The sequence below is a fragment of the Anguilla rostrata genome, chromosome 1 (genome assembly GCF_018555375.3).
Source record: "Anguilla rostrata isolate EN2019 chromosome 1, ASM1855537v3, whole genome shotgun sequence".
Classification (NCBI taxonomy): Eukaryota; Metazoa; Chordata; class Actinopteri; order Anguilliformes; family Anguillidae; genus Anguilla; species Anguilla rostrata.
The window spans coordinates 72,139,212-72,283,390 of NC_057933.1; the positions used below are offsets into that span (position 1 = coordinate 72,139,212).

The window sequence follows — 144,179 nt, forward strand, 5'->3', positions numbered from 1 at the left end:
GCCCCCTGACAGATGATAAGCAATCTGGGCTGTGTCTGCTTGCGGTGTCCCGGTGTGGTGGGGGCAGCCCTCCGGTTGGGGGGTTGGGGGCGGTGGTGGGAGGGGGGGGTGTTCTTGGGGCGAGTTTGCCGATGTTTATACGCAGTCACAAAATGGAAGGAAGCGGTGTTTTGGCCAGATGTTTGTGAAGCTGGCCGCCTTGCTTCTCCTCCTCGTGTAAAAAAACAATGCCTAGCGTATGCAGGGCTTGTTATTGCGCCTTTTTTTTGGGGTGGGGGGTGGGGGGGGAACCGGTTTGGGATTTCCACAGCTTGTTGGTGCAGTTGCAACAACTTGAGCCGCGCTGCTATTTTGGGATGATGTGTTCCCTTCGTGCGCTCAGAGCCCAACCAGCCCCGCGCCAGTGTGGAATACGTGCGCAATAACAAAGAGGGGGGGGAGGCGGGCGGGCGGGGGCCCCTGAGGGGGAGACCGGGATTCAGCCTCCCCCAGTGGCTGCTGTATGTATATATGACGAAGCGGCATAGCGTACACAAACCCAACTGAATCGACCACAAACACACACCCCACACAGACTGTAACACCACACACACACACACACACAGACGGATAAAACTAACCACACCCCACACACAGACACACACACAGCTGTAAACTCAACAACACACACAGACTGATAAACACTCGCGCACACACTCGCACACACACACACACACACAGACTGATAAACACTCGCACACACACACACACACACACTCTCACACACTCTCACACACACACACACACAGGCACACGCTCACACGCTCGCTCGCGCACAGACGCAGGCGGTGTCAGTGACATCAGCTTAATCCCCAGACGGTGTAGACGCGCGCGGGGCGAGCCGTGCGGCCGCGGGAGATTAATGCCGACCCGGCCAGGCGTGAGGCAGAGGTGGAGGCGGTTCTGACCCGAAGCGCGGGCCGGTCACGGGGTGGTCCTCCCTCGGTCAGCCAATCGAACGGCTCGGGCCTCGCTAAAGATAGAAGTGCCGTTCCTTTATTTGAGCCGGCCTGTGTCACGCGTTTCAAGGTCATTTCTTATTATTGTTATTATTATTATTTATTTATTTTTTTTAATGGCATACGTTGATGGAGACGAGCCCCAGCAAGGCGGGGAACGCCCGGGCGCTTTGCATGGTGAACGTGCATTAGTGGTGAGTGGCACTTAGCGAGCAGATGTGCGAATGCTGAAACCCGCTTGGTTGGTGCGCGGGACAGCTGCAGGTGCAGGCTGAGCCGTTCCCCTTCCCCTCCCAGCGCCTGTGATTAATGAGGAAGAGCGCCGTGATGAATGCCAAATCTCTCCTTCCTCTCTCTCTCTCTCTCCTTCTCTCCCTCTCCGTCTCTCTCAATCTCTCCATCTCTGTACCTCTCGCTACCTCTCTCCATGTCTCTCCCTCATTTTCTCTCTCTCCCTTCCTCCATCACTCTCTCTCCTTTCCTCCCTCACTCTCTGTCGCTCTCACCTCTCTCCATCTTCCTCTCTCTCTCTCTCTCTCTCTCTCTATCTTTCTCCCCCCCCCTCCTCCTCCTTTCAAAACGATTGGCACATGTGGTTTGTCTCACGCATCCTGCCCGCTGTTGCCGGGACACGGATCCGTTCGGGGCGCGAGCCCGGCCTGTGACTGCGACGTCTCGGAGCGGACAGCTGAAATATGACCCAATTTAGGAGGAGTCCGGGGAGCAGACTCCTGTGTCCCGGGCCTTCTTCTGGTGCCTTCTGATTTACCGCCATGCTTACCGCTTTGATACTTGGCATAAAAATAACCCTCTGCTGAATCTTTATGCATCCCCCCCCCCCCACCACCCACCGCAATAAAATCTAAAATCTTTCAACGTGCACTAAACATACTTGTTTTAAACCGAGTCTGCAGCATAAAATACCAGTATACTGGCTGGGCGGTGGGTTTTATTTTGGCAATGGCAGCGTGTTCAGCAGCGATGTGTCTCGCTGACTGGCGCTCGCTCGTTACCGTGACGCCTCTGTGACGTCGTGCGGTGCCCCTGTAACCGCGGTTTTAGCTCATCAGCCTTCTCAACACGACGAGGTCCTCTCAGCCAAAAAACCTGCGGGAGGCTTAGCTCTTTCTGACATCTGGCTTACCCAATCGCTGATTACCACCAATCGGGCAGGGTGGGGAGGGTGGGGGGGGGGCGGGGGGGGGCCGTGTTAAAGGGGCAGGAGCGCTCCAGGTTTACCTGGGGAGACCGAACTCAAACGTACAGATCTGGGGGTCCATGTCGGGCGTGGTCCTTCGCTGGCGCGTGAACGACGAGCGCCGAGCGCCGCCGGGGGTTGCCTGCGCTGAAACGGAGGCCTCGGCCGCAAAAAGCGCCAGATCCAGCCTCGGCTACCTTTCACCGCTGAGCCAAACTCTCCCACAGCGTGTTCTCACTCGCCCGCGTCCCCAGGATTCTCTCTCTCTCTCTCTCTCTCTCTGTCTGTCTGTCTGTCTATCTATCTATCTCTCTCTCTATCTCCCTCTATCTATCTGTTTCTCTCACACTGTCTGTTGCTCTCTCTATCTATCTATCTATCTCTCTATCTCCCTCTATCTATCTGTCTCTCTCACACTGTCTGTTGCTCTCTCTATCTATCTATCTATCTCTCTATCTCCCTCTAATATCTCTCTCCCCCCTCTCTATCTAATTATCTCTATCTCTATATCTACTTTATCTCTCTCTTGCTCTCTGTCTCTCTTGCTCTCTCTCTCTGTCTCTGTCTTGTTTACTTTGGTTTTGTAGCTTTTCTCAGCATGGAGCGAGCTTAAGGGAGTGAGCTGAGATGGAGGGAGGGAGAGAGGGAGGGAGGGAGGGAGGTGAGTAAATAGAGGGTAGACGGGGAGAGGGACTCGGGCTTGCAGCTGTCAGTGACGGACAGTTTGATGGGAAATGTCACGTTGATGAAGGTGGAAGTTTTACTCCCTGCCCGAACCCCCCCCCCCCCCTTCCCACATCACTCAGCAGTACCTTCAGGAGAGGACAGACCTTTAAAATCCCTCGTTCCATCTCTCCTCCCGGGCCACTGTGTAGGCCTGCCAGTCCTTCGCCCTTCCTTCCTTCCTTCCTTCCTTCCTTCTTTCCTTCCTTCCTTCGTCACGCTACTTCAGAGCCGCTAAATCCCTCCGTGAATTCATCTAGCACCATTCTCATTCGCTGAGAAGGGCATGGAGCGTAGGTAATGGCCAATGTGGTGCGGGAGAGCTGAAGGATACTGGTCCACACACACACACACACACATACACACACACACGCACACACACACACACACGCACAAACACTCACGCATGCACGCCACGCACACACATGCACGCCACACACACACACACACGCACACGCACGCACACGCACACGCACACGCACACGCACACACGCACACACAACGCTGCAGTTTGAGCCCTGTGTTGAGCCCTTCAGCTGAGAAGGCTGAACCCAGTGAAAGCTTCTGGTTCCGTGACCACAGGCCAGGCAGGGGGGGGAGAGCCATCCGAATATTCTGGTTGACTGGACCAGAGGGGAGGCAGGGGGGTGTGTGCACATCTGACTGTCACCTCCATTGATCTCCGAGGAGGAGGAGGAGGAGGAGGAGGGGGAGGCGCTCCCACCGCCTCGGCCCGCTCCGGTCCGCCGGAACTCTTCGTCCTCCTCATCGAGGCTGAGCGGGTGCATCAGGCTGAGAGCTCCCGTGATTAACGCGCTGTAAACGCGCATTAATCACGCGCTTTAATTAATCGACGCGCCGCTCGAGCCGGGCTTCTGCGGCGTGTCCGTTCCGGAGAGCCGCGGACGCGTCCGGGAGAGCGAGGGGAATGCGGGCGCACGGTGCGCCCGCCAACTTCCCGTCTCCCTCCTCCTCCGTCGCGTTAAATCATCGACCCCGCCCTCGCCGGCGCGCCCCTCTGGCTCGGCCGGGAGCGGCCCGTCCGACCCGCTCGCCGCGGACGTTTCGTTAGCGCTTAAGACGGCGGCGCGTCCGCCGCGGCGCCGCCGAGGGGGGGATCGCGGTGCGGGAAATCGTCCCGTCTCTCCCTCTCTCTCCTGCCGGATTAACGTACGGTAACCACGGTCACAGCGCTGCCAGTTTCCCCGGTCTTGCCGGGCGCGCATACTTTTAAGTGGTTATGGAGTTACAGCGCCATCATGTGGACGACGGTGATGATGACGTTCGTTTTTTGCACCGAGTATTCGGCTCCGATGCACGTAAGAGCAAATGAAACCGCTGTCGAGGACAAATTCTCACATCCCCTCACGGATTAGTCATACGGACAACTGAGCACTGCGGTTCACGGTCCCTGTTTATAACCGTCTACTGCCGTCGCGCCAATCGACCGTGGTTTGTTTAATCTAAATTGAGGACCAATTTAAGCAATACCCTTCCCACTGTTTCACTGCCTTTCTGTTATTGCCTCGCTAACGTTGAGTTTACTAGCTATTGCATTCTCCCTTTGAACACAATTGTTCCTTTAATTATTTTCCCACTTGTCTTTTCTTAGAGTTAGGATATTTTTTATCACAACGTGTCTGCACATTTCATCGAATATCCAATTGTTTGTTTAATTTATGCCGCGCATATGGGCTCTGATTAAAATAGAACCGTAATAACGAGACTAAAACACCGCGTTATCAGGAGCTATGTTGCTGTTAATTGTCCCTGTCATATTAAGTTTTCAGCGCTACTGAACATAGGCCTATATTGTGCTATACATTGGCTATTCTGTACAATGGCTCACCGTGTTAAGGTGCACTGTTCTAGCACCTGGTTGGACCGCACAGTCTGGTACTGAATTTGGACTGTGCCAGTAAAACGGGGAAATGTATTAAATGAAACTATTTCAAATGGAATGAATAAAGACGAGAAAAAAATCTATGGTTACTTAGATCTCAACTTGTGCATCTTGAGAGAACCTGCAGACACAAAAGCAATGGCAAAAATAGTATGCTAATATTTCTTGTTAAATTGCGCTACTGTAAACAAACACTTATAGCCGTCTCGATCGCTATTACGTTAACCACAAGTTGGCACGGAGCAGTAAATGGTAAATGGACTGCATTTATATAGCGCTTTTATCCAAAGCGCTTTACAACTGATGCCTCTCAATCACCAGAGCAGTTAGGGGGTTAGGTGTCTTGCTCAGGGACACTTCAACACGCCCAGGGTGGGGTATCGAACCGGCAACCCTCCGACTGCCAGACAACCGCTCTTACCTCCTGAGCTACGTCGCCCCTAGTTGAGATCTAACCACCATAGATTTTTTTTGCTCCTCTTTATTCATTCCATTTGAAATAGTTTAATTTAATAAATTTCCTCATTTTATTGGCACAGTCCAAATTCAGTACCAGACTGTGCGGTCCAACCGGGTGCTAGAACAGTGATGTCATCGGTAGCCCAGTAGCAGTAATGGCTTCGGGACTGAACGTGCTGAAATGCTAAATTAGGGCTTCCTGTGCTCCCCAGTGAACCGCCTCCCGATGAAGGGGGCCACGACCGGCAGCATCATCGGCGCCATCATCGGCGTCATCATCCTCCTGGCCCTCATCGCCACCGCCGTGGTGATGATCCGGAAGCACCGCAACAAGAGCAAGGACGTCGAGTGAGTGATTGACGCGTCAGATCTCCGCATTTTTTTCGGAGTCCTTCAGAGAGTTTCTGTCCTTCAGAGAGTTTTCACCCCTCATTCATCATTTTCCGTGTTAAAAATTATACTTCGGTGGAGTTTTTTTTCCTATTGCTTACGTGAGCTACGTTCTATAATATAAAAATGACAAAGTTTTTAAATGTCCTTAGAGTTGTGTTAAAAAGGAAACTTGGTGCCAGCGCAGACTGTGGCCGGTAGCTTCATAGTGCGACACATAGTTGGTGATTGTGTCACCCAGGGTGTAGGAGAGTTCAGCTGCTTGGGGATCCTTGTTTCATTGGTGTCTAGGTCGATCGGGTGCCCATGGACCGCATGCATGTGGTCTTCCTCCACCTCTGGTCTGTGCTAGCACTGCTGTAGTCTGTTGTGTGAAAAGAAGCAGACCGCTCACACCGCGTGTTTTTTGAGGAGATCTGCAGCGGTCTACGCTCTCCCCGAATCATGCCCCCCCCCAAGTTCCTCTTAAGAAGGACGCATTGCAGTCTGCAGGAGATTTACATTTTTGGGAAAAGGTTGACCCGAAGCACACAGCAAGAACCGCAAAGCAATGGCTTATCCGCGTGAAGCTCAATACTCTGGAATGGCCTGGACTTGAATCCCATTGATATGCCCCGAGAATTCCTGTCCACCGATGCCCGGAGCGTAACTTAGCAGAGCTGCAGTAAATTTGCATGGCGTAAAATTAAAATTTCACGGGCAAAAATTCCGAAAGGTAAATATGCAAAGCTCGTACGGACGTACCCGAGAAGAACGTAGGAAGAGCCCTAATTGCTGCCAAAGGCCTATCCACAGAGCAGTGACTGCTGAATAAAATTTAGAATTTTTTGCATCGTAAATTTGTTGAATGCGTTGTGTTGGTGTAGGGAATGCATTAAGGCGTAGCAGGACAAAATGTGAAAAAGGTTCAAACGGGGGAGTGAATTCTTTCTGAGCCTCTACAGCAGAGGCTGGCCTTGAGAAGAGTCTCGAAAGCTTGCCAAATTTGCCTAAGATTTTATTGGGAATTCACAAACTGTTAAAGTGCATTCAGTCTTTCAAGAGCTGCAAATGACTGGATTTTTGCTTATGCGTGCATTCGAACGTCGAGACTTTCAGTAACGTTTAACAAAATGCTTTCTGTTTCCCTAGCGGACCACCCAATTACAAGCCGCCCCCTCCCAAGAAGACGGGCGGCTCCGTCGAAAATGTGAGTTGCCGCAGTGGATGGCGGACAGTCAGGGATCCATCAGCAGTGGGTTATGGGATGTCGAGCAGTCGGGTCCATCAGCAGTGGGTTATGGGATGCCGGACAGTCAGGGGTAATCAGCAGTGGGTTATGGGATGCCGGACAGTCAGGGGTCCATCAGCAGTGGGTTATGGGATGCCGGACAGTCAGGGGTCCATCAGCAGTGGGTTATGGGATGTCGGACAGTCAGGGGTCCATCAGCAGTGGGTTATGGGATGTCGGACAGTCAGGGGTCCATCAGCAGTGGGTTATGGGATGCCGGACAGTCAGGGTCCATCAGCAGTGGGTTATGGGATGCCGGACAGTCAGGGGTCCATCAGCAGTGGGTTATGGGATGCCGGACAGTCAGGGGTCCATCAGCAGTGGGTTATGGGATGCCGGACAGTCAGGGATCCATCAGCAGTGGGTTATGGGATGGCGGACAGTCAGGGGTAATCAGCAGTGGGCTGAGAGATGGCTGGTGAATTGATATGAATGGAGAGATTGAGAGATGTATTGATTGCCCCGCTGGTGCGGTGTTGATGTTCACACCGCGTGACCCTGTGCCCCGCAGCTGGCCGCCAGTCGGGAGAACGTGACCGAGGCCCTGCCGCTGAACATGTACTACGAGACCAACGGCGAGCCCGTCACCGTAAGAGCTCGCCAAGCGCCGACGCGTCCTCCTTTCGGCGATGTGGAAACGATACGCGCCTTCGCATGATCATATCTGTGTTCACGGCTGCGAATGGCTGTTGCATAACGAGTACTGTGCCTTGTCGGATCTGTGTTTTGCAGTTGTTCCAGTGACCTCCGGTGTGCACTCATTTTATTTTATCGCTTCGGATAAAAGCGCCCGCCAAATAAATGTAATGTAATATCTCTTACAGGGAGTCAGGCACTATCATATGTCTTACAGGGTAATGTTAGACATTATATGTCTTACTGGGTAATGTTAGACACTATCATATGTCTTACAGGGTAATGTTTGGCACTATCATATGTCTTACAGGGTGATATTAGGAAGATCGTCTTGTTGGCACATTTAAATCAATGCCTTTAATAATTATAATAATAATAATAATTTATTTATTTATTTATTTATTATTTTAACAGAACCTGGATGGTTACAGTGATGAGGAACCCGGGTACAATGATGACTCTGGTCACGAGGGCGCCCCCTCTGGCCTGGAGGAATCGGCGCTGCACCCTAGGGATGAGGTGCCCGAGGAACACCTGTACGTCACTCCCATTGACGTGGATTACCCGGGCGGGGAGGAGTACCCGGGCGGGGAGGAGCATCCGGGCAGGGAGGAGTACCCGGGCGGGGAGGAGTACCGGGGAGGGGAGGACGAGGCCGAGCCGCACCCCGCCCCCTCCCGCGGCGACAGCTTCATGTCCCCGGCCATGTACGTGTAGACCCGGACGGCGAACACGCCCGCTACCACCCGCCACCCGTGTCACTGTGGCCCGGCGATATACGTGACAGCTGGATATGTGTGTGTCTACTGTACACGGGCTTCATTACAACAACACCATCTGGACATCGAGGCGGGCGCACGGCGTCTACCCGTATCTACCGAAATACACCTTCTTAACGCGTGCCTGCGAAGCAGATTTGTGAAAGTGCCAAAGCGCGCGTTTTTGGACAGGCCCGTCATTTCTGATTAACTTTTTTTTCTGGGCTCGTTACGAGATTAAACGCGATGGGAAAAACGTGCTAACGGAATGTTGAATGTGAAATGCTAATTTTGTGCGCGAGCGGATACTAGCCCGAGGAGCCGCTGGCGTTCTGAGATTCTATTTTTTTCTTTCCTGACCCTCGTTTATAGGAACTAGCGGCTAAAAAGAGATTTGTATATTTTGTGAATAAGCGGACGTGACTGTTACTGTGGGGCGGTGAGGGTGCGGGTGTGCAATGGAGCGAGCTTCATGGTTCTGTGCAATCGGTCTCGTATTATAAGGGGGGGGGGGGTTCAATCCGCCCGTCCGCTCAGCCTGCGTCGCGCCCGATATGGAGTCTAAACCAGGCCACCTTCTGTGAGCGCACAAGTGTTTCCCGTCTCTCAGATATCCGACTCCATTGTTACTGGGGGTTGCAGTCCTACATATTTATTTTTTTAATGGGGGGGGGGGGGGGGGCGTCCCTTTTGGGGTGGCGTCCTCTTTCTTTTGGGGGAGGTGTGGGGGAGATGCGATGTGGCCTCTGGGGTCCGCCTCCGCCTTCCCTTGCTTGCTGCCCCTTATTACTGCATTGGGGCTGTAAATGATTTATGTGTTCATGTGGGAATCATTGTAAGAAGAATTTTATGTTGGAGGGAATCTGCAGTTAAAGTTTATAAAAGAGACTGTTTTAACTTTTAACTGTGGTGGTGTGGGGGGCCCGGGGGCCTGGTGGTGGGAGTGGGTTGCCGGTGGTGGTGGTGGTGGTGGGGGGGGGGGGTGTTCCTCTTTAGACCTCATCATTTTTAATGTTTACTGAGCCTAGCAGTGCCTTGTTTCACAGTGCCGAACTGCCAAATACTCAATATAATCCACGCCCCTCGCCCAAAAAAATGCAAATGAAGGGCTGGCCAAACCAACTGCTCCTGTCAGATAATCGCGGATGTGGCCCCGTCGCGAAGGAGCCGGGGCCAGCTCGCCCTGCAGCCTGTGGATTCTCACAGCGTACCAGGGGCCGCAGGGGCCCGCCTGTGTGACTCAGCCTTTTCTTTTTTTTCCCCCCCTCTTTTTAAATGAGTTTTTTTTTTTTTTTGGGATGAGTTACCTCCAGTTTGGTGCCGCGGGGGGTTGACTGGGGGCCTGCCTGTCACCGAAGCGGAATTTCACGCGTTTATCAAACGCTCCTGTTCCGCGCTCCCGGGGCAGGTTCGGTGCCAAATATAAAACTGTGAAAGTCTAAACTATTTATAATCAGGCTGTCAGAATCCAATTTCCATCCCCCTCGCGCAGAGCACACAACATTCCAGAGCCAGTTGTGTCTGCTCTCTCTTTTTTATGTTTTTAATATTCTCTCTCTAAGTTTTTTAAAATGGGCGTAAAACAGGTTTATCGCTGTTAGAGTGAAACGGGGGAAAACACTGGAAATGTAATGAATTATTTTTTTAATCTTTTTTTTTGCTGTAGCATTTCATTTTATGCCTTTGTGCCATGATGTTATCAGTTGATTTTTTTTCTTCATCCTAATCCAATAAAACAGTTTTAACCCATGTGACCCCATCTTTATTATTATTATCATTTTCTGGTATCTCATTTTCTAGTGTTTGTATTTTGTCTTGGAAACCTTGTGATATGATAACATAAATGGATCACATTAATCACGTGCAGTCTGCGGACAGGAGTTTTCAGTCCGTTCCAGGTCCGTTCTCCGTATCTGGTTTTCTCTCCCACCTCCTGTCCGACTCGCTGTGATGTCGCTTAGCCCAACACCTGTCACCCGTGATTCATTAACCCCGCATTTAATTAACGACCCCCGCCATTAGGCTCCCGCCTTTGACGGAATGCGTTTGGAGGCGCGCGATTGTTCCCTGTCAGGACTCATTAACTCTGACAGCGGATGTGCGGCGCTATGATTGCGTTAATTAAATGCTGTTTTTAATAATCGGCGATTGCTGATTAACCCCATTGTTTCTCGTTGGACTGTGTTTATAAAAAATAAATAAATAAAAACTGTAACCCTTTTGAGTGTCGCCACAAAGGGGAGGGGGAACAGGGTGGCGGTAAAGGAGGACTGATCGGAATGGGCATTGTCTCTCTGTTATCTGTTCCTCGGCAGCTCTCCTTCCCAGGAACAATTAAAGTGTCCCAACGTCACCGGGGCAGAAATACGTCGATTAAACTGGTCACTGGGGATCGCTGGAAGTCGATGGGATTTGTCACTGCTGCTGTGCCACTCGAGGCGCCGTAGAATATTTCTTCATTAAATGCAGACACGCATTTTACGTGAGTCTGATGTATAGTGGTGATGGGAAATGAGTCAACCGGTCGTTTTTACCTGCAGTCGAGGGGGTGAAATGTGCATCAAGCAACAATGGCAGAATAAAAGACTCGTCTTCCCTCAGAGCTGAATTAAACCGAGCTTAGTGAGTCATCGCGCTCTTCAATAACACTGGGTTTGACTGAATCAAAGCGTTTTGCCTTCTTTGCCTTAAATTTTTAGAAAGCATATTAAAAATTTTATATACGTTTAAAGTATGTTCAGTATTGACCATTTTTAAGCAGTACATACTAGCTTGCTTTGTTTCCTTGCGTCAGTACTTTAAAGGCACATAAAACCATTAAATCCAACCATGTCCAGGTTTGTTACTTATTCAAGTCGCTCTGGATAAGAGTGTCTACTAAAGGCGGAAATGTAATGTAATTTAATGTAAATGCACGTCCTTCATGAGAAACTATATTAGTGGTAGTGTGACACTGACTTACTGTCGAGGGACTAAGACAGACAGCTGCTCACCTGCTGCCCAGGTCAGGAGACAACCTGGAGCGCGTGCAGAAGCTCCAGACCAGAGAGAGACCTTCAGCGGTCACAGTTCAGGGTTCACAGGGGAGGTGGGAGCAGAACCTCCACTGTAGTCTTTTCTGGAATTCTGCTGGTACCACATGCTAACCAAGGAAAGCAAGCATTCATATAGTATGTAAGTTGGCGCTATAGACGTAGCATGGGAAAGAGAGGTTTAGATGCGCTACGGGGTTAGTTTTGGAACGGATGGGGCCTGTACTACTGGACTACGTTACCCCTGGGCCCGTGGGTTACTGTGACACTGGACCATAGACGCATGTTCTTGGAGAAGATGAGGATGACTGAACCCAAGGGGCTGGAGACTCGGGAGGCTTAAAGCTGGCTTTAACAGTAACCGTGAGTGCGTCTCTAATAAAAGGCTATTTTGTTAGGAGCAATGTGGAAATGCAAGAAGGTGGGAGAAAAAAGTCCCACAGGTAATATTGCCGCCTTTTTTTTAAATGCTAGGTTCCCCCAGAATGCATGTTGAGAACTGGAGGCTCTTTTGGAAAACGGGAGCTGTTGTAGGCATTTACAAATCTTGAATACAGGGAGCGGGAATGAGGATTACTAACTCCTGTTAGACATGTGCAGAAATTTTAAACAATAATTCCACTGTTAATTACATTCCTCGAGAAATAGGGGCGCTCCTTGTCAAATTAATTAAAATTTAAATGGATGAACTGAGAAGTCTTCATAGAACCATTATGCGGTTTTCAGTGCATGAAATTAATTTACATTCATTTCCTGAATTGCTCGTTTGAAATGAAATTCACCCCGACCCTGCTGTGTGATGTTATTGCGAATGCAATTTCCCCCTTATTAAATTAAAATAAAATAAAAAAACAACATTGTATTCAAATATTCATCATGTGGCAACAGTTGCTATGTGGCAGTCTTGTACCGTGCATGAGACAGCTGGCATTTAAATCTCAGCCGGAACAAATGAGCCCTTTTAAAATAGGGAAGAAGACAGTTGGTGGAGTTTCATAAACGCAAAGCACTTTATCTCTTAAACCGTTTAAATGGTAAACAGTCGCAGTCACAAAGGGGAATTGCCATAATGTTGCGGGTGCAAGCTGATGTTTCCAGTCGGTGTGGAATGTCTCCGCGCGGTCGGCGGGTGGAGGCCGTAGTACTGGTCTGGGATCTATTAACGGTGGCTAAGGGATGCGAGTCAATTCAAGCGAATGACTCGATTCAGAGACGTATTGATCCGTGCAGTAATTATCCTGCTGCTGCTGAGTTAATGATCACCGCTCACCGCTCCCCGCCGCGTGTTTGCGGCCGAACACGTTCCAGCCGCTCAACACGTGCAGGTCCGTTCCCCTCAGCGGTGCTCACTTAACACTGTGTGTTACATAGCTTTCCTGTACCCCCGAAATGTGGTACTCCCAAGAGTTTCCAATTGTGGGGTCCTGAGGGTTCCCATCACCACGGCCAGTGTGCGCTGTTCCCATCACCACAGCCAGTGTGCGCTGTTCCCATCACCACAGCCAATGTGCGCTGTTCCCATCACCACGGCCAGTGTGCGCTTCCATCACAGCAGTGCACTTATCACCACAGCCAGTGTGCGCTGTTCTTATCACCACAGCCAGTGTGCGCTGTTCTTATCACCACAGCCAGTGTGCGCTGTTCTCACCACCACAGCCAGTGTGCACTGTTCCCATCACCACAGCCAGTGTGCGCTGTTCCTATCACCACAGCCAGTGTGCGCTGTTCCCATCACCACAGCCAGTGTGCGCTGTTCCCATCACCACAGCCAGTGTGCGCTGTTCCCATCACCACAGCCAGTGTGCGCTGTTCCCATCACCACAGCCAGTGTGCACTGTTCCCATCACCACAGCCAGTGTGCACTGTTCCCATCACCACAGCCAGTGTGCCTGTCCCATCACACCAGTGCCTGCAAGCCAGTGTGCGCTGTTCTTATCACCACAGCCAGTGCGCATGTCTCACAGCTGTGGCTTTACGCTTCATCACCACAGCCAGTGTGCACTGTTCCCATCACCACAGCCAGTGTGCACTGTTCCCATCACCACAGCCAGTGTGCACTGTTCCCATCACCACTGCCACACACTTCAGAAAAGTGGTGTAATTATCCATCCCTCTCTTCAGTTCTTTGGTTTGTTTGCTTGAAAATCCGCAGTCTCCCGGAGGGAGGGGGTGACCCTGTCTTCCGTGCTACTGCTGTGCAAGTATCTGTGGTGTTGTTTGTTAAATGGTTCCACAACAAAGACAGCCAGACAGACAATTTGATTTATCAGCTGATTCGTTTGTTCATCGTTCGTAAGCCCCCCGCGGCTTCCCCCGAAGCTGAAGCATCCGTCTTGCTTTTAGAGAAAATGGAGCAACGGACCGAGTGATTCACACTTCCTGTTCCTGTTCTACCAGCGTTCCTATTCTGGTGTATGCTCGTTCACTGCTTCAGGTTTGGAAAGATTATCAGTCTGACTCAGCACACCACCGAGTACCCAGTGCCCACTCCCTAAATAGATTTATATGAATGACTATAAATGTATCCCACCCTTTTACGCTTTTGCCTAGGAACGAACACTAGCCCAACACAACCCCTTTTCTGACGGTCTTAGGGAAGTGAAATTCTCTGTCTGGCATCGCGGCGCTAGACTGCGTAGCTAATGGCTTCAGGCAATAATCCGCATCGAATTTCCTCATCATCGCGCCAGTTACCGCTGGCTGAAAATGCGTTTTTTTACGGCCTGCGCAGATTAAAGATGATACCGCTCTAAATCTGCGGTCATTAATCCGCTGGGGGTATTATCATAATCCGCACGGAGACACAATGGCAAATAAAAGATGTCAGTACCATTAGGCGAAACCTTGTGTCTGTGTTTTTAATGCCAGTGTTCTTTTGTTTAAACATTTTTTTTTTTTATCACGCCATTTACTGAGAATGTCAAACGTGGCCCATTGCAATTAAGCTATGCTCCCATGAAAACCTCTGCAGCAGCCTAATGCCAGTGTCTGAAGGTGGTGAAGCTCATGCTGCAGTGTGTGCTGTACCACTCTCGCTACTTTCCAAACTTTGGTGATTAGATTTTTTTAAATTACATTTTTGGGTAACCCGTGTTATAAAAAAAAAAGTTACATAACGCAAGACAAAAAAATAAACGCTTGCCATCCGTCCCTCCTTAATCAAGTCGAGCAGAATAGCCGCGCGACATGTTGACCTCGCTTCGCTGTCTCGCCCACAGTCACAAATGAGTCTGAACCCAGAAGTGCCGCAGCTAGCAGCCGTCCTGCACCCAATCAGCAGGCATCGCCTTCATCCTGGGACAGATTGAAAAGGCAGCCGTTCCGCCTGTGCAAAGGAAGGTCCCCTCATCTTCCTAAATTTGTCGGGTTGAACCCATCACCGTAAATTTGGCTCTCTCCAGCTTTACTGGTTGGAAAAACATGTCTAATCCAAGATGAACGAGAAGGTGTGTCATACAGTTCAATCAGGATTCTTCTGCTGGTGCCGCCAGTGTCAGAAATCAATATCCAGACCGTGAAGAATAGCAGTCCTATATTCTCATTGCGATTATTGTGCTAGATTGCAAACAATTACACAGAAAGAGGGAATTTTTTTAACAAATAAAATTCAAGATTGAAATGAATCAATAGGCTCCTATGTGGTGAGTGTGTGGACACTTGGCCAATAAAACGTATTTTTTTGTTGGCAGTATGTTATGTAATATGTTTCTTTTCCTATTTTTAAAACATTTATGCTAAAAAAAAAATATATGAAAGAGACATAAGCACATTTGTTCAATAACATTAAGAGATTGGCTGTATCAAAAACCAGCATACACAGGGGCCCCGGGCCAGGACTGAAAACCACTTTTTTTGAAGGGTTCATCGCCATCTGGTGTGGGAATGCTGTTATGACAGCACACTTCCAATCCAGAAAAGTGGCTGTGGCCGAATTGGCATGATTGGAATGAGATACATGGCAAAGGACAATATGTCACAGTCCAAAAATGCAATATCAATTTTAAGCACACCAAGTCCCCATATGTCATTAAATCATCCTGTGGTTTATACTGAATAGGATTAGTGGTTTGATGGTTGTTGTTCTCTACAGTACATGAGCAAACCCATTACACCAACTGGTTATGTCAGCATGCAGGATTTCATATATATATATAAGAATTGGAAACCTGCTAAATGGATCATTCTCTCATGCATCTTTTGATTGTAAATGTGCTGTGGAACAGTAATTTTGAGCTGGGTGCTGGTGTTACAGTATGACTATGTTAATTATGAATATGCCTGGACAGCCTGGAATTCACAAATGCTTTGAAGCAGAATTCTGCAAATAGTGCTTTCACTTCTACAGTACAGAACCTAAGGACAGACGCGCAGGCTATTCTTAGAACGAATGATGATAACTGGTCGGCCAATTAAGGCCATTTGGTCAGTTTTCCTACGAATCAGAGAAAGTCCAGCAAGGCCTGGGTCTGGGCACACTAAGGCTATCTAGCTGTTGCACACATTGCAGCTGTTACACACATTGACAGCTCTGTGTGTATTAAATGATTAAAGATCTACAGTTCAACACTCTAACCCCCTCTTCACACACTGTCATTCAGGATCACTGATGTCAGTTTGGAGAGCATTATGCTGACTTACTTTCAGGCATTAAGCAGATGCTTGGGGCAAGAGCGGCTTGACACAGCTCACGATATTTATTTATTTTCCGCAGACAATCCATTCATACCGCTGGGATATTTTACTGAAGCAATTCAGGTTCAAGTGCCACGCTCAAGGGGGTACAACTGCAGCGACCCAGCTGGGTACTGAACCCTCAATCTGTGAGTTACAAGCCCAGTTCCCAAAACCGTGATTCCACACTGTCCCGGGTGGGTTATGAGAGAATCGGTGTGCGCGGTGAGGCAGGGAGGTTCCCTCGGGGTGTTTCCGAAGGCCACATCAAAAGCCACGATGTTCGAGTGACATCACCGATGACACGCAGGCCGTATAAAAATATCCGCTTTAGCAGCCGGTGCAAGACGGTCCCGCTGAGGTGAGCCGGCGCCGCTGAAACGCTACATTTAAATGTCACAGCCGCTGGCTGTTAGCTGCTCAACGGTGGAGCAAATCAAATTTAGGGTACAGAGACGGCAGATGATGGAGAGGGCGATGATGGCATTTAGGCATTTTTATAAAGGTAAATTTTGTATATGTATTTGAAATGTGAACCCTTAAAAGATGTTACCGTCGGTAAGAATGACTGAAACGACCACACTCACGTCATTTTACATTTTCACGTCATTTTTCCACTGGGACAGAACCGGGCCTCGAGCCATAAGCACTGTTTTATTGCTCTCGTTTTTAAAAATGACTGTTGGACTGTTTAGAAGCCCCTGAGAGCAAGTCAAGTGTTTCCTTTGCACCAAGATCCACCTTACACAGAGCCTACCTGAAGGATCATGCAGAATGCTGTCCCTAAGTACCTCTGTAATTATTTTACCCATGTTAGGGAAAACCACAGCCATGCCACTAGAGGGGGCTCAACAAAGATTCAACAGCTGCATGGGGGAGGACACTTTCTTGTACACAGCTACTCTTCTGTGGAATAGGCTATTTTCCATTATTGGCCTGCGTGCCACATGCAGTGCATAAATAACTTGGTATGTCAATAACTCCCTGTCTAAAATTTCCTCCCATTCCAGGTTTGTTGATCTTCTCCTCCCTGTCGATAATATTGAGCGCCGCCTTTGACAGAAATGGCCACTAGAGGGAGCGCTTGCACTAACTTCAGAGCTGTGCCTACTGCTACTCAGGAAAAGGATAGAATCAGATTTAAATTTCAGAAGAAGCTTTTCATAAACTTTAAAACGTTATGCTTTACTGGGTATAAGTATAGTTCTGTGCAAATTTCAGAAACTTTAGTAGTGCATGAAAATTCCAAGAGGGGGAGCTGTTTCTGCGATGCTGGAACCACCATGTCTGGCACCATCATACCACAATCAAAGCCACTCAGATTATGCATCTTGCTCATTCTAAACAACAACAAACAAAAGCCTTTTCACCACATCTGCACGCTTTATACATTGAGTTGCAGCCACACGATTCGCTGTTTGGTGGAGTGAGCTATTTGGTTTCAACGAGCGGGTGTGCCTAATTAAGTGGCTAACGAGTCTAAATATATTAGTATGGTTTTGCCCCTTCCTCACCTAAGGGGTCATTCAGTTACTCATCCATGCCCTTTTTTTAAATTTCTCGCGTGGGCTATTGCAACGCCCTTCCGCCCAAATTACTGGCCTGCACCGTCCGACCACCGCAACTGGAACAGAAGGGTGCAGCCCACCTGGGATTCGGCCTGCCTCAAATCACTCAGGCCAGGTCACTTCTGAACACCTTCGCTGGTCTCTTCTGGCCGCTCCTCATTCCATTCAGATCCATCCCCATGGCGTAGTGAACCACGAATGGTGCTGGCCCAGCTTATCTTCAGACAGCATTCACCCCCATGTACTCCCAAGCAGACCTCTCTGCTGGGTGGCCTCTCCCTCCGATTGGCCGTCTCATCTCCCCGAGCGACAGGCAGCTGCTGCTTCTGGCCTCAGCGCGTATCGGAATCAGAACCAGAATCCGATTTTTTTGGCCAAGTAAGTTTGCACATACAAGGACTTTTTTTTCTTGTTTGGCTCTCATAACACATACACATACATGCAAAATACACAACAGCAAAGGGCAGCAAAATAACTGAGAGTAAGCCAGTAAAGGAAATAAAGTTTATTAAATTAAATTGAAATAAAAAATACTTAAAAGCGAAGCATATAACATAAATATTAATTTAGATTAATTAAAATAAGAAAAATTTACATGAACAGAATTATGTCCACAGATTGTGAGAGTATTGTATGTGTATATGAGTATAAGATATAGTAATAACATAATACTTTACTTATTTTCATTTCTTTTTAACATGATAATACTGTACTGCAGGTAGTACCGCAATATATAAATTCTCTGTAAAAGATTTTTAGTTCTTTCTTTCACTTGCTCATAAAAATTTCCGAAATGGCAGAAAAAATTTAATCAGCTTGAAATTATGTTCAAATGTATCTATTATACTTGGAAACAGTTTGCACTTACAAAAACTACTGTGGCTCATATTTTGACAGATTGTGAACTATTGTCACTGAGAGAGTGTGTTCAGTCCAATATCGCTTGGAATATTTACTGTGTAGTTGTGGCAAACGTTTAGTAGTTGAAAAGAAAATACATTCAGTACTTGATCCAAACATAAACTTGAAAGTAAAGAGAATTTTTTAATACTTGCTATACATAGTATAGTCCAGGAGAGGGCGCACTTAGGCCTGAAATACCCCCCAAAAAAAGAACAGGAAGTCACAGAAGTTTCTGGAGGCCTGTCTCCTGCAGATAATTAAGGCTCTCTCATGCCCCTTTTTTCCGCTGTCAAACACCCTTTCAGCCTCAACCTCTCAGCACTCAAAAGCGATCTGAGTGCATAAAAGAAAACTGGGGAAGCAAATTTTGAAACAGGCCTTGTTTTTTTTACAGTAGGTCTACTGACAGTTAGCCACGCTAACAGCAGCACTAAAGCTAATGGATCACATTGGCTGCCTAGCTCTATCATGCATTCAACTGTACATACAGTTCAAATTTGCCCTTGTTTGCTAAAAAAAAAAAAAAAAAAACCCTAAAATGAAAATTGTTTCTTTCAATTGTTGAAAATTTTGCCATTGGTTCCTGCCAGATGTATTAAGAACTTCCACACACATCTGTGTGAACAAAAGCACAGAAACGCACACAGAAACACACAGTCCACAAAGAACACTGAATCACATCAGCCTGGGTCGCTCATGATGACCAACTGCCTTCACGGATGTTCATCACGGGTGACGAAGGCGTGGCTGTCACTGGGGAATTAGTGACTGTTCTCTGTCTCAGCTTTCTGGGATAGAGAGAGCCACAGAGAGAAGAGCTCCTTGGTTCAGCACTATGAACATTCACTATACAAGCTCAGTTATTCAGCTTATTTATTCAGAAAGTAGATGTGTATCTGAAATATTTGCAGACAAAAATATAGCAGTGATATGCAGGTGCCCATAGTTATTAAATAGAATATTCTGAACATTCTTTGGAAAAGGATTTAACCCAACTGTTCTTAATCACAGCATTGCAAACCTTTGTTCCTGTTTATGACATTTGTTCCAAATGGCACAGGTTCCTGATATTCTGATTCGGTGACAAACATTAAGTATGATATTCCACATTATTTAAAAAATTACCACAGCTTACCCCTGCACATTCTAATATGGCAGTGCTGTTTCTTATGAAGTACCCAGTGGATATAGTTCCTTTTGAATGGGATACTCAGAAGAACTGGGCATTACTATCCAGGCAATATGAAGTATGTGGCATGAGGATGGAGCTGCGTTCGTGAACTTTCCTTTCATGTCCTTCGCAATCGCCTGGCTCAGATTTGAATAAGAGCAGCTGGGAACGTGAACGGCACCCTGGGAACCCAGCAGGACCCCAGTGAGAACCCAGTGAGAACCCAGTGAGAACCCAGTGGGAACCCAGTAGGAACTCTGGGTCGCTGTAAACACCATATGGGATTTCCTGCTCCGGGAGTGTCCTCATGCTCTGTACTGCAGCGTGTCAGGGAAGTGTGAAGCTGTAAATAAAGCTAAAATGGGAACTACTCGACACAAAATGGGAACTACTCTACACAGCATTGTATACGCAAAATGACAATTATGAGTGGAATTAATTATAATAAAATTAAAAGTTCAAGCAAATGTATTTCTTGTGAATAACTACAACAATGATTATTTTAAGTTTTTATGAGTTCTGTTGTGCCTCATGGGATTTTGCTATCATCAAATGACACTTCTTTAACTATCTGTAGCTATACAGTACGTGTACATCCAGATGAAACAGGTGGATTATGCTTTAAAAGAAGTACATTATAAATGGGTTCATTTAAAATGTGGGTTTGAATATCTCATAGATTACATTCAAACGTTTTCAGAACCAAGCGCACAGGCTCAGTTGGCTAAACATCAGCACAGGCCCACACCAGCCCAAGTTTGCTCCATAGAGTAAAAGCATTTAATTTGGGGGATGCGAGCAGTCTTCAGCAGTCATTCATAAGCTTGCCAAAAATGTAGTTAAAATATTAGAGCACACAGAGGACATAGGCTAAGTAAATAACTGAGAGAGGAAGCTGGCGTGAAATCCAGAAACGGACACGGTCCTTCCCTGCACCACCCCTGGAGTTCCTGTTCCTGTTTCACTGATGATGAATGGTAACCTGTGGGGCCTTGGTGAGTTTCTACAGCATGGCTCCCCAGCCCTGCTCCTGCCAATCTACCGTACTGTAGGTTTTCACTCCAACCCTAACAAAGCACACCTCAGTCAACAGCCAGGGATCTCACTGAACTGCTGATTAATAGAATCAGGTGTGCTGAATTAGGGTCGGAGTGAAAACCTACAGGATATTTTGATTTTCTGGTGCAGGGTTGGGCAGCCCTGTGCTAGGGGACGCAGATGTACCACGGTTACCTGAATAATTTGTCTTCACTCGTTTCCCCCCCGTTCCACAGCGGAAGGCAGCTGCGTCTTCATGCCGGGGGGCCCCAAGTCAAAGTCAGCTGATGGCTTTATAACAACCCGGACTACGGGACTAAGCCCGGTCTGCACTCGCCGAGACCCAGAAAGCTTTCAGAGGCGTCTCTGTTATGCTTTAAAGCAGACTTCCAATGTCTTTCAACCTGCAGCTTCCGTACAGCGCTGAGTACAGAGAGCTCTGAGCAATCAGCCAATCGAAACACATTACCAGCGACGTTTTCGGTGCGCTGAGGACATTCCAGAGACATAAGCTGCAGATCCTTTGGCATGTGTTGTCTGAACAGTCACCCGTTCACACCTGTGTTTCCCAAGATGAAGTGGCCTTCTCAGAATCAGTGGTAAAAACTACACCTTATGAAGAAAGTTTGTTTGTATGAAGAAAAACAGGAGGTTTAAAAATGCCTATCACTCACGCGCTCTCCCCAGGTCTCCCACACTGCGTGAGTGACAGTCACAGTCCCTGTTTAGTGTCAGACTGTTGGTAAAGCCAGAAAGCTGAGAAAAATAAATCTCTGTATTGATATTCATAGAAAAAAGTTTAATTACACCGCCAGACGGGGGCGCCACAGTCTCCATTTACAGACTTACTGTCTACGAGCGAACAAAGAGCTAAAGGCCTACGAGGAGAGGCCATGAGCAGTGTGGATGAAGGAGAGGAGATTTGAGGGATTTAATCTCTCCAGTGAGCCGCCGCACTGTGTGTCACAGGCCTGGGTATTTATAGCGTCGAGAGGCCATCTATTCCAGTCCAGAGCTGTTCCAGCCTCTCGAACCCTCTCCACCTCGATGGGCCGACTCCCTACCTCGCCCAGATGTGTCTGACACTGTTGAGCGTGTGTGCGTGTGCGTGGCTGTCTTGGCTGGTGAGTATTTGGTCACCTGCATAGGTGTGCTAGGGGTGAGAACATATGTAGCTGCAGTATTGTTGTTAAATGGGGAGCATTTCACTTGTCGCTTTGCCACACAAACCCACGCAGACTCTGATAAGGATACCGGTCTCCCGTGTCTCACAGTTTGATGCTGTGTACAATGGCCTGTCCTCTTCAGATATCTGAGTTCGTGGAACAGGAAAGATAACTGCCATTCAGTGCACGGGGATGGGTGATGTCTGAGTGTGGAAAGAAGAGAAAAGGAGTCTATATTAACTTCAATGATTGTTTAAGGAGATTAACTCTGCGTGGTAGAGAGGCCTTCTTTCTGTCCAGAAGACAGACCGTCTCTCTTGTCCTTCCTGAGTCACTCATGCACCTGTGTCAAACTCCGTTTCCCTCCCTGCCCTCCTGCCTGACTTCCTGCCCGGGTTGGCCAACCAAAGACGAGCAGGACCCGCTTCAGGAAACCGCAGCGGGGAGGAGAAGACCTGGGCCACGCGGTGAGTGAGTCTGTGAAGAGGGAGTCTGAGGGGAGAAGGGAGGGATGGAAGTGGGAGATAAAGGAGGGGAGAGAGACAGACAGAGAGAGAGAGGGGGCCTATTTGACAAATGAGCTTGGTGGAGAATGTAAGAGTGTAAGAGGTACGGCAAGGGCAGCTTCACTGTGTCACATCATTGGCTGTCAGCGATTGCCATGGATGGCGAAAATATGAAACCACAGAGAAAATTCTTCTGCCATTTAAAAAAGAAACAGCTGACAAAACAATTGCTGCACCTCAGCTTAAAACTACAGATGGTTCCACATATAGAAACTGTGTACAACCATGAAAAAAAACAATCAAATCCAAGGCCGTCATCACACCCACGTAGTGTATCCACCTATGCTGATGATACAAAAATCTATATAAACCAAAAAAAAAAAAAAAATCGACAAAAATAGTAAAATAAAATAAATAAAAATAACAGTAATCAAATAATATGCCTCTTAAGCTACAGCATTGGTCTTTCCCATCATATTGTTAATTCTGAAGAGGGCAATCAGATCGGATGGCCAGCCCACTAATCACGCTTGTTGATGCTTTGCCAAAAAGCTGCGTAATCGTTCAGAGGGTAAGGCTTGGGTGCAGTACACTGTGTGCCGTGGAGCAGGCGGGCACTCACACACCAGAGCAGACGGGCACAGCACTCACACACCAGAGCAGACGGGCACACTCACACACCAGAGCAGGCGGGCACACACACACCAGAGCAGACGGGCACAGCACACTCACACACCAGAGCAGACGGGCACAGCACTCACACACCAGAGCAGACGGGCACACTCACACACCAGAGCAGACGGGCACACTCACACACCAGAGCAGACGGGCACACTCACACACCAGAGCAGACGGGCACAGCACTCACACACCAGAGCAGACGGGCACAGCACACTCACACACCAGAGCAGACTGGCACAGCACACTCACACACCAGAGCAGACGGGCACACCAGACTCACACACCAGAGCAGACGGGCACACTCACACACCAGAGCAGACGGGCACTCACACACCAGAGCAGACGGGCACACCTGACTCACACACCAGAGCAGACGGGCACACCTGACTCACACACCAGAGCAGACGGGCACAGCAGACTCACACACCAGAGCAGACGGGCACACTCACACACCAGAGCAGACGGGCACACACACACACCAGAGCAGACGGGCACACACACACACCAGAGCAGACGGGCACACCAGACTCACACACCAGAGCAGACGGGCACACTCACACACCAGAGCAGACGGGCACACACACCAGAGCAGACGGGCACTCACACACCAGAGCAGACGGGCACAGCAGACTCACACACCAGAGCAGACGGGCACACTCACACACCAGAGCAGACGGGCACGCTCACACACCAGAGCAGGCGGGCACACCTGACTCACACCAGAGCAGACGGGCACAGCAGACTCACACACCAGAGCAGACGGGCACGCTCACACACCAGAGCAGGCGGGCACACCTGACTCACACCAGAGCAGACGGGCACACACACACACCAGAGCAGACGGGCACACTCACACACCAGAGCAGGCGGGCACACCTGACTCACACACCAGAGCAGACGGGCACACTCACACACCAGAGCAGACGGGCACACCAGAGCAGACGGGCACACCAGAGCAGACGGGCACACCAGACTCACACACCAGAGCAGACGGGCACAGCACACTCACACACCAGAGCAGACGGGCACACCAGACTCACACACCAGAGCAGACGGGCACACCAGACTCACACACCAGAGCAGACGGGCACAGCACTCACACACCAGAGCAGACTGGCACAGCAGACTCACACACCAGAGCAGACTGGCACAGCACTCACACACCAGAGCAGATGGGCACACCAGACTCACACACCAGAGCAGACGGGCACACCAGACTCACACACCAGAGCAGACGGGCACAGCAGACTCACACACCAGAGCAGACGGGCACACACACACACCAGAGCAGACGGGCACACCTCACTCACACACCAGAGCAGACGGGCGCACCAGACTCACACACCAGAGCAGACGGGCACAGCACTCACACACCAGAGCAGACGGGCACACACACACACCAGAGCAGACGGGCACACACACACCAGAGCAGACGGGCACACCAGAGCAGACGGGCACACCTGACTCATCTCCCACCGGCTCAGGCCACGCTGCTTAGCCGTTATGTAGCGGCTGATGAGCCGATTAGCGCCTGCTGCAGCTGAATATGCGCAGAGGTGTCCGATTCAGCTGGCTAACATTTATTACGCTGTGCCGGGAACCAGACAGACAGACAGACAGACAGATGCTCTTGTACAGGACAGATACGGACAGAGCGGTGAACCTCAGCCCAAACGGTCTGCCTTCCCTCCCTCCCTCCCTCTCTCATCTTTTTCCTGTCTGCTCTCGTTCTGCAGCTCTCTCTTTCATTCATCAGACTTATCTTTCTGCGATTTATTCTTCTGTTTACTCAGGACTTCCTGTCGTCTTTTTAAAAAAATGAGGCCTTTTTCCTCCTCTTTCCATCCCTCTCTGTCCTGCTTTCCTCTCTCTCTCGTTTTCTTCCTCATCTAAAGCAGCGAGAAACAGAAGCTGTGACAGCTATTTCCATGGTAACAGGCCCCCAATCACAGCGCTCAACATTTTGCCTCTCCTCCAATCACAGCGCAAGCAATGCACTGCAGATGCCAGCGAGAATGCTCCCAGACATTTTGATTTGGGCCTTTACCTGTTTGTTATTTCTGGCTGACTGCATGTTCCTTTGCTTGTTCATCCATTTTAGCAGACCGGGGCGGGTGAATTGTGGTGACGAAATCCGTGAGTATCCAGGGCTAAGTTTTCAGTCCAGTCAGCTAGTAAGCATCTGGCTACAATGGCTGTACTTCTTTTTTTTTTTAAAGCACTGCCTCTCCTCTGCAGCAATGAATACACCTCCTGCTTTTCTTTGTATGATTCTACTATTCGTTTTCCCTCCTTCAGTTCACTGCAGTTAAAAAGAAAAACACAGTGACTGTAAATGACCCCTTTGTAAGGTCAGAAAAAGAGCCCTTGGGCATTAACATGGCAGAACTGTGTGGTAATATGAAGTGAATGCTTCATAATGAGTGCCTCTGTAGGATTTTGGTCCTTGGGCTGTGTCTACCAGTTCAAAGCTGCGTGCCATACTTAATTACCTTGCCGATGCGCTTGCTGCAGTAGCCAGCATTGTGACCTGACCTGATCCCAGAACAGCATGCAGCTTGAGTATTGCATAACGGTACAGTGTTCTACCTTGATAAGAGCAAGGGCTGGTGTGTTTTTTTTAAAGAGTCACATCTGCTTTTCAGGAATTAAGAGCTTTAGTTCAGTCCTTCTGTTACGTAATATCCTGCGTACTTTCTGAATTTCTATGCATAAATTGACAGTACTACTGTCTAGAATAGAACTATGGCAAGTTCCTTTCCCTAGTCAGACACGGTCAAATGCTGATGATGTCATAAGCCAAAGCCCAGAGAGAGATACTTCACACGTATAAAGTATGACTCAGGAAGAAGTTTTCAGCTGAGAGTGTACTATGCAGTAGGACCTGCAGTCTCATTGGCTTCTTAACAAAATATATATGGCCAAAAAATGGGAAAACATCAGTATGTGCAAACTGTATGCAGCGATATACTATGACATTCCAATATATTCTGAGTGATGGTGATGGTGTGTGTGTGTGTGTGTGCGTGCCTGCGTGTGCTTGCGTGTGTGTGTGTGTTTGTGTGTGTGTGTGTGTGTGTGTGTGTGTTTGTGTGTGTGTGTGTGTGTGCGTGCCTGCGTGTGCTTGCGTGTGTGTGTGTGTTTGTGTGTGTGTGTGTGTGTGTGCGTGCCTGCGTGTGCTTGTGTGTGTGTGTGTGTTTGTGAGTGTGTGTGCGTGCCTGCCTGCGTGTGCTTGCGTGTGTGTGTGTGTGTGTGTGTGAGTGTGTGTGTTTAAATGCTTGGGCTGCAGTGAATTTGTCACAGGCTGTGCTGTTCCTACTGACCGTACTGCAGTAAATTCACAGTGTCACCGTGCCATGGACAGCATGGCGGCGTATCTGATCAGAATACACACGGGACTGGCAGGAACCGTCGACGTCATCGTCACATCGGCGATGTAGCCACGCGCTCGGATCCAAATTATAGGACGGCAGCTGAGATCTAGGCATCTTTAAGGCTCACCTGCAGTAACATAGCACAGCAGGCAGCCAGAGATCCCAGGGGGAGGGGGAGGGGGGAGGGGGGGAGTGAGTGGGAGTGTGCGTGAGACGCAAATAGCAGTGCTGATAAAGGAAAAGTGTTGACGTACCCGTGCTAAAATTACACCCTCTCTCTCTCTCCCTCTCTCTCTCTCTCTCCCGTACAGTGGGTTCACTCTCGGGAGTGACGAAGGGAGTGATGGAGGAGGAGGAGGAGAAGGAGGAGGAGGAGGAGGAGGAGGAGAAGCCAGGAAGTAGAGGAGGTCAGATGAGGAGATGGGAGAGAAAGGAGGGGAGGAGGGAGAGAGGGAGGGAAAAGGGAGAGAGGAATAGAGGAGAGAGGAAGACAGAAAGGGGAAGAGGAATGAGGGGACGGATATAAGTGAGCAGGGGTTGTGGGACATGATGTGAAAGCGCACCTCCTGTACATCTCAGGCTGTAGTTACATATGGATGTTTGTGCTAAACTCACACTGAAGTATGTTAAGTGTGGTCTGCTGTCGGATGGCGGGCATTGGGCAGTGTAATCAGCCTGGCACAGCTGTGCCCGCTGTACCCTGAGTACAGGCTGGCACAGGCCCTGCAGAGTCCCCCCCCCCCCCGGCTTCTCTGTCACGAGGAGTAGCCCCTATCAGCCAGAGCCCCTCACGCAGAGGGGAGTATGAGCTGCCGGTCATGATAGCTGTGTAGTGCTGGTGCTTGACAGATAAGGGCTGCGTGTGGAAGTTACCGGAAGGACGAGGGGTTGGGGCGGGGGCGGGGCGAGGCGGGGCGAGGGAGGGGGTGCGTGCGCCTCGGCCCCTGATTAGTGCCGCTGGAGTAGACCAGTGCCCGTGAGTAGACCAGGCTGAGTAACGACGACGCGGGACGGGAAATCGAGGCTCTTCGTCATCGTGACTCACGGCGCGAGTGACCCCCAGCGACACAGCTGCTGCAGCGCCGCTCCGTCACAGGGCAGCAGAACCTGTGCCTGTGCCTGTGCCTGCCTCTGTCAGGGGACACAGGTAACAGCACAGCCAACAGAACAGCCCCAAACCTGCTCTCGCTTCTGTCAGAGACACAGGTAACAGCACACGCCAACAGACAGTCCAAACTGCTCTAGCCTTGTCAGAGACACGGTAAAGCGGCAGCCAACAGACAGCCCTAAACCTGCCTAACGCTTCTGTCATGAGACACAGGTAAAGCATAGCAACAGAACTAGCCCCAAACTGCGCCGTTTCAGAGACACAGGTAACAGCACAGCCAACAGAACAGCCCCAAACCTGCGCTCGCTTCTGTCAGAGACACAGGCAGGGCTTGGCATTAACACCCGCCAAATGATCTTAGAATTCAGCAGCGGCGTGCAGCTCTGTCACTCTTACTCAGCCACGTTGGCGGGTGACCTTTTGATAGCGTTTTGAAAAAAAAAAATCTTTGTAGTTTACAAAAAGGCATCTGAAATAATTCAGTCAATTTGAAGTGATGCTACAACTCCCATGAGCACTGGGTGCACACTGTGCGCTCATCTCATTGGCCCATCCTGTTTGCTCTCTTGTGTCTCGCCTCTTCAGTCGAGCTCGGAGTATAATTGATAAGGAGGAGAACTCGGCCGAAATCGAACCGCTGACAAACATGGCGCTGCATACAAACTGCGTATGCTCACTGTGGCCTTTAGCTTTTCGTTTACTTTCACACTCCACACTAGTGGGGAGCGCAGATTCAGATTCTGCAGCTGTGATCAGGAAACACGGAACTGACAATGACTGCGCACCAAAACAGAGAAGAACAATAGCTCAGCAAAGGGATTTTGGCCGGTGAATATGCTGAGTGGCTGGAGACATGGGAAAACCAGTTAATGTTGAGCCCTGGAGGCAAGTCAGCACAGGCAACAGAACAGAAAGGGGCACATGCTTTTTTTCAGGGCACTGTAGCAGGTGTATGCAGGAATATGCAGAATAGCGACGGGGGTACAGAAGAGACGCTCAGTTTCACCACAACATTGAGACACAAGGCACAGGCAAGAGAGACAGACACAGTCTACAGATGCGCATGTGAGAGAGTTTCAGTGAGCAACAACATACATCCACCTGAATTCAAGGAAACACACAGGAAGACACATTCATAATAACTGTGATACACACAACAGCCAGGTGGCTACACATGTGTACTTTCTGTCTAATTGTTTTACTAAATACATTTTTATTAATTTGACAATTAATTTATATGATAAAGTTTACACTTCCGCAACATTTTCTCCCCTCCTATGAAATATAACCCTTTTGATCTCCCCTCATCACCCCCCCCCCCCGCCCCCCGCCCCGCGCAATATCCCTCTCCTGTCTAACTTAATCGTCACCTTTACCCTCTCCTAAATCCTCTCTATTCTGATCCCCCTCTCTGTCGCATTCAACAAATTTCTTATGCAATGTGTGAGGCTGCCGTGTGGTTTTAATCTGGGGGGGGTGGGGGGGTATATCTATCCGAGAAGAAGACACTAAACTCCCACAATCCTCTTAGTGAGCTGTGCCCTGCACTGATCTGTATCTCTTTCCCTCTGTACCTTTCTTCTGTACCTATCTGGCATGGTGTCATTGCAGCAGGAATCCTCTGTCTCTTGTGCATATATACAGTATATACACAAATACACACACACACATACACACTCACACACACACACACACGTTTGGAGTTTGTACAACAGTGGGATTCTCTGTGTCCTCTCTCTCTACCGTTCTCCCCAACTCTCAGCCCCCCGCAAGGTCGTACACAAGGACGGCCTCATCTCAGCATCTCCTCCCTGATTGGTCGCCGGGCCTTAAAGGCACAGCGCTCCATTTGAGCTAGCCGCATTTTGGTTTTGCTCCATGGCAAAAAGAGAAGACCTCATCGCTCAGACCTCTGCAATGGACGTTATACAGATTACGAGTTTCTGCTTTCAACTTTTTTGTGAGTCCTGCATCAGATGGAAACTAGAACATCATATTACACTCAGGAACAAAAGTCCAGAGGGAAGAGATAGAGAGAGAAAGGAGGAGAGAGAGCGAGAGAAAGAGAGAGAGGGAGAAAGAAAGAGAGAGAGAGAAAGAGAAACAGAGAGGGGTCTTATTATTTTATTACATGCAATCAGTTCAAAGTGTGGTCATGCAGTATTACTGACAGTAAAGGCATTGATCCATGGGAAACCAGCCCAGGTGAAACTCTTTACAAAGATACTCATCCTCTAAATAAAACAATGAAAGAGTACTATCAAGAAACACTTCAAATTTCTGTTGTTGAGCTCGAAGCCAAATACACGAAATAGTTATGATAATTCCCAGCATAGTTTTAATCACACTTTCGTGTAGTCGGTATATTCCCTGTCTTACACACTTTCTTAACATATGCCAAACATCTAAAAAATAACCCATAATAATAATTTAAGACATTTTCTCATATGAGAAAACAAGTCGCTCACTGTGCCTCACTACCACAGGGCCTGGTTGGATGAGGTGAAATCCATTCGGTGGATGTGATTTGGGGATTTTGGTAAACATGGGAAAGTACACAAATGCATCAGACTGTATGAAAGGCTGCAGGGTGACTGACTGCGGGCTGGAGGGTGAGTCACTGACGGCTGCAGGGCGAACGATCGCTATCTGAGACTCCGCCATGATCTGGAGTTTTTAACGAAGCTACGTTTTTCCAAATTTGGTTGAGTGGGCTGGGTGCAGTCACAAGGATCTTGGGGTGAGAAGCTGACTGACTGTTAGTCAAGTTTACTGATTAGAAGTAAACGCTAAAATAGAAAAGCTATATAGTTTCATTCATTAAAAAAGTAAGAAAACAAAGTGGGATCCATATGCAGCAATGCCTTCCCTTCTGAAAAATACAGCTGGCGGACTGTGTTTGGCTGGATACCAGTGCTCTATCACAAGATTTGTACTTTGTATCTTCTTACAGTTAGCATCATAACCAGATATAGCCTATCATCGGATTTAGTAATTATTTACAATATTTAAAAACAAATATAAAATATTTGTAAACCAAACCAAGAAGGGTATTATTTAATGCATGCACCTATCAGTGTGTCGTTGAAATGTATTAACACGTGCATTTTATGGGCAGTTCTCTGAAAAAGCATAATTAAAAAAAAAAAAAGATTTCACTTAGATTCACTTCCCTAATGAAAAACAAGCATAATGTAACAATCTTTCTCATGCACAGTTTCAAGCAAAACAATAGAGAAGGTCAATGTGGCCAGTGATTGTTAACCAGTGGGAATCTCACTTCCTGTACCTGTTAACGTCAGTTAAGCGCTAGTGTGTCCTGAGAACGAACCCAACTCCACTGCATTTGCTTATATAATAGAGCTGACGGAGGTGCACCTCTTTCCTTTATCTCTCTTTCTCTCTCTCTCTGTCTGTTCACTGCTGGCTGTATGGAGGGAGCAATGCTAACTCAGGCCTGAGGTGGTGCTGAAAGAACAGCGACAGGAAGAGGAAGGGGGGGGAGGGCTGTCGGAAGAAAGGGAATCCGCAGGGTAACTAGCAGCAGAGAGAGGGAGAGAGAGAGAGAGAGAGAAAGAGAGAGAGTGTAATATTCTATAAAAAGGTATCTTGTTGTTTGTGTTCATGTTTCACAATTGCTTTGCAGTTTCTATCTAGAATGAAACACTGTAATTATTATTCCTGTGCATTCAGAGACACAATGTCAGCAGTACTCTGCAACCGGACTGAAAAAACGGTGGACATTTGGTTACACTGCTGCAACCAAATGTGATATTGGCACTTCCAAAGCATCCAAGATCAAGCTTTGACAGCATGCAGCAATGGAATATGATATTTTGTCTTTGCAAAAGTATACTGCTCAAGAATGCATGGGAAAGAGTGCACAAATTCTGTCAAGGACTTTCAATTACCACTTGTGATGGTCACAACAGCATTAGAATGTTCGAGTAAGAAGATTCTAATCACATAGTTGTGATCTTACACCCTAAAGGGTTATTTAACCTTTAAGACGACAGTCAACACGCATGTTGAAATTACATTCAAGGCACCAGTCATGATCCAAATGATGCTCCACACAGGAAGGAGTTGCTCTGTATGTCCAACCAATCATATTCCCTGGGTTAAGGTTCATAAGCGGCACTTGAAATACAGAAACATTGGGCATTATACAGTCAGGGCTGGCAGGAGGCAGACAGGGCGGGTCCAGATCTGTGCGTGACTGCTGAGCCCCAGGGAGTCTGGGAGAAGGGAAGTTGCTGTCTTTCGCTGATTAGTCCTCCACGCGTGGCCCAGCATGCACTCTGCTCTTTAATGCTCTTTAATCTCCTCTGTGCTGCGCATACCGGTCCCCGACCTCCCTCTGAGGCTCCGTTCATCTACCTCCCTCTCTTCTCACGCTCCCTTCTTCCTCACTGCCTGCTGCTCTCCTCTGTACTCTCTCTTTCTCTCTCCCCTTCACTCGCTCTATTCTCATTCTGTTGTTGCTTTTTCTTGCCCTCCTCACCCTTCCTCCCTCAAACCAAACTCTGATTCAGCTTTTCTCTCTCTCTCTCTCCCTCTCTCCCTGTCTCTCTCTCCTCATCTCACATTCTCCCCGTTTCTGTGTGTTTACCCACCTCCTCCCCATGTTCTCTCCTGTTAACCCACACGCACACTGACCCAGGCCCCGGCACAGACAGCAGTGTGCAGAGAGATTATGCCAGACGTTTATAACAGTGGATTAGAGAGGATCACCTTCAGATGGGTTCATACACACTTCCTGATCTACGCACGTAAATGGCCTCCTAGCACACACTCCTTCTCTTTCTCTCTCTCTCTATTTCTCTCTCTCACACACATGCACAAGTACTCTGTCTGAGCAGGAAACAAATAGCTCTTAACACTCACTCACATTCTCTCTCTCACTCAATTACTCTCACACACAAACCAGCCCCCAGTCTGTCAGAAACTGCAACAGACACGCAAACACCTACACAGCCTCACACACATACTGCAAACACCTACACAGCCTCACACACATGCTGCAAAGACACACACAGCCTCACACACATACTGCAAACACCTACACAGCCTCACACACATGCTGCAAAGACACACACATCCTCATACGCATACTGCAAACACCTACACAGCCTCACACACATGCTGCCATGTCATATACACTCACTCTCTCTCTGCCTTGCACACAAACATAAGAGTAGAATCTGAACTGTATGTGTTAAATGGATTCATAGTTTTGAAGGGTAATGTGTCTTTAACAGAATGGAGGTAAGAGGAATGGGAGGGGAGTGAGCGAGAGAGATAGAGAGAGGGAGAAATTGGGAAGACAGCAGAACAATGACACAGCATTGTCTCCGTCAGTTCATCCACACATCCAGCAGAAGAAAGTATGAGATACGCATTTTCAATGAGCTTCTCTCTCTCCTCTCCACGCTCTCTCATCTCCGCTCCCTCTCTCTTCATCACCATTTCGGTTTCTATGGCTCCGTCCTCCATTTCTGAGTCAGCATTATTAGCAGACAAGGTCACCTGACTGTTGTTACCTTGGAGACCAGGAATTTGAATTTTTTTCCTCCTCCTCCCTATACCGCAGGACAAAAAAAAAGGAATGGGTGGCAGAGGTTAAGAACGGATATTACTCGCATGGTGTCAGCCATTTTGTTTATTCTAGGGCAAACTTTATTGGCAGCATACTCTTGTGGACAGCCACAACTGAAACAGACCTTAAATTAAAACTCTCAAAAGCCATTATTAGACATGTAGGAACTGACACATCCTGGCAAATGGAGCTGAGTTTCTCAACCGTTGCATGTAAAATCCTCAAATGAAATTTACTTGAAACTGTCTGAAGTTTAATTAGGTCTACTTCGATCCATGACGCACCAGAAGCACGATGAAAGCATTCTGGAAACTGAAACTAAAATGTCTAAAGACTTTTTCAAATGGACAGCCATGACCCATATGTCTTCAGCAAAACACAGACACATCATCTTGGTTGTTGGCCATGTTGTTGGTATGATCCTTTCGCTGCCCCCCTTTCATCTGTGAAACAGTAGACTGCCCTGTAACCCAACCCAGAGTGAAACTCACCCGGTGTAACAGAGTCACGGTAGCCTGCCGGCTGAGCCGCTGGCCCATCTGCGCGTGCCTCGCCGCTGCGTTGTTTCTTTTGTTAGCCATGGCTTGCGTTGTGCCGCGACGTCCCTGACCTGACCTTCACCTGCCATTACGGCTCTAACCGGCAGATTGTTAGGGTTCCTACAGCAGTCCTAATCTTAGGTCTTAAGTGCTACCAGGTGCACCAGCAGCATATGCGTTTAATTCTCATTCCTGATCTCATTCGGCCATAGACAGACTTAACCATCCGGGATGAAGGTGGCAGTTTTTTAGCTGACCTCCACTGGGGAAGTGCGAGCGAGTGTGGTTTCCCTTGAAAATCAGCTTAATGGAGGCTCTGCATTATGCGTCTAATTTGCCTTCCACAGGAAAGATACTGCAGAAAATATCAGAGGAGCGGGAAAGATTAGCGCGTGAGACAGCCGTCTGTTCCTCTGGTCTGCCAACGGTCTCACTTTGACTCTGGGTGTATGACTGCCTTCCGTTTCACATCTCAAAGTTCCCCAACGATCACATGCTTACAGAGTGTCTCACATTATACTGGTAATCTATCTGCTTCGAGAACTCTCTCTTTCTCTCTTTTATCTCCTTATCTCTTTCCCTCATTTACCATATCCCTCTTCTTAATGTGTCCCTGTTCTTCATCCATCCATCCATCCACCAATAATCCCACAATATTACCCACTTATTCCTGGTAGGGAGCCTGTATCCCAGCATGCACTGGGCGCAAGACAGGAATACACCTCGGACAGGTTGCCAGTCTCTCTCAGTGTACACACTCACACCATTCACTCACGCACTCCTATGGGTAATTTAGCCGTGTCTTTGGTCCGTGGCAGGAAACCGGAGTCCCTGCAGGAAGCCCAGGTGGACAATGTGCGGAACATACAAACAGAGATGCCCTGGCCAGGATTCGAACACGCAAGCCTCCCTGCTGTGCAGCGACAGCACTGTCCACCGCACCGCCGTGTCGCCCTGTCCCCCGTTTTTTTTTTTTTCTCTTACGCAATCCGACAACCTCTGTCGTTTCCCGGGTAACGCTTGCTCCGCCTCCGGGGCTCGTGGAGCGTTTCCTCCGGCCCGGCTCGGCGAAGCGAGCGATTCGCCGTGTCAGCGACGCGCGCCGGAGGATGTCAGCCCGTCTCACGCACGTCTCCGGGTTCTTGGCGTGCCGTCAGGGAACATTCCGTCTCGACCGCCCCGCCTTCCCTTCTGCCGCCGTCGTCGTCTCCCTGGAAGCGGAGACTACGCGCCGGGGGGGGGGGGGGTGATGAAAGACTAGAAACGCTGCAGTTTTTCATCTTCGAATGTGTCGAGCTGATAGGCCGGTAACTGACATTCTCTTTGGCACTCCTGTGTCATAACAAAGATAAAATATATATAATATATAATTAACAAAATACACAATATGACCAAATCTGGACACCCCTTTGGTTTGCAGCTGTTTTTTGTGGTTTGGGCCAGGTCACTTAGTTCCAGGGAAGGCCAATCTTAACGCTACTTAATGCTACACACAATTTGGGGAAGGGCCTTTCCTGTTACAGCATGACCATGCCCCTGCGCACACGGTGAGGTCTATATATATATATATATATATATAAATGGTTTTGTGGAGAACAGGGTGGAAGAACTTGTCTGGCCTGCGCAGAGCCCTGTCGTGAGCCCCATCCAACACCTTTGGAAAGCCAATCGCGAGCCAGACCTAAATCGCCCAATCAGTGCCCGACCTCGCTTAACGCTCTTCTGGCTGAAGGAAATCCCTGCCCCAACATCTAGCATAAAACCAGAAAAGTGGAGGGTGTTTTAGCAGCAAAGGGAGGACCAAATAAATATTAAGGCCCATAATTTTAGATGAGATGTTCGATGTCAGGTGTCCACATACTTTCGATCACGTAGTGCATCTTTAGCAAACTAACCGAGAAGGCAGTTAGCTAATTTGATAACAGACGACGTTGATTGCATTTATGCGCAGTAAGTTGTTCAGTGTTAAATCAACTGTGCCGCAGTACAGTTAATCCCTATTAGACTCATATAATCTCTGCTAGGGTTCTGTCAGTCATTTACACCGAAACATTTCACCGTGAGTGCTGGCGCATCTGGCAACGTGCGGTTATTGATTTTTTTTTTTTACAATAACACTGTTTTAACAGCCCGTAAGGTTGGGATCCAAGAAATCAGGGTGATCTATTGTCGTTGGTGGCTGGGAAACTGCTCTCTCGCACGCAAACGCACAGCCAAAAGCAAACCCCGGCACTGCCAGATTCATCTTAATTCCATTACGATTTGGGCTGAAAAAAGCACACTGCGCTCCAGTGGTTATTTCCATCGCAGACTGTGCAGTGGCTGAATTTCTATTTCCACAGTGAGACACAAAAGGTACGCCCAGACAGGCTGAAGTTACAGGCCACAACTTCCACAGCCCTTTTCCCAAGCCTGCCTTGCCTTTGGTCAGATCCAGCCATGCCTGTTTATCTGCGCCTTCATGTGTCTGCGTTCTCGTGCGTTCACAGACACACATCGCAGATACACACGCGACACACAGGTGTGTCTAACGTGAATGAAGACACGATGCATGACGGAGACAGCCTGACTGGCTCAGGAGCAGCTGAGCAGGACTCTTGCTGTCTGGAGGGAAGGGGGGGTGGGAGGAAATCGAATGATGTCTCTCTCTGCCTCATTGTTTATCAGTCAGACTATGTTAATGCCTGTGACTCTCTCTTTCCCTTTATACCACCCCTTATCACCTCCCCTCCAGAGCTATCTACTTACCTCTCCCTCTGCTCCTTTCTCTATCTCTATCATTGTGTGACACACACACATACACACACGCACACGCAGACACACACACATATGCCCACATGCAGAAAAAGGAAAACATTGGTTCTCCCAAGTTCCCCTCTTTCTATCTCGTCTATCTCCCCCCCCCCCACATGCAAACTGCCAGGAGACTGCAGGCATCCCTTCGATCACAGGCCTCACTGTCTAATGTTGGGGCGAGGAATTTCCCGCTGCCTGGTCCTCCCCTCTTTGGGCGATGCTGTATTCTGTTCTAATCACTCTATGGGACTCCCAGCCACAGGCCACCACAGCACAGCCAGCATCCATTCCAGACCAGGGGCTGCATAACTGCATTCACCACCTGAGGCCCAGTAGAAGAAAAAAAAAAAAACAAGTAAAAGTACTTTAATTTTTTTGACATTATACAAGTTATCTTGGAAGGCAAAAACAATATTTTTCAAAATATTGTTTGTGTTATTATTATTGGATGTTCTATGTAGTGTATGTTTCAGCATAGTAGAATATAAGGTTCTTGAGATTAAGACCAGAGGCCTGCTTTCAGCTCACTGAAGCATAGGTGTTTGCCATTACAACACAACTGGCTCAGCTGCCTCAACGGCTGGAAACAGGAATCTGATCTTGTGTCTGCGTCCAGGGCTTCTGGGTGTCAGCTTACAGTCTTATCTCAGGACATCACATCGCTTAATCTCTCTGAAAGTCACAAGAACAGTCTGCGTAATGTCACTGGAACCCTCAGATCCCCAGTACAGGAACTCTCTGATATACGCAACAGGATCTCTGTCATTTGAACTTTAGGATCTCTCAAAAGCCAGACATAGGGACTTCCTGTTCTGAATAACAAGAACTCTTAATTCTCGAGAACGCAAGAAAGTCACAAGAACAGTCTGCGTAATGCCACTGGAACCCTCAGATCCCCAGTACAGGAACTCTCTGATATACGCAACAGGATCTCTGTCATTTGAACTTTAGGATCTCTCAAAAGCCAGACATAGGGACTTTCTGTTCTGAATAACAGAAACTCTTAATTCTCGAGAACGCAAGAAAGTCACAAGAACAGTCTGCGTGATGCACTGGAACCCTCAGTCCCCAGTACAGGAACTCTCTGATATACGCAACAGGATCTCTGTCATTTGAACTTTAGGATCTCTCAAAAGCCAGACATAGGGACTTTCTGTTCTGAATAACAGAAACTCTTAATTCTCGAGAACACCAACTCTCGGTTCTGCTCTACAAGAACCCTATGGTTTGAGCTGGATAACTGGAACTTTCAGCAGGAACTTCAACAATAGCGTATGTTGCAAAGACTATACATCTAAATAAGAGGATCTTTCATTTAAAACTTGCAGGAACCTTAAACCCACACATTTCCTCAACTCCTGTCATGGAGTACTCATATGGCTAATGGCTAAGGCTATTCCAGAACTTTAAGACGCAAAAGAAATGGGCAGCGTGCACTCAGTACATATTAAAGTCAATAAATCAATTCTGAACAATTCCGGACAGTGCAGAATAAATGTATTTGCTTGTTAAATATATATGAAGGAAGTATTGGCTAATGTTCAATATTTATCTTACCAAAGATTGTCTCTTGGGTGAGAGATATTTTGAGCCAATGTTAAAATATATTAGTTAATATATTTCAAAATCCCTTATGAAACATTTTCCACAAACTGAAAAAAAACAAAAAACAATCAGACTAGTCAGTCAACTAGCAGTTTATCAGAACTAAAATATTCAGTGTGAAATAAACTCTGATCAGCTCAAGAGCAATTATTATTCCGACAGCTCATCTAATGCCTAAAACATGCCATAACTTAAATGCATAATTACAGCTATCACAGATGCAGAGACACTAGTAACCACATAACAGTGCTCACCAAGTAACAATGATGTCCAGCTAATGCTTATAGGCTAATTTGGAATGCTGCACATTTCTGCTGTCTATAAGCATGCAATACACTTGTTTTGTAAACTCTACTCTAAAATTGAAACACTGGAGCTGTTTTAACTTCCTCGCATCCTATAAGTTTGGGTCAAGGCTTTGGGTCAATTCTGCATCAGCTGTTGAGACTTCAAGATCCTGGCAGCCCTTGGATTCTGCAGTAGAGAAGGTGGGGCGCTTACAACTCTGGATAGGCCTATCTCACAGTTTCCTTTAAAACTATTGGTCAACTAAATCGTCAGTGAAATGGCGCTCAGTCTCCTTATTGGTAAAAAGGTTAGTCTGTGGGCGGGTCGCAGAGGCAACCCTTTTATCAGATTGGAGCGGCGCATCACTCACACCCACCGGCGCTTCTTCCACGGGCGGAATAGTGGAAAGAGCAGGGAGAGTACTGCGGCAGCTGGCGGTGTAGCGGAGGGAGACAAAATCCCCAAAACCCTATGCGGTGCGGCTGCTTAGTTTTTCCGGCTTCACTGCAAATCTCACAGACCGGCGAAAGAGATCTACATCCTCGCTTGATGTACCGCCTGTGATTATTTGAATAAAATAGACATGTTTTTAAATGCAATCTCTTAAATGGTTTGAATGGGGAAGATATAGTCTTTTTAATATTGTATCGCCTGTAATTCTCACAGACGAAATCTAAGATAATCACTTTATTTTTATATCATAACTAGATATCCAACTGTCAACTTCGTTCGTAAGTTGCAGCTGAGTGAAAATAGCTTTGAAAACCCTTCAGAAGGCAGTATCAGTCTTGATTATTGCTGTAAAGATTTAAATTCTTATAAGAATTTCAACCTCAAGCGAGTGACACCTTTGAAGCGTTTCATCACCTGAAGAGAACCAACTGATTACGCCAACATGGGGGTAAGACCGCAGTTTCAGCTTTTCGTGTTTTTAAAGACGTTGGAAACTGCTTCGAAGTCACGATAGTCAATAGAAAACTCTATCGGAGATGCAGTGGACCTCAAACTGCAGTGTCATGTATTTTTGTCTGTGGAAATCCCGAGTGTCAGAATGACATTGACTCTAATGCGGATTCTGGTTTACCTCGGTCTCATATAGGCTGCGACAAAGTGATGTGACCAGTGTTACAAGTTTTAAAGGAATAGTTCCGCGGTCAAAACGCGTTTCTAATTACGTTCATTGCTGTCGCTCGTTTATGAAGCGAAACTGAATAGGCTTGCTTTTTATGTAGAAAATGATGAACGCAGTGTGGGAATGACATTGTTGCAAACTGTAGCCTATTCACAAAAATAGCGTGAATTTATGGGCAATATTATGACGGTTATTTGAGTAGGCTCTCTGTTACCGGTATGAAATCCAAGGCTAATAGAAAGGGCACCTTTGTCTAAATAAACAATTTTAGAATACACTGTTCCCCAGTGACCGGATTGCTCTTTTACTTATGTTTTAAAAATGTTTCATTAACATCATGCTGATTCTATGTAGGCTACGCTCCACGATCTCAACGGTGATGTTTTTCAGTGGACGCAAATTTGTTCCCTCCTTTCATCATGTCCGTAATCTATGTGCAACGTACTTTTTTATACTACGCTGGAATTGGAAATTTACCGGGCCCGTGGCCTGAGCGATTTCTTTCTGTGTCCTGTCATAAATGCGTATGTTCTGTGTGACGGCGATGCTTAAGCGCCGGTCTAAACCATGCGTCATAATGCGGTTACCGGGAATAAGCGTCCTGTCAATTCATTTCTTCCATTTAAAGTGTGACATAACTAGACACAGTAATCGCATGTAGTGTATTCATACCGGTGGATTAAATAATATATATAACGTCCGTTAAGGATAAAACTGAATTTAATTTTTTGGGAGAGTATCAAGTGAAGTCGAATGTATACACTGCGTCACAGAAAGGGGCCGGTAATTTGGACGAGATTTCTGCCCATTTTACTTAAATGTATCGAGCAATCTGGCATTAGTTACCCACTGCTTCGTGGCAAAGTCAAGGGGACCAGTGCGCATTATTAACACCGGGAAAAAGTTCAAACCAACACAGGACACTGCATGGTGTTGATGTAACTGACGGAATTAAATGCACATTTTAATGTTCCCCAAATTAAAATTCGTCTTGGTTTTTCTTTGTGAAGAATGGTGTTGTGGTTCCATGACTGTGCAAATAGTAACGACATTTTTCCTGATGAACGAAGGATTAAGCAATGTCGACAGGATGGGTCATTGATTGCAGATTCGGGTGACATTTGAATTCGTTGTCGTGACCTTTCCGGGTTTTCGGAGAGAAACGTCTACAGAGTGCACTGGACTGTAAAACGCTGAGAGAATGAAACGATCGATATGGAAAGTAAAAGGGAAAGCTATAGCTAACGTCCTCCATCGGCGGACATGCGTCAAAATTGATGCTGTGCAGGATAGCAACATTTCAATACTGTCAATTTATTGTCCATCTACACTGATTTATTAGAAACGTGACATACTCGGGGCTTTCTTGTTTCTGCACTGTACTCACCTTCGTTCATTCAGCGCATGTAGGCGACACATGTACTGAATTTATGTTCGATGCTAGTGATGAAGCATCCGTTGAATTTTGTGATCACAACTCACATCCACCCCCCCCCCCCCCCCGTATAACAATTAAAACTGTCACGCATCCTAGTTCGCGATTGCATGGATGCTAATGGTTGTTCAGATCGCATGCCGGTTGTCAGCTGTGTGGCAGAGGGGGGAATCGCGCACGACTTGGTTACTGCGTCAAACGGGAGGCGGGGCCTAGAGAGTGGAAATTCCCCAGCAAGAGATGTGATAGGCGGATACGGGGCCATGGTGAAACGGGACAGACAGGGAGAGCCACTGAGGTAGGGGGCTCGGGAGGCAATAGATGGTGATAAAGGACATAAGAAAGTTTAGTATTGGTGAAGTGGAAGGACTGGCATTTTAAACCACCAAGGTCACTGATACTACGTGTGAAATAGGCACGGGGCCTGCAGTGTGTCACTGATGGGACTGCATTAATAAATCAGAAGCCTGTCCTGAATATGGAGTTGCGTGAGAGAGAGAGAGAGAGAGAGAGAGGGAGAGAGAGGGAGAGAGAGGTTCGCTGACGCTGAGGGAGAAAGAATGATCTAGAATAAGCGGAGAGAATGGATGACTGCTCTGCACCGGTTCACCTTCAGAAACATTAGCGCTGAGGTGCGGGTGCGGGTTTGTGAGGGCGGGGGAGAGGGGGGATCGAACGATCGTGACTGATGCGCAGGTGTGGTAAGGAAAGTATTGGAAGGAGGCAGAAAGGAGGAGGGGAGAAAGAGGGGGGGGGGGATCTTGTTACTGGATAATTGCCTTTGCTCACAGTTCCACGTCTCGTGTTTCCTTGTGGGCCAAGTTACCGGGCAGCAGCAGTCCATGGGGGGGGTGGGGGGGTGGGGGGGTGGGGGGGGGGGCACTGCTTGTCCCCTCTGCTACAGTGTTTCCTGCGATTCGATTGGCCAGCTCCGGTGGAGACTCCTTGCTGCAGCCGTCGCAGCAGTTTGCGCAATGCATCACATCGCAGCTGTGCCTTTCGGGCCGGCCTCGGAACCCCCGGGCCAGTGTCTGTCACCGAGTCCGCCCCTCCGATTGGCTGAGCACTCCCAGAGCGATTTCTCACGTTCCATGAGGTCACTCAGTCACACGCCAGTTGTCTTTCTTTGTAATGATTTTTGCCAGTCTGAGGTAGACGTTGAATTATTCATTGTCAGGCAGACGCTTTCCAGAACTTTCCTTCAGATCTCCGTTTTAGCTGGTGCATGCCTTGACTGTGCCGATTGCAGAAGAGCTGACTCAGTTTCGCAGATTCAACCAATCATAGTTATGTTTGCGATCCTGGTGCGGGATATGTGTGTTTTGTGTGATTGCTCATTTATGCTTGCCCGCTCTGCCGTTATCGTTTGAGGTTTCAGTCCTGTGCTTCCGGAAAGAATGAACGGCTTCTGCGGTTTTTACCGGTTTTTTTTGGCGGTCCAGGTACAGCCTCCATGCTTGCGCGGGACAGGAGAACTGCAGTACAGGAAGGGCTCCTCAAGGTCAGGCATGTAGATATATGAGCCTGGGAATTAGCCAGCTGCTCACATGCAGGAGGGGATGGAGACAGTAGGATGCTGCAGAGTAGCACCGCATGCCTGTGCTAAGAGCACTAATTAACCAATCAGTCAAGCATTCAGTCAGTCTAATTGCTTTTATATAGCGCCCTTCACAATAATAACGCTGACTCATTTATCATTGTCATGTCATCCAGTGAAGCACAACTCAAGGACGTGTACAAAATAAAAGTCAGGAAAACGTCTGAAATTAAATCCGTTATTACCTAAAAGTCCTTGGGGTAGAAACTGTGGATAGGTGTACAGGAGAGATTAAGGCACAGAAGCTACGGGAGACGACAAAAGGAGCAGCAGTGATTTAACAGTGAATAAACGTGTTCGTGGGGAAAAAAGAGGTCGGTTTGATGGTTCTGAGTGCTCAGTGCAGTAGCAGCTGGGTTAGAAGGGCCCTGCGGTAGGAGGGACGGACAGACAGGCGGCAGAGACGGACGGACAGACCGCTGCTGCTTCTAACAAGGTCACATTAGGCAGCCTCCCTGCAGCACTGCTGCTGCTGCTGCTTCCAGAAAGTGCTGCCTCATTGAAAAAGCCTCTGTGAAGGAACGAGCAGGCGGCTGTGTCACTGCGTGCTGCTCTGTGAAGGAATGAGTGTGTGGTTGTGTTACTGTGTGTGGCTCTGTGAAGGAGCTGGTGTGTGGTTGTGTTACTGTGTGCGGCTCTGTGAAGGAGCTGGTGTGTGGTTGTGTAACTGTGAGGCTCTGTCAAGGAAGGAGTGTGTGGTTGTGTCACTGTGTGCTGCTCTGTGAAGGAGCTGGTGTGTGGTTGTGTTACTGTGTGTGGCTCTGTGAAGGAGCTGGTGTGTGGTTGTGTTACTGTGTGCGGCTCTTTGAAGGAGCTGGTGTGTGGTTGTGTTACTGTGTGCGGCTCTGTGAAGGATATGGTGTGTGGTTGTGTTACTGTGTGCTGCTCTGTGAAGGACCTGGTGTGTGGTTGTGTTACTGTGGGCTGCTCTGTGAAGGAGCTGGTGTGTGGTTGTGTTACTGTGGGCTGCTCTGTGAAGGAGCTGGTGTGTGGTTGTGGTACTGTGTGCGGCTCTGTGAAGGGAAGAGTGTGTGGTTGTGTAAGTGCGTGCGGCTCTGTGAAGGGAGGAGTGTGTGGTTGTGTAAGTGCTGCGCTCTGTGAAGGACCTGGTGTGTGGTTGTGTTACTGTGTGCGGCTCTGTGAAGGGAGGAGTGTGTGGTTGTGTAAGTGCGTGCGGCTCTGTGAAGGGAGGAGTGTGTGGTTGTGTAAGTGCGTGCGGCTCTGTGAAGGGAGGAGTGTGTGGTTGTGTAAGTGCGTGCGGCTCTGTGAAGGGAGGAGTGTGTGGTTGTGTGTGCGTGCGGCTCTGTGAAGGAGGAGTGTGTGGTTTGTAATGCGTGCGGCTCTGTGAAGGGAGGAGTGTGTGGTTGTGTAAGTGCGTGCGGCTCTGTGAAGGGAGGAGTGTGTGGTTGTGTAAGTGCGTGCGGCTCTGTGAAGGGAGGAGTGTGTGGTTGTGTAATGCGTGGCTCTGTGAAGGGAGGAGTGTGTGGTTGTGTAAGTGTGTGCGGCTCTGTGAAGGGAGGAGTGTGTGGTTGTGTAAGTGCGTGCGGCTCTGTGAAGGGAGGAGTGTGTGGTTGTGTAAGTGTGTGCTGGGTGATTGAATACAGAGTGCCAGTGTGTGAGTCTGACAGCCACGATGAGAGGCCCCATACAAGCTGGCACACGCAAAGGCGCCTGGTTAGATAGTGTGCTGCACGGTCACCCCCGCCCCCCACCAAACAGCTAAGAGGGGCCGGGCCGGGCTGGGCTGGGCTGGGCTGGGCCGGGCCGGGCTGGGCTGGGCCGGGCTTGGATGGGAGATTTGAGCGAGTCAGGGTGCTCCTAGTTGGCCAGCAGGGGGCAGTCTTCAGTACGGATCAAGGTGACAAGCACCATTGATGGAGACGCCCTGCTGGAGGACACAACATCTTCTTCGACTGCTGCAGCTATAAAGCTTCTAATGGAACTTACTGTAAAGCAGAAGTTGCCAGCCCTGTTCCTGGAAGCCTGCCGTCCTGTAGGTTTTCACTTCAACCCTAATTTGGCACGCCTGACTCCTTACTAATTAGCAATTTGATTAGATATTATCGCTGTTGAATTAAATGTGGTTTGTTGGAGTTGGAGTGAAAACCTAAAGAACAGTAAACCTCCAGGAACGGGGTTCGGAACCACTGCTCGCAAAGAGTTGTGTGCTCCCATGGGTCCTAGCCAAATGTCCAGTGTGGCTCTTGCATTCCATTTCATCATTAGTTGGCTGAATAAAGCTTTTACAGTCACCCTCAACTACATGCCCGCCAAATGCCCCACTTGAAAATGTCTGCCGTACTCAACCCTGGGCGAGGGGGGGTTTACAAATGGGTGGTGAGTGGGAAGATGTTATCTACCTAACTGAAAAGATACAAGAAAGCTTTAAGGTACAAGAAAGCTGCTAAATGACGACTGTCCTTATTATCGTTCATATACTTATGATAGTTATTGGTTAGCGCGTGTCCATTGCAGATAGAGCGGAGGAGTTGGTCCTTTTCCAGGCCGGTGGACACACAGTTCCCGCTCCTTTCCTCAGGGGACGGGAAGCTCACACGGGCCCGTACGGGGACCCAGCTGCCGGGATGAACAGATCAGTGGACGGACAGAGAGACAGATGGGCGGGGGGGAAGGGAGGACGGGGCGAATGGCGCCGTGAGATGGGATTTCATTTGGGTGATTGTGCTGCACCGGAGAGGGAGAGCCAGACGGGGACACACGGGGTGGGGTTGCTTTTCGTGCGTGGTGTCTCCATGACATCACCAAAGCTCATAAACCTGGAGGGCTCTGGAGCATTAGCATGTGCCCTTACGGTTTCGGGTAAATGGCTAGATGTCTGTGGGTGGCTGTGGCAGAAGGTCACTGGGGACTGTGTTCTGGAATGGAGAGCAGGATTACAGCTCTGTGACAACTGTGCAATAATGGCTATTGTATTACTTGGTTGAATTATTCAGTTCATGTGTGTGTGCGCACGTGTGTGTGTGTGTGCGTGTGTGTGTCTGTGTGTGTGTGCATGTGTATGTATGTGTGTGTGTGTGTGTAGGTGCATGCATGTGTGCGTGTGTGTATATGAGTGTGTGTGTGTGTGTGTATTCGTGTGTGTGTGCGTGTGTGCTTGCAGCGGGCCCTGATTGTGAGTGTCCTTTTGTTGAAATAACTGACGGAGGGGAACAGAACAAGTTGTGTAAGGCTGTGTTCAGTGCTCACTGGGTTAATCTCATAGTGCAGTAATCAGATAATCACACAGCGCTAATCCCGCAGACCGGCTCTAGATCCAGCCATATTCTTAGCCTTTGCCCGCCATAAATGCATTATGTTCTGCCCCAAATGCTGGTCCGGGATCAGTTTTAATAGTTTTTGTGCAATGACTGCAGTTTGAGTCGTGGTCACAGAAGGTGGATCAGTTGCTGAATGCAGAAGTGTTTCTGGACATGAACAGGAACGATCAACACACCTTAAATCACGATAGCACATACACACACTTACATACACACTACACACACAATGATCACACCCCACATACACACACTTTACATACACACACCGCACATAGACACACCCCACATACACACAACTCTACATGCACACCCTAAACACACACAATCTGCATACACACACCCTCCATACACACACCCTGAACACACACAATCTACATACACACACCTCATACACACTACACACACCTCTACATACACACACCTCCAAACACACCATACACCTCCATCACATACACACCTTAAACACACACTCTACATACACATACCCTGAACACACACATTGTACATACATACACACACCCTACAAACACACATTCTAAATACACACACTCTACATACACACACCACACATAGACACACCCTCCATACACACACCCTGAACACACACAATGTACATACACACACCCTCCATACACACACCCTAAACACACACATGTACATACACACACCCTACATACACACACGCTACATACACACACTTTACATACTCACACCCTACATACACACACTCCGCATACACACACGTTACATGCACACACCCTAAATACACACACTCAACACACACACACACACACACACACACACAGGGCAGTACTGACTTGCCATACTACCACACCAGCAGGGAGATGGAGGTTTTCCCCTGTGGCCTGGCTAATTGCACACCTGTGAGAGGCACACTGAGCTGGAGGAGATTTGCCTGGGTGACCCTTGGGTCCGCTGCATGTCGAGCACTCTGATGTCACTTCCTCTGCCTTGAGGAAGGGCACAGCGGAGGCACGAAGACAAATGCATTTTTGACTGGCCAGACCGCCGCTGTCACTGTGGCAATATTAAATATTAAAAACGAGAGTCTCTCTGCCTTATTTAATAAAACCTGAATAAGAGCGTATTGTTTGAGTCCCTGTGCTGTTAGTCATGGTAGAACGTGTGTCTTTCCTGCACCTGGAGGGATGCAGGGACTGGCAACGTGTGTGTACTGGACTGCGTGCTGCGTGTCTGGACATGAAGCAACTCAGGTTGAGGGCTTGTGACTCGGTTGGCAAACCTGCCTGGGGGGACAGCTGCAATATCCACTTCCCTAACCGCTCCGCCACGCTTCCTCTAAAGAGGGGAAGGGGCCCGGGGAACCGTCAGGGCCCTCACTTCTCTCTTTGAGTCTGAGATGCTGTGTCCTTCCTCTTTCTGTGCCAGCAGGAGTGACCCTCTCCTCCCCTCCCCCTGGGGCCGAGGCCCCCGGCCGTGCCCACGTCCGAGTGACTGCGCCCGTAGCGCACTGCGGAGTTCGCTCCTCCCCTTCCTGCGGCCGCTCTCTTTTCGGAGAGACTCGTTGTCCTGTTCTCTCTCTCTCTCTCTCTCTCTCTCTCTCTCTCTCTCTCTCGGTCTCCCTGGTGACTTTCCTCCTGTGCCCTATTTTACGCTACCTCAGCTGTTCTTGTGCCGCATTGTGTCTGCGTAATCTGCCAGGGCGTTCTTGCTCTGTGCAGACAGATGCTGCGGGCACGCATGCTGGCTCTCCAAGCTGGCTACCGCACTGCCTGACTACAAAGGCTGTTCATCTGCTTTTTTCATGTTTTCCCTGTTTTTCACATCTCACGCCTAACCCACTACGTATGAAGGCTGTCTATCTCGCTGCTTGTAAGGGCTGTCTGTTTCATTGCCTGCCTATAAGGGCAGTCCATCACATTGCCTAACAGTAAGGGCTGTATATCTCACTGCATTCCTGAAAAGGTCATCTATCTCACTACTTGCCTGTAAGGGCCGTCTATCTCACTGCCTGCCTGAAAAGGCTGTCTATCTCACTGGGACTGTCTATCTCACTGCTTGCCTGTAAGGGCTGTCTATCTCCCTGCCTGCCTGTAAGGGCTGTCTATCTCACTGCCTGTCTGTAAAGGTTGTTTATTTCTCTGGTTACAGGTGTAGCTATGACTGTTGTTAAACGTCCTGGTTCCTGTCCCTTTCACTCACATGTGTAGACTGTGCTGTTCCACATCAGGCCCAGTTATGAGCCAGCCTGCTTCATTCCGCCCCGGCGATAATTAGCGAGTCTGTAATTGGAGGCACTGGCCAAGGTACTGAAATGAATCCAATTGCAGCTGCACCAGTAATTTGTGACAGGAGTGTGCAAGGAGAACGAGAATCAAGATTCTGGCAGGCCTCCACCGATCGAGACGAACCGGCACGCTGGCGGGGATTGAGTTTCCTGTCGCACCGATGTTCGGCTCTCAAATGTGACCTCCTCTCCGTACATCGAGTTCCTGCGCATCGGGGGGACAGCCAGTTCAGAGATTACTCATGTTTTGGTGCTCAATCAACATCAGGAAGCTTCTCTTCGGAGCGATCTGTTCCTGGAGGTGCTCGGAAGCAGAAGTGCTCTGCTGGGGCTGTATGGTGGTGGTGTGGTGTAGGGTAGTTTGGTGGAGCGGTGATGGTGATGTGGTATAGGGTGGTTTGGTGGAGCGGTGATGGTGATGTGGTGTAGGGGGGTTGCAGTGGAGCAGTGATGGTGGTTTTGTGGTGTAGGGGGGTTGCAGTGGAGCAGTGGTGGTGATGTGCTGTAGGAGGGGTTCCAGTGGCTCTGATGGGAGGTGCTGTTGATGGCTGCAGTTCAGCGGGTTCTGTAGCAGGATGGTGAATAATGCAGAGCGGGGCTGCTGTCTGTTTGTCCCTCCCCAGGGTGTGTAATTCCAGCCTGGTGTCCCTATCCCCCCCCCCCCCCCCCCAGCAGTGACCACATTACACTTTGTCATTACACTTAGCAGAAAACCTCTCACTCTGAGGACTGAGTATTGGCAAGTACTGCCAGTGCCATACACACCCACACACACACAAACACACATGCGCACACGTGTACACACACCTATATACAGCCCTACATACACGCGCAAGCACACACCCACACACACACACACACACACATGTACACACACCTACATACAGCCCTCCATACACACACAAGCACACACACACACATACACAAAGAAGTGCTCATGGACCCACACATGTACACATGCAAAAATACACAGACATAAATATATATACATGCACAAGAACACACAAATACACTCACATATACTGTACACATTCACACAAACCCATACGTGCACACATGCACAGACAGGAATACTAGCTTATTGACAAGGGCACATATCACACTCACAAGTAAAAAGTAGAAACTTAGTTAGAGGACTTGTTTCAACTTTGATGATGATGATGATGATGGTGATGGCGATGTGTTTTATTCAGTTAAGGTAATGAACAATAAAGAATTTTTCCCCCATTTTGTGATATTCTTCAGGGTGTGTCATCAGAAAGACACAAATAAACTTTTACCTATCGTCAACTCAAAATGATGGATACAGAAACTGCAGACTCTTTTTCCCATAGATTGCTGATGACATTACTATGACTGTCCATCTCCTGGAAACATTCTGAAATTTACCCATCAGCTGAGCTGTGCGGTTCATGTTCAGTTCATAGACCCAGCCCGAGCGTTTGGCAAGGCTTTGTGTCCTCACTGTTCAGCCATTTTCCAAAACCTAGACTGACACCTGGATATCGATCTTCCTACCCCAAGTCCCCGTTAATGAGTGTGTGGTGTCCTGTGTGACCCGTCCCTTATGAAAATGAAGATGAAATATGTAAAAAAAATATCTAACATTAGTGTGGAAACGTGGGCAGCTCAGTGCACGGTGCTGTGAGGACCGGTCATGTTAGCCAGGACGGTTTTTAAGACGATGGCCGTGAGCGTCAGCCCCTCTCACATGTACTCAGTTTTTGGAGCAACCAGCCGAGTGGGTCGGGGTGTGGGGGGGGGTGGGGGGGGCTGTCCTGGCAGACCGTCGTGCTCCCCCAGGGGTGCCCATCCTACGCCAGTGCGGAACGAGTGGCACCGCGCTGGCACCAGGAAAAGCCGCCAACCGCTCACTTCCTCTGGGAAACGCAACACCGCAGTCTCTGTGTCATGTGACCACAGACTCTGTAGATTCGGTGTTGGGGTGCGTGCGGAGCTATAACCCCTCCCCCCTCATTAAGAGGGAATACACAGCATCCCCCCCTGGACTCACATGACCGCGGCCTCTTAATGGGTTTGGTGTACGCTAATGTACGTAGCCTATAGCTTAGCACCTGCATTACTCACATTACACACACAGGTAGGACCTCTGCCAGTCATGGCTGCCTTGGAGTACCTTTATCCTGCAATGAACAATTAAAGGCAGTGCAGTTAATGGTGATCTGTCGCTTGAGTTTAGGGTTTAGACAGAGTTAAGCTACGCTGACTGAATGTCGTCACAGGAGTAGTCCATATTTTTTAGACTAAATATGCAATGATACTCATCGTATTCATTGTTTATTTGAATAGGACAGAGCAGTGTCAGAGTATCAGAGTAACCCATGTACGGTCAGCTAGAGTCTACAGCAGGTGCCTTTGTGTGGTGAATGAGCGCAGTGCTCATAGTCAGGTTTATCAAGTGACCGGGCGGCGAATCAGAACCGTTTGAGCCCTCACGGTGGGAAGGGGGGGGGACGGGTGGAGGACAGATGGACACGGACAGACAGGGGACAGGGGGCTGAGGCAGAGTCCCTTCAGGGGGTGCAGGCATAGACATATCCATTTGTCTTGTATTATGCGTCAGGGAGAGTACAGGCCCCCTGGGGTCCCAGAGCAGTTTGAGGGGCCCCTGGATTCCCCTGCTGTTTAACGGATGAGTTACAGAGAGAACTCGTTAAGGCCTGGGCGCGATGCAGGAGCCCAGCTGTCCAATGGGAGGGGCCCTGTGGCCACGGGCGCTGTTGCCATGGGATTCCAGGGTCAAGGGGCGGAGCCTGGAGGCCAGGGGGGAACTGGACAAAGGCCCTAAATGGAATTGGCATTAATCGCACCGTCCCTGTAAACAGATAGCGCCTCAGCCGATATCTATTGTCAGCACCGGATCACCGTGACAGCCTGCTCCTCCCTCTAAACCCCCGGTCCTGTCTCTCTATCTCTGTCAATCTGTCAACTCACCCCCCCCACCCCCACACAGTCTCTCTCCTTCCATCTGTCCTCCCCCCCCCCCCCATAACCCCCGCACTCTTTATCTGCATCAGCATCACCTGGCACCTCCATCGCTCTCCCGTTCCTCTCTGTCCTGTCCCTCCTTCTTTGTCTCTCCCTTTTGCAGGTGTGAAAGGGGGAGATGGGGTGGAAGTCTGAGTTGGATGGGCATGGGGGCAGATATGTGCATTTTGGGAAGGGGGGGTGGGGGAATGGGCACGTTGGGGCAAGGAGGGCAAGCTGGCTGCGTTGAGCTGCTGGGGGTGGGGGGGGCGGTTGGGGTGGGGTGGGGGGGGGTGGGGGGGCGGTTGGGGTGGGGGGGGGGGGTGGGGGTGGGGGGTGAATGCAGCTCACTCAAGAGCGCAGGTGTGCTGTCAGCCCTCATCAAACCTCTGATGAGACTGAGGTCAACACACACTGATCCCCCACACACCACACAACAACACACACACACACACACCACACACACACACACACACACACCACACACACACACACACACACACACACACCACACACACACACACACACACACACACACACACACCCACACACACACACACACACACACACACACACACACACACACACACACACACACACACACACGCACACACCACCACACAACACCACAAACCACGCACACACCACACCACACACACCACGCACACCACACACACCACCACACACACGCACACACCACACAAAACACACACACACAGCACACACGCACACACACCACACAGCACACACACACACACACACCAACACACGCACACACACCACACACACACACACCACACACACACACACACACGCACACACGCACACACGCACACACACACACACACGCACACACACACACACACATGCGTGCGCATACACACGCACAACTAATGTTTCAAATCTGTACGAGGAATGTGTACAGCATGTGCAAAAAGGATGTTCCCAATCCACCAGCCACTCCTCTGCCTCAAACAAGACATTCACTTAAAAATGAGAATAGTACATTTGAGCCCAAACCCTGTTGCAACACACTGATGCCTTTGTGCAGACTGTGCTGCACTCGATGAACCAGCCCGGTCATTATTAGGAGAACATACAGTCCAAATACAGGGAGTGATGACCGCATGGGTCGTGAATGTTGTTAAACTGGTACTGCAGCATAACAATCTGGAAACACTTACATGATTTGTCCGCTACATCAGTTGCACAATGGAACCGTAAGGGATTTCATAACAGCACACGGCAGGGAGAACAGTTTTGCGCACACGGTTAAACATGGATCCCCGTCTGAAACGGGAAGTTATTACTGCGATGGGGGAAAAGTGATGTCACTCTTTCATGAAAGCGCTCTAAAAAGGAGAGAGAGAATATTTTAGCACTCTGGGCGTACGGCGTCTAGCAGGCGCAGAAGGGTGCCGGCACTACAAACGCTAGCCCACGCACCCCCCCAATGGAACACTCGCTCACCACAGCTCACCACCAGGTGTAACCAGTTCCGTCTCCACGGTTACAGCTGTAGTTTTCCATCACTCCCACCTGTCACTCACCTCTCGGGAGGAGAACTGGAGGAAGGGAGGGACCGAGGGAGGGAGGGAGGGAGGGAGGGGGAGAGGAAAGGAGGGAGGGGGAGGGAGGGGGAGGGGGGCATGGTTGGCCGGGCCTGCCTGGTCTTGCTGTAGTCAGCAGTGTGGGATGAGCTTCAGTCTCCTGCTAAAGACCTTCCCACAGGCATTGTGCTGTGGCCTTACTTTGAATGTCATCACAGACACACACACACACAAACATACACATACACACACAAACACACACAGACACACACACGCACACATACACACACACACACATGCACGGACACACACACATGTACGCACGCATGCATATACACACACCCAAACACATGCACACACACACACATACACACTAACGCAAACATACACACACACACAGTGTCAGAATATTTCAAACAGCCTTCCACTGACACAGGTAATGATTTCACGCACACAAACAACAACTAACAAGAAGAGACAAGTCCAAGCTGGCCTGGGAGCTGTTGTGTGTCACTGTGTGCGTGTGTGTATGTGTACTGATTAGGCTGTGCGCATGCATTTTATTAGGGTGTGTGTGTATTCCTGATTGTGTTAGTATGTGAGTGTTGGTACACGCGTGGTACATGTGTGTGACTATGGCCTGCTTCTTCAGCAGGAGCCTGGTTTGATCGGATGCCCCCCTCCCTCCTCTCTCCCCCCAAGCCTGCTCTCCTTTCCTGACACAGTGTCGGGTTGTCACTCCACTGAAAGCCCCTATCCGCTCCTCTCTGCACCTCCCCGACTGCTCCCTGCACCTCCCACACCTCCTCCTGAGCCCACTGTACTCAGACCGCCCAAAGCATCGTGGGAGAATTCTGTCCCTGCTCCACAGACACACAGGGACACTCAGAAATACAGACCGGTCCAGAGACATCTTCAGTGTCATCTCCTGCAATCTCGTCAAACCCTGTGAAATTTCCAGGAACCAATACAACCAATAAAAAAACTCAGAAAAAAACCTAACTTGACTGATCTGTGCAGGATGCTGTTACAGAAACCTCTGTGGTACTGAAATGACTTGAGTCTAGATTCTGCGCAAACCCTTGAAGCTTCCAGTAGCTTCCATCATTTTCACCTGGCTTAGCTGCAGTCTAATGCAATCGAGCTCAGAGCACCGCCTATAGATGAGGCTGTGAAAATGAAGAAAATGGCTTCTGATGTGGGGGTCCCGTCTGAATGACTTGCTATTTGGATTGGTTACTCGTTTTAATATCTGTCTATAAAAAAAACATTTGTTTTCCCAGTTTTGTGGTGGTACCAGATGGTAATGTGTACTAAAGAAAGGAGAGCCAGAAGGTGGAGGAGGAATTGGGATGTCCTTTTTTGTTTTGTTTGGTCGAAAGGTTTGTGCCCCGATGAACCGCTGAGACTTTGAAAGCAGCTGTAATGAAAAACTTTTTTCCTCCTCAATCGCTCAAGTCTAGCAAGGATGATCCGTGAGTCAGACACATTCTGTGTGCAGTGATGTAGGGATGGAGGCACACAAAAAAACAAGAAAAAAAAAACGTGTGTGTGTGTACAAGAGAGATTGAGAGAGAGAGAAAGAGAGATAGAGACATCCCTTGGTTCAAGTGCTTTCCTTATGTATCCTAAAATATATCAAATGTCTCACATGACTGGTGATGTCATGGGTGATGTCATATGACTCACATGACTGGTGATGTCATGAGTGGCGGCAGGTCACGGGTTGAGCCCGTAGTGACTGCGTCTGTCTGTCTGTCCCCTTTGCAGTATGGACGGTCAGACAGTTACCGCGTGGCCACCACGCAAGACAAGGATGACAAGGACTCTCCCAAGAAGAAGAACAAGGCTAAAGACCTTGATGAGCTGAAGAAAGAAGTACCACTGGTAAGACCCTTCTGTAGCACAGGGAGACACAATGACACACAGAACAGCTGATCTCTTAATCCAAACAATGTTCATACTGTAAATAACAGCGTAGTGACACACACACATCTTTACTGGAGTTTAACAGACGCTCTTATCCGGAGAAACTTACAATGCAAACACAAGTGCGAGGATCCGGGTTCAAAGTGCAGAAATTCCCAAGAGGAGGAAAAGTTACAGTCCCAAGAGAGCCCACGAGTGCAAGAAGTGCAAGCTTGATTTACGACTTGTCAACTACCCCACTGAACATTAAACTAAGTTATACAAACAAGCACAAAACTACCCTACTGAACATTAAACTAAGTTATACCAGCACACACAAAACTACCCTACAGAACATTGAATTAAGTTATACCAACACACAAAACTACCCTACTGAACATTAAACTAAGTTATACCAGCACACACAAAACTACCCTACAGAACATTGAATTAAGTTATACCAACACACAAAACTACCCAACAGAACATTAAATGAAGTTATACCAACACACAGAACTACCCTACAGAACATTAAATGAAGTTATACCAACACACACACACAAAACCACCCTACTCAACATCAGGGTCCTGCATCGGCACCTGTTCAAATACAGCTCCAGACCTCTGCAAATAGACTCCATGGAAAATGTCACGTGACTCACACTCGAAATCCTGTACCGTGTCACGAAGATCCCATCGCATCACACGGGCAGAGCCGGCTGCTGGCATGAACAGTACGTGCAGTCCTTTAGGGCCACAACACAAGAGTGGGCCGCACATTTCAGGGCTTTAAGTGTTTTCGTTCTTCTGAAAGACATTGTAATTGTGCAGTATTCAGAGGGAGTAAATAGCTTTCTCAGTGCTATTGTTCCTGCGCAGGTTTTCCGTTCCCCAATTAGCAACAAATCCACCCCCACCCACCGCCCAGTCTGAGATGTTGCCCCTGGTTACTTATTGTTTAGGGCCCCCAAAATCCTGGAGCTGCCTCTGCATAAAAGGGTTCCTGGTGAAAAAAAAAAAACAAACAAAAAAGAAACAAGCTAGGCTAAAATTAGATCCAGTTGCTCTTTGGTTAATGAGAGTGTGCGATTCAAAAGTATCGCATTGCTATATTACAGACTGAAGAATGGACTAATCGTCATCAAGGTCGTTTATAATTGGTCTCTAACTTGAAAAGATGATTATAGGGAGGAGAATCCAAGACACAGCAAAGTGTCGAGTCTTGGATCACATGATCTGGCAGCACAGAGCTTCGGTTACACCCCCATTTCAGCATTCATCCGCAACAGTTTGGGGGGTTGGGGGGGGGGGCTGTTTGTGACACCGTGAACAGATAGCAGTAAAGAATTTCACAGCGATGAAAGGCCGGTGTCGCTGGCACGCGATCGCCGGCGGCCATGTTGACGCTGCGCGCCCCCTGACGTCGCCTCCCTGCCTCTCTCTCCTCTCAGACGGAGCACAAGATGTCCGTGGAAGAAGTCTGCCGGAAATTCAACACCGACATCGTCCAGGTGAGACGCGCAGCTGCACCTCCGCCGGTCAGACACCGGGGGGCACTGTGCAGTACCAACTTCAGTGTCCCCCTGCACTCTCCTCTGTGTAGCTCCTGGAGCAAAGCAATGAATTACGTAAAACAAGTGGTATTCATTTATTTTTCAAATTACAGTCAACATCATAAAACTGACTCAGCTTTTAAAAAAAGAGACACAAAGACCAAATTCTGCTTACCTCTCCAACATACTGTCACAGAACAGTGTGCAGGGTCCTTCAGGCTCATTTAGCTGATATGCTAAGGCCGTTTGTCCCTTCTCTGTCTGGCTGTCCGTCTGTCTCAGGGTCTGACCAACGCCAAGGCGGCCGAGTATCTGATCCGGGACGGACCCAACGCCCTCACCCCCCCTCCCACCACGCCGGAGTGGGTCAAGTTCTGTCGCCAGCTGTTCGGAGGTTTCTCCATCCTGCTGTGGCTCGGAGCCATCCTCTGCTTCCTGGCCTACGCCATCCAGGCCGCCACCGAGGACGATCCCGCCGGGGACAACGTGGTCCCGTCCGCCGTGCCCCCCCCCCCCCCCCCCACCAGAATCCAGAATTCAGAATCTTACCGTTTATTTTAATGTTCTTTCACTTGGGTTCGAAGCTCAAAGGCAACAGCACCAGAATACAACCGATCGTTTCATTTATTTTCGGTCAGTCAGAACCTCTGAGAAGCACAGCGTTTGTGTGTGTTTCTGTGGTGTGGAGCACAGAGTTTGTGCGTTTCTGAGATGAGTGTCTCTGAGATGGTCGTTGTGTCCGCTCTCCTCCCACAGCTGTATCTGGGCATCGTGCTGTCGGCTGTGGTCATCATCACCGGCTGCTTCTCCTACTTCCAGGAGGCCAAGAGCTCCAAGATCATGGAGTCTTTTAAGAACATGGTGCCCCAGGTGTGTATGTGTGCATGTGTGTGTGCATGTGTGCATGTGAGTGTGAGTGCGAGTGTGTGCGTGCACGCGCGCGTGTGTGTGTGTGTGCGGGTGTGTGTGTGTGTGTGTGTGTGTGCACGGGCATGCGCGTGCACGTACGTGTGTGTGTATGAGTGTGAGTGTAAATGTGAGTGTGTGAGTGTGTGTGTGTGCGGGTGTGTAAATGTGAGTGTGTGTGTGAGTATGAGTGTAAATGTGTGTGTGTGTGTGTGTGTGAGTGTAAATGTGAGTGTGTGTGTGTGTGTGCGGGTGTGTAAATGTGAGTGTGTGTGTGAGTATGAGTGTAAATGTGTGTGTGTGTGTGCGTGCGTGTGTGTAAATGTGAGTGTGTGTGAGTATGAGTGTACATGTGTGTGTGTGTGTGTGCGTGCGTGTGCGCATGTGTGTGCCTGTGTGCCTGTGTGCAGCAGTGACTCCGGTGGGTCTCTCTCTGCAGCAAGCCCTGGTGATCCGGGAGGGGGAGAAGATGCAGATCAACGCTGAGGAGGTGGTGGGCGGAGACCTGGTGGAGGTGAAGGGTGGAGACAGAATCCCCGCTGACCTCCGCATCGTCTCCTCTCACGGCTGCAAGGTGCCTGGGCGGAGGCCCCCATACACTGCCATTTTACACTCTGTACACCGCCATTTTACACTCTCTCTGTTCACTCTGCCATTTTACACTCTCTCTGTTCACTGCCATTTTACACTCTCTCTGTACACTGCCATTTTACACTCTCTCTGTTCACTCTGCCATTTTACACTCTCTCTGTTCACTGCCATTTTACACTCTCTCTGTACACTGCCATTTTATACTCTCTCTGTTCACTCTGCCATTTTACACTCTCTCTGTACACTGCCATTTTACACTCTCTCTGTACACTGCCATTTTACACTCTCTCTGTTCACTGCCATTTTATACTCTCTCTGTACACTGCCATTTTACACTCTCTCTGTTCACTCTGACATTTTACACTCTCTCTGTACACTGCCATTTTACACTCTCTCTGTTCACTGCCATTTTATACTCTCTCTGTACACTGCCATTTTACACTCTCTCTGTTCACTGCCATTTTACACTCTCTCTGTACACTGCCATTTTACACTCTCTCTGTTCACTGCCATTTTACAGTCTCTCTGTTCACTGCCATTTTACAGTCTCTCTGTACACTGCCATTTTACACGCTGTCTATACTCTGCCATTTTACACTCTCTCTGTACACTGCCATTTACACTCTCTCTGTTCACTCTGCCATTTTACACTTTCTCTATACACTGCCATTTTACACTCTCTCTGTTCACTGCCATTTTATACTCTCTCTGTACACTGCCATTTTACACGCTGTCTATACTCTGCCATTTACACTCTCTCTGTACACTGCCATTTACACTCTCTCTATTCACTCTGCCATTTTACACTCTCTCTATACACTGCCATTTTACACTCTCTCTGTTCACTGCCATTTTACACGATGTCTATACTCTGCCATTTTATACTCTGTTCACTCTGCCATTTTACACGCTGTCTATACTCTGCCATTTACACTCTCTCTGTACACTGCCATTTACACTCTCTCTGTTCACTCTGCCATTTTACACTCTCTCTATACACTGCCATTTTACACTCTCTCTGTTCACTGCCATTTTACACGATGTCTATACTCTGCCATTTTATACTCTCTCTGTTCACTCTGCCATTTTACACTCTCTCTGTACACTCTGCCATTTTACACTCTCTCTGTACACTCTGCCATTTTACAATTTCTCTGCTATACTAATATTTTACACCCATTCTATACAGTCACAAATGTCATATGTCATAAATTATGTACTGCATACATTGCTATCCTGCTCTGTCCAGACTATATGTGCTTTGGTGAACTCTGACCTCTTATTGTGTGTCCAACAGGTGGATAACTCCTCTTTGACTGGCGAATCGGAGCCCCAGACTCGGTCACCTGACTGCACCCATGACAACCCCCTGGAGACTCGCAACATAGCTTTCTTCTCCACCAACTGTGTAGAAGGTACTGTTGCCGCGACAACCATGTGCCGTGTCGCCATCCTGCTGCCTGCTCTCTCTGCCCTCGCGCCCCACAATGCTTTGCCGTGAGAGCCGCAGAGAGAGCCTGGCGCTGCCGTGGCGACACCCACCTGATTGATTTTATTTGTCACTCCCACTCTCACCCTCTCCCATTCTCTTCCTCCGGCTCTCTCTCTCGCTCTGTCCCCCGCTCCCGCAGCGTTAGCATTAGCACCTGGTCTCTGAATAATCCCATTCTCCAGGGGGCTCATTTGACAGGCCTCTGTGCCTGCTCAGGCAGGGCCCAGCCGCCATGTTGCACAGTGTGCGCTGTTCAGCTGAGCCAACGACCTGTACATGTGCTGCACTCGGGTTCATGGTGAAGTAATGAGATGGAAAAGAAGATACCTGCATGAGCTTTCAGATTTATTATCAAACACCGTTTCACAGCACAGCACCTGTTTACACAGTCTGTCCAGCTGTTTCAGCAGTCTGTACGACTGTTCGCAAGCCGTACCAGGCACTGTTTCGCATGCTCACAGACCTGTTTACACAGTGCCAGCACTGTTTCAGCACAGCCTTTGAGCACTGTAGAAGTCTGACAGACTGTTTCAGCACAGTTCATGTTCAGCACAGTCTGTACCAGGCACTGTTTCAGCACAGCCTTTACCAGGCACTGTTTCAGCACAGTCTGTACCAGACACTGTTTCAGCACAGCCTTTACCAGGCACTGTTTCAGCACAGTCTGCACCAGACACTGTTTCAGCACAGCCTGTACCAGACACTGTTTCAGCACAGTCTTTACCAGGCACTGTTTCAGCACAGTCTGTACCAGACACTGTTTCAGCACAGTCTGTACCAGGCACTGTTTCAGCACAGCCTTTGCCAGGCACTGTTTCGCACGTCTGACAGCACTTTCACCAGTCTTACAGGCACTGTTCAGCGTCTGTACCAGCACTGTTTCGCCAGTCTGTACAGCACTGTTCAGCACAGTTGACCACCTTTAGCACAGCTTACAGCACTGTTTCAGCACAGTCTACCAGGCACTGTTTCAGCACAGCTTGCACAGACACTGTTTCAGCACAGCCTTTACGGCACTTTTCAGCACAACCTTGACCATGCACTTCACACAGCACCAGCACACACCTACCATGTCAGCACCACACACACACACACACACACACACCCCCGCACACACACACACACACACACACACATACACACACACACACACACACACACACACACACACACACGCACGCACGCACGCATGCACCACACACACACACACACACACACACACATATTAGGCCGATAGTGTGTTCTGTAGCCTGTGGAACAGGGTGGGTTGCCAGGTCATCGGACATTTCAGAATCCCAGAGACAATCCCCTCCTCCTGCCTTCAATTACCCAGCAGCTGGGGTCTCAATCACTCCAAATCCGCCCGAATCAAGAGATCCCGCCGTGTCTCTGCGCGCGTGACCGCTGGTTTGTGTTTACTGTGGATCATGAACAGATATGATTAAATGCTCCGACAGGCAGATAGAAATGCCTTTGTCAGCGTAATGAGTTTTGGAGGAGTTCTGCATTAGCTGCTCTGAGTGATATTGAGTGATCCCTCCTCACCCCCAGCGTGATTGTTAAATTGGTTTTTTTTAAAGAAATAGTCCTTTTCTAAAGCTTGTGTGTATGCCCCATGTGTTCTGTGTACAAGAGACAATGACATTGAATGAGAAAATCCCATCAGTGTCCAGCAGAGGGAGATGCAAGTCCACGTAAGAGATCCAGCCAGCTCAGGTTTCTGCCATATCAAACACATACGCCACAGCACATTGGAGCTAATGCACGGGCACACGATTCAGAGATTTAATTTCCCTCCTTTCACCAAATCATTTATGTGCTCAACTAGCCTGCTCTCCCTCTTCTGTTAAAATGTTAGTGTGATTGATTGTGCTTAACGGTCAATTGTTTGTACGGTGTTGATGAAATGCTTTGTCTAGTCATTTTTGTTCCTGTCTTCTGTATTCTTGTGCAACTGCATTTGCGTGTACTGCTTTCTCCACCGCATCCCCTTGAAAAAGGTGCCAAGCTCAAAAAGGATCTCTCCCCTGCGTAAATAAAAGATGCTTAAATAAATACGTTATGAGGCCAGTCTGTCCCGCCGGAGTTTGGGTGTCAGTATCAGGCCGCGTTGGGGTGTTTGTGGCCCCTTGTGGCGTCAGTACTGACCGTGCCCCCCCATCCCGCAGGCACGGCGCGCGGCATCGTGGTCTGCACTGGCGACCGCACGGTGATGGGCCGCATCGCCACCCTGACGTCGGGCCTGGAGACGGGCAAGACCCCCATCGCCAAGGAGATCGAGCACTTCATCCACCTGATCACGGGCGTGGCCGTCTTCCTGGGCATCACCTTCTTCATCCTGTCCATCGTGCTTGGCTACTCCTGGCTGGAGGCCGTCATCTTCCTCATTGGCATCATCGTGGCCAACGTGCCGGAGGGGCTCCTGGCCACCGTCACCGTGAGTGTCTCCACTTCCTGTACGCAGTGTGTCTCTCCCTACGTTTCTCCCTGTGTCTCAGCTTCCTGTACGCAGTGTGTGTCTCTCCCTACGTTTCTCCCTGTGTCTCCGCTTCCTGTACGCAGTGTGCCTCTCCCTACGTTTCTCCCTGTGTCTCCGCTTCCTGTACGCAGTGTCTCTCCCTACGTTTCTCCCTGTGTCTCCGCTTCCTGTACACAGTGTGTCTCTCTCTGCGTTTCTCCCTGTGTCTCAGCTTCCTGTACGCAGTGTGTCTCTCCCTACGTTTCTCCCTATGTCTCCGCGTCTTTCTCTGTGTCTATCCCTGTGTCTTTTCCTGTGTCTCTGTGTCTCTGTGTCTTTCTCTGTGTCGCTACTTGTGTCTTTGTGCCTCGGATGGTGATATAATTTGTGCTTCCCTCTACCCAGGTTTTCTGTTCACTTTGGCTCCCTTTGTTAGCGTCAGCTCACCCATTCCTAGCGTTAATAGTGAAGGGTCAAAGGTCACAATACTGAAAGCCCTCGGTCTCTACAAACAGGGCGTTCCCCGTGGCTCTACCAGTGCAGAGGCTGCCCCCTAGTGTTCGGCGGCTCACCCTCCCCATGCGTCCCTTAACCCCGCCCACTCCCGCCCTGCCCAGGTGTGTCTGACCCTGACGGCCAAGCGCATGGCCAAGAAGAACTGCCTGGTGAAGAACCTGGAGGCCGTGGAGACCCTGGGCTCCACCTCCACCATCTGCTCCGACAAGACCGGGACGCTGACCCAGAACCGCATGACCGTGGCCCACATGTGGTTCGACAACCAGATCCACGAGGCCGACACCACCGAGGACCAGTCCGGTGAGAGAGCGGGACGCACCGCCCAGCACGCACACACACACACGCACACACACACACACGCATACGCACATTCACACGCACACACACACACACACACACACGCATATGCACGCACACACACAAACATACACACACACACACACACACACACATACACACACACACACACACACACACACGCACACACACATGCACACACACACGCACACACACACACGCACACACACACCTCTTTATCAGAACCGCACCAGACTGAGGTTAGTGGAGGGAGCTCATGGTGCCGCTCCATTGCAGCTGCATGGCACCTGGTGACGGCAGAAAGAAGGCGGAACTTTCAATGTTAGGAATGCAGAGTTGAGAATGCAGAGTGTCTTTTAGCACAGACCGTGAAGTCACACAGCACCACTCTTTAGTTCTTCAGTTCTTCATTTATTTGCACAAATTTAAAATCGCCAAAGGAAAAGAAACTAGTAAGCAGAAAATTGTGCAGGACAAGAACCGCTAAGGGGCTTGTCTAAGGTCTCTACCTATAATAATATACGGTTTACATGAACATTTACAACACATTACTGAGAAATTAACACGTAGGAAAATTAACATTTTTCTCTCCCTCCTTCCTTCTCCCTCTCTCGTCCTCCTCTCCTCCCCCCCTCCCCTCCCTCCTGCCCGACTCCAGGCACCTCCTTCGACAAGAGCTCGGTCACGTGGGTGTCGCTGGCGCGCGTGGCCTCCCTCTGCAACCGGGCGGTGTTCAAGGCGGGCCAGGAGAACCTGCCCATCCTGAAGCGGGACGTGGCGGGCGACGCCTCCGAGTCGGCCCTGCTCAAGTGCATCGAGCTCTCCTGCGGCTCCGTCCGGCTCATGCGCGACAAGAACAAGAAGGTGGCCGAGATCCCCTTCAACTCCACCAACAAGTACCAGGTCAGTGCGCCCCCTGCTGGACGCAGCAGCCTGTGCCGGAGACAATGCTGCGGCAGTGTGGTATTAATGGGTAATAGGGAGTTGGCCTTGTAACCTGAATGTTGCAGGTTCGATTCCTCGGTAGGACACTGCCGTTGTACCCTTGAGCAAGCTACTTAACCCACATTTCTCCAGTATATATCCAGCTGTATAATTGGATACAATGCTGCGTAAGAAGTTGTGTATGTTGCTATGGATAAGAGCGTCTGCTAAATGCCTGTAATGTAATGTAATGTAATGCTGCCACAGTTCAGAGACCCACCAGAGCCACACGGTAAAATGTCTGGTGTTAAATCAGCTGTGATAGAATACTTTTTTCTCTCTCACACGTGACTTTTAATCTCTTTCTGGCTCATATATCCTCTATTAGAGCTAAATTAATGCTGAAAACATTATTGTACACAGCCATATGCGAGAAGCCTGTCGTGCTGTCACGAGTATGTTGAATGGAGATGACAGCCTCAGTGTCACACAGTACCTTCAAAAACCTGAAAACAGCGCTAGTCCTCCTGAGAACAGACGAGATGACAGAGAAAGAGGGAGGGAGAGTCTGGCAAGAGCACTCAAATATCTGTCACACAGAGGCACTTCTTGCCTTATTAAATTATATTTTATGTGCATATGTTGTGCAGCACGTAAGCTGTACAGGTGCTATCCTGCGAACAGTGCCGTGTCATGTTCTCCAAAGCGTTCCTCTCGACGCTTAACACCCAATCCTGCTGATATCGTGCTCAGGACTGAGCCCAGAACAGATATCACTGTGACAGTCTAACACCCAGACTGAGTCGGTCTGGCACAGTCTGAGTACAAGACTGCCCCAAATGTGACGATAACCTCAAACCCCCCCTCCCCTCCCCCTTCGCAGCTTTCTGTGCATGAGACTGAGGACCCCAACGACAACCGCTACCTGCTGGTGATGAAGGGCGCCCCCGAGCGCATCCTGGACCGCTGCTCCACCATCATGATCCAGGGCAAGGAGCAGCCCATGGACGAGGAGCTGAAGGAGGCCTTCCAGAACGCCTACCTGGAGCTGGGAGGACTGGGGGAGAGGGTGCTGGGTGAGGGAGAGAACAAAATACATTAGGAGTTAAACAGAGAGAGAGAGATCTAGCAGAGATACATTTCTTTAAAATTAGAATTTTATGGTAAAATACTGGGAACTGGGTTGGGGAAATTAGATTTGGTGAGGACTGGGTTTCAGGGATGTACTGGAGTGGGAGGGTGCAGAAAGAGCTGGAATATTGAGTATCTCACTCACCAAAATAGGGGATAGAGACAGCTGCTATTAGCTACTGTGTGGCACAGACTGACTAAGTGAAAGATTAGCTACTGTGTAGCACAGACTGACTAAGTGAAAGATTAGCTACTGTGTAGCACAGACTGACTAAGTGAAAGATGGCAGCTAACCAAATGAGCATATTAAAAAAATGAGGTAGAGAGAGCAAAATTCCAAGTCAGTGTTCTAGAACGCATTTCCTTTCAATTGCCAGTAGTGATCGTTACATCAGCATTAGAATGTTCAGTTTATAAAATTCTAATCAACTTACATTGTGATCTTACGCCTTAAAGGGTTAACGTAGCTCACAGTCAGTCACTCGGCCTGACCCGGCTGTCCTCTCCTCCCTGGCCAGGGTTCTGTCACCTGCTCATGCCGGAGGACCAGTACCCCAAGGGCTTCGCCTTCGACTGCGACGACGTCAACTTCCAGACGGACAACCTGTGCTTCGTGGGCCTGATGTCCATGATCGACCCGCCCCGCGCCGCCGTGCCCGACGCCGTCGGCAAGTGCCGCTCCGCCGGGATCAAGGTCATCATGGTGACCGGCGACCACCCCATCACCGCCAAGGCCATCGCCAAGGGCGTCGGCATCATCTCCGAGGGCAACGAGACCGTGGAGGACATCGCCGCTCGGCTCAATATTCCCGTCAGCCAGGTCAACCCCAGGTAATGTGCGCACACACGCACACACACACACACACACACGCGCACACACACACACACACACACGCACACACGCACACACACGCACACACACACACACAAGCACACACACACACACACACACACACACACACACACACACACACAAGCACACACACACACACACTAAAAAACAACAAAAATGCATATATTCACACACACACACACAAGCACACACACACACACTAAAAAACAACAAAAATGCATATATTCACACACAAGCACACACACACACACACACATGCACACACACACACACAAGCACACACTAAAAAACAACAAAAATGCATATATTCACACACACACACATACACACACAAGCACACACTAAAAAACAACAAAAATGCATATATTCACATACACACACACACTAAAAAACAACAAAAATGCATATATTCACACACACACTAAAAAACAACAAACATGCATATATTCACATACATGCACACACACACACAAGCACACTCTAAAAAAACAACAAATATGCATGTATTCACACACAAACACACTAAAGAAAACAAACATTTTTTCATATTGTGTGTGTGTGTGTGTGTGTGTGTGTGTGTAACAGGGATGCCAAGGCCTGTGTGATCCATGGCACAGACCTGAAGGACCTGTCCCAGGATCAGATAGACGATATTCTGAGGAACCACACTGAGATCGTCTTCGCCAGGACCTCCCCCCAGCAGAAACTCATCATAGTGGAGGGCTGCCAGAGACAGGTAGCCCTGTCCGCCAACTCCCCCCCCCCCCCACCCTCCCACCCCCATACTACTGTACAGAATATTAATTTAGCAGTGACAGCTGAAAGCACAACATCACAGTTTGCAAAAGACGCACAAGATCAGGTCATTGAAAGGTATGGGCTTAGTTTGGAACATCAAAAATGTATGAATCTTTGCAACGAGAACCTGTTCACTGCTGTTTCATTGTCAGTTGTTCACTTGTGAACAAAGGGTTCAACAGTCATTTAAGTACGTGGTTCCAATGAATGAAGTATTGCATTTAAAAAAAAAAAAAGAATGTATCTTTGCATTAATTTCAAAATGAAGCATTTCAGGGTTTTTATGCTTCTTAGAACTGGGAAGTTATGTGGTGCACTTCATAGACTGCTGACTGTGTCTGAGTGTTAACCCCGCCCTTTCCCCCCCCCCCTTCCCAGGGTGCCATTGTGGCCGTGACAGGGGACGGCGTGAACGACTCTCCCGCCCTCAAGAAGGCCGACATCGGCGTCGCCATGGGGATCTCCGGCTCCGACGTCTCCAAGCAGGCCGCCGACATGATCCTGCTGGACGACAACTTCGCCTCCATCGTCACCGGCGTGGAAGAGGGTGAGCGCGAGAGAGAGAGAGAGAGAGAGAGAGAGAGAGAGAAAGAGAGGGATAGACAGGCAGGGAGAAAGAGCGGGAAAAGAAGACAGAAAGAGAGGCTGAACGTGTGAATGTGAGCCAGAAACGGGCGGGAAGCTTGAGTCGGAGAGAAAGAGAAAAGGGGAGATGTGGAGAAGGAATGGGTGGAGGAGAAAGATTGCGAGGAGGAGAGAAGGATGAGAGAGAGGAGAGGGGGCTGAAGATTCCCGGGCTCTGTCCCTGCAGGCCGCTTGATCTTCGACAACCTGAAGAAGTCCATCGCCTACACCCTGACCAGCAACATCCCAGAGATCACGCCCTTCCTCCTCTTCATCATCATCAACATCCCGCTGCCACTGGGCACCATCACCATCCTGTGTATTGACCTGGGCACTGACATGGTAAGAGCTGAAGCGACACACACACATTTACACATACTGTACATGAGCATGCAGACACACATACAAACACAGACACGCACACACACATCCACACACATAGACACAGACGGGCACGTACACGGCACAGAAACACGGTTCCCTTGTTACCCATGTTACCTCATTATCAACGCATCTTAGTTTCCCTCCGCAATCTCTGCACAAGTGAAGCCACTCCCCCTTCCTGTCAGGTGCCAGCTATCTCCCTGGCCTATGAAGCGGCTGAGAGTGACATCATGAAGAGGCAGCCCAGGAATCCCCGCGTGGACAAACTGGTGAACGAAAGACTGATCAGCATCGCCTACGGACAGATCGGTGGGTGCCCCCGTACCTCTCAAGGCCTCATACCCCTGACCCCTGACCTTTGACCCCAGCTGGTGAGGTCACTGTCTTTTTCTAAATGTTGTAGTTCAGTACCATGTTTTTTTTCTCTCCAACAGAAACTTACAGGCTAAAGTGATGCTGTGCCTTTTTTTTTCCGACACGGTGTTAACTATGACGCCATACTCGTCCTGTGCAAAAATAATCAACCGTTCAAAATTTTATGGATTGATCTGAGAGTGTTTCTGGTGTTTCCCTGAAGTTGTGTAGTTAAACGAGAGAGGTACAAAGACATGTAAAGTAGTATAATATGCAACACGTCCATCTCTCTCTCTCTCTCTCTCTCTCTCTCTGCAGGCATGATCCAGGCTCTTGGCGGTTTCTTCAGCTACTTTGTCATCTTGGCAGAAAATGGCTTCCTCCCCTCAATACTAGTGGGAATCCGGCTCAACTGGGACGACCGAGCTACCAATGACCTGGAGGACAGCTATGGGCAGCAGTGGGTCAGTGCCTTCGTGCCTCACTCTCTTTCTCAATTTAGGTCAACAGGCTCTGCATGAATCGCAGAGTAAACACTGGCCAAGAATTATATGCAAATACCCTTGGAGAGAAATACTAGTCCATCAGTCCCCCCTCCCTCTTTCTCCCTCATTCTCTCTCACTCTCTCCCTTTCTCTTTCGCTCGCTCGCTATCTCTCACTCTCGCCTCGATTTAAATTCAAATCAGCTTTACTGGCCCGGCAAATGTTTGCTGTCGCATTGCCAAAGCACATAAATGATGATGACAGCGCAATCAATAACCGGAATCTAAATGCTCATTACGGGGAGGGAAGTCGTGAAGGAGGACCGATTTCGGGGCGACGCAAAGCTTTATTTTTGGCTCCGACGCCTCTCCCCTCAGACGTACGAGCAGAGGAAGATCGTGGAGTTCACCTGCCACACGGCCTTCTTCGTCAGCATCGTGGTGGTGCAGTGGGCCGACGTCATCGTCTGCAAGACCAGGCGCAACTCCGTCTTCCAGCAGGGCATGAAGTGAGTCTGTCCGTCTGTCCGTCCGTCTCCCTCACTCAGCGTCTGTCCCTCAGTCTGTCTGTCTGTCCGTCTCCCTCACTCAGCGTCTGTCCGTCTGTGTCTGTCCCTCAGTCTGTCTGTCTCTCTCTCTCTGTCCCTCAGTCTGTCTGTCTCTCTCTCTGTCCCTCAGTCTGTCTCTCTCTGTGTGTCCCTCAGTCTGTCTCTCTCTCTGTGTCCCTCAGTCTGTCTCTCTGTGTCTGTCTCTGTCCCTCAGTCTGTCTCTCCCTCTGTCCCTCTGTCTGTCTCTCTCTCTCTCTCTGTCCCTCTGTCTGTCTCTCTGTGTCTGTCTCTGTCTCTCTCTCTGTCCCTCTGTCCCTGTCTGGCTCTTTGTGTGTACGGAGCGGTCTGTGCCTGTGACTCCGTGTGCTTCTGCTCCTGTGCTCACCCGTCTGCCCGGCGCCATCCCGCCAAGCGCAGGTCTCAATCTGCCTTTACGTCCCTCGCAGGAACAAGATCCTAATCTTCGGGCTGTTTGAGGAGACGGCTCTGGCTGCTTTCCTGTCCTACTGTCCAGGCATGGACGTGGCCCTCAGGATGTATCCACTAAAGTGAGTACTGTCCCACACCTTTCTGTCCCAAATCTCGCACACACCTCCAGCAACCAGCGCAAATGGCCGTTTCTGTCCCAAATCTCGCACACACCTGCGGCAGCCAATGAAAACGGCCGTTGCTGTTCCGAATCTTGCACACACCCACAGGGGCCAATGAAAATGGCCGTTTCTGCAAGTAAACTCACACTTTGCCCAGGGAGACGAGGCCTGAGCTCTAGTATCTGTAGTATCAGCAGCCAGTTTAGGCCCTGAAAACCAAGCGCTTGGACTCTTTCACGAATCAGTGACTAGAATGAATGAAATGTGCTCACGTGTGCCAAAGCCCAGCACGCACTGCAGCCCTAGCTGAGCACCCTGCATTAAACCATATTTATCGGTTAGACGCTGCCTCTCACAGTCAATCCTGACTCAACCCCTAAAAAAGCAGTGTAAGTATACACTGGAAGCTAACAGAGGGGAATAATGTTACAACTCAGTTCACTGCTTTCATTTGCCTTATGCAAATTTAGAGCAATCATTTCGTTCTTCCTAAACCATTAACTTAAAACCCATAAATATGAAGCTCTTGCCATTAAAAAAAGAATAATAATAATTATATATATATATATATATATATATATATGTATCAGTGTTATGCACACGGGGTCCTTTCCAGGAGGCACACTGTGCAGTAATGGGCTGTAAAGCTTTACAGCGGCAGCGTGGTAAAGTTTACCTCAGTGGGAGTGTGCTGCCCTGTGGCTGTGTATAAAGCCTGCGGTCTCTGCTCTGCCTCTCTCTCTCTCGCTCTCTCTCTCTCTCGCTCTGTCTCTCTCTCTCTCTCATGCCTCAGCTGTGGTTCTGCTCTCTTCCCTCTACGTTTCCTCTCTTCTTTGTGCTCATGACTTTCTCTTACTCCACTACTCTCTGCCTCGGAACTCCTGGAGTATCAGATCTCGCTAGCCTCTCTCTTCTCACGGCTCCGCCACCTACATCTGTAACACTTCTCGCTCCATTACTGCCTGCCCTACCACAGTACCACCATCTCTTCCATCTCTGGATCTCTCCTGTTCGACTCTAGGTACAGACCATGCAGCTCTTCATGTACAGCAACATCATCATTTGATTAAAACACTAGATAGAAACACACATACACTGCGCGGAACCTGGCACAATACCACATCTCTTGCCGACAAAACATCACACAACTAGTACACTGATGATAATATCATTAACACAGCATTTTCCATCAGGATTAGAATGTGTAACAGATGTTCATTCCATATAGTAGTTTAAGCACAGTATGTAGTACTGGAGGAATCGGCACATGCCATTTGCCAAGATTATCATAAATTAAATTCGTAGTGCCAGTAGGTGGCAGTCCTGCCTGACCAGTTCAAATAAAGCCAGGTGAACAGCCACAGTGCTGTAATAGGTGCCACGTTTGGGTCCTGACACGCAGCGGTCTCTGACGCACCGCTGGCGGTCGCCGGCGTGCTTTCTGGTGTCCTGGCCAAATCTAGTTTCCTTAGCTGGAATCACTCCAGAAATATCATCACTCTCAGAATTGAACTGGATAAAGACATCTTCCCCCTCTACCTGCACTGATTCACTGTGAGCTTTCTGACACAAAATGGCTGCTACATATCGGCTTAGTTACCACGCAGATGAATGCAAATCATCTTACCCTCGGGTGTGTCTGAATGTAATGCTATATATCTATATGTACGCCTGACCATGTATCTCTCTTTCTCTCTCTCGGCAGGTTGGGTGGAAAAGGAAACATATTATTGATCTTTGAAATACTTCTATACTCACCCTCCCTTCATCCTCCATCTCTTCTGCTTCACACCATCCATCCCTCTCAGTATGCACCACCAAATGTCCCCCATAGGAAAAACAATAGGACACAAAAAAAAAAAAAAAAAAAAACACACAAACGTTACAGCCACTCCCACTCGACCATTCACACACTCAGGATCAGAGAGTACAAGAGAGGATGAAAAAAAATGAGAAAGAAAGAAGAAAAAGAAGAAGAAAGGAAGAGAAGGAAAGGAAGCAATAAGCGGCCTCTCTCCCCTGTCGCGTTATATCCAGAGCCCACAGTATCCCCTTCCCTCCCTCTGACCATGTTTCCTGCCTGTTATGACGCTGTACGTGCGCACATCCCGGTGCTGCCCACACAGATCAATACACCCCTGCAACGGCGGCGGCCCCGTGTTTATGTAGAGGAAGGTGAGGAGCCTTTGAAGGAATGGGACTATTCTCAGTTCTGAGGATAGGACATTTCCCCATGGCAACCTCTCGTTCTCTCCCTGACCATGTTCCCCTTCCCCCGTCCGCGGTCCGGTCTCAGAGAGTACAGACACACACACCGAAAAAACAAGAATCATATCACTGGCCTCAGTCAACTTGTAATGTTCACCTACTTCTGCTAAAAAAAAAGAGAAATAGAGTACATTCTCTCTCTCTCTTTCTTTCTCTGTGCTCACTTGTCTCACCAGTCCAGCCACAGTGATGTTGTTTTGTTTTTTTAAAGGTTCTATTTTTTCTTTTTTTCACTGAACACAGGGAAGGGGTGTGGGATAGCTGCTTCTTCCACCTGGGCGTGGTCAAGCACACCCCTCCCTCTCCCCCCTACGTCCCAGTTTGTCTCTTGTGTGCACCGTGTGAATCACTGTCCTTGGTATCCACCCCACCCCCCAAAAAAAATCCATATTTCTGTGTGTTCTATAGGAAAATATCAAATATTTCTCCTCCAATTTAATAAAACTGTAAAATAAAAAAAATAATGATAATAAGAAAAAAGGGCAAAAACAACTCGCTAAAGAATCAAGCAAATGAAAACAACAACATCTTCTCCCTTTTTTTCCTGTTTGGTTTCAGTATTTTTTGCTGGGTTTTCAGAAAGCCAACCGCAAAGACAGTTGGCTAATGGCAAAGACATAAAGAAGTAAAACAACAATATTACTGTTACTACAGCTGCTGCTGCTGATGTTGCCGACAATGATCCTGTCACGTATAGTCCATAACAGACCTGCCTGAGTGTCTCCACTGCAGATCAGCAGCTGCTTTGGCCTGTATCTGCCTCAGAACATTCTGGAAGGGGAACTGAAAGAAAAAAAGAAAGAAAAAAAAAACCGCAACTGTAGAAAACATGTCAGAGGGAAATGAAACCAACACTAATAAAACATCTAGAACATTTAATACTACCTACTACAGTGTCTTTGTTTCTTTTAATATGACTGTGCCTCTCTTTCTTGATCCCAAAATGTTACACTCTATTAAGAGTAAACCTCATAGGGTCAGGGATCCCAGATTCAATTAAAATCTGTCCGAAAGCTATTTTTGCATATGTTTAAATGAAATGGAAATTAGCCTAAATTCTGAATATGTGATGAACAAAAAATAATACTTGTCAATAAATTTTTCTCATGCAAGGAAGCACAGAGTACAAGTATACAGCCTACATAGTTGGCTTGTCACCATATCTTCAATAATTGCATTTCATAAGCATGCATAGAATAAAATATAAGATGTATAAGTTATACAGTATTTTAGTCATTCAGCTCCAGTGTTGTGCATTTGACTTTCATACTTTAATAAAAATGTACACTTGTAGCACCAATTAAAAATGCACATTATGTTTTAATTTCTCACGACACCATGCAGAGAGTTTTTACATCAGCCATCTTGAAAAACATGTAATATGCAAGTTTTGAATGACCTGCCGCTGAGTAACTTCTAAAACTGGTTAAAAACATTTTGTCCTGCTGTCCCAAATTACCAGGATAACGGCGTGCAAAGCATGAAGCACTGCACAGAATGCATATCAACAATAACACTCACAGTCACAATACACACTGCAGTACATGGTTAAAATAAAAAGATTAAAATGTCCTAGATTCATATTTCTTCATGGGAGAGCTCGGTTTCTGTATATTCTATTCATAAAGCAGTACACAGTACTGTAACACTTTGCTATGTTTAATGTTGGCAGTATTAAACATTTTAAAAATTTTATTTAGAAAAGATATACTGCTTTCACACTAGCATTTTCCTGATAGCATTTTTACAGCACATTTAGAGCCACGGTTATTTGAAGAAATATTCCGTTTTGAACAGATTTAGCGACAGAAACCGGCAAACAGCATAAAGGCTGAATAATGTTCTTCATCTGTGCGCTTTGTGAATTTTGTGCCAAGAGGAAGCGTCCTATCTCGTTTCCAGTCATTCCTAACAGACGAGGCAATGGTTATGACTGACACACAGACATCTGGCAGTGATCCAAAGTCAAACAAACCTAACACTTTTATTAATATCCGTTTCAATCTGACTGCATTAACGCACGCATGCACACCAATTTTGATTGCAGCGAAGTGTTGCTATTACACGATTTCCGGCTGTGACTGAAAACAGTTTAATTTCACGGGCATTGGCCAGCGGCCTCCCAGGTGGGGTGTTCAGCTCAGGTCCCGGGGACAGCGACGCCCCCCGCGTTCCCGAGTGAAACCCTGACAGCGCCAGGGGGGACTGTGCCCGGGACTCCCGCGGGGAGAATTAGCAAAATTGGCAAAAGCTTTGCCCAGGGAGACGGGGGCCAGAGAAACTTCCCTGGTCGATCGGGCACCCGCCACGCTTGAAGAGCGGTCCTCTGACATCGTCCAATGGTTGCGCGGCTCGGCGGGCGGACTGCTGGGAGCACGGAAGGGTGGCTGGCGGCACGCAACTCCGACCTGCCCTTTCCCGTTTGATGGATGACTTTGCAGCGAGATGTCTACAATCACGATCGGCCATTCCAGACTGGGAGAAAATACTAAAGTGGGCAATACAAACCGGTTTAAGAAAAATCCAGGAAGTGGTCATGTCCCGGGGATGACGACGGCATAGTGTTTTTTGTCTTCGCACATTATTCTGACTGGCTTGAACTGCAGAATGCACATAAAAACGGAGAGTCATGTGCACATGACAACCTACTCTTATGTTTGACTTCATTATGCTATGTTGTTACTTAGCTGGCCACATTTAGCTATAATTAATAAATTAATGATTCACGGTCAAATTGACCTCTTAGTGTTCACAAAATCACAAAAATCCTTTGATTGATGATCTATAGTATGGAATGAATATACTATATAATTCACTATATACCCAAAAATAAGCATACATTCAGCATTGTAGAATTTTTTTCTCTTGTACAGAAATACCAAAATGTACGATACTGTAGGTCAGACATACAACCATGCAGTACCTAAATATGCGCAATCACACACACACACACACACAAACACACACACACACTCCCTGCAGCTCCCATATCTCCTCCCAGCTCACTGCAATGCACCTCTCCCTCCCCAACTGCTACCCCATATAATGGAATATCGATCGCTTGCTTTTGCCGCAGTGTGTGTGTGTGTGTGCGCGCGTGTGTGAGCATGCACGGGCATGTTTGGGGGGTGGGGGGCCAGCAGGGGTGGGAATTCTCCAAGGTCATTTCCTAGGCAACAGAAGGATGGGACAAACTCACAGGGTTGTCATGGCGCCTGGGTCACAGGGTCAGGCAAGGTGGGGGGGTGGGGGGAGTCAGGGGGGGAGGGTCAGTGATGTGTCAGAATCAGAGTGAGGGAGGGAAAAGAAGGGAGGACAAAGAAATGATAGAAAGGGTAAGTTAAAGGGATAAAACTAGTGTGCAGGTTTCCAAGGAAACACTCCATGCCATATGGACTACCTCATATATAGCATAATAACCTGAAAGGCACAAAAACGCACACACACGCACACACACACACGTCTGAGAGAATACGCTGCTACAGGAAGAATAATTTATTGCACTTCCCAACCGTCAGTATAAATACAAAGACTGAATAGAAAGAAAGCTGTCCAGACAGGTAGACTGAGAGAGGAAGGCAGTTCTAAATGGCGGAACACCACGCTGAACGTACTACGCTGGGCACACGATCCGTGCTGGAACTGGAAGTGCAGAGTACAGCCGAGATATGAGAGGCTCGCTCAATGCTGATTGGACCTGGGGCAGACTAGAGACTGCACTACAGGTCGAGCCATCGCACTGCTGACCCATCAAACCAGCTTGGTGATAACACAGATGTCACATGTCAAATCATTTGGCCTGAAGGCTGCCTGGAATACTTCTGATCAATTTAATACAAACAGTACAAACATGTTTTCAGGTATAAAATCTTTCTACCAAATTTTTGGTTTGAAAAAAAAAAATCAACTAAGAAAAGATCAACTAAAGATCGCCCCCCAAAAATATGGATTAATAAAGCACTACCCGTTTACGAGAAAATAAGGTAATTTGTTTACCTTCTCCACCACTGCCTTTACAAATATAACTCAGTAGAGGGCGCTGTTTGCACATACATTGTAATATAATTTTTTCTAGCTTTGACTTCAGACAAAAACCCATTTTGTACATGCTTTCTTAAGACAAACGTTGATATTTCTGGCGCACATTTTAGGTATAGTGCACATAAATTATCAGAATATAAATGTCAGACTAACTACAGGATGTGGCCTGACAACCGATACAAAGCTTTATTATACACCAGTATTAAAAAGGAAGAAGTGGAACACCTTTCAGAAATGAAGATGATCAATGCCCATTATTTTTGGTACACACAATGAATTGATCTACAAATATTTCATTTGTACTAATTTGATTGCAAGTATCTCAGGTTCCCTTTCAACAGGAACACAAACAGTCTAAGCAAATATGAATACGCAATATGGGTAAATATATATACGTGTGTTAATATGAATTTGCAAGCTGAGTAAGTACACATGTAAACTTGTTTGCTTCTCTGTCCATCAAGGCATGACACAGGGGGCGTCAATCAACAGGTCTGTCAGTCAGTTTCCGCGCCTGATTTTGTATGAGTCTGTGTGCATCCATGTCCTGAAGTCGTACCCTAAAGTGTGTCATGCAGTCAAGTCAGTAACATTTACGTCATAATGGCAAAGGCGAGTGTACACTGGAGCTGGAGAGGTCCTTGATCGAGAGGTCAGAGGTTAAACGGGCTCCATGATAATTTCTTCCATGTCGGCGGCGCCCTCCATCTCGTGGAACGCGGCGTGGGAGCCAATCACGGCCAGCGTCGCCCCTGAGCGAAACAGGAAGACAGTCCGACAGCAGGTCGCAGAACAAACGGGGAGGAGGGGGGGGAGGAGACGGAGCGTGCCAGAGGGAGGGAAAGCAGGAGGATTATGGGATATGTTCAGGACGACCTTCTCGCGGGGCTGGCCAGACGTGACGTTAAACCTGCGGCTTTGTGCGCTCGGCAGAACGCCGCGGAACAAGGCCGCGCGGATTTACGAGAGCAAGGCCGCGTGACAAACAACGGCAGCGCCGCCGCGGAGCGTCAGGGGCCCGAGCGCCGCGCCCAGCCCAGCGCTGACTGACAGGACGCCGTCACGCCCGCCAAGGCCGTTACGCTCTACACTACAGCCGCCCAGCCCGGCCGTTACGCTCTACATTACGCTCTATACTACAGCCGCCAGGCTCAGCCTTTACGCTCTACACTACGCTCTATACTACAGCCGCCAGGCTCAGCCTTTACGCTCTACACTACGCTCTATACTACAGCCGCCAGGCTCAGCCTTTACGCTCTACACTACGCTCTATACTACAGCCGCCAGGCTCAGCCTTTACGCTCTACACTACGCTCTATACTACAGCCGCCAGGCTCAGCCTTTACGCTCTACACTACGCTCTACACTACAGCCACCAGGCTCAGCCTTTACGCTCTACACTACGCTCTATACTACAGCCGCCAGGCTCAGCCTTTACGCTCTACACTACGCTCTATACTACAGCCGCCAGGCTCAGCCTTTACGCTCTACACTACGCTCTTACTACAGCCGCCAGGCCTCAGCCTTACGCTCTACACTACGCTCTATACTACAGCCGCCAGGCTCAGCCTTTACGCTCTACACTACGCTCTATACTACAGCCGCCAGGCTCAGCCTTTACGCTCTACACTACGCTCTATACTACAGCCGCCAGGCTCAGCCTTTACGCTCTACACTACGCTCTATACTACAGCCGCCAGGCCTTTACGCTCTACACTACGCTCTATACTACAGCCGCCAGGCTTTTACGCTCTACACTACGCTCTATACTACAGCCGCCAGGCTCAGCCTTTACGCTCTACACTACGCTCTACACTACAGCCACCAGGCTCAGCCTTTACGCTCTACACTACGCTCTATACTACAGCCGCCAGGCTCAGCCTTTACGCTCTACACTACGCTCTATACTACAGCCGCCAGGCTCAGCCTTTACGCTCTACACTACGCTCTATACTACAGCCGCCAGGCTCAGCCTTTACGCTCTACACTACGCTCTACACTACAGCCGCCAGGCTCTTACGCTCTACACTACGCTCTATACTACAGCTGCCAGGCTCAGCCTTTACGCTCTGCATTACGCTCTACACTACAGCCGCCAGGCTTAGCCGTTACGCTCTACATTACGCTCTGCACTCCAGCCGTCCCGCTCTGCATTACGCTCTACATTACAGCTGGCCAGCCTGGCCATTATGCTCTACGTTACACTTCACGCTCTACATTACGCTCTACGTTACACTTCACGCTCTACGTTACACTTCACGCTCTGCATTACGCTCTACGTTACACTTCACGCTCTGCATTACGCTCTACGTTACACTTCACGCTCTGCATTACGCTCTACGTTACACTTCACGCTCTACATTACGCTCTACGTTACACTTCACGCTCTACATTACGCTCTACGTTACACTTCACGCTCTGCATTACGCTCTACGTTACACTTCACGCTCTGCATTACGCTCTACGTTACACTTCACGCTCTGCATTACGCTCTACGTTACACTTCACGCTCTGCATTACGCTCTACGTTACACTTCACGCTCTGCATTAAGCTCTACGTTACACTTCACGCTCTACGTTACACTTCACGCTCTGCATTACGCTCTACGTTACACTTCACGCTCTGCATTACGCTCTACACCCCGTCCGGCTGGGCCTTGGGAGTCACACAGCGCTCAAGGTCGGGACGACCTGGCAGCGCGGCTCAGACAACAGAAACAAAACAAGAGAGCGAAGAGTGTCGAGAGACAGGGGGCACAGCCAGACCAATCACAGCAGCCCAAACACAGGCTGGCTGAGAGAGGGAACTGGAGGAGAGGAAGAAAGAGGGAGCAGGAAGACCGGCCACGTGATGTCACACTCACCCAGTACCCAGAAGACCGCAGTCCCAGCTCCAGCCAACCAGAAGACGGGAAGGGAGACGGCCCCGGCCAGGCCCATCTGGTGCGGCCTGGTCAGCTCTCGCCCTGGCGGAGGGAAAAGCCAGCCATCTCTCACCGCTCACCATGGCAACAGGGCTACACTCGCCTGCTTTAGCCTTCAGCTGCGCAGCATGTGTGCTAACAGAGCGGCCTACTCAGCCTACTTCCAGCTGGGTCTCACCCAGGGCTCAAAGTACACCCTGGCCTGCGGGGGATCCGTGATTATTGAGGGGGCGGGGGGGGTGCAATTGCAGACCAGGGGGGCTCAGCACTCTTTCAGAGCAGCTCAGGTCTCTTTTTGGCCCTGCCTCCTCCTGTATTTCAAACCCTGGTCTTAGCTTTTGCTAAATTCCTACGAACCCTGGAGCACCAGTAGAGCTTAACTTCTCTGGGGCCTCCAGTACTAGCCTATACTGCATGCATTTCAACGAATAAATAAGCATGGTCTCCACTGAAATGTAATGTGCATTTCCTCCCTAGGGCAGGAGTGTCAAACTGCAGGTTTGGCTCTGCAGGTTTTTGTGGCTTCACATTAGTCAGAAGCTAATTTAGCCCTTGGAAACAAGGCGTGTGAACTCCAACCAATCAGCTACTGAAATCACACCCTTAAGTGCATGCACTAAACCAGAAGACACTGCAGCCATCCAAGTCCGGTGAATGACACCCCTTTCCTTGGGTATTTCATTAACTCTATGATAGAAACATGCCATAGACAGTAAAAACAACCCAGATACTGATGCGTATACAGCACCGGCATGCTATACTGCCCCTGTTAAACTCTGTGTGTGAGAGATAAGCTGTCGCGCTACGACCAGATGGCTGCGTGCCATTGGCTGCAGGAAACAGGGGCTCATGGGAGTGTTCCTGCTTGGTGATGCTCTGCCTTCTACCGTTCCCACTTCAGTGGAACATGAAGGACAACAGAGTAGGAACCACACTCAAATTCAGCCCCGTCTGTTTGCATCCTAGTTTTTTTGTAAAACCCTTTCAATCTTATTCACAGCAGTGGAATTCCAACCTGTCAATCACTTTTTCAATCTCGGCCTGCTCGACTGGCATGACAAACATTTATTCATATACAAAGCAAATTTATACAAATGGGATCCCATTTTTCTAGATGGTCCAATATTTTCCATATATTCAAATTTGGCAGACTAGTAATCTTCAGCAGCCCAAAACAAATAAGCCATTTACCTCACACTTCTCCCTATGCTTGTTTGTGTTTACATACTATTGCTAGTCACATACAGCAAGTTTTAAATGAACGTTAGCACCCAATCCACTAGATGAGTAAAATGAGTGCCTTCACTGCCGTGCTTTAAGTGTTGGTCCACTACTATGGCAGATCTTGTAAAAAATGCATTTCCACCGATCGTCTATAGCCTGCTTCATGACTCACCAAACACAACCATCTTGGACTCCAGGGAGCGGAGGTGAATGATGTAGAACGCACCGACAAACACAGCCAAGGCCACCAATAGCATGGGAGAGCTGACGCTGCAGAGGACGAGATCAGCCAATCACACACAGGCTACTCATGTAGCTAAAGCAAAAACCACGGCATGAAAACAACTTCAATACAGCGATTCTTAAAAACCATGGCCGTACAACACAAACGTGTATATGCATGCAGGCACAGGTACGTGTGTGAATTCATACCGTGTCCATTTAGGCAGCGACCTTATTGACACAATAAAGATAAATGTGCCCCTCATCTCGTAGTGGACAGAAAAGGAATGGAAGATTAGTGTGGACATGCCACTTTCCATGTTTGAGAGCCCATCAGTGCCAATTATGAGATTTCTGTAGAATTTTTCTTCTTCATAAAGCATTCAAAATGTCACAACCCACACACGGCAACAGGAACGAGTTACTGCTTTTCTGTGAGCAGTACGAAGACTCTCAGAATTGGCGTAGGAGCTCTGAGACAGATCACTGTGGGATCAGCAGAATCCTTTCATCCCTGACAGGAGAGAACAGCATTTACGCTCGTTACCTGTTCAAAGACAGCGAGCTCGTTCGTGATCTAGTTGACTACCAGCGACAAAAGCAACAACAGTGCCCAGATGACGCTGCCCAGGCAACAACTCCACTGAACAAGACAAAGTGGACTGTGAGGGGGGTGGGGGGGGGGGCGGGGGTCTGCAAAGAAGTTCTGCCTGACATCTGCCAAAATTATTGGGTTCAAAGGATTCTGCTTGGTGTATCTTAAATGTGAAACGTGGCCATTGTTTCATGCATTTACTGCTATTTTACATGAGGTAGTGCCGTGTGCTGTGAAGCGAGTGTGGAATAATCAGCATTTGGTCCCCTGTAGCAGTAAATGATGATGTCAGAACACATAAAGGCGCGATTCCCTGTTTGCCGTGGGACTGGTTCAAACAATACTCTTACTGACTGTGGCAGTTACAGGGACTGTTACCCTGCACTGAGTGCTCTGCTTACATGCAGTACAGGATGAGGCCCAGGAAGATGAAGATGTAGTTGCTCTGGTAGGAGTCCAGGTTACGGAGCACTCTCTGACAGAGCTCCCCGAAGTTCCGCGGCTTGGAGAATTTCCGCTGGTCGACAAACCCCACCCACGGCCTTATGGCCTTGCGACGGCGGTCGAACCACTCCTTCGCCACACCGCCGGAGAACCCCTTTGGCAACAGCCTGGCGGGAGGGGCGAAAAGCAAACAGTCAACTGACGCACAAGTCCGGTTTACAGGGATGACTGCGTAACGTTTAGCTCACGCTGAACGTGGATGTTAGCAACGTAGCAGTGCCGAGCAGCTCATATTTTCAGTCAGTCATGAGTTAGTTGCTAATCAATTATAGCACCGTACAATAAACTATGAGCAAATCTCCTTTTGAACCAGCTTTAGTAATTTACTTATTATCAAACACATATACTAGTGCAAACCATTCACTACACAGAAAACTAATATGGCTCGCACAGTTCCCCAGAACTATTTGATAAAAAGCAAAAGATGTAAGCCTCATCAGTTCCTGACCAGGACTGATTTCGGCATGCAAGCCCTCAGCATCTCACTGCTTGGCTTACAATCTCTCGTCTACCCTGCACGTTTTTGGGTAACCTTTCACATGCCAGTATTTTGAAGTCTGCATTCACATTTGCACCTTTGTAAATCTTTACATCATATATGGTGTTTCACATGCACTCTTAGCTAAATGGGGTTTTGAGCCATCAACTGTTGAGAAATTATGAAAACAAAATGATTTATACCTTTGCTTAATGAATATATACTCTTGAAGGGCATACATTACGGAGACAGCAGGAGACAAATCATACTAAAACGACTTTCAGTAAAATAATTCTTAAAGAAATGTTTTAAATATGCAAATAATAATAAAAAAAATAAAAAAAATAAAAATAATAATAATAATTTGCATACTTTCCAACATACTTTCCAAACCCGCCTGTGGCTGCCTCCCCAGCTTCCACGTCGAAGGCATCTCCAGCCTTTCCTTCCATCTTTGCTCGAACTCTTCAGTCACTTGCGAGCGGCAATGTTACCACTAGGGGAAAAAAACCGCAAAGGACACATCATTCACAGAGAAAGTGACGTTAGTGCGATTTGTAGTACCGCAGACTTCAAGGACTGATCAAAAAGACTGCACCCTGCCTTCACGACACATTTAGCCAACCGAACCTGCTAGACCAGTGTGCAGCGAGTATCACTCACTGGCGTGACGGGGAAATAAAGTATTAATTACTTACTCACAGCTACACCTCAAGGCATACATGAATGCAGCATAATGCTCGTTCATGGAAAATAACCTCAATAACGCCAATACAGTGAGCCAACAGTCCAAACTTCAGTTCTGCTACTGGTGTCACTAATGTAATAATGGCTTGACTGTTGAAACTGCTGCTCAGATGATGTAGCTCGCCAGCTAACTCAACTTGCTAAATATAACAAATGACGCCAACGTTTGACTCGCCCTGCTGTTTGTTCTGATCTTCCTTTGGAAAATGGCATTCTCTACTTATATGATTATCCACAACAAAATCCAGAAATAAAGGTTTTAACACACATTTAAATTGTTATTATTAACAAAAATTAAACAAATACACACGTCGGTGGTAGAAGATGCTTGCCTCTCCCGGTAGGTTGTTGACGGATATGATGTGGAGTTGCTGAGCTTGAGGCGGAAGTAAGATAAAATACCGTAAATTCCAGAATAGAAGCCTGTGCGAGGCCTGCATTTTGAAAAGAGACACGTCGTTTTATGGGATGGACAAATGAAAGCACAGTGGCAAATGGATAGCTAATTGCGCTAGTTAGAAAAAAGTCCTACGCGTCGGTCTTCCTGCATGGTTATATTATTACATTATTATGGTTTCAATAATAATTTTTTAAAAATGCGTTGACATCATCAGCAGATGACTTTTGAAACACTAAAATGGAAAGAAAAAATTAGGAATCTGCTTGTGAAATGATCTTGCTTAGTTGGACATTTTTACTGCATAGTAATGGGCATTGTACGATTTATACAGCTGGGCAAATATTGCAAGAAAACTTCAAAAGTCATGCGTATCGAACCTGTGTTTTGTAATTGTTCCAATGACCATGATATGCATTTTTGTACGTCGCTTTGGATAAAAGCGTCTGCTAAATAAATGTAATGTTAATGTAATGGCATTCCTTAAATTTGAAACGACCCGTTGCAATGTGCATCCTGAATAACATCTGATGCTGAACTTGATTAAACAATCCCACCACAGTAATTTCCATAAACATGAATACATTTTTAGAATCATTTCAGACAGGTAAATTATACTCTGCAGACAAGAGATGGAGCAAACAATAATAGACAAGAAAGGGCCTTCTGTAACCTAAGACTAGCCATTACAGGTAGGTTGCAATGAATGGTACCCATTCTGGTATAATTTCTCTCAGTTCCGTAGAAGGCGATGGCATTTTTCCCTAACACTGAAGGTCTAGGCTGTGGCACAGGATTATATTACATTACATTGCATTACAATCCCTCAGCAGACGGCTCTTATCTTCTTGGTCCTGGCACCAGAGATAAGCCTTATCGTACAGCTCCACCACATAGCGCATTCTTTTTGGCAGCATCATTAGGCTATGACATAAAAAATAATGTTTTTTTTTTCCAGAGCTGGTGTCCCATGGGTTTGGGTTCTCTCTCGCCAATTCATACATCTCTCTCTCTCTCGATTACTTCCTATGGAATTCCTAAAATCAGATAACTTTCGTGTAAATCCAGTTTTCCATCCCAGTTGTTGGGGTACGCCTTCAGGAGCCCCATCTTCTAATCATGATGAAGGTACAGACTCCCCACGGTTTGATCTGTGACTGCACTGGTCCCTTACATACCCAAGAATGCATGTGCCGCACAGGAAAAGGGCCTACTATGCGCTACTTAGTTGTGTATATTTCCATCTAGTGGTGAATACTAGCACCATCCCAGAAATCTAAATTAGGTAGGCTGCTTGCATAGACTGTATAATGTTACTTGACTATTGTTTAAGTTTACACCATATTTGTGTAACGGCTGGCGTAGAGTACACCAGTTAAACAAGTTAAAACAGTCTTTTCATTTATAGGTAGCTTGACCAAAAGTTATTTTAGATTTGTTTGCTTGTTTCTCGAATCGCTTGGGCACAGTGTTAGCTAGATGTTTAGAACTGCAAATTAGCGTATGGAATGGAGAATAACTCTACGTGACATCAAATTTGACCAATAGGATGCTGGTTCGCCCATTTACTCCTGATTGCGGAAAAATACCCGTCTTGTTATTTCCGAACTGCAGAGACCCCATTCTTCTCCATATTCCAGTTTAACTCAAGTGCATTTGAATTTGAGAGCTGAATTATCTCACGTTTCGTGTGAAGACTGGCTAGTTATAAGACTAAATCAAAATGGAAAGCATTGAAAGTTGCACTGTCCAACATGGCGTCTGTGTATGACAGTAGTCGTTTGTCAAAATTCTCTCTGGCTGATTGGTTGATTTTTTTGCCTTTGTGAAGCTTAGCGTTGGCCTGGGTGGTACTGTTGATTTGCTGTGCAAAAAGCTCAGTATCGAGGTAGCGTTACCAGGGTCTTACACGGAAATCAACAAGGTGAGTGACTAATCGCAAAGCAGACAGCGTTCATATATTAAATAATATGATCAGAGAACATGCTTAGCAACACCTCGTAATATGCCTTTGATTTCAAAACATTCATTTTGACGATGGCGAGTGCAAAGCAGGGTTGTTGAAATACAACTCCTTTGATGTTTTGCTAACCAGCGTTAGCTTAGCTTGGCTTGTTTACTCTCCAGACACTAACAAGGGTGACAATGATTTTTGCAAACTGAGGAATATTTACAGGCAGTAACTAGCTTTATTGAATAGCTTATTTCTCATCGAAGCTATTTTTCAAGGTAGCTTACCATTTTAAACACGACGGGCACGATTTCACCAGCTATTTCAAGGTCAATTAACCTAGATGGCTGGCGTTAACTAGTTGGCTCTGGAATTGCTAGAATTTCTAATATCGACAAAGCTACATTTAGTCTTGCTAATTAGTTATCAACCCCAAATTGACAATGATCGTGACAGTGTTGACATCTAGATATTTACCGCTAGCTTGTTTGCCAACGTTAATGCAGCTACATTGCTATATAATCAAAATAGCTTGCTGCATGTTTTGAAAGCGCTTTTACAGAATTGGACGTTTTCACCAGTCCGTGTACTTAGTTTTTTTGTTATACACAACTGAAATAATATTATATTAAATACAAGTGTACGGAAATGGGCCTAATCAGGAAGTCTAAGCTTAGCTAACTTTGATAACTTACAGCGAATAGGCAGGTAAAGCTAGCTAGTTTAACGAGCAACATTAGCTAGGGAAACGTGACATTACGTAATGTGAACACGTGATGTTGGTGAAAGTGCATTATTAGCATTGTCAACAATGCTTGGGCGTGCAAATTCTTAACCATTCTCACCTACTGCAGCAGATCTCGAGGTACTTGTCTCGTCAGCGTGTTAATTACACCAAAAGCTAAATGAGCATCTGATAATTAGCATCTGCTCAGATAATTATGAAATGGCTGGAAGCTAATGCCCGTGGCTAACGAACTAATAACTCGTTGGCAAATTACAGCTACCTACTTAACGTTATTCAGCTACTGAAAACAAATGACACCAGCATAGCGATAACCATATTTACCATACTGTTATAATTTGTAGTTATTTAGCAAGCATTGTGATTAGTTAGCATACAGGTATGTTAATAGCTAGATTGCTATCCTTTATTGTCGTTACATTTGTTATTTGGTGGCTACAATGCACAAAGTTGACGTGGACTCTCGTTTTCAATGTTTTATCTAGATTGGAGCACCAGCATTGATTTGTGGAAAACATTCTCTGATAATAACAATAATAATAATTAAACTATGGCAGCAATGCGCCGACCGAGGTACTCTCTGTATTGGGAGGAGACCGAGTGCCTGAATTACTACAGTATGTTGTCCCTTCATGAGATATTCGAAATCGTCGGCTCCCAGTTGACGGAAACTGACGTCGAGGTCCTATCGTTCCTTCTGGACGAGACGTACCATGGAACACATCCCCTCGACCCAGCTGGCTGGACTCCCGAGGTCTGTCCCGAAAACCCCGAGGCTAGTGCAGGCGGTTCACCAAGTCCAAGGCTGCTGGAGGCCTGGCGTCGGCTACAGCCTCGGGGGTCCCCGTGCCCGGCTGCAGCTCGACACAAGCCGAAGAGCGGTTTAGATCTGCTGCTGGAACTTGAAAGGCGTGGGTACCTCAGCGAAGGAAACCTGGAACCACTGTTGCAGCTGCTGAGGGTACTCACGCGGCACGACCTCCTGCCTTTCGTCTCGCGCAAGAAAAGGAGGACAGGTGAGCACTTTAGTCTTTCAGTGGCACCAAAAATGTGGGAAAATCAGTAGATGCAATGCATTTCTCCGACCTTAAAATATTTATGGGACATGCTGTAATGACATCCTGAACAGTTTTAGCGCTAATGTCATTTACTTTGTTAGGTGTACATCAGAATAACATTGTTTTCCTTAATAGAGAAACGGTGCCAACCCACAGGCATAATTATTTGTGAAATGCCTAAAAATGTAAAAAAAAAAAATTGCATTCACAAGATATGCAGCCCCTGTTTTAATATGGTGTGCCAGTGCTGGTGTGCAGCATCACATGTGTAGAACATGGCAGCCTCCGGAGAGTTGAAGGTCACTGCACCTGACAGCCACACTGAGAATGCTCTGTGTGTTTCAGTGTCCCCAGATCGTTATGCTGTGGAATATTTTGGCGATGATCGTAGAGGAGTAGGCTCAGCTGGACTGACGGACCCCAACGGACAGACTGATGTTTCCCAGAGTCGGTTACCAGGGCAGTGGAGGGCAGGTGAGCAGAACGGAGCATGCTGTTTTTTTTAGTGGGGGTGTGTGTGTGTGTGTGTGTGTGTGTGTGTGTGTGGGGGTATTGCAGTAGATCTAGTACTAATGCTAATCATGTGTATGTGTTTGAGTGTTTGTGTAGTCAGTCAGTGGGCGAGCTGGTGTCTTATTGGTAAAAGGGACGTGCGCTCCAGATCTGACTGCCCTGTCTGTTAGGTGTTGACCCGTCCAGACCAGCACCCACCTCCACCCGGCGGAAACGGGGCCGTGGCCGCCGTTCGAGCGCGGCAGGTGGCGCCGCCTGCAGGAGGGCGCTGGAACTGCCGGCGGCCCCCGCCATGGCCCAGCAGCAGGCCCAGCCGGCGCAGGAGAAAGTCACCTGCGGTAAGCACGACCCCCCCCCTCCCCTCCCCTCCCCTCCCCTCCCCTCTCCTCCGTCTCCCTCCCTCGCCGTCTTCTCCCTCCGAGTGTGTGTGCAGTTATTTATTATTTTATTTTCCTCCCCTCTTCAGCATTTGTGACTGTTCTCCTCTCACCTTCTCTGTGTCTGCCTCCTCATCTCTGTGTGAATCATTGTTAAGCGCCTTCACACCGCACAGCAGGCCAGGTTTTGTTTGTTGTTTTTTTTTCCGAACGCTTACTGCCCGCGCTTAGCCTGTCCATTCCTGTGAATCACCGCTCGGCATCTTCCCTCCAGCCCGGCCTCGGGATGCCCGTGAGCAGGCCTCACCAGAGAGCCCCCTCTACCCTGGCTCCCCATGTCCACATTCCTGATCAGTTACAGCTCAGTCTACTCTTTTTTTTGTTGTTTTTTTTTTTTTTTCCTGCAGACTCTTCATTTTTTTTTTTTTCCCCCTCCGGTTCGTTTTGTTCCGTTTTCTCCGTCTGCGAGCTGACGGCTGCACCCCTGGGTCGAGAGAGGGGCTCTGTTGTATTTTTCGCGCTCGCTGTAACGGGAGCCCGCTCGGTTTTGTACCGCGCGCTTTTGGGTTATTCGATAAATAACCGCGCGAAAGAGTGAACGCAGCGAGCGCTCGTGACTCAGAACGGCTTTTTGTTCGCCCTGACGTGTTCAGACCTTAACGTTTCGTCCTCAACACACAACAGGCTCTCGCTCCGAGTGCGCTTTTAAATAAAACGGCTCCTCTGCAAGTGCCAGACACTGCAATTAAACGTCATTCAGAAGGGAAGTTCTTTAAACGGACAGAGGGGGAAAATGATAGGCCGTCCTTGAGTTTTTATTTTTTTATTTTTTTGGGGTGGGTCGTGAGGTTTTGTGCCAAACCGGAGCTGTTTTTAATTCAGCCGCGTTGCACGCCGCGGTACGTTTGATTTGTTTTGTGCTTCTCTCCTGTTCTCAAATGACTGCCGTTTGCTAGGGCTGACACCTGCTTACCCGGCATCACGCTCCTCTGACTGTCGCCAGGCTTCGGTCCTCTCTCAGAAAACACGCCAGAAAACACACGCCAGGCTCTCCTCCTGCTCGCGTGCCTGAAATTGAGACTAACCGCTGCCTTAGGGGGACTTCTGTACAGGCAGACGCACAGCCACATTCGGCCTAACCCCCTTCTGCCCGCTGCTTGTTTTAAGCATATCAAAGCTCTGCATAACTGGGAAAAAATGAAATGTTCTGCCCCGGTCGAGTTGGTGGGATGAGGTTGAGCCGGAAGGGTTTCGAACTCCTTGTAAGCGTAGGCGGACCTTGTGTTAGCCTGGATGACGCTGACCATAGGCGGCCAGCGCTTACCGTGCGGCTCCCTCTGTTCTGTGGCTCCTTGCTTGGAGGATTCCCTGCGAATGTGCACTAGGCTTGGGATTCCTCATGGGGGAAATCGCATGGACGGGTGATGGTGACCAAAGCTCTGCGAGACAGAACCAGCAGCTCCATCCTGAATGGCCTCAGCGTGCGTAACGACAAACAGCAGCCAGCAGCTTCACAGGGAACACGCCTCTCACAAACACGCCAAATCCTTGCATCCGCACCCCTGCGTGCTTTGTAATCCTTGCTTTATTTTTTATTTTATTTTATTTTTTTTTTAAACGCTTAATGAGCGTACACAGAGGAATTCACGGCACCCGCCTCAGTCGATCCAGCCCCCGCGGTGTTAAATAGAGCTGCAGGCCTCTGGTGTATTCTGTGTTCTGAAACGAACGCCGAGTTCTGGGAGTTCCTCTCGGTCCTCCTTCATCAAATCTCCGTTCGCCTCAGTGAGCCAGTGTTCCACGGTTCATTTGGTTTGCCCCAGAACAGTGCAGGTATAACTGTCAGGACAATAAGAAGAACATTGAGTTCTGGGCTTAAAAAAGGTACTCCGTATCGAGGAGAACTATTCATACCCAAATCGGCAAATTGACATATTGGGTTAGACCTTGAAATTTAAATCCAATCCTTCACAATAAAAAGTCTGTTTTACAGTCGAAGTTGCTTTTTTAGACTGGACGTGAGACTTGTCTACCAAATGATCAGTGCATACGCGGCTATTTGGCACCAAGCTTTGTCCATCCTGCCATGAAATGCTATTGTCGGGGTTATCTATTTGCCTGTGCAGGAGAATGTGTAAAGGCCCATTTATTGGTGGTCATGGAAAAAGGTACCTCAACCTGACTTCATCACATGCCTCCTCTTTACCGTGGGATGAGCTGAGCAGGCTACACCAGGACAGTGCAGCTCGCGCAGGGGTGGGTGAAAACAGGCTGCTGTGAAGTGTCGGTCTGAATTCCGTCTCCTCGCCGCACCCGCCTCCTCTCCATGTGTAGTCCGTCCGTGTCCCGAGCCATCCATCGATTCTGGTGAGAGAGACAGGCTCTCCAGCCCTGCCAATACGCACACGCGCCAAAGCACGGAAAATCGTTGATCGATGCTGCTTGCACGGGGCGCTATTGTAAATTCACCCTCTCAGCCAATCAGGGATTTGGTATTTGCTTCCATTGATAAACGTTGGACGCTGCTTTACGCCAGGCTGTGGGAACTGTTGGGCCAGGGCTGAAGAGCTTAGTGATCCAGTATGCTGAGGAATCATGCTGAGCAGTCCCAGTGATCCTGTCTCTCTCTCTCTCTCATATGTCTGTCTGTCTGTCAGTCTGTGTGTGTTGACTTTTTCACCCCTTCCCTCCATCAATACACTCACCGCAAAGCCTGAGCAACCTGCCGATGAACAGATTCTCTGTGTGTCTTGCTGTGTTCATCCCTTCAGTTTTTCTTTCTGTGTCTCGTCAGCTACTTTTACCTCAGTGTCTGCGCTGGTAGGTCTCTTGTTGACCAGTTAGACCTTTACACCAAAACACACATATACCAAAGGTTCCATGGTCTTACCAAGATCTTAAAAATAATTAGGGGCATAAATGAACTGGGACACTTAGTTTCACTGACCCTGATTTTAAATGTAGTTGTCTGAAATGACTGAAGTCCGGTGTGATAACTCTACAGACTTCTGTTAGTGTCCACAAATACCATACAATCCCAATGCCTTAGTTCACTCGGCAGGATCTAATCCAGTATTTAGGAGTGTCTATTCATGAAGCGAATCACACAGAATAACCTGTTGTTCACAGACCTCTGAGTGACAAGCAGCTCTGTTCTTTTTTGCAATTGGCATACAATGCTTATTTACTCAACACCCACCTGCCTGTAGCCTGTAAAAGCATACCTTCCACTCAAGGGAGCCCCATGTGACATCACAAAGGACGGAATGTTCACGCAGTAGGTGCGGCCTGCAGAGAACTGCCTCGCACATACCAGAAGCAAAAGGTCAGCAGAATCCTGCAAGTATTGTGACGTGTTCCATGAGAATGTGCTGTCTTGACTCCGCATTTGATTCCACCAGGTTGACTGAGGATTGAGACTCAGATCGGGTAGGAAACACAGAGAGGGAGAGACTGCATTGAGTCAGTCCCGTCTCTCTGTCCGTACGGTCAGCGTGCGCTCGCTCACGCTCTCTCACGGTCGACCCAGTGTCCAAGGTAAAGAAGCCCCATGCGGGGGCCGCCACAATGCTCTGTGTTCAATGCCTGTGTTCCATTAAATGTCCTCCCAGATGCTCTCCAAGTGTGCCCGAATGTAGTCAGTGGTGTTCTCTCTGTGGCTGACAGTGCTCTTCAGTCTCGGCCCGACCCATTTTCAAAGTTCCCCTTTTGGGGGTGTGGGCCTCAATGTTTCACAGAACTGACCAAAGAGTCCTCTTAAAAGAATAATTTTAAAAAATTGAATCCGATCCTCCCAGATCTGTTCTGGAAATGTGCTCACTGCTCTCAGAACATCTTGAAAGTCCAGTGCCCTCCAGTGGGTCTGGAAAGGAGCCTGAACTATTCTGAACGTGTGCCTGACCAGATGTGACATCCGTGTCCCCCCCCCCCCAAGCGGCTCTCAGAAACCCCTGTTCTGTTACACGCTCTGAGAAAGTGCCTTCATTTGCGAGCCCAGCTGGTTCTGAGGGCGTTCTAGAACAGCCCATGAATATGTGGTGTCAAAAGATCACCGCCACCAAAATTTGTATTCAGGTGACCTCAAAGGTTCTAAAAATGGAATCTCCATTCGAGCTTGGTCTCAAACCTGTTCATACACTGGACTAAATCCTCTGTCAGGTCTCATTTCCCCTCCCCCCCAAAAATCACCTATACGGTTCTGATGGTGTCCTAATCTTTTCTGGAACCTTTGCTTGAACAGTTCTGAGGAAAATGACCCAACAATGCTGTGCAAACTATTCTCAAAGTCCTTGAATCTCATCTCTTTTCCCCATTTGAGCTTTGTTTGGGAGAAATGAGATAGGATAGTTCATGATGTTGGCTTGAAAATGACAGTATTGAGGGGCATTAAGTCATTGCTAGTTTCCTTAGTATTTTATTTATTTATCCACATTCATTTCTATATTGCCTAGAGTCACTGATTTAACACATTTTCACCTACCAACATGTGCTAATGATGAAGTGGTCTGCAATGATAGGCTTGGAAGGATTGGATTTTTACTGGAATATGTCAAACTTTGCTACTGTTTTTTAAAAGAGGGATGGAGGAACTGGAGAAACGCAGAAGTGGCTTATGTAGCCCATGCAGGATGTGCGGTTCATTTTACTTCCTCTACGAATAAACAGTCCACAATTTCACAAAATTCCAGGCATGGACAACCATGTTAATATGCTGCTTTGTAGTATTACTAAAGTATTACATCACACTCGTACAGGGTGTATCATTTTAAAGAAACTGCAATTGTTTCTTTCTCTTGCAATACAAATCCAGGAGTATATGGCCAGTCAAAGTAAACCTAGCCATCTAAGTTTTAAACTGCATTCTCTTGTTTTGTGGAATGAGGTGCAATATATTACAGTATTTTACCTGCCAAATTATCTGACATAATTTGCATGACAGTGCGTTTTACCTACGTTAGAATAATAGTTCTAATGCCAAGCGCCTGCACAGTGAAAATGAAGTATCCTTTTGAGAGAACAAAAAAGCTTTCAAATAAAAGAAGTACACTTTCAAGTTTCCTTGGCTAACTTTTTTTACATCGCCTACTTAATGCAGCCTCCCTTTTTTGGTCAAATATTCCCGCTTTAAAAAAAAATATTTACGCAGAAAGTGCGGTACCGCTTTAGTGTTTATTAACATGGTCATTGTAGACTAAACAAAAAATGCTGATGGGAGGCATAGCTGTAAGCAGGGCTATGACTACGGCTCCTTTAAAAGCTGGTAACCATGACAGCCAAAAAGCATAATGAACGGTAGCCTAAATCACCTACACCTCAAATAATGTCATTTGTCTCGGTGAGAGAGTAGAAAATAAATGGTGAAAGTAGATTTAAGTCATAGAATAATATTTTTGTTTGCTTGATTGGGCTCAGTTGGCTCTTTGAAGGGTTTTATAGATTTTTTTTTTCTATATTAAATGATGCAAGCGTTTTGTCTGCTATGCTTGTTTGTAATGGTATGCAGTTACACAACTTTGTGTATTCCATATACATCAGGTCAAAATGGGGTCATAAAGCAATTATGTCTAGACTTTTGTGACTGAAGTGTCTTGGTCTCTTTGGCATAAAGAGAACATTTACGCTTCAGTTCAATTTAGTCTTTTGTAAAATGGTTTAAGTTCACAAGGCTATTATATAGTATCCACTGTAATTAATAGGGGCCAGGTTCAAGGGCTTACCCGAAGCACAAGTGCCGATAAACAAAAACAAAAAATGCATATAATAAACACGTCAAAATGAAAAGACACAAAATCTAATCCTTGCAAGCCTATATGAGCAGTAGCAATCTAAAACTGTCAAATTCAATATTGTCCAAGTCTGTCACTTTTAATTTCACTTTAGCCCAGATATTACAGATACGTTTCTATCTTTTAGACTGTTATCCAATAAATGTGACTCCAGTTCATTGTTCAGTCATTGAAAAAAAAAAACAGCTTCTGCTGGGGGAAAAAAAAAAAAAACTAAATGCAATGTAACGGAACATTTTGTGTTGCAGATCTCTCTGAAAATGAAAATTACTGCAAACTCGTGGCTCACATTCCATACAGTAATGAAGCGAATCCGTCTGTGTAAGATGATGAGGAGCAGTTCGGCCAGTCTGGTGGCCCATCCACTCCAGTCCATGGTAGATTCATTTCAGGGGTACGACCGAGCTTTAAAAAATCTGCTGTTGCCATGTGCTGAACTACGTGTCTACAAATAGCTACAGTGTTGAACATATGTAAAGAAGACTTGGTGAACGACCTGAAATGTTGCATGCTATATTTATATATAACGTGAGCTGTTAAATGTTTGAATCTTTCAAATGCTATGCGAGGAAAACAGGACATTCAGCAGGATGACAGTTACACTGCTGTGCCTTGCAAAGTGCGGGCCTGCTTTACTGGAAGTGTTTTTGCTGTGGTGTCGCTGTGAGTGAGGCGACTATGGACTGGACTGTTGTGGTCGAGTTTTGCTGTAAACGTGTCGCTCCGGGTTTTGAAGCTGCTTCATTACTGTATGAGATGGAGTTCGCCAATGAGTCCTCTAAAGACCCCAAAGGAAAAAGAGACCCCCCCCCCGGTCCCCCTTCCCCTTCCCTTCCCCTGAACAATGGAGGAGATTGTCTGTGACTTGCCTGCTTGTGCTTGAGAATGGAACAGTGGAAAGTCAACCAAACCCACCTGTGCTTGTCTCTCTCTCTCTCTTTCTCTCCTTTCTCTGTGTTCGCAGTTCAAAACAGACCGACTCGTGTCAGGGAAACACAAGTTGGTCGTCCTCACAGGCACAAAATGAGAGGGAGAGAACGAACACAAAACGATCGAACAAACAAACAAAAAAAAAAAAGGAAAAAAAAGCAAAAGGGGTGAGGCGGGCGGAGCGGGCAGAGAGGGGTCCGTCTGTCTGTCCGTCTCCCCTCTGTCCCGTTCTGTCGTGTGGTCGAAAAGTGGATCGATAACGGGGAGTCCAAGCTCTTCGCCCCAAAGTGACGCCTCCCAAATGGTACTTGCATTCTTTTGTTGGGCAGGGTGGGGCGGGCGGAGGGGAGGGGAGGGGGACGGGTTAAACCAGTGGAACCTGAACTGAACCCAAAGCTGTGTACCTCTGATGTTGTGTCTGATGGATCTCTGACCCTGTGTGAGTGTCAAGTGGCTGGACCACGCCCTTAGCGTTCGTCCCAGACAGCCCTGCTGTACTGTGTACGTGGACCTGCCCATGGACCAACCCCTGTACTCCCGAGCTCTTGTTAGCCTGACGCTTGGATTAGAGGGAGCCGGGGGGGCTGTGCTGTGTTTTATTACCTTAATATAGCAGGGCTGTATGTGACCTATACATATATAACGCTCATCCTCATGGTATGAATCTGTAATGACGCCCTTTTTATTTCGGTCCTGCATCATGTGTATCAGGCCTGCTTAAGTTCCTGTGTCGTGTTTCTGGGGCGAACTGTCCGGCCATCTGTCCAGTTTTCCAGTGTAATTCCTCCATACCGATGTGTCCGTTGAAATGACCTGTCTTAAACTAAGCAGTTTAGTGACCTTTGGTCTAGTGACCAAAGGATCATGTGACTTTGTGTTCACTTCCAATGCTACATTCAACTGTGTGTTGCCTTATGTAAAACTGAAGGCAAAGGAACTGTGCTTTGTAGCTCCTTATCTAAAGGCTGCCAGGAAGTAAGAATGTACCCAGTCATACCAGTCAAAGTATGTGCCGTGTTGCAGACCTGTTCAATCAGTCTGTATTCTGACTCGGTCCTGGACCTGGTTGGGTTGTAACGTCCCCCATGGGTAGCCAGCGTGTCCCTCCCATTCTCAAAGTGTCTCAGTGTTATGATTGATATTTCTAAATGATCTGCCACCTTGGGTGCTTGTATGAGTTTGGGGCACAGCTGTCCAGGGGCTTACAGACCTGTTCTCCCTTAAACAAAGAGAGAAAGTGTCACTGATTTTTTTTTTTTTTTTTTTTCCTTTCCTGTTTTCATTTCTTTTGAGAATGTCAAAAGTTGTACGAAATGTAAAAAAAAAACCAAGAAACTGAAATATGCCGTATCATGACCTGGTTCTGTGGAGTGTTGTTTAACAAAAAAAAAAAAGAAATGCCAAACAATGATCTCTCGCGTCAAGTTTCTTTGTGCTAGCCAACACTTCAACCTCGAAATAAATGACTCTCTTTACAAATCCCCCCCTACGAACGCGCTTGGCCATGCCTTGTAATCCAACCAAACAAAGGACGAAAAATGATAAATGACCCATACAGCAGTAAAACGGTGAACAGTGGATGCTTTAAAGTTTTTTTTTCCTTGTTACGATTACTTTCATAAGACCTTTCTGGGCTGTTTTTTTATATGTACTTTTCACACTGATTGGATGGGTAAGTTGCGGTGGTCGGGAACAACTTCAAATTGAAACCGTATCCGATTCCCCTGTGGACGTGCCATTTTTGAATGAGAAATATTTCTCGTTATCTTAGATGTTGTATATCGTAGATTTTCCTCCTACGGCCAACATACGCCTGAGCCGCATCGTAAACCGATGGGCACAGCGTGTGCCAGCACCATATTTGCCGTTTGCAAAAGGGACGTATAATTGCGTGTTCACTTTTAATGTTCGCATCTCTCCATGTATGCCATCTTAGCAAGTTCGGAATAATACCGTTTTAAAGCTGATTTAGATTTCGTATTGTACCGGGAAAGAAATTAGACCTCGGTTTCACTCGGAAGTACAGCAAAAAAACTGAATTGGCCCCCGCGTGGGAAGAGGGCGTGGCTTCAGTCTTACTTGTGGGACTTCAGCTGCCTGCGTGGAGATGCATTGTAGGCTAATTAAACATGCATGTGAACAGTCCTTAGCTTCTTAAACACGTTTTTTCTGCGTTCCTGTCCAAAAAATCGATGGGCGAAAAGTGAGAACGTGTTTCCTGCGCCCCCCTCTGCACAGGCCCGCGTGCTGGGGACACGCCCTTAGGGCGGCACGCGCTTCCTCCCGGATGTTTCTCTTTTGATGGGTGACCTCAAAGCCGCGACTGGCCCTTTTCCCCGAGCAGCCCGGCCGCGTTCCTGCCGAGGCGCTGTTCTCCGGCGCTCCTGACTCGCGCGGTGTACCCCCTGTTCAGAGGGGCCCCGCTGAGAGGCCCTGATTTGGGGGGCGCCCGTGGGCCCCCCTGCGCGGCCGGCGGCTCCCCTGTACCAGGCTCTGTCGCAGGCCGCTCTCGGCACTCCGCGGCTCCACAGTGTGAAACGGTAAAGAAACAGCCCAGTGTCACAGCCTGTCTTTAGCATGACGAGCTCGGCAGGCCTACTGTAAACCACGGCTGCTGTCGGAGGCCTAGAACTGGGACGGGGGCGGGGGGGGGGGGAGAGGGGGGGCGGGGGGGGGTGCTCTGTCAGTCCCTGGTGACAAGGAGCAATTCAAAGAGGAATGTTCAAAGCTCTCTTTGGCATGCTGCTAAAAATGGAATCTGGAACAAATAAAAGTACTGAAGGCGCCAGTCTCGAGTGGGAGCTGGTTTTAAATATCTTTTTGTTTAAATTATTTTCTTTAATAATTTTTTTTCTTTGCTTTACCTTATTCCTGTGTTACAAAGTGAAAACGGGTTGTAAATTCAAAATGAATTTTTACAGTTTTTTTTTATTTTTTATTTTTTATAATTGACAGTATTTCGTATATTTTCCCCATGGCTGACAAAATAAGTGTGATCTAGTTTTCCGCCATGACATCAGACTTGGAGATTTATTTAATTAATTTAAAAAAAAAAAACATTTCAATTTGCCAAATTAGCCAATGTATGTCCTTGAGTCAGTGTTTTTATTATTTGTTTTAATGCATTTCCCAATTTCGATATATATTTGTCTAATGACAAAATTTTGGGCATGCTTTACTGAATATTCCTGTCACTTGTGTTCTTTAACTGAAGCTTGGTAATGCTCCTGCGTGTAAGTGCTGGTGTGGCCCCACATACCCGCTCACTTGTGTCCTCATTCAGGGAAAACGGTGCGGAGGTTAATTTGTATGCTGTAATGGAGGTGGCAGAAAAAGGACGGATTTGTTTCTGCAGAGGGTTTGTAAAAAAAAAAAAAAAAAAAGCGTGGTGCTCAGCCTTGGGGGCCATTTTCCTTCCCTCAATCGCCTTTTTCTTCCTCCCTCAAACTGAACCCCACCCCCCCCCCCCACCCTCCTTCCCCCAGCCTGTCTCCAACCCCCTTTCCCCTCCCCCACCCCGTCCAGTCCCAGTCCCAGCTGACCTCTGTCCTTTGACCCTCCCGCGCTCGCCTCCGTGCTGAGGGAGGGGCGGTTTGAGGAGCGATCGTCCGCCCCGAGGTAAAGACCAGACGAGCGCTGCCAAAAAAAAATCCAGCTGTCCAGTATGTACCCTCTTTAAAAAAAAACATCTACTGTCACTTACTGTGCATGGGGAGAGTGGCCGCTCAGGGCTTTCCCTGTGGAGGACCGCTCTCTCACGGTGCCTGTTCTCTGTGCTCAACGCATTCCCAGACCTCCTTTCACCAGAGAAGATGGAAGAGCCGACCGTGATTCTGGGGGATGTATGTAATGATAATTACTACATTTCTTTTTTTTTTATTTATTTTTTTATTTTTTAAATGTTCAGACTGATGTAGTCAGTAACCTTATCTCATATGGAAGCATTCCCATTGATTGCTTTCACAAGGAAAAGAAAAAATGTCAGCATTTGTGAATCTTTGCCCATGCTACTGCAGTCTTGCCAGTCAGCTTGCTTTAGTACCTCATGCCCAACCACCTGTGATGCAACTTCACACAGTTAACATTCGCCAAAGAGAGAATTCTGCTCTAGAAATGGGGCTCGTGAGCAGTGCTATACTGGGTAGAGGGAGAGAGCAGTAGGTGCGGAGTCCACTGGTGACCGTTCGCCAACCGCCATCCTTAGAACCTGAGTCTGGGGGATTCAAGCCCATGAGACGGTTCACCATTAGTTTGTGCAAAATCGTGTTTTTGTTTTTCTTTTGTTTTGAACGTAGGATGGATGGATGGATGGATGCGAGCCTTTGAGGGCTGTTGAGGAACTGCTCTTAGGATGGGAACACCTCAGGAAAACAGTGTTCAAACATGCTGGTGTCAGTTGTGGACAAATCGTATTGGGGTTGGGGGGAGGGGGGCCCGGGATGGGGGGGGCAAAGTTTGTAGCCAGACTTTGACGGCAGTTGGGCGACCCGCTTGGCCCTGCCGTGTATGGCCGGTCCGTATGCGAGCGCTCTCTCTCTCTCTCGCTCTCTCGTTCTGTGTCAGGGCCTTTCCGTGTTTACGCCCATCTCAGGCCACAGGGCCCCCTCCCCCTCCCCCCTCCCCTCTCCTAGCTCTCCAGCGCTCGACTCGCTCTCTCCCTCAGTCAAAGCTATAACCAAGCTACTACCCTAAGTTTGAAATGAGGGTTCGTTTTAGTTTTTGCTTTCTCTTTGTCCGTGTATTCTTCTTTGACGCACTTGACACACACCCCTGTCCTCTGGATATCGCACCCTCCTGCCTACCAACCAACCAACTGCCAAAGAACCCTCACCTCCTACCCCCAAACCCCCCCCCCCCCCCACTATTGCTCTGTGCTCAGTCTAACCTGCATTACTCTACGCCACCATACTGCGACCCCTTTAACTCTCTCTCTGTCCCTCCCTCCCTCTCTCCTCTCTCTCCGTCCCCCCCCTCTCTCTTCCCGCTCTCCGGTCCCCCCCCCCTCCCTCCTCCGCAGACATCCGGCTGCGGGTGCGGGCCGAGTACTCGGAGCACGAGTCGGCGCTGCGCGGGGGCGTGTCCTCGGACAAGCAGCAGCCGCTGGAGCGCCAGTTCGAGCTGTTCAGCCGGGCCAGCTCGGTGCTGCGGGCGCGCGACCTGGGCTCCATCATCTGCGACATCAAGTTCTCCGAGCTGGGCAACCTGGACGCCTTCTGGGCCGACTACCTGAGCGGCGCCCTGCTGGAGGCGCTGAAGGGCGTCTTCATCACCGACTCGCTCAAGCGGGCGGCGGGCCGCGAGGGCGTGCGGCTGCTGGTCAGCGTGGACCAGGACGACTACGAGGAGGGCCGCAGGCTGCTGCTGGGGAGCCAGGATCGGGCCTGGTACTAGGCCGGGACCGGGTGAGCGCCACGCCCCCCTCTGTCTCTGTTTCTGTCTCTCTGTCTCTGTTTCTGTCTCTCTGTCTCTGTTTCTGTCTCTCTGTCTCTGTTTCTGTCTCTCTCTGTCTCTGTCTCTGTTTCTGTCTCTCTCTGTTTCTGTTTCTGTCTCTGTTTCTGTTTCTGTCTCTCTCTGTTTCTGTCTCTCTCTGTTTCTGTCTCTGTTTCTGTCTCTCTCTGTTTCTGTTTCTGTCTCTGTTTCTGTTTCTGTCTCTCTCTGTTTCTGTCTCTCTCTGTTTCTGTCTCTGTTTCTGTCTCTCTCTGTTTCGGTTTCTGTCTCTGTTTCTGTTTCGGTTTCTGTCTCTGTTTCTGTTTCGGTTTCTGTCTCTTTCTGTTTCTGTCTATCTGTCTCTGTTTCTGTCTCTCTGTTTCTGTCTCCCTGTTTCTGTTTCTTTCTGTCTCTGTTTCTGTCTCTCTCTTTCTGTTTCTGTCTCTCTGTTTCTGTTTCTTTCTGTCTCTGTTTCTGTCTCTCTGTCTCTGTTTCTGTCTCTCTGTTTCTGTCTCTGTTTCTGTCTTCTGTTCTGTTCTCTCTGTCTTCTGTTTCTTCTCTGTTTCTTCTCTGTTCTGTCTGTTTGTCTGTCTTCTGTTCTCTGTTTCTGTCTCTGTTTCTGTCTCTCTGTTTCTGTCTCTCTCTGTTTCGGTTTCTGTCTCTGTTTCTGTTTTGGTTTCTGTCTCTCTGTTTCTGTTTCTGTCTCTCTCTGTTTCTGTCTCTCTGTGTCTCTCTCTGTCTCTGTCTGTCTCTCTCTCTCTCTCTCTCTCACTCTGTGCTGTCAGGCAGGGACTTCCTGCTTATTGTACGTTGTTGATGTTCTCTTTCTGGCTCAAGCTCACTCCTGCTCCAAGTGGTGGTGCATCCAGGGACATGATTTCTTTTCCACCTGATTTTTCTTTATTAAACAGGAAATGCTGATTGACAGGCTGTAAAAGCCTTTGGGGCAGTGCTGTTTTGCTTTATTGCTGAACATTCTCTCCTTCCGGTGGCTGTCAGAGTATAAAAGCTCTTTGTGTGTGTGTGTGTGTGTGTGTGTGTCCTCTGCCTCTGGAACTATGTATTTCTTGATTAATAGGGAAAATCAGGAAAGACATCAGTGGCATCTCAGTCCTGTGTCAGGATGTTTGTCAGTGCTGGGTTACATGTGTTCCACATGCAGTGTGCTTTGGAAACGCTGTTACATTACGCTATGCTGTCAAATAATTAATTCAGCAATCCTTACCGAATAAAAAGCTGCGATTTTTTTGGCGAAGAAATATGGGAAGCTTCAGTCGCATCTGTGGCATCTCACAAAGACTGAATGGGTGTGCTCAGTTTGCAGTGAGATCTGCGATCCTGCCCTTTCACGCTGTCACAGTGCAGCTGCGTGGACTGTGTTAATTGTTTAATACGTCATGTAATATGCTCCAGGAATCCTCTCCTTCATTGCTGTTGCATATCTTATGCGCTGAATTGTAATGCAGGGATCACCAAATCTGGCCCTCAAATCCAAATCCAGGCCTGGTTTTCTCTCCTTCTGGGTAATTACCTGAACAATTAGCGCTGCTGATTGGCCAGACTGGCTTCACCCCGACTCCCAGCTAAAGGGAGGGTGGAGAACCAGCATTACTCGGCCCTGACGGACCGTGATTTGATGATCCCCGTTGTAATGCTACCAACGGCCACTCGAGGGCAGGCTTTCCCCACACCCTGCTCTGCAGCTATGCTCTGAATATAAATTTTCGAAAACAGAAATAAATATTGATGTACTGTGCCTTGGATGTAGTCTAGTGTTACACTCTCATACATTTTATGGTTTTATGTTTGAATCGTCAAAAATTGTCCGTCTCACGGGAGTGTGTTTAAGCCAGAAACGTACTGCCATCCAGACTGACAAACATCCACGCCATCTTTGACCTGATGGTGTTTATTTTAATCTGAGCAAAGAGTAACTGACTCGTTTGAATCGTGCTGCAATAATTTTGACCACACCATTCCTGTGAGTGTATGGGGCCTTCTGGTTTTTTTTTGTTTTTTTTTCTGATTACACTGACCCCCCCCCCCCCTTTTTTTCCCCCAGGTCCTGACCTGCTTGAGTTGATTGGAGAACGAGGGACGAGAGTGAGGAGGAAGGAGGAGAACCTCAGTCTCTCCCGTGCTTTCTCCCTCCATTCCGAAGGCCAGTCGCACACAGAAGCGCAGACGCACCGAACCTGAGATGCAGACTAACTTGATGAAAGACTGAACCTCTCCGTACGACGCACACGCTGACCTGAGCTGGGACAGCGGCTGTGTGTGTCCCACTGCAGACTGACCCACACGCACGCACACGCGCGTACACACACACACACAATCACACACACGCAGGCACACAGGCACACACACACACACGCAGACACATGCACACACACACACAGGCACACACACACAATCACAGACACACACACACGCAGGCACACACAATCACACGCACACGCACACACACACACACACACACACACACACACACACACAATCACACACACGCAGGCACATACACACAATTACACACAAACACACACACGCAGGCACTCACACACACACACACACACACACGCAGGCACACACACACAATCACACACACGCACATGCAGGCACACACACAATCACACAAAACACACACACGCAGGCACACACACACAATCACACACAAACACACACACAGGCACACACACACGCACATGCAGACGCACACACACAATCACACACAAACACACACACGCAGGCACACACACACACTGGCATGCACACATGCGCGCACACACGCACAGACTCGCATACACACACATGTAGACATGTTTACATGCACATGCACACAGACTTGCATATACACACACACAAGTAGACGTGTACACACATGCATACACTCACTCACAGACGCACACACATGCGCACACAGTTTCACGCACACACCCACACGCACACAAACATGTATGCACACACACACGCACATACACTCACGCGCACACACACAAACACGCCATTAAGTGTTCCCATGATCTTTTGAAGTAAAGAGATGATGTACCTGGAATTGAGGTGCTTATATGACCTGTGGAAAGAGCATCGAGGAAATAATCAGATTATGTTTGTCACAGTGTTATAACACGGCTGCCGATGACTGCTATGGAGTGCCACACCAACGGGCAATTTATTTCAGTTTAATGGACATAATATGGGTTTGAGAGATGGAGGGGGCTGTTATTGAAGGAGAGGGATCCTGGAGACGATGAAGGCGGTTATTAACGGAGAAGGGGACGGAGTTTTGACCCCGTGGTGAAGGAGAGGAGGGTGGTGGAGGAGAGAGGAGGCGGCAGGCAAGTGTGGGGTGGCACGGTCCAGCCGGGCCCCGTGTCCACGGACCGCGGCTTTTTGGTTTTTTTTTTGCGCGGTACAGAGCGCTCTTTCTTAAAGAGTCCCTGACCGAGGACCTCGTCCCAGCCAGGCGACGTCACGCGCGCCCTGCGAGGAGGGCAGAGCATTCTGGGAGCTCGAGCGGGCGGCGGCGGCGGCGGGCGGCGGCTCCTCCTCCAGCCCGCTCCGAGCCCGCCCCCCCCCCCGCGGCTCCGGCGGAAAACAAAGCCGTCGGCGGCGTGCGCGGGGTCGGCGCGGGGGCCCGGGGCTCAGCTGGGCTAACCGCGTCCCGGCGGGCGGGGCGGGCGGGGGGGGGGAGATTTGGTCAATACGCCGATGATTGAGATTACGGGAACACGGCGCCCGGCTCTGCCCCCTCGCCGGCTCTCCTCGCAGCCCGCCGCGCACGGCCGCGGAACTAATGCCCCGGACTTCATTCATGGCTGTCGGATCAATAGCGTCCCCCCGGCTCCTCTCATCCAGGGGGCAATTTCGGGGGCCGGCGGCCGCTCTCGTCCGGATCAGACCTCTTTAGTACCCGGGTTCCGGGGGAATTTCGGGGATGCGGTGTACTGAAGTGTACATTCTCCTGTGTATATGCATTCATACGACATTAGGACATCGTTGCGTGCAGTAGTTTAGAGTAGAGAGCTAGCTGAATTGTAACCAGTGGTAGATTAAATTATATAGGCCGTACGGGTGTGAAGCTTCTGTTTGAAACCCTGGAGTTTTGAGCATGGCAACAAAAATTTTGATTTTTTTTTTTTTTTTTTTCTTTTCCTTTTTTATTTCGGTAAAACCTTAATTTAATATATCGGTGGAAAGTGGACAAAAATAAAGTTTCTAATTTAAATAAATCGTGTGGTTGTGTGTTTGCGTGGGCTCCCGCTCCCTGGTCACCTGTGTGTGTTTGCGCGGGCTCCCGCTCCCTGGTCACCTGTGTGTGTTTTGCGGACGGACTGGGGAGGAAGCAGAGGAAGCAGAGGAAGAGGAAGCGCCGTTTCGAAACGCGCGTCTGCGAGACCTAAACAGGCAAATCCATCGCAAGTGCTTTCAACTCACTGCTCTGCGCTCTGCCCCTTTAATCAGATCTAACGCTCTTGACCTTTCTTGTAAAGAGCTCCCGTGGAGAACCGCAATTTTACAAAATGAGCGGCGTCTTAAGAGGGTGGCGCGTTGTCTTGAAGGTCAGATTGCTTGACCCCTCGCTCCCCATTTAGAAACCTGCGGTCACCTAATGGCTTCTCTTTGTTCCAACACTTTCTTTTTCATCCCGGGGCTGGCAGTAATTCAGAAGTGAAATGATGCATTCTAAACGGTGCACATCCATGAAGGTAATTTTGTGCAAACCCCAATGTGAAGTCTGGGTGGGGAAAAAAAAAAAAAAAAAGGCAAATAACGATAAAACATCTTGGTGTAAACAGTGGGAGGTCTTTTGCCTTTTACAGTTTTGTGAACTTCGTCTGTTCTGTAGGGGAATAATATTATAAATGTGTGTCCCAGAATAAAGTTTTTGAGAATCTTTTTGACTTTTGGAACAGCATCTACCCGAATTTAAACCCAAGAGAAGCCGGATAATTAGCTTAAAAGTCATTTATCGCTGCCGCACCGTTGTCTGCTCGGTATAGGTATAAACTTTTACATGGACCGCTGGCTCGCTAATTATAATTGACTGACTACTTTAAATGAGGGACGCAGCAGAGGGGATACTGTGTTGGATCAAGGATTTGCAGCTTTAGTTGGTTTTATATTTATCAGCTTTGCTTGTTAACTAGGTGTCTTCAAAGCTGTTGACAAAAAAAAGGTTTAAAAAAAGGTTAACCTGAAACGACCATTTCATGGAATCCAATCTATGCTAACTAACTATATATGGAGCCATCCAGTTGACTGGTGTGAACGTGTGGACAGCCTTAAAGGATGGTGTGGCTTGCTTTTGAGTTGCCTTGGAAACAACCTTTCTCTGGTTACAAACAAACCTGAGGGTTTGCTTTCCTTATATGGCATCCGCCGAGGCTGAGGGGTGAGAGTGGGGTGCCGACTGTAGCTGAGCCCTAGCATGTGCCCCCCCCCCCCCCCCCAAACACTTCACTGAACAAGCTGGATTTCCAGGCTAAGTTTTCACCAAGCTGGCCCATTACTAATTTTAGCAATGTCACGTGTCATTCAGAAATGGAATGTATTTGTGTTTATATCTTGATTATTTTTGCTTGCGTGTTGCCTTTAGTTGTTAGTGTCCATTTTCAGATTGTTTAGCGGGTAAATTTGATCTCTCCTGTATCTACTTCCTTGTTGCTGCCTTTAATTCCAAAACACAACAGTATTACCATGACGACATCACCATTACCACATCATCACAACTAAGCACGATGGTATTTTTGTGTGGCTGGACCAGCCCTTTATCTTCACAGCTCAACCAAATGACAATTTCTATTTCAGCACATGGGCCTAACCGGGGACTGTACTATTTGCCAATAGTGCAACTAGGGAATTGGTAGATTGTGATGTGACTATATGGAGAACGTTCTGACCCATTCTAATTCTAAACACCTAGACATTTAATGTACAGCCCATGTAGAATATCTAACATATAATATAATATTTATTTTATTCACACTGAAAAGAGAGGCAAGGGTGCCGAGAGACGGCCAGTCACAGGAGAGGTGAGCACTGCGTGGTATTGGCTAATGGTGCACAGAGACAGGCCTTTGTAAAGGATTCCAAACTTAACGAGAGATGTGCAACATTTTAAATTCATAAACTGATCTAGGCTGACTGCTCTTGAATCTTCAAACCCTAAATCTGCATTATTATTATTATTATTTTATTTTATTTTATTTTGTGCTTTTATTTTATTATCAATGAAGGGGTAGACAAACTTGATGGAATATTTACAGTGCAGTTTGGGAAATTTTTTTCACCCTCCTGAATATTTTGTTTTTGTTCAAATGAACTGATGCATGATCAGGCACAAAAGCGTTACAGAGCACATCTTGGTACTATGAACTTTGAACTCACATTTACCTCTAATCCTTATTCCAATATCATGGAAAAAGCCTCGCTGTTCAGTGTGATATTTGTTTTAACCTGCTGGTGGCAGCAAAAATGCATCGTATTTAAAAGAACTGTTTAGATTTGTTTTGGCCAAGCTCATTCAAACTAGCATTTAACATTTCTTGACGCATTGCATTTTTGAAAGATAATCATAGTTACATCAGCTGGAAATTATGCAGTTCGAACAATTTCCCTGTCATCCTAAATAAATAGATAGATAAAACCCGCGACTGAGTTATTAATAAAGAATCTAAAACTTGTAAAAGTTTAGTCTTATTTGTAAAATATTTGCTCTTTTGGTTTCTGTTTTGTGTGTTCCATTTCTCTCTACTTCCTCTGAACGTTGAGACGTGCTGGCTATTAGGTCTCTGAACCAACGTCCATCCCTTCCTCCACTAATTCGCCCCCAGATTCTCTCTCCTCCGCTCTCTCGCGTGCACGCGCCTTCTTTCTCCTCAGCAGCCGCTCGGTCCATACGTCGTCATGGAAACAGTTGAGACACAGAGAGAGATGGAAAGCGAGGGAGATGGAAAAGGGACAATGAGGGACACAGAGAGATGAAAGGTTAGGGTGTTACCATACTTGCGCGCGTATCCCCCTAACCTGACCAAACCCCCTTCACCTCTAACCTGCTGTCTCTATTTCCAACCCCCACCCCCACACCAACACCTCCTTTTCCTTCTGTCCTTCCTCTTCTTTCACTGCCCCCCTACACACACCTCTGCCCCCCCATACCTCTCCCTTCTCTCCTTCTCCCCCATCTTGCTCTCTCCATCTCTCGTGTCCAGGCAGCCAGCGCGCATGGCGGAGATAGCGGCGTTCACCGATGGAAGCGCGGGTAATGTTTCCCCAACAAAAGAGAAAAGAAAATCTGTACAACTTTGCATATTGATAACTTATCTTTGCATATGTTTCCTCCCCTCCTCTGCGCCTATCCCCTCTTTTCCCCGCCCTCTCTCCTCCTCTTTGCCTTCCCTCATTTCCTTGCTGTTTTGAAATATTTTTTTTCCTGACTCTTCGTTTTATTTTAATTAAACAAAATGCCGATCCCTATGAATTGCCAACTGGGAGCAAAGCTCACTCTTGTCAGGGCAATAAAGGGAGAGAGACTCGGATTGGAACAGGGCGATGGGCAAAGATATATTAGCCTCAGTGATTTCTTGCATGCGCCGGGGATTTTCTTTTTATTGATTAGAAAGAAATTAATTCATGGGGCAACCCTTTCTCTTTCTCCCTCTCCAACCCTCCCTCTCTTTCGCTCTCGCTCTGTCTGCGAATCGCGCTGTGCCTATCGCCTGTTCTGCATGGTGTATTACAGGCGGTGGATCGCGGGAATATTTGATTTGGAATGTGGAGAGCACCCGCTCTATTATGCATGCACGCGGCATTACAGTGAAGCACAGTTACTGACGTCGCAGTTACATAGCCCACTCTTGTGAATGCTGAGTAGCTACTGCAGTGATTGTTTCGGAACAGTGCTTGTTACAGTTGTTGTCGTCGTGGTTGTTGTGTTCTCATTACCACCCTCATGTATATTGAAAAGAGATCTCGAAAATGGCTGTGCTTTTCGCGAACATAATCATCAAATAACATGACCCTGGAAACGCCACCCTAAATTGGGGTCGTTTTGAGCTGAAATGAAAAAACAGGAAAAAAAACTACAACAATAGAGATTTATATGGATATCGAGGGTGTCATTCATTATTGTTATTATAAAAGATATTTATAAGCATGAGTAGGTTTGACGACGGTCTAAAGACAGAAAAGTGGAATTGCCATCTACTGCCAATCTTAGTCTACGGCAAAGCGTTAATATAAACCGAATCCTCATATGTCCTCTTTGTGTAATTTTCCGTTCATTTGTATTTGTCTGGGTCTTTGTTGTTGTGGTTTAATTTCGAGCTTCTGCGGCGTAAGAATCTATAACTCCACTCACACATATCCCGTGTGCATGCGTGGGTGTGTCCTTGTTGGTGTGTGCGCGTGAGTAAGTAAATGTATTTAGTGTTGCTGTGTAATTGTTATTCAATGTGGTCGATATTGGATCGACAGCATTCCGGATAACTGCAGTTAATATAATAGTAATAAGGCCTGCACGGGAGGTAGCGGTGTTCGTGGCTATCAGGGCTGATACGCCGCCGAAGGGAAATCGATGGACAGACTGAGTTAATTATGAGAAAATCAATTAAGAGGAGGGGATTGAAGCTTTAAGAAGCCGAGCTACGGGTGCAGACCGGCAGAGCAGGTGAAAGGATGGAGACCCGATCGAGGTCCCTGCCGAGCCCAGTAGTCCTCCTAGCTTTGCGCTGTTTGTAGGCTATATCCTATTTGCCGTGGTGGCAGCAAGTCAGATTAATTTATTGAATAAAACCCGTTGTCATTGCTCTTACATATTTTACCTACTTACAATTTTTTTTATTACTATTTTAAAACGTATTGGCTACACATTGACATTAACCTGTTATTTTGGAAAATAAGGAAAGTCGCAATCTTTTGCGTTACAGTTTAACTCCAGGATGAAAACATTTTTGGCATATGCTGTTATTTCATCGGGGTATGAAGGACAGGAACTTGCTGGCCAATAAATAGGCAACACGAACTTAAGTTCCTGTTGTTTTGTTTTAACCCATTGAGTGCAAAGTGCTGAATTATATTGACTATTCTAGAATCACTGGTCAATTGCACGAATCTTCATATTGTTTTAGTAATATTTTACACTTTACAGGACGGATAACCAAGTTGTGCCTGAACTTATACGTACGTCTTTCCCTCTGTTATATCTTATAATATTTGAATAACATTGTATTACTGATATTTTTGAATTTTTTAAACAGGCGTATACACTACAGCCACGATGACTGTGTTCCAGGTAAACTCTGCTTTATCACCAACGGCACATGTAAAGTAAACTTTAACAACTAAACGAGCTAGGCGATTTAATGACAAATAGACAGTTTATCAAACACAGCTACTTAGCCTATAGCAGGGTATATAGCCTACAACATAATTATAGACAGCCAACTGTACAAACCCCGAGGCGTGAACATCCAAGTTAGCTATTTTTAAAGTAGACTACCTAGCTTAAAAGACTAGTCATGCACGTCTTTAAAACAAGATTTCCACAGACAAATTGGCATTTTGGTAGGCCTGACCGTAACCCATACGTTAAATATTTGTTATTTTTTGGTTGGATTACTTTAGTCAGACGCTGCCATTTACCGCCTTGTTTGTACTTGAATCCGCACTGTCTTTGAAATACCGATGATTTACATTTTTATTTTCTAATGAAACAAAATAAATAGTCAACTCGTGAATACCTGTACTCTGGAGCTGCTTCCCATGCTGTCATTGAGAAAACGCCTAAGTAAAATTATTATATCAAAAGGAATGTTTCTTTGTAAATCCCCTCATTACAGACACTGCGTGATCAAAATATCCACACAGTTATATACAGCAAATGCAATCCCTATCAGTAACTACGGAGCTTGTACAAACAGTTTCCAATACGGTTGGCAGTACTGTTGTTGGTGGTTTTGCATGGACAGCAGAAGACTAGCATTTTGTTTGTTTGCATAAATGAAATGCTTACGACTGTATGAAAAACAGTAATATGGATGCTATAGTAAATTATTTTCATTCATTTTTAAAATTCAACTTAATTCAGTAACGTATTGCTAGATCAAGTATAGTAATATTTTTATTTGCATATATGCACCTAATTCCTGGTCCAAATTGCATATTTCAGAAATCAAAGAATTACACTGGATTAACGTCATATAAAACATTATGCTTCTATACAATTTTATGTAAAAAGGATAATTTAGTGGACAGATTAAAATTGTGTGTGTGTGTGTGTGTGTGTGTGTGTGTGTGTGAGAGAGTGAGTGAGAGAGAGAGAGAGAGAGAGAGAGAGAGAGAGAGAGAGAGAGAGATAAAGAAAGAAAGAAAGCATGCATCTTTCCCTCTGAGGGTACAAAAGTTTGAGAGCAATTGAACTAAATTTCAAATTGATTTGCAAATAGATTGCCTACACAACAGCCTATGAATATTACTTTTCATTTCAAGGTAAACGAAATAGGTTTGATGTATACACTTCCATCATCGGTGCCATATATAAAAAGTCATATTTAAAATTTCGTTCTATTTTTTTCATGTAGTCATTTAAATTGTGTATGATATTTCCTATAATTTTACCACTGCACTTTCGAAACATCATTCGCGCCGTATGAGCAAGAACATCTACAGTATATAAAAACTAACCGTCAAATACATCGGAAATCTAATATTCATATTTATGCAATTTTTATAATTGTCATGCATGAATGTTAATTATATACTTTTAAATATGCAAATAAGTCTTTAAATAAGTTTTGATTCTTTTTATCCAGCACGCAGCTTATGCAACCAATGCCACACCCACCTGTAAATTAAGTCGCCTATGAATTAGAAAATAAAGCATTGGAAAATGTATTTTTATGCTGCAGTCATATTACACGGAAAATATTTGTATCCGTTTTAATACTTGCTGCCGAAGTAGGTGACTTAAACAACGTTTTTAGAATCCTATATTCTATGCCATGTACATATTCATTCTGATTTGGCTATTTCAAAAATGTGCATTTCTCTTTTCCAAATAATAGCCAATGGATTTTTTGGATCTACTTACCAAATAGCTGATGAACAGAACTAAGATTTGAGATGCGTGCGTATTTGACCTGTTATTTTAAGACGCCGCGATTTTGCAGGAAACCGTCTCCATCTTAAAGTATTTCGCGTTTTTCTATGATTTAATTTGGCCTCAGATATTGTTCCAACCTGTACATTATGACGTAAATTACAAGTTAAATGTAAATGTATTCAAAAGTATAAAGAATGTTTAGAAGGTGGAATTAGCAGATTGTTGAGACTACAAAGTGAGCTGAAGACACAGGGAAGAAAGATAGGGAGAAAAAAATGAATATAAACAAGATATGAAAAACAAGTCATGGGATAACGGACGTTGGACAGTGATACCTAAGTTCGATTGGGTCCGATTCTTCGAGAAATTTGAGCATTTGTTGTCGCATTAACTTCGGAACTAGAAACATGTGCATTATGTAACCTATTAGGTTGAACTACTTCCATTTTCTTCGTTCATATTACTTCCCCCCCCCCCCACCATTGCTTTTTGTAATTCTTCAACCATCGAACAGCGCTTTGAAGAGTATGAGTTCATGTGTGGCAAAAGCTGTGGCAAAATTATTTTCTGTGTTTGAATTAAGATAATACATTTTTGGGACGTTATAGCCTATTCGATAGTCTGCTGTGGCTGTATAGAGAGAAGGTTTGTTTAGAACACGGAACGTTTGTAGGGTAAATACAAGACGTGAGCCCGCATCCCCGTCACTGATTGATTTAATAAGAACGATCAGATATTTTGTTTATAAAGTGGAAATAATTAATATATCGATAATTTCAGGGGGAATATGAATGCAGGCAAATAATTAGGATTGTTATTTGAATTTTCAATACGTCCTTTAAAAGTCATATGCATTTTACACAATTTAAATGCAGTATTAATTCTTAATATAGTATTTCAGAACAGTCAGAACACTTCAGAACATTTTAGAACATGTTGCTCTTCAAATGTTTAAAAATATTCAGTGAATTTGTTAATAGCCTATAACCTATAGGCTTAACCAAAGTAGTGGACTATTTCTGGTGAAAGCATTCTGAAAACAGTATTCTGAAAACACTACAAGAACAAAAATGTGTATTATTTTGGGCATATTTGTATGAACTTTAACAGCATTTGCATTTATAAATTATACTGCAGCTTCCTGTTGTCAAGTCTGGTAAAGTTTAGTCATTAATACCGCCGTTTAGCAAGCAGGTAGGCTAACAATTGAACGAAAGCTACTGATTAGGCCATACCATTTAGCAAGTAGCGGTGTATAACTCACTTGTGTTTAGAGTTGTTCCGTAAAAGTAATGGGAAAGATCATAATGATAATTATAAATGACGGCTCTGGCAGAAAGCGAATATTTTCCTGGACGGTGTAGTTTATGCGTGTGTAAATGCAGGCCATTGTGAAATCGAATTATGTCATATAGAATATTAGGATCACTGGCTCCTCGTACAATCAAACAATATTGTAATGCAATATGAGAAGCGATGAGCGAAAATATTTAGAATTTAAAATAATATACAACTGGCATTGTCACCCAAGACGAAATCCCCTTTGTGTCCCTTTTATCAATCCAACACAGACATGGCATATGTCACCTTTTTATGTTCGATGACTGTCATGAAAACATTTTTGTCATTGCCTCTTAGAAGAGTGATTCTGCATTTTTTAATGGAAGTAAAAACAAACCAAACAATTTGTGTCATACAAATCCAACGTTCAATTAAAAAAAAAAAAAAATTATACACAACTTAATCCAGTCCGCATGTGCGCTGTTCTATAGGAGATTGTTCTGTGTCCCTCCACGGGACACAGCACAATATGCAGTAAAACGACCCCGTGTCAAAGGGCAGTTGGCCACTACCTCAATTAGAATAGACAGATTGCAACTGCATGCGGCACCCTTGGTTAATAAAGGCGCCGTGGGTTACTTCTACCGCGAGTGCGGAGTTTTCAGTGAACGCCAGTTGCTCTCAATCATTACACACCACAATGACCCTTTAAGATTCGGTTTAACTGCTAATATTCAGTACAAGTGCAGATGACCTTCGCTGTGTTGAGAGTGCTTGGGTAGTATGCGGCACATATGAAAATCGCTGCACTTCAACTTCGTGGAGATGAAAAGGTAGGCAAAGTGGATTATTGTTTTTAAATAATGTAGTAGGCTAGGTGAAATGCCCTGACAATTGAAACGGAAAGTGCAGAGTCACGCGCAGCAAATGCTCAGTAAAATGTATTCTTTCTGAGCGAGATTTACTCTGTCAAAGTTGATTTAACAGTGAACATTTGCAGTGTGTGAATCGATGCTGTGCATTCGATATCTGACCTCATAGGTGCACAGGGTTCCGCGCTAAATGTTATTTTTGAGTGAGCTTGGATAATAAATACAACGTGCAGACGTCGTTTGAGATTTGTGGGAATATGCGGGTTGATCATTATGGGAAAATTATTGGCCCATATATTATTTACTGACATATAATTTTGCCATTTAATTGCGGTTAATTGATTGTAATAATTTTGTCAACATGACTGCTATTGGCTTTTGGTGCCGGTTAAATGTGAATGAAACCTGGTCGCAATGCAGACTTTATTTAAGCCAAAATAATAATAAATAAAATTTAAAAAACACAAATCAAGCAAGTGATATGCTATTTTCCAGTTGCTTACACAATAGTTTCCGTTAAAGGCGTTAACTGAAATAAACGAAAACAACGTGACTAAAGAAAGAAACGACAGTTCGCTTTAATGTGGGAATCGAGGCCAGCCCATCTTGCGGTTAGATTGAATCGGACTGAATGAACGACATTATCAGGGCACTGGCAGGAGTACGGGCTTTTTTTGACAGAGGATGCTATGACTTGGTTGGTTTACTTTTCGACTGGACATGCACCTATAGTGTGATATTGGCTACGCACAATAGCCTATACACACCATGAGCTGCAATAAACGGTGGCGCGTTTAGTGATTAATTGATCAGCGATGCCACGATGGAACACAGACACGACACATATTCTATATATGCGCGTCTGTGGTCCGTGTGGTTAGAGTGTGATCAAGCGGAGGGGTCAGAGTGCAAATTCATCCCAGACAGACGACCTCATTCGACTGGATGACCTTTGTGGTCAAACTGCCGTGAGGGGAGGAGGGTGAGGGGACAGCGGGAGGAAAGGGGGGAAAGCGAGAAAGCTAGGGAAAGAGATGGTCTTCTAATTTCACTTTCTCCGCACTATCCTTCACGTTGTTTTTCCTTGTGTGCAGTGTCATCCCTCCCTCCGCTGGTCCTTCATCTCCTCTGTCCTCGTTCGCTGGCTTCTCCTATACGATGTGGCGAATTAACACCTGACCCCTAATAGTGACCTACCCCTCCCCAACCCCCACCAGATTAACACGCACGCACACACACACGCACACGCGCGCGCACACACACACGCGCACACGCACACACACACCAATTCTCATATGTCCACGGTTAATTCTGTGTAATTAATTAGCGATATTTAAAGAAGTATGGTCATGGGAATATGATGCACAGACTGGAATGGTGCTCGTATAGACAAGTGGGTTGTGTCCGTAGTCAATGCCATGCACATATGAGTGCGCAGCGTTTCCCAAATGGAAATAAGTTTTATTATTTATGGATAATAGTCTATTTACAAGTGATGTAATCACACAAATGTGCTGCTCTGTAATCTTCCGCTCTTCTATGCAAGTAAAATGTGTCAGTTAAGAATGCATAAGATTAGTGGCCTATTCGAATATGTTGAAGATCACAATACTCCGACAGCGAGTAAAAAAGAAATAGGCAACGCGCTGAGAAAACTTATGATTCATCGGAAGAGCCTTGGCAGAACAGGCCGAATGTCCCTCGGCAGAACATTATTGTGCTGAAAATATACTCGTTTAGAAAAAAAGAAACAAACGTGGAAGTAGTTATATTAGGCTACGATTCAATATGAAAATTCAGAAGACCGAAGTACGTCTAAACGAACAATACGCCCTCACGTGTATCCTGGCCGAAAGGTAAACATTATTATTATTATTATTATTATTATTATTATTATTATTTCTTTATGTACTTACGGGAGTGCAGTTCCTGTAATAATCATTTCGAGAAAGATATTCAGCAGATTTCAACTTTAGTTTTTGAATACCTTTAGACTTTGCTATTTTTATATCTTTTATATTCTTTAACCTGTTCTCCCTGGGATTATATTGTATGAAAAATACCGGTATCTGTAGACATTAGCCATTGACGCTTTATCTCTTGTTTGCTTGCTGTTTCTGTATAAAGTTCAAATACACAAATGCTCAGTATCAGGTGAACACGTACGCCTTTTCTTTGTTTCCTTATCACAACAAAATGCTACATATTTATTGTATTGTTCATATTTGTAAAAAATAATGTATATATAGTTCTGGCTATATATACACAAAAAAGTGGCTGTGTAAGAGTTTTAACTGTGTGTAGGTTCTCTCTTTATGCGGTTGATTTAGGCATACTATTGACGGTACAGGATGGGGCTTTTTTTATTGGATTAGGTTTAAATATATGACTTTGCACTATTTTAGCTACAGCATATGCGTCTATTCTGCCAAAAACAAGGATATATGTAGGCATGATTCTTAAATTATTGAGAAGAGTGAGCTAATGGTCGGATCGATTATTCTATGATTGACCGTTCGTCCTTTTCAGCACCTTCTGATGGAACAGCACCTTATTACCGGTGCACTTCCAGATCTTTCTAGAAGTTGCTGTTTCAGGAGGTGTTCCCGGAAATGCGTGTTTTGGATCGATTGAAGTCAGCTAATATCCATCCTCAGCATCCTTATCAACATGCTGAAAGCTGAAGTGTCAGTGCTGTCGAGAAACGGACAAGGGAAAGATAGCACCCAAATTCCCATTCCCGGCTCTCCGTTTGGCTCTCTCGTGCCCCGAAACTCTGCGGGATGGCATCAAACGCGTGCACGCCGCTGTGCTATCATGCTTATATTGGGAAGGAGATGGTTGGCGCAGTTCCTGCCCGTGACCAGTAAGTGGTAGCAGAGAGCGGCTGTCTGGCTCGGTTTGGTTTCATACCAATCTTACATGCTGAACTATGGAGGGGAGAGGCGCGAGAGAAAACAGCAGGGAGTTGCAGGGGGAGAGGAAAACTGAAAATACATCTTCTTCTTTACCCCCCCCCCCCCCCCCCCCCCCGTCTTTAAAAGCCTCCTCAATCTCTTCCTCTGATTTTGCCCTCCTCTCTGCATTTCCTTAATCTCTCCTCTTAATCCTAAATTTATCTCTCTTGCCAGTCCTTCTCTATTGTCATAATTCTGTCGCCCAGAACCTTTTACTAGTTCCACCTCTCATTGTATCTCTCTAACATTCATCATTTTCAATAATATTTCTAAATGTTTTAAATCTCTCTTTCCCTTTGTCTCCTTTCACACTCGTCATCTACCTTTCCCCCCTCCCTTTCCTTCTCCCTCTTTCTTTTGGTTTATTTTGGCTTCCCTCTTTTGTTTCACCTTAGCCCCTCACTTTTAATTCTCCCTAATTTCACAAAATCAGTAAACATATTTACTGGGGGATTTTTTAAAAACGTGAACGCCACCTTTGCTCTGGGCATGTTTTTTTGTTGTTATCTGAAGTGCTGCGGTGTAATGCTCAAATTGGTGTGAGGCAGGTCCGTGTTGACGGATGGTTCTAATTCTGTGACAATGTTTCAGTCGCAGAAATCAGGAGACTTGCAGTAGCCTACGGCTGAAATGTCTTTTTCTTTCTTTCTCCAATTTACATCATCTTTCGGTTTGCATATATCGTGGGGTCTTTTGTTTCCAGTTTGGATCCATGACACAACCTACATTTGCAGAATTAGCTTTGGAGATTATTGAGCAGTCATTCTGAGGACAATCTAAGATCAATCTAATCATTTGATCTTCTGCCTTGTTTTTTTGTTGATGTTGATCTTTGAGCTTGAAATTGGAGTTTTTTGGAGTTTCGTATTTTGGTTAAGTTGTCTCTTTGAATTGAGAAGGTCTGGTCTTCCTGGTATTTCTAGTTTCTTGATGGGGAGAGAATGTTTCATTTCCAGTGGCCATTTTACCTGTTTTACCTGTTCTCATGTTATTTTCCTTATCCCTTTGTTTTCATGCTCAGCTTGACAACACAAATATGAAATCAAGTTTCTTTTGAAGTGAGCTGGCTTTTGTTTTTCCCATTTCTCTAAGTGATGAAGGATTAGGAAATGGTACAAGAACACACAACTTATTCTACAACTCTATTGCAGTCTGTATGTACCTCGATTATGCTTAGAAAAATATAATAAGAATGATTGTTTTATCAAATTAATAACAAAATGCTTTTTTTGCATGGTCAGAATTTTTTTCAATATTTATAGGAAATATATTTTAAAAATGTGGCTTTCCGATTAGAAATGGTAAGCCATCAGTCCAATAAGGATGTGAATGTTGGAGAATAGTTCAGTTTGCTTTATAGTGTCATAGCTATAGTAGTCACACGAAAGCATGGGAGAACTATGGACATGATTAACTCTAATGATACATAACATAGCATTAAATTACATAATTTACTTACAAAGCAGGTGATCTCTGCAACAAATAGATTTTTCATGTTTTCCACCTGAGTTAAAAGCTCTGCTCTACTCGTATGAGTTGTTAGTGAACTGGAACAAAATGTGAATGAAGTCTTCCTGAGAGAGAGAAATACAGAGAGAGGGATTCATACTGCCTCAATGGTCATGTAGGAAAGTCCCGAGATCTCTATTACTCTGTAATAACTCATGGATGCAAGACATGAACCAACATAAAATCAAAAAGATTGACATAAAATCCAATTTGTATCAGTAACACTGATATGGATTTGAGGACAATTAAGGAAGAACTTGTTTTAGTTAAGACTAATATTACAGTAACTTATATATGCAAAGAGATACGAGACACTACTACGACAGGAGAGTCACCTGTGAACCATAATTTTCTTTCACAGTTTATTTCTGTTATACACACATACACCGGGTCTCTGGCAGCCCTGTCAGGGCCCCGGGCTGTCCGGTACCAGGCTTCGACTACTGTCAAAAAAATCAGAGGAAAGTAGAGTCACAAAATAAAACATTTGGGTTCTAAACGATGTCTTGCTAAAATAAGCCTGATTTTACTGTGTAAATGAGTGCAGAGCAGAACGTGTCAAAAAAAAATGAACAAATATTCCAACACATCGAATATGAATTGAGCATTTTAAAAAAGATGCACATTTTTTTTTTAAGATGCAAGCTCTGTGAGGCAAGATGCAGGTAGACGGTGTCGTGTCTCTGTGAGGGAGGTGCAGGTAGACGGTGTCGTGTCTCTGTGAGGGAGGTGCAGGTAGACGGTGTCGTGTCTCTGTGAGGGAGGTGCAGGTAGACGGTGTCGTGTCTCTGTGAGGGAGGTGCAGGTGGACGGTGTCGTGTCTCTGTGAGGCAAGATGCAGGTAGACGGTGTCGTGTCTCTGTGAGGGAGGTGCAGGTAGACGGTGTCGTGTCTCTGTGAGGGAGGTGCAGGTAGACGGTGTCGTGTCTCTGTGAGGGAGGTGCAGGTAGACGGTGTCGTGTCTCTGTGAGGGAGGTGCAGGTAGACGGTGTCGTGTCTCTGTGAGGGAGGTGCAGGTAGACGGTGTCGTGTGTGGCCATGCCTTAAAGCTGGGGCCTCGTTCAGACCGGCTTCTGGAAGATTCGACTTCTAGAAGATTCCGACGGCTTATCGAAGGTGTAACAGCAGCACGTGAGGTCTTCTCAGTGCCAGCTGCAAGTCCGCCTGGATTGTAAAAAGATAATGGTGCAGCAGTGTACCTTGAATTCTCCCGCTGACTACAAATGCATATTTTAAACTTTTCCGTATGACCCGCCGCACAAGGGTGAGGGAGGGAGGGAGGGAGGGAGGGACTCTGTCTGTTTGGGGCCGAACGGGAGACAGGCCAGGAAGGAATGCAGGCGCCCGAGCTTCGGGTGACACGCGCAGGTCTCGCGGCAAAGACGGCTGGGAATTAGCGCGCCCGTCAGCCGAGAGCAGTTTGATGGGAAATTCCGGCACGCGCGCGGGGGGGCGGGGGCGCGTGCCGGAAGGGAACGTGCGCTCGCGCGGGCTGGGGCGTGTCCGCCGTATCAATAGGTTAATGGCCCCGATGTCAGTTTCAGTGACTGCCTGATTAGCTGTGTGTTCACTAATCCGCACACAAGCGGGGAACTATTGGCTTTCCCATTGATTTTAGCACCGCGAGCAAGGAGAGGAAAGAGGAGGGGCCAGGTATTGATTGACCCCAAATTAGCCCCCCCGCTTGCCTCTCTTCACTCAATCCCGGCTCCGCTATTGGATGCCTCGGCAGACAAACACTTCGTCTGATTGGTCGCTTTGAGCTGATAGAACCTCTTCTGTTCTCTTTATTAGTATTAATTCTGCGGGAACAGATTCTCTGGCCTGGTTTCAGCTGATATTTGTCCTTAAGTTTGACAAATAAATGGCAGTGGTCATATTTTGTCATGCACAAACACAATTTGGCTAGATGAGATAGGTGATTGCTGAACTTGCAAAAATGTACTTGTGAAGAAAACACCACACTTGCATTTATTTATATCAAAGTCGAAGGCAAAGGTTGATTGAATCCAGTCCTGTGTTTTTCACGGATGAACACATTTTTCCAAAATCTGAAACAGGCACACTTTTCAGCACACCCCCCTTTTTAGCCTGGGTTCATCATCCATCCATCCATCCATTTTTTAATTCACTTATTTGTGATCAGGGTGATGGTGGGGAGGGGGGTGGAGGGTGCTATTGGACCGTATTCCAGCATGCATTGGGCAAGAGGCAAGGAATACACCCTGGACAGGTCACCAATCCATCGAGGGCCTGGGTTTATCATTGGTTTATTCCCTCTGGCAAGCCGTCAGTTTTGTTTTAGTTGATCTCAAACACAGACGAATGATCACCAAACATAATGAAAAAAGTTTGTTTTTAAAAAAAGATTATTGTAAATGTAAATACGCATGAACGTATTTGCAGTCTGTTAAAAAGTAAATGTTGATCATTTCTGTGTCATTTCTCTTTTCACCTTCATTTTCTCATTTTTTGTCCCTCTGCCTCTTCTCCCTCCCTCTCTCTCTCTCCGTATTTGCGACGCTTGTCTGAATTATTATCTCTTTCCTTCCTCTCGCAAATCTCATTCGTTCCCTCTCAAGCAACCAGTTTCCTCTTCCTCTTTCTTTTCTTCTCTGTATCTATCAATCCATCTTCTTCTCCTTTGACTCTCATAATTCCCTCTACCCCTACCTGACCCCCCTCCCTCCCCCCGCTCCCTCGCTCCCTCTCTCTCCCTCTCTATGTAAGCAAGAGTGAGGAGGTTGTTAAACATTTTTCTTCTCTCTTAATTGTTTTGACTTGTGCGATTGGCATCCCGATTAGGGCCCATTGATTTCCTGGCGCTAAGTGCATTGATTTTTAAATTTCTTATTGATCCCGGCTCTAAATCTCCCCAACCACACTCTCACTGCACACAGATGTGGAGAAAGCGAGAGAGGGAAGGAGGCTGAGAGAGCGAGAGAGAGAGAGAGAGAGAGAGAGGGGGGTTAGGTAAATACACAGACTCTGAACACTACAGTACATTAAGACAGTGCTGAATGGGAGAGATAGAGAGAGAGAGAGAGAGAGAGAAATGCACACATTGAGTGACTGGGAAATGGGGCCAGAGAAGGACAATACAGCACCCAGGTTGAATGAAGAGTAATATAGATGCACACTGGCCCTGAGATATAGGCTTTTCTGTGCATGCCCAGACTGACCATAGAGTGCAGTATCCAGGCACTGCTGGAACAGTATAGAACATATGGCTGGGTCTCGAGCTCCTTTTAAAACGTGTCTGTTGGTTTATCAAGGAAACAGTGTGTGCATTTATGTGGCTGTGGGTCACAGGAATAGATCTGTGTGTCTGTCTGTGTAGCTGTCGGTCCCATATATTTGAGCAAAACTTGACACTTCTCTGTTAAAGATGCAAGGTTTGCGGATGTTGGTCCGTTGACGTTTTTATCAAATTTGACTTTTTTTTGTTGTTGTTTGAATTGTCTAATCCACACACTCTCAGAAATAAAAGTACATTGGAGGTACAGTACATTTTTGTACTTGGAGGTACACATTTATCAAAAAGTACCCTGAAAGGGTGCAATATTGTTCTTTTGGTGCCAATAATGACCTTTTACAAACAAATAAGGTACAAATGAATGATTAAACCCACAGCTAGGGGTACAATTTTATGTACCTATAGGGCCCTACTTCACTGTGCCTTTTTAGGCACTTTTTTGTACCCCTTTTTTTCTGAGAGTGCGCATGCATGTGCACTTGTCCTGGTGAAGCCATCTGAAGGGATGGTGCAGGGCAGAGCGGGACAGAGCGGGACAGAGTGGGACACAGTGGCACAGTGGCATAGGGCTCTGCTGGTGCATAGGGGGTCACAGATCTGTCCCAGGAGGGCAAGGGCGCATGCCTGCGTTTCGTTGCCTTTTGTTTTCTGACACGCTGACAAACACCGGCGCTGCTTCCCTCCCGTGTATGTCCGTATCACAACTTCTTTCACCCGGGATAACGTGTGCAGATTTAGGCTGTAGGCCATCAGGTTACCAGCGATGTCTGATAGAACAGACGATTGGGCTGCACAGAGTCATTAAGAGCACAGGTTGCCGTGTAACGCAGAACTGGATCGGCCCTGGGTAGGCATGGGCAGCACATAGTGTGCAGTGTGTGTGCATTACACAGCACGGGCTGCACTTCGGTCCATCTTCGGCACCCTGTTCTGTTCTCATGTCTCGTGTTATTGGACATTATTGTCCCACTGGACAGGCGGTGGGCTTGCTTGTGCTTTGGATGTTTTTTTTTAAGAGCTTCCCTCGCGTCCTCTAGGTGACGAAGTATCCGTCGATCGCCGAACGCAACGCAGCTTTTCACGGAAGCAGCGCTTCAGTTGATCACTCCGCTTGTGTAATTCATTTATCGCTGTAGCACAAGGGCAAACATTGCATATGGCGTTAAACTGTCTTTCAAAGTGACAAACATAGCACGTGGAGGAAACCATGTCATTTTGCACTGTAATGTAGATGGTGGAGAAAAGTGTCGTCACTGATGCTCATTAACACAAGAGTATGGACCAGACCCCTTTTCATGAGAGAAAGCACATAATTAGGAGCTGTTGTGATACGTTATGCTTCAAATTGTGTTTGTGGGCTGCTATCCATGACCAAAACACAGACCTGATGTAGGTATAGTGACTATCTGGATGCATGTAAAATCCCTAGAGATTGCAAATAATTTGAAAATAAACGTTTATTTTTCACCGATAAACAGATCAGAATTCTTACTTAATATGATGTTTTTCATGCGTACATGTGACAAATGGAACTGATATGTGGTAAATGGAAATGCTGAATGAACATGCAGTAGAAATCGATTGCCTTGGAGAGAGACCGTGATTGTGAATTTGTTCTCTCAACATATCCCCCTTTCAGAGCATTTATATACCTTTTTTTTTTACTAGTGATATGTTTCATTGAGAAATTCTAAGAGATCAGCAAAGAGGGTGTTCTGCATTTTGTCAGCATTCTGAGGGTTAAAAGTTAAGTAAAATAAAATTGCATGTCCATAAGTTGCATGAATTGTATAATAGAATAAAATCCCGTTAGGCTTACGAGTGATGCATTGGCAAATATGAATTTGTAAAAATGACCTCTTTAAGATGGACGTTTGAATAAAAAGTCTGCCCTGCCCTGCCCTGGCCACTCGTTAGTTTTATATCGTTGGGCCAGGAGTTCCAGAGCATGGTCCCCTTAATTGGGACTGCTGCCTTTGCAAATTATAAGATAAAACTGCGGTTTTATTTGAATGGAGCGGGACTAACTGCACCTTGGCAGAGGGGCTGGTTCAATATGAGTTTGTAAAATATGGCATGCCCTTTGTAAGTCTGCAATGTAATGAAATCACCCTGTCCAAAAGTGTTTATGAGAGTTATGGCATTTTGCAGTTTTTTTTATTTTTATTAATGCTCTTTTGCACTTTGTGGAGAAAGTGATGAGGTTTGATGGTACACGTAGTCACGTAGTAAAATATCAAATAAAGTCATGCAAATGCATCATGTACGTGTGTGTGTGTGCATGTGTGCCTTGTGCGTGCGTGTGTGTGTGTGTGTGTGCGAGCACGTGTGTGCCATATGCATGTGTGTGTGTGTTTGTGTGTGTGCGTGTGTCGATATGTGTGTGTTTATAGCTGTTCTCAAATTTTTATACATGTTGGAATCGATTGAATTGCCTAAATATGAAAGACTATTTTATTTTGATCTTTTCATCTTGAAAATAATATAGATATATATAAATACTGTAAAATGCAAAATGCAACAATTTTTATACCATCCAGTTATTTAAACTCAGGCAGTAATTATTTAGCCAGCATTTAATATTCCAACTATTATTTCTCTGCCAGATCTGTAACTAGTTCAGTGTATTAAGTGAATTACATATTTCAAATTCATTTGAACATCTTTCCCTGACAATAGTCTTAATAAAGATCTCAACCCTAAATAATGCTTTGCTTTAATACTTTCTTTTATCAATATTTCAGACTGAAGAATGCAAAATTTACAGAATAAATCCCTTGAAAAGTTATATACACCAGTACCAATACCCCACGCGTGAAAATGTAAAATAATTTCTACTTTCAAATGCATTGTCTCCTCTGCTGAAATGTAATTATGGAATCTATGGAATTTAGCTGTTACAGTCAACGACTAATTTCAGATTTTGGTCACTTCCAGCTCTGTCCCCTGGCTGCTGTATTTCTATGGGGTAAATCTCTCTGCTTTCCCCACTGCAAATTTATATCAAGCCCACCCCAGCCAGATGATGAATATCTCATTGGGTGCATATGACAAAGAGCTCCAACATTGACTCTCTGCATTTAGTCTTCCGTTGCTGGGAAAAAAAACAGGTCTACTCTCAAAAGTTATGGACTGAATACCAAACTATGAGCCCGAACCTTTACGTATCTGTCCCATTATCCAAAGCTTTTTATGACAAATTTTAAATGGATGCTTCTTTGAGACAACGGCAGGGTCAGTTCTACATAAGGCCTGATATTTAGGATGAGGCATCCTAAACGTCGTGCTGCGATCTCAATTTTGGCGGTTTTGACAATTAGCATAAAAAAAAGGAAATTACGCATTTTAACATTGGAAGAAAGAAGAAAAGTCAGACGGCGGACATCTTCCTTCTCGGCCCTGAGCAGTGAGACACAGTAACGTTGGCGGGGCTCCAAAGGGGGCTCAGACCGGGGTGGGGGGCTCAGGCCAGGGTGAGGGCCGGGGCGGGGTGGGGGCTGAGGCGGCCGGGCCTGGTTCGGGTCCGTGGGGGGGAGGAAATGTCCCGTCGCTCCCGGCGGGCCGAGTCATCATCTAATGGAGGCGGCGGCGGCGGGCTTCGCTCATCCGGGACATCAGGCGCACAGATTTGGGAGGGTACGCCAAGCTGGGGGGCCAGCGTGCGGTCCTTTTATTTCCTTTCTCCCTTTTTTAAAAAAAAAACCGAAGAATAGAGAGGCGGCAGAGCCAGCCAACAGGGCGGCCATTACTAAAAAAACCCCATCAGACGCAAGCTGGGCAGAGCCCAGCGAGGCCCGCTCTCTCTGCGGCAAATCCACAACAACAACCGCGACGACGGTGGCGACGGTGGCCGGGCGCGCCTTCCCCCAGACCTCTGCCTTTACCGTTTCACATCATCTCCCCCCCCCCCCCCCCTTCACCCATCAGCCTTTCAGCCGCGGCAAAGTTTTAAAAACAAAATGGAGGAGCGTGTTGAGGCTTGCCGCAGTATGAATTTATTTGGCCGGCGAAGTTCGATTATTTGTCTCCCACATTTACTGGAAATGTCTCGTCCATCCACATTAATTTACGTATTAAGATTAACCGTTTTAAATAGATTTGAAATGGGATGTAACAATTGCACATTCAAGGAGCAATATTTCAGCTAAACAGTTCATTTATTTAACATAATTAGTATATATAATTTTCAGTAATGTTAAACAGCTTAATAGTTTGATAGCTGTAATAAATCAATAAATATTGAAAAGCACTGAGAAATGCACACCTTATTTAAGACATTAGATACTTAAATATTCTATATTAATTCTTCATGTACTTAGCAAAAATATAAAGTAAATATTTTTTTGTTGCATAATAATTTGTATTTTTTAAATAAAGTTTTAAAACAGGGCATAAGAGCGGCATGCACATCACACTAAGACATGAAGACATGACATCACAAAGCAGATATGACTAAACAGCCACTGCAAAGCACAAAGCAGTCTGTTTATGCTCCAGTGAAAAAGAGACAATGGGAGTTCCCTGTTAAAATTAAGGCTAAACAAATATTTAAAAGCATTATACTAAACAATATTTCATACATTACATTTACATTACATTTATTTGGCAGACGCTTTTATCCAAAGGGATGTACAATAAGTGCATACGAAAGGTCCACTTTAATAGGATCAGATCTACATATTTTACATGTTAACAATTTTTGGTTGCATGCTTTCAGGTCTTTATACGTTAAACTCATATGTCCGTGCGTCCGGTGTGCGTTAAACGACAGGCTGAGGAGGGGGAACAGGTGGGGAAATGAAGGGTATGGTTGCCAGATCCGTTCTCATGATTCACTCTATCACCAGTCTTTGGGTGAATTTTCCATTGTGCAAGGATGAAACAATATTCCCCCTTCCAACATACCGAGCAATACACATGCAAATTTGTAACAGCATCAGACATCATACAAGGCTGACATCTGACTGACTGTGACTGACTGTGATTCAACCTCAAATGAAGAAGAAGGGCCCTTACGCATGGTCTCATTATTTCCCCTGTGCATCGCTCATTAGCAGAACCCTAAATATAGGGGCGGTGTTGTGTATTAACAGACCATAGCTACAATACCTCAAGACTAATAAAATTCATATTGGTACTGTAGCCTGGTGGCCAAAGCCACAACCTCCCTGATAATAAATTTTTTTTTTTTTTTTTTTTTTTTTTTTACAGGCACACAATATTTATTGTGTTTATTTTCCTGTGGCAGGAACAACCAAATTATTTCAACAAGAAGTTAGAGGGTGAAATCTGGGAGCAGCTGGCCAGAGTCTAGTTTTCTAAAAAATAATGCATTTTGTTTTTGTACAGCTTATCACTGTAAAACATTATGTATTCAGAATTGTGTATTTATCTTTTTTTTCCTGCCTAACTTATATGAGTGCCAGTATGGCTAGATAATTTGGGTTGCATATAAGCACTCTGTTTTGAATGGGTGAATAAAGGATTTGGCAAGACTCCATCTTAAAAATTCAGCCCCTTTACTGCCTCTGGGAAGGGTCCTTCTTTCTGCCACAAGCGAGACATGTAGCTTCTGATAAAGACCAGGATAATCCTCCAGTGTGTGTGTGGAGGAGTACTGCTCTACTCAGATATTTAAATGTCACATTCTTATAAATCGAAAATAGCTGACAGCTGACAAGTAAAAAAAAAAAACAAAAAAAAAAAAAACTTGAATATGGAATGACTACATGTTGAATATTAATTTCGATGTCCTAGAAATGCATAATGATGTAACTACTTATTTTACCAAGCCATTTAATTTACTCAGAAATCTTTTCTTTTTTTTTTTTACAAAAAGAGATTACCAGTTGAGGTCCATATATTCTTAAGCTAATATTAGTTGACAATTAATATCATGTTGCTTACAGGCAGATATTCAGTGATACATTGGCATGTTATATTTCTGATGTGTTCTTGGCGTGCTGGCTAGCGGCATTGCTACATGGCTACATGGCTGCTTTAGGCTTAAATTTCAGTGCAATTGCACCATGCAGCTCAGGTGTTTGTGCTTTGGTGCCCGATGAACATTGAGCGAACATTGCTTGTTGTATGTAATGAACCCATGAACTGTGAACGCTGAAACACATACACACACACTTTCATTCACACACACCACGCACACATTCGCACAGACACACACACACACACACACAAACACATGACGCTGAAACACAGCAAATCCAATGACAAAGTCAATTTGGCTTCCGCTGCCTGGTAACAGTGGAGGGACGGCAGGGGTTTCTCAGATGCCTGCTCGTGTCAACCCAAAATATTTTTGATTGGCAAGGAGAAGTTCAAAAACGCGAAACACTGACGTGTGAAATCTTCTAAATCACCGAAAGTGTTATGTGTCAGGAATTTTTGGACTATAAAATTCCAGAAATGCCACACCTTGCGTATTTTAATGACCACTGAACACATCGATGGTCATGACATTTTCATCTGGCACACAAGTTTTTTATTTGCTGACAAAAGAATGCCTTTAATTTTATAGCCTAAAGTATATTATTTATATTTCTGTGCCTGATTGCATTTGGCCAAATGGAAAACTGTACATAATAATGTTCTGTAAGTTGCCTACATTGAGTCCTTGGCATTTTCTCAATATTCTCTGAATTTCAGCCTGTGGCATTACATTATTTTATTTTATTTCCTGTAACTAAAAAGCTTCTGTCCACCTCTAAGCCTCGTGAGTAAGATTGTATTTAGATACTCACAATTCAACATTGAAGATGAAGTGTACAAACAGGCCCATAATCAAGACTTCTTCACCTTCAGTGTACTTAAAAACCTAAGAAACTGTAGCCTTCTAATTTAACATGAAGCAAAATTATCAATGTTAAATAAATTCTAGCGATGTTAATCAACTGTCCAATATGGATAATGTATATTCTATCAGTGTTAAGTTGAAGATTTTGAACATTGAAGATTTTGCTGCAGGGAAAATAGCCTTATTTTTTAAATCAAATAATTTCTGAGCATAGAAATACGTTTATATAGTACAGTTCTTTAAAAAGGCTCCACCCAACCGACGTATACATTGTATTTACCATATATTATATATATATATATATATATATATATATATATATATATATATATATATATATATGCACACACATATGCATATATTTTTTTAAAACCAAAACAGTTTAATTTACTTTCCACTCCGTGATCTCAGCAATAGAGATGAGTGCACTTTCTGTCACTGACAAACACGGGGACGATCGCGCCCGAGCGTTTTGCGCGCAGAAAAACTGGAGAACCGTGCACACGCCGGTGTTGACGCTATCATGGAGATGAATTAGCCGAGGGTGTGTTACGCTGCTTAGCCGCCTTTATCTCGGCAGACAATGCCCTGGTGGTCCGCGCTGCCGGGCGCGCCCTCCGCTAACGTGCTCCCGCGCAAGATGCATGTGGCTCTGTGCGTAGAGCGCGTGCAGCTTCAGCACATTTATACAGTAATAAATACAATCAGATTAGTCCCGCCGTGAACTCTATTTCATAAGCTCCGTGCATTCGTCTCATTTTTTGCCGGGCGAAGAGCTACTGATCTCATTTTCAGCCCAAAGTGTCTGTGAGTGTGTGCATGTGTGCGTGTGTGCGTGTGTGTGTTTGTATGTGTGTGAGTGTGTGTGTGTGTGAGTGTGTGTGTATGTGTGTGTGCGTGTGTGCGTGTGTGTGTTTGTATGTGTGTGAGTGTGTGTGTGTGTGAATGTTAGTGTGAGTATGTGTGTGAGTGTGTGTGTGTGCGTGTGTTTTTCTGTGTGTATGTGTACATGTGTGTGTGTGAGAGATAGTGTGTGTGTATATGTGTGTGAGTGTGCGTGTGTGTTAGTGTGAGTGTGTGTGTGTGTGTGAGTGTGTAAGTATTTGTGTGTGTGTGTGTGTGTTTGTGTGTGTGCCTGTGTGAGTGTATGAGTATTTGTGTGTATGTTCGTGTGTGTGTATGTGGATGAAAGTGTGTGCATGTGTGCGTGTGCGAGCGAGCATGTGTGTGTGTGTGTGCGAGCATGTGCGTGTGTGTGTGTGTGTGTGTGCGAGCATGTGCGTGTGTGTGTGTGTGTGTATGTGTACGTGTGTGTGCGAGCGTGTGCTGTGTGTGTGTATGTGTACGTGTGTGTGCGAGCGTGTGTGTGTGTGTGTGTGTGTGTGTATGTGTGTGTGTGTGCGAGCGTGTGCGTGTGTGTGTGTGTGAGTGTGTAAGTATTTGTGTGTGTGTGCGTGTGTGAGTATTTGTGTGTGTGTTCGTGTATGTGGATGAAAGTGTGTGCATGTGTGCGCGTGTGTGTGTGTGTGTCTGAGCGAGCGTGTGTGTGTGTGTGTGTGTATGTGCGAGCATGTGTGTGTGTGTATATGTACGTGTGTGTGCGAGCGTGTGCGTGTGTGTATGTGTACGTGTGTGTGAGCGTGTGCGTGTGCGTGTGTGTGTGTGTGAGTGTGTAAGTATTTGTGTGTGTGTGAATGTGTGCGTGCGTGTGTGAGTGTATGAGTATTTGTGTGTGTGTTCGTGTGTGTGTATGTGGATGAAAGTGTGTGCGTGTGTGCGTGTGTGTGTGTGCGAGCGAGCATGTGTGTGTGTGTGTGTGTGTCTGTACGTGTGTGTGTGAGCGTGTGCGTGTGTGTTCTGCATGGTCATTATTCCCAGACTTCCTCTCTGGTGAAAACGTCTGGCGCTCTTTGGGAGGTTTTCAGGAGGGGGTGTCACGTCTCCATTTCCATGGCGAACGCAGGCGTGTTTCGGGGCTGCGGCCCCTCTGTCGCTGCGCGTGGAGGCCGATCGCAGGCACTGCAGCGGTCCTGCGCCGCGCCGCCCTGCCGAAGAGCCGCCCGTCCCTGCGCCGGCCGCTCGGTCACGCGCCACTTTGTGGGGACTCTGTGGTGCATGCTGGGAAATCAATGCAGTGTGTAGTAAGGCTGAGGACCCGGGGGTCTGTGACCGGAGGGCTTTGGGCTCCTGAACCTCACATGGTTCACGTCAGGTATGGGTCGTAAAGGAGATCCAGGATGTGTATGTGCTACGCTTGCACAAGTTTCCCCTCATGATTTGGCCCCAGCAATGAATGTTGACGGAGAAAGAACTTCAACCACCCCCAAAATACAAAAACAAACTGCCGGTACATCACCGGGGGTGGTGTTCATTGGTGTATCTAATTTTTGCTAAACATATATTTTAGAATATGGGACCAACATTCCTTCTCTGGGAATATTAATTATCGCGTATTCTTTCTCATCAGTACATAATTGCTAGAATAATACGCTTTCCAGTTAGGAGGATTCATGGAAAATGGCACCAATCAAACAAACGCAGTGCACTTCGTGCCAGCAATATTTCACATTTGGCAGTGCTTATAAGTTAAAGTGATGCTAATGTTTCAGGGCAGCCTCCAAGTTCAAAAGCAGCGAAGGGGAAAAGAGAAAAAAAAGATCCAGAGTATGTAAGTGTAACACCGAGACAGGGTGTAGCCTTCCTGCCACAGTGCAGATAATAAATATCTATAATAAATATCATTATTATTGGCCCAATCTTCCACAATATAGGAGGCAGAGTGAAAGATGGCACTGGGGACAAGGCTGGATATTGGCAATATATCAGCATTGATTATTGAGACCACTGACAGAGAGAGAGGCAAAGTTAATAAAAACTAATAAAAAAGACTACGATTACAGAAAGAACAAGGGCTTTAGATGGATTGGCTGCTGATTCTGTATTGGCCAGAGAGAGAGAGAGAGAGAGAGAGAGAGAGAGAGAGACAGAGTGAGAGAGAGAGAGCAGTGGACAAAAAGAGAGATGCACGGATAAGCGTGTGTGCAGATAAATGTGTGTATGTGTTTGTTGACACACGCATACATATTGGCACATACGAAGACATGCACATATAAAAGCACATATGTACACCACACATGTACACATATGCATGTGTACACACACGCGCGCACGCACGCACACACAACTTTCCACAGTGTATTTTGTGTGCATTTGTGCTGACAAGCCTAGATTCCTGTAAATATAAATAAATCTAATTAAGCTGAACAATTATAGCGATAAATTGGGTAGAATCCCTTTGAGGAGAGATGTTTGCGCAGACATCGTGTCACATGGCGGGGAGACACCGTCATCCGCTGTAATAGCTGCTTGTTACAACAGTGAAGCAGGCAGTAATATAATTGTTTGCTGGTATTGATTGGGGTGCTGTGTTATTGATGACAGAGAATTTAATTCAACCAGCTCGTTTGTCAATGTGACATCGGCGTTTAATAAAACCCACAACACACACACGCACGTGCACGCGCACATGCGCATGCTCAAGCTAACACACACACACACACACACAGATACACATACAGAGACACACACTCTTTCTGTCTTTCACGCACACACATTCTCTCACCTCTCTTTCTCTCTCTCACACACACATGCACACACAGAGACACACACTCTCTCTCTCTCTCTTTCACACACTCATGCGCACACGCACTTTCTTACTCTCATCTCTCTGACACACACAGACTCTCTCACAAACACACGCACACACACACACACACACACACACATGCACTTACAGAAAAACACACCCTCTCTCTCTCTTTCACACACACACACACACACTCACGCACACACACGCACACACACACACATGCACTTACAGAACCCCACACACTCTCTCTGTGTTTCACACACACACACACACACACACACACACACACACACACACTCACGCACACACACAGGCATTAGGACATCTGCCTGAGAATATGGCTGTCGCTGTAGCCAGCCCCGGCTGCCCACTCCTCGCCTGGTCATTAGCAGCCTGTGTTACAGTTATAGCAGCTGCAGTTATGCTATCCTGGCCACCTATTTTCAGCAGCCACATTAGCCTTTAGAGGGCTGTGATGAACCAGAGCTGAGGCAGGGGAGGCTGAACTAGCGGGTAGCCATGCTATTGCAATCACTAATTACACTAATGTGGAGTGGAAGACATGCGCTTGTCCTCTTCAATTTTCCTTTATTGCTATTCTAAGTTATAAGCTAGGCACAGATGGTGTGTAGGCATCTTATTGTTCTTTTGTTGTTGTTGTTGTTCTCATTATTATTAGTAGCGTTTTAATTGTATTTATTATTGTTGGTGTTGTGATTGTTGTTGTCATTGTCATTATATTTAAACATACATTTTTATGTCCATACTTTTTGACTGTGACATCACAAATGCCAACAAAGTTGGTGTTTAGCCAACGCATATTTTATTATGTATGCACATCACAGTTATAAGGCATGTCACAATGATTACATTAGAGCACATTATAAAACCATTTTAACTGCAATACAACCACATTTTAATCACAGTTTAATGTCATTTAAATTATAATCTCATTATATTTCAGCCACATACTTCTTGCTGTTCTACCTCCACTGTTTGTGTATTCTCAAAAAGATATGAGGTTTGCACCATGAAATCTTGGGCCCCTTATAAAACAATATTTCAATCACCTCATAGCCTCATTTCAATAAAATTGTATTCACATTTTACTGAAGATCTGGCAACAGATCAGTCACTGTCTAAAAACACACAACATTCTGTTAAATCCTAGCTATTTTGACCACATTTCCGTCTAATTCTTACCACATTCTAGACAATTTAACAAAAACAAAAAAGTGGGCCTCTGACAGAAAGTGTCGTTAACGGTGTTGTGCAGGTGAATATATGAGCATCTGAACTGGTGTGAACCGAGCTTTTTTAGAATGTTTCCTGGAACATGCGAAAAGCACGTTATTAAAAAAAAAAAAAAAACAGCAGTAGCAGTAAATGATATTTGTTTGACGGTGTGTTTTGGAAGACTCAAGCCTGTGTATTTCGGTGGTGTAGTGCTCAGAGTGTACATTCAGACGGGGGGGGGGGGGGGTAAGGTAATGCTCCTGTTTCAGTGTAATCACCGAATCTGAGCCACACTGATAGCGTTGCTCATGATGAAGATGGATTGTAATTGTTACATCTGTTACACCTATTTTGATTTTTATTTATTATTGTTATCTAGATATTAAACTTCATTACCTCTCCTCATCCTCCTATAATAATAATAATAATAACAATCTCAGTACACATGTTAATGATAATGATAAATTAAAGGGGCAAAGCAGAATTCAGAGCACGGTCCCCATTGCGAAATGTACCTTAATGAAGCCCATGAAAAAAGTTTGTGTCGTCAGGTTCCCGGTCCAGGCCTGCCCTGTGACTTAGAAGGTGAAGCGGTAAACATATCAAATGCAAAGGAAACATTTTAGCTTGTTTGTGGCCTCCATTTAGCATTAGGCTGTCAAAGGCACAAGTGGCGCGTGTTTGTGTAGCAATGCAAATGTACAAAAGGGGGGCATCGCAAGTACCCATCAAGGCCTGGGATCAGACTAGCCCTGTCTGTAATACCGCCAAGATGAACAAACATTGAGAATAGTGTAGGCTTTCTCCACATCGTCATGCTGTTCAACCCCAGGGTTTAATGGACAGCAGACATTTTTTTAATGTCACAGAAATGCTGAAAAGGTGCCATGTCAGAAATGTCTTCTTTTTAATCACGTGCGAACATAAGTAGCGGAATTTACTGGGGCAGGATCATACAGATGAACATTTATCACAAACCAGCCGGACTGGCACAAGAGACGCTCTAATTTCAGGGGGAAAAAAATCCTCAACGGACATGAAATCATGTCAGTCAACAATCACTCATGCAATGATCATAAGAGGAACTTGTTCAGAGTTTCATGGCAGTTGGACCCACGCCCCCCCCCCCAACCCCAACAGTACAATATTCAAATAAAACATGACCATAGAACAAAAACGGGAACAATAAAAATGTACATATGTGAGAAGACAGATTTTTCTGGCCTATGGTTCCCGATGAATTGTTTTGAGCATAGTTGATGTAGGGCAGGGTAAATCTCTGATTTAACACATTTCAAGTGATTAAGCTAAATGCTTCTGGCAAAGTGTGTTTAAAGTTAAGTTCAAATCTAATGTGACTGTTAATCCATGTAATCAATCTCAGGTCACAAGAGGGCATGCCAAAACATGTCACCAGCGTGCATGATGGTCCCTGGACAGATCGGTCTTCAGTGCGTTCAGAAACTGTGCCATGTGTTAACCGGCGTACCGATGGCACATCATGTAAAACTGGTCAAGCAGCAATTTGGTTCACTCCTGACAGCTATGTTTGTTGGCAAAGAGAAATTTCACTCGCAAATTAGGTGCAGGAACTTGAAAAAATTACATAGTACATCTGAACAAAAAAACGTATAATGTTTCAAATAAATTCTCAATTAATTTCCAGCGTGTAATCAAGCCCAAGGAGGACAGAACAAATAACTGGCTTTTGCAGAATTTTATAATAAAAAAAGATAAAATACATTTAAAAGACACTTTTTGGAACAACAGCACTTTGAAAAAATATTTTTAAATTCAATGGTGCCACAATATCGTGTGACTTACTGCGATTTTTCTGTAGATCCCAGTAAAACATCGCAAAACTTTTCTGTCCGCAGAAGTGGATAGTGCAGGGGTCAGAAAGTAAAAGTCCTGCTGTATGTTTCTTCCCCCCATGAACTCAGCCATAGTGATTTCACTAAATAGTTCTACCGCCTGTGCTAATTAACCAACCCAGGTGATTGGAACAAAATACTGTAGTGGGGGGGGGGGGGCAGACTTTTACTTTCTGAACCTGGATTTTCCACCTCTGCCTGTCAGCATGCAATAATTCTAACAGGAGAAAAAAAAACTCTACTATAAAAAATAGTCCTTGGCACCTGCAGAGCTTTGGCACCTTGGCGCTAACACTAATAGCCACCGGTGTCATCGCCGCACTGGGCCCACCGTAAAGGCAGCCGGGGGTCATTTCTAAATATAACGCTGGAAGGCGCCGAGGCGGCCGTGCCAGGCCGAGCGGCGGCCGAAGCAGGATGTAGCGTAGCCGCGCTGCGCTGAGAGAGAGAGGAAATGTCCCTTCGAGTCCCCCCCCCCCCCTCTGCCAGCCTCCGAAGAGACCGGCTTCCGGACGCGGTGGCGGGGGGGGGGCACCGCCGGAGGCACCACGCGGAGTGCGGGAGCACCTCTGTGCTGCACGCGTGCCAAGCGGACTCCCCCAAAGTGTCTAAGTGGGGACGCGGACGCACACCGACCCCGCGTGATCACAGAGAGGACTTTTTTTTCTCTCTTCTTTTCTCCCCCCCCCCACCCCCGTGTGACCGTGGTTTATATCTGGGGAAGCCGCCCGCCGGTGGCGTGATGACTCAAAAGATGCGGCTGACTTTACACGCGCCTGGGATCGGGCCGGACGGCGGACGTTATGAGGACTGTGCACGTGTGTGCGTGCGTGCGTGAATGCGTGCGTGTGTGTGTGTGCGTGTGTGAGTGAGTGAGTGAGTGCGAGTGCGTTCTGACATATGAAGATACCTGCCGTGTATAAACTATCTGAGGTACATGAGCATGTGTGCAATTGTACTTCAAAAGTCAGAGCATTTTTAAATCGGTTTGCCGGCGCGCGTACGTCCTTACGTACAGTAGCAGAGAGTGTCCTATAGGTGTGAAGCCGCATGTAGCTATGTTATAAGATGTCTGGGGAAGAAAAAAAAAGGGGGGGAGTGAGGTGTGAGACCCCCCCTCTTTCCAACACCATCTTATTTTCCTCTCCTTCAATCTCACACACCCTCCTCTATCCCTCTCTCCCACAGACGCGCACAACCACACTATATTCTACAAGAAATAATTGCTTTTGTCTGGAAGGAGCATGGGGGGAGGGATAGGGGTGCCTCTGCTCCCTCTCCCTGCGAGGGGGGTTTGTGAAGGACAACTAGTCGCTTCTCCTTCCCCCCCCCCCCCCCTTGTTCGACTTGCGGATGTCATCTGTCAAATGGAGAATGGAGAGAAGGATAGGGACAATAAACCTTGTGGTACAATTTTGGTGTCTTTGGAGAGTGAAAGAAAAAAGAAAAAATGTAAATAAAAAAAAAACATGTTGCAAATTACAATACAGTAATATCAACAACAACAACAACAACAACAACAACAACAATAATAATAATAATAATAATAATTATTATTATTATTATTATTATTATATGTTAATGTGCTATAACAAAAATTACAACAAATACTACAATTTTATCATTGCAAAAACAAATACTGGTAGTACTACTGCAATTGCAATTAATATACTGACAGAATAATTACTATTATGATCATTGTTGTTGCCATAATATGAGCAAGCAACTTAATGTTGTATTTGCCATACCTAAAACACGACAACCCAACACACTCCTTTCCAAGTACAGCGAGGTAGGGAGAGAGAAATCTAACTCAGCGCAATCGATTTTCCCGTATTGACTGCGATGTTTAGCGTATAGATTTTTCTATTTAAAAATCTATAGTGACAATAATCTTGTGTGTAAGTGCGCTGCGCGGATTGTGGCTTTATAATTGACAGCATGTAATGTACCGGTAGAAAAGGAGAAAATTACTGAGCAGGGATCTGAACCCCCGAACACTGTAACATTCTGGAATTCAGAGGACACGGCGCGAGATACAGGCTACAGTAGACTTGGCATTGGTCCTTACAACACATCCTGCCTGGGCGTACTTTTTTTTGCCTCATTTGACATATATCCCTGAGATAATGCCAAATAAAATACACGTTGCCATAATCGCAGCGCCACATTTCTCTTAAAAATAAAAAGTATAATGTTATAGTCTGTGTATTTGAATAAAGACAAATGTCGATATTAACTCCGACTGAAAGTAATCACACGCATGTGTGGTGGTGTAGATTGACATGCCCGACTAATAACGACTGGAGGACGAAAAAAGTTAATATATGCATTGCCTATAAATAAATTTCTCCTTAAAGGTGACAGATCTCCCATATTCACATATGAAGTCCGTGTAATTTGACTGCATTAAATGAATGTAGCAACTCCTAATATGGACGTCTGTGCGTGCGTTTAGAATGAACTCGCCGCGTATTGATTAGCAGAGTGTCCCTGCGATTATTAACATCAGCATTATCGAGGGTGTTTCTATCATTAATAGGAACCATTAACTCAAAAGAGGAAACCTTTTGCGGCGCCGGGGAAAAACGAATGAGAGAGAGGGGGAGGGAGCGAGGGAGGGTGGGAGAGGGGAGGAGGGAGTGAGCGAGGAAGGGGGGTGGGATGGAGGGGGGCGGGGGGAGGTGGTGGTGGTGGGGGGGGGGGGGGTAATGTGTGAGTAGTAGCGGCTTCTCTCTCGCTTCAATGTTGCGGGCAGTATAGTGCCAGAGAGCTTTAATACGGGAGGGAGTCGGGTCGAATGAGCTATTGGGGTTCCCAAATAACGGGGACAAACAGACAGACAAAAAGACACACAGACGGATGGACGGACAGATAGGCAAGTGATCCAAAAAAATAATACAGCTACGGGTTCCGCGTTCTTTTTGTTTTGTTTTCATCCTTTATTTATTTATTTGCTTTATTTATTTATTTATCGATTGATTGCGTTTTAATTACTACCTTGTGACAGAGAGGGAGGAGGAGCGAAGGCCAAGCGAGCACGTTGTGCAGCCTTACTAATTGTTTATTTATTTGTTTATTTAAATAAGATAAGATTAATTAGGTTATTTAATTGCATTTCAAACACAAATAGCTGCTTTATGTGTGCATGTGTGTATGTGAGAAAGAGCTATAGTTAAACGGCTAGAAACCAAATAAATGAACCAAAAACACAAATCCAAATAAGAACACAACAGCTGCTGGCCTTTACGCGGATGCCAGTGCGACGACATTTCGTCTTTTTATTATACATGAGATTAATAATAATAGTTTTATTTACAAGCGAAAACCAAAGCAAATCCGAGCGGAGGATGCGAAGGGGAGGCCAGCGACTGTTACGCTGACTGCTCTCACGTCTATCTCAACAGGGCAAACAGGAAAAAAAGAATAAAAAGAGAAACGAATAATAGCCTACTGTGGGAAATTAAGAAATAGCCTATATCAAACGGTTCTTCTATGGGTTGTAGCTTCCTATCTACGACGGGACCTCCGATACAGGCGAGAAACAACTACACGAACACTGATAATAATAATAATAATAATAATAATAATAATAATAATAATAATAATAATAATAATAATAATAATTACCAAAACAACATCGCTACCGTTAAAGAAAATAGGGTATCCCGACTATCCGTCTGTGTGTTAGTCTGGGCTGAGAGCGGTTATCTTTAATTACAACACACCCAAGGGACCATCGAATATATGTATTCTATACAATTTTACAACAAAAAAGACATACCGACACCAAACAGACGTCCAAAAATGTAAATACAACTAGCCTGCATAGATTTGTACGTTAGTTCGACGAATTAGGCTACTGCGAATTTTTTCAAGTTTTCGAAACCAAATATCATTCAAACGCGGTCTACCTGGAAAACAGACGAAGAAACAGAGAAGAAGGAAAACAGATCTGTGTTATTATTGCTGTAATTATTTCAAAATCAGAAGACAGAGGATCATGTTTGTTCCCTTGCCGGTGCCGTTCGTCTTTCAGAGAACTGCTTCCGACTTCAACGCCTGGCGTCTCAAGTCCCCCCTGGCTCCGCGTTCCAACTCCGGTAAGACATTTTTCCCTGTTATTCCTATCCCTGTAATTCTACCAATATCACCGCATTCTCTGTGCATTTCATTGAAATCAGCTGGAGGGAAATCGCCCCCACCTTACCACACCACTGATGCCAGTTCGTCGGTTTTTATATCCACTACAGCTGGGGAAAAAAGCAATCATCTTTCTCGTTTAGTCGATTGTATTTTCCAATCCAAATTCCCGGTGTAAATATGTGGAGAAAAATGAAATAAAATCGGGGGCACTGCTGTTTAAATATGTCTTGGAACAAAACCCACCGTTCGTTTAATCGTTTTTCGAGAACAAAACATAGGCTATAGCCTATGAGCGCTGATTTGCAGCGTTCCGTTTTTCTTATTTAGATTTTTTTTCAATATATTTTCACCCCATTTCACATATCGCTTCCTCCCATTTCTGGTTCCATCCGTATCTTCTCCTTCTCTCCCTCTCCCTCTGTCTCAGTCTCCGTCTCTCCCGAGTTAGACTCACGGCGGGCAGGGAATATTCATGCCAAGTTATCGATCCTGCGGAGATCGATTCCAGGGCCGGCGGATACAGGGAGAGAGGGGAGAGAGATTGAGAAAGGAGAACGGATGAACGGACGGAAGGGGAAACCGTGTCCCTGTTTCTTTTTATTTCTTTTACGCGGGCGCACTTTTCCTCGTGATTGTGGTTGCAGAACTGGAGAAAGGGGCTCGTGTTGTATCTATTCACTTGTTTAATGATTAATTTATTAACCATTTAATGAATTGCATTTGTCGCGGTAAGGGTCATGTGTGCACCTGAAAAGAAACGGTGGGGTCATCTGGGACAAGGCGGTTCTGTCCCGACCACAATCGGCGTTTGGTGGCAGTTTAGCTGTTTGCTTGACCGGGGGATGGAGAGAGCGAGGGAGGGCGGCAGGGAGGGGATTGCTGTCTGTGTTTCTTTGCTATTGAAGCGGAATAAATTGAGGGATTGGTGGGAGGGAAGACTGCCCCTTTCTCTCCTTTTGAAAACATCAAACGTGGTTTGTCGTAGTTACGAAGAGAGAGGGAAAACTTAAGTTCACGAGAAATACTGCTGTTCTGCGTGGTGTATGGCCACTACCGGTGTGTGTGCGCGTGCGTGCGTGCGAGCGTTTGGGTTACCTAAATAATGTCTTATTTGTTTTGTGCATGTAAGTTATATGGTTACTCCTGAATAGTGGATTGAGTGAGGATAAGGAAAGAAAGAACTTGTAGAGAAAGCAGTGCGAGGATATGACTGAGTTTACAGGCTACTGTACTTTTTAAAAATGTCAGTATGTTCTGCGTGCAGACTACAATGATGTATGACCAGTAGGCCGTATTATTCGCACGGGCACGTTCCCTTTTTGTTGTTCAATTCAAATATTCAAACTGAGTCGTGCAGACACGAGAAACTAGGCTATAGAAACTATAGGTGACTCTTAAAGAGACGCGCCTGTATAATGAGAGGGCACTCCCCCTCCCTCGCTGTCCCTCATTTTAAATTCAGTTCAGCTCAGAGAAAAATATAATGAGGATGAACGGCACGTGGTATATGTACATACTCGAAGCGTAGACATTTTAAATACGTCGGTTTGGGGGAGGGGGGCTGCTGGGATTAGAGATACAGAGTTAGGGAGAAGCGGAAAGGAAGGTGTTACCTGTGAGTATCTCTGGAGATTAGCGGGGAAGGAGACGGAGAGAGAGAGAGCGGGGGTGAGAGAGAGAGAGAGCGAGAGGGGGCGAGAGAGAGAGAGGGGAGGGGTCTGCTCGCGGCGCGGTGAGAAATGGCGAATGTCAGAGCGAGATAAAAAGCCCGTGAAACTGTGAGGGAGAATAGAAGCAGATGACAGAGTGAAAAATGAGGGAGGAAGAGTAAAACCCAGTTTGACTAGAAGAGGTGAGCGTGAGCACCAGGATTTGCACAAGCTCCGCGTTATGATTCGCTCTTCGTATGCGACGCCTTTTAATGACGGCGACTTGGAAGTATGCGATGTGTAGGCGCACACGCATCTGTTTTTGTCCCCCGATGACTCCGAAAGGCAAATTAAAGGTATCAGGGCTGGTGTGTAAAAATAATAGAAGCTGTCTTTTAAATAGACCTAAGAGAAGTAGCCTAGCTGCTGTACCAGAAATGCTATTACAGGACGGCAAAAGCACGCATAAGAAACACCCCATCAAATACAGCGACGAATAAAGCTTTCACAGTTTACTTCACGCTTACAAAATTGAAACTGTGAATAAGTCTGTTTCCTTCGTGGGCTTGTGAGTTAATTGAGAAAAAGGATTACTACGTTTCCCATAAACATTGGCAGAAATTCAGCTGTGGAATTAATTGTGTGTGCAACTTTGAGGTTTGGGAATGGTGTGCACGCTGGCAAGTGGTCAGAGATGTGGAAGTATTTTTAGGCCGTAGGTCTGAAAGAGGCCCAGTGTTTCACAGCAAAGCCTTTTAAAAAGCCTAATAGCTCCAAAGGCCAAATGGTGTGACTTTATGCAATTATGAAAAGAATGGAACATAACAACGGGTGTGGAGCCTTTCTTAGTAGAGGGCAGTTTGAAAACGATTTCACACACGCTCACGTACACGCGCGCGCGCGTACACACACATAAAACACACACACAGATGTCAGGTGTGTTTGAGAGAGTCAGGGTCACATGTGGTCTGCAACTCAAGTGCCTGATGGAGAGCAATAAACATTCCCACATTGATTTTGACTGGTGTGCAAGGCATACAGAACTCCCTAATGCATTTGTGTGTGTGTGTGTGTTACAATCAAATCATTAAAGGTGTGAAACATGAGCTGGTGTATCTAGAGCAAGGGTGTCCAATGTTATCCGAAAAGGGTCGGTGTGGGCGCAGGTTTTCGTTTTAGCCCAGTACTAAGACACCTGATTCTACTTATCGAGGTCTTGATTGAAGTCCACGATTAGTTAATTAGTTGAATCCGGTGTGGTAAGTGTTAGGCTAAAACAAAAACCTGCACCCACATCGGCCCTTTCCACATAAGACAGGACACCCCGAATCTACGGAGTAGAGAAGGCTAATCAAATCTGGCCTTCCAACGTTCGTCTGATTCTCAGCGGACAGTGGCGCAGTGGTTGAAGGAAGGGTGAAATCAGGACCTAAAAAGTCTGAAGGAATTCGATTTCTTTGAATCCAAAGAGGGACACTGGGAAAGGAAAGGAAAGGAATCCAAACCAGTGCGGGAGAACCCGACTGGTCGCTAAGAGCAGGATCGGGCACCGGGATTCGAGACTACCCTACCTGGCTTTAATACCATGTGGATGCTGCCATTACACTCCTGAGGTACAGTGTGGCGCACTGTTTCTCCAGTAGTTAAACTCGTCTGTATCATTGGGTCGCTGCACGTGTGAGGTGCAATTGTGAGCATTTCCTGTGAACTTGTAAGCATTTTAAGTCCCGCTGATGTATATAATAAGTTTGGTGTAAGTGGGTTTACTGCAAGAACTCTATTCCCTTGGTGATCTTTGGTCCATCATTTCCATATTACTGAAACTTTTGTCTCCATCCTCCCTGTACATTCAAGTAAACTTAACAGGACGTGGGTCTCTTCACCACACCTCACCCTCCTTATGACTTCCTGTACTTACGAGGACATGCATCTCTCTCTTCACCTATCTCACGTTCCTCATGAATTTGGATACTTAAGAGGACACAAGTCTCTTCACTACATTTCGCCGTCCTCGTGCACTTCTGTACTTTTAACAGGACGAGTCTCTTCACCGCATCTCACCTTGCTGGTAGATTCAGGTACGCTCACCTGGGCAGGAGAGCCTCGGCTGGGCTCTTCTGATTAGAAAGCGCTTGCATGCTCCAATCCGCGGTGGCCCAAGTGCCGGGGAGCACAGGGCCTTCTGGGAGCCGCGACATGTGTTATGCGGCTCATGCGCCACGCGTGTAGCATGTTACACGTGTTGCTCTTTGCTGGCTGGTTGCTTCCGAAGCGTCGGTGGATGTGTTGTATTTTTAATGCCATTGTGTCTGGGAGCCCGCGGTAGCTTTGCGTCGTAAGTGCTTTTGAAACGATCGCCATTAACGGATCTATAAAACTTTAATGCATTTTATAACAACTGTTAGGTTTAGCGGAGCAAGAGGGGATTGATACGGCGGAGTGGTGTTGGCTGGGGGCCTCGGAGAGAGCTCCGATTTGCTTTCCCCTCTCCGACGCGTTCGTAACCACGCCATCGAAGCGCAGTTCGGGCGAGTGTTACCGTAACGACCGAACGGCGAACGGCGTATCCGCAGCGAGAGGCCGGGGAATGTTTTATGAATACTGCAGGCTGCAGATTTATGAAGATAAATGTATCGAATTGTGTATGCCATATTGCTGCTTGTGTTGCTTGTGTGCAATGCTCATGCTTTTTTTTTACTGTTTGTGTTTTTGGACCTTTGGAATGCTCATGCATTGCGGTCAGCATTCAGGAGTTTAATGCATTTATATTATTTATTTGGGCCTCTGAGCCTGTGTGTGTGTGTACCACTGTGTTCTGTATTTTACTATTTATTTGCTTGCTTATATGGACAGTTGTGTATTAGTCTAAGTTAGTGTGTGTGTGTGGGTGTGTGTGTGTGGAAAGGGGAGTTGTGTGTGTGTGTGGAAAGGGGAGTTGTGTGTGTATAGATTGGTGCATCGGGGGGGAGTGTGCAAGTCCCAGTGCTAACATGATTGCCAATGACAAAATGTCAACCAGAGTTTGTTAGTAACATAATGGGGAATCAATAGACACAAGAAAGATGTCAATACAACATGCTTTATTGCATTAAGCTCACTCTCTCTCTTTCTCTCTTTTTCTCTCTATCTCTGTCTCTCTCTCTCTCCCTCGTTCATTTGTCTTCTGTTTTATATCGCGCACGATCCGCTCACTGGAATCCTGCTTTGAACCTAGATAGTAAACAGATATAATAAATTTAATCATAAACTATATACACAAACTGGATTACAGTGGACTGACTATGGATTACAATCCTGTGTGCAGTATTGATTTGGAGGCTGTGTGGATGGTAGACCTTAACCTGTCTACCCAGTACACCTGCACTGCTAGTGAAGCTCGCTGTGTTTCTAGAGGAGTAATCTTCTCAAAACTCCATTCATGGTTGGCTCTTATTGTCTCTATTGCTGCGTTATACATAAGCTCATCACACAAGGAGACAGAGGCCATTGGGCAAAAGCAAGCCAATCATGACGTGCTGGCCCTCGCCAAGTGTGTGTTTGTGTGTGCATGTGTGTGTATGTGTGTTTGTGTGTGCATGTGCATGCGTGTGTGCATGTGTGTGTTTGTGTGTGCATGTGTGTGTATGTGTGTTTGTGTGTGCATGTGCATGCGTGTGTGCGCGCGCGCTCATGCGTGCGTATGTGTGTGAACTTGTTCTTTTGTCGGAATGTAAGCTGTTTTGTCAGGACAGGATTGTTACCCTCTGTTTGCTGGGGATACAGCAGGAGAGGTCATTAGCAGGTTCAGTTTCTGAAGCACACAGATTCTCCCCGTGTCGCTGTAAACTAGAGTCTGCAGTATTGCAGCAGTCCTGTTCTAATGGGGGAAGTGGACCAAGTGTCATTATGGGCACACTGCTGACATAGGTGACTGTCTGAATTAAGTGACATGCATATGCTGCTGCAACAGGTTCACGATCAGTTCAGAGATGTTTTTGACAGTGCTTGGCAGCATTTTGGCTAATGACAATCTGGTGTGTGTGCATGGGTGTGTGCGTGAGTGTATACGTTTACGTATGTGTATGTTGTGTGAGAGTAAGAGAATATGTTTGTGTGTGTTTGTATACATGTACTTGTGCGTGTGCGTGTGTGTGTGTGTGTTTGTGAGTGAGTGAATGTTTGTGAGCTTGTGTGCGTGTGGGTGTGTTTGTGTGTATGTGCGTGCGAGTGTGTTGATGTGGACGGATGGGTGTATTAATGCTGAAGAACCCCTTTGGCCTCATTAACACAATAAGTGGTATTGAGTTTCTCCCTGTGAGAAATGAGCAGAAATTCCATTCTCCCTCGTCTACTATTACTGCCAATTACTGCCACAACACACAGATAAACATGCTCCCAGAAACAAGCCTGCACACACATGCACGCCTACGCATGCATGCACACACACACACACACACACATACACGCACACACGCACATACTTACACACACGCATACACACACACACACACAAGCACACACACTCGCCATGCACTCTGTCAGTTTCTTCCATATTCCTTTGGTTTGGCTTTTAAGCTTGGCTAAACTCTAAGTCACTGCGTGGAGTCTTCA

At 46.6% G+C, this 144,179-nt stretch overlaps 5 protein-coding genes across 9 annotated transcripts in view; 4 read left to right on the forward strand and 1 right to left on the reverse strand.

Moving 5' to 3' along the window:
* si:ch73-22o12.1 (nectin-2) overlaps positions 1-9,005 on the forward strand; it is a 59,225-nt gene extending 50,220 nt beyond the window's left edge. Inside the window, exons 7-10 of the mRNA XM_064309853.1 lie at positions 5,494-5,629; positions 6,803-6,860; positions 7,453-7,530; positions 7,992-9,005. Of these exons, the coding sequence (XP_064165923.1) occupies positions 5,494-5,629; positions 6,803-6,860; positions 7,453-7,530; positions 7,992-8,294 (575 nt within the window). The 3' untranslated portion in view covers positions 8,295-9,005. The remainder of the gene's footprint in view (positions 1-5,493; positions 5,630-6,802; positions 6,861-7,452; positions 7,531-7,991) is intronic.
* Positions 9,006-21,776: 12,771 nt separating this feature from the next.
* On the forward strand, positions 21,777-69,219 carry atp1a3b (ATPase Na+/K+ transporting subunit alpha 3b). Of its 2 annotated transcripts, XM_064298222.1 has the most exons (20): positions 21,777-21,842; positions 22,295-22,351; positions 54,400-54,516; positions 55,989-56,048; positions 56,373-56,576; positions 56,847-56,960; positions 57,436-57,570; positions 58,885-59,002; positions 61,248-61,516; positions 62,155-62,353; positions 63,030-63,274; positions 64,179-64,371; positions 64,945-65,257; positions 65,865-66,015; positions 66,456-66,624; positions 66,889-67,043; positions 67,271-67,394; positions 67,758-67,903; positions 68,302-68,432; positions 68,918-69,219. In XM_064298222.1, exons 1-20 carry the CDS (start codon positions 21,792-21,794, stop codon positions 69,021-69,023), a joined length of 3,057 nt encoding a protein of 1,018 aa, XP_064154292.1. In that variant the 5' UTR covers positions 21,777-21,791; the 3' UTR covers positions 69,024-69,219. The 2 variants fall into 2 exon arrangements, with proteins under 2 accessions (XP_064154292.1, XP_064154300.1); XM_064298230.1 differs by lacking the exons at positions 21,777-21,842; positions 22,295-22,351 and adding an exon at positions 38,769-39,281 and having other exon boundaries at positions 68,918-69,214.
* A 5,590-nt stretch (positions 69,220-74,809) lies between these two features.
* On the reverse strand, positions 74,810-82,496 carry rabac1 (Rab acceptor 1 (prenylated)). 2 transcript variants are annotated; one of them, XM_064298276.1, is made up of 6 exons: positions 82,375-82,496; positions 81,702-81,813; positions 80,737-80,946; positions 79,691-79,788; positions 78,235-78,336; positions 74,810-76,122 (listed from the first exon to the last, which is right to left on the reverse strand). In XM_064298276.1, exons 2-6 carry the CDS (start codon positions 81,767-81,769, stop codon positions 76,031-76,033), a joined length of 570 nt encoding a protein of 189 aa, XP_064154346.1. In that variant the 5' UTR covers positions 81,770-81,813; positions 82,375-82,496; the 3' UTR covers positions 74,810-76,030. The 2 variants fall into 2 exon arrangements, with proteins under 2 accessions (XP_064154346.1, XP_064154336.1); XM_064298266.1 differs by having other exon boundaries at positions 81,690-81,813; positions 82,375-82,495.
* Positions 82,497-84,052: 1,556 nt separating this feature from the next.
* dedd1 (death effector domain-containing 1) lies at positions 84,053-103,477 on the forward strand. Of its 2 annotated transcripts, none has more exons than XM_064298243.1 (6): positions 84,053-84,385; positions 85,643-86,173; positions 86,561-86,689; positions 86,899-87,066; positions 98,839-99,223; positions 101,311-103,477. In XM_064298243.1, exons 2-5 carry the CDS (start codon positions 85,708-85,710, stop codon positions 99,210-99,212), a joined length of 1,137 nt encoding a protein of 378 aa, XP_064154313.1. In that variant the 5' UTR covers positions 84,053-84,385; positions 85,643-85,707; the 3' UTR covers positions 99,213-99,223; positions 101,311-103,477. The 2 variants fall into 2 exon arrangements, with proteins under 2 accessions (XP_064154313.1, XP_064154321.1); XM_064298251.1 differs by lacking the exon at positions 84,053-84,385 and adding an exon at positions 84,440-85,536.
* A 33,162-nt stretch (positions 103,478-136,639) lies between these two features.
* pou2f2b (POU class 2 homeobox 2b) overlaps positions 136,640-144,179 on the forward strand; it is a 63,254-nt gene continuing 55,714 nt past the window's right edge. For both annotated transcript variants that reach the window (XM_064298292.1, XM_064298318.1), the window contains exon 1: positions 136,640-137,897. In XM_064298292.1, the coding sequence (XP_064154362.1) occupies positions 137,798-137,897 (100 nt within the window). In that variant the 5' untranslated portion in view covers positions 136,640-137,797. The remainder of the gene's footprint in view (positions 137,898-144,179) is intronic.

Excerpts from the sequence above, each read along its gene's own strand:
- atp1a3b (XM_064298222.1), top strand. The coding sequence starts at position 21,792 with ATGTGTCTGACACTGTTGAGCGTGTGTGCGTGTGCGTGGCTGTCTTGG. Across the intron at positions 56,961-57,435 it reads TTAAGAACATGGTGCCCCAG|CAAGCCCTGGTGATCCGGGA; the intron begins GTGTGTATGTGT and ends CTCTCTCTGCAG. Across the intron at positions 62,354-63,029 it reads CACCACCGAGGACCAGTCCG|GCACCTCCTTCGACAAGAGC; the intron begins GTGAGAGAGCGG and ends GCCCGACTCCAG.
- rabac1 (XM_064298266.1), bottom strand. The coding sequence starts at position 81,769 with ATGGAAGGAAAGGCTGGAGATGCCTTCGACGTGGAAGCTGGGGAGGCA. Across the intron at positions 78,337-79,690 it reads GTCCAAGATGGTTGTGTTTG|GGCGAGAGCTGACCAGGCCG; the intron begins GTGAGTCATGAA and ends TCCCTCCGCCAG. Across the intron at positions 76,123-78,234 it reads TGCGGTCTTCTGGGTACTGG|GGGCGACGCTGGCCGTGATT; the intron begins GTGAGTGTGACA and ends TGTTTCGCTCAG.
- dedd1 (XM_064298243.1), top strand. The coding sequence starts at position 85,708 with ATGGCAGCAATGCGCCGACCGAGGTACTCTCTGTATTGGGAGGAGACC. Across the intron at positions 86,690-86,898 it reads ACCAGGGCAGTGGAGGGCAG|GTGTTGACCCGTCCAGACCA; the intron begins GTGAGCAGAACG and ends CCTGTCTGTTAG. Across the intron at positions 87,067-98,838 it reads GCAGGAGAAAGTCACCTGCG|ACATCCGGCTGCGGGTGCGG; the intron begins GTAAGCACGACC and ends CCTCCTCCGCAG.